Here is a 144,179-nt window from a genome sequence, read left to right as displayed (position 1 = left end):
TGTGATGTGATTCATACTGAGAAGTTAACATACCACTAATCACTTTTCCATTGCTTCTTCTATTACGTGGAAACTACCAAATGAAGCTATTAGTTACAAATATGGCATAACAGAACCTTATTACTAAATATATTCCTAACAAGGACGCTTACTTCCCAACTTTTGGATTCATTTGTATCTCTTTGATATAGAGAGACATCTGTTGGAATTTATATAGGTTACATGAACCTGTGCATTGATTTTATGTGATATTTTGGTACCATTTAATTGTTCTAGTAAATATCAACCTTTTTTATATATTATTGTTGTGTCTGTTTACTATACGTGATTACCATCTGATATAAGGCCATCATATGCGCAATCTGTTTCTGTATTATATTATCAATAATAAGTAAGCATACCGCTGATGAGTAGAGAAGCTTGTCCACGAGAATATGCAGGCACAGCAGGGACGCTGAACGGTTGTAGCGGTTATGGGAACCACAGGTGAGCAGAGCAGGTAGTCAGAAGCCAGCTGAGGACACGAGCAGGATACAGGAGTCTAAAGCGGAACTGAGAACCGCTGATGAGCAGAGCAGGTAATCCAGAAGCCAGCTGAGGACACGAGTAGGGTGCAGGAATCAGTAGCGGGTATGGAAACCACCGATGAGTAACACAGGTAATCAGCAGGAAGCTGAAGACACTAGTAGTGCACAGGAGATACCTTCAGAGACTCACAGGGAATGAGACTCAAGATCAGGCAGCGAGGTAATGAGCACAGGTGCCTTAAATAGGGAGAGGTGCCTGATCCACCAATGAGATTAAAAGCAAAGGTCATAAGTTCTTGGATGCTGCGCATGCGCAGTGCATCAAGATGGCGGGCGGTCACGGCTCAGGACAGGCGCCGGCAGGAAGGCTAGGGAACCACGCACCAGCGCAGAGGCACTCACGGTCCGGTGAGTGACAGTACTTTTATTCATGTAAAATAAAATAATTGCATTTGCACCCTTGCGTGACAACAAAATTCAAATCCTTTAGGTGGGTTTTCTCCTAACTGATGTTTACTGCACGTATATGGTAACAAAATCTTGGTGGCTGGAGGCAATCCAATGCTTCATGGGTGCTGGAAACTACTACACCTGCCCAAGGAGCAGAGAGACGGGAAGTGACATCAGTGCCCACCAATAATGAGGAGTTTGACAGACAGAGGTGCATGTTCAGCCGGAGAGTAAGAAGCCATTACCAGAACCAGCCATTATGGCCATTACCAGCACCAGACTATCCTAGAAGAGGATATATATACTGTATATATCAAAGTAGACAGAGTCGGGGAAAACGCTCTCCGGGTGTAATATTTTAAATCATCATGTTATATCATAAAATAAGAACTGCTTACAATTAACACGGCCTCAAATACTTTATCTGTTAAGACTCCATATAATCCCTATTGGAAATGCTTGGCTCTTTCCCTCATATAAATTTAATTGAAGAGGAAATTAGCACCATCTCACAGAGTTTCAATGTTAACCTAAAAAACATCAGGCCACATAGTGGCCAAACATGTGAAGGATCTTTTTCCAAAGGTTTATTGCACACAAGTATTAAAAACCTTTACAATAAGTAAGTAAAAGCAGAGATTATCTAAAACCACACTGGAGGTAGCGAGGTATGTATCGACATACCGGGTCTGGATTGGAAGTAACATTACCGGGTACTCCTGAGGCTTATCCCCCCCAAACTGACCGGTCCTCCCCTCCATATAGCTGGCGTAATGCTTCAGTGGCAAACTGTCAGCGGGTTTGACAGTCCACCCTACTCTGATTCCCAATCTGCTCTTTGTATACTTACATCAATTTATAAATTAGGTACATTTGAAAGATCAGCGCCAGGAATTAATGATGCCCTCTGTTATTACCTCAATATTCAAAAGGTGTTTGAGTGCCAGTATGTTTCTGTAATACAAATTGTGTTGTACACTAGTGATGTAATGAGAGTGGATCTTGATAAAAAGCACTGGAACTTAGAAAGTTTTTAATTAAACTTTTATTCAAAAGGACTGTGTTTCATGTGTTTTATATTTGGGAATTAATTTACATTTTACCATTATGGACCATTATAGTAGAGATGCTCACTGACCCCCCTGTTTTGGTTTTGGTTTTTAATCTGGATTACCTTCATGTTTTGGTTTTGGCAACACGACCCTTGCGTGTTTTGGTATTGGTTTTGGTTTTGCTTGGTTTTGTTTTGCAATTTGTTAAAAAATCCCATTTTTTGGGCTAAAATAACATAGTTTAGTGCTTTACCTGTTTCCTGGATAAGTGAGGTAATTCTACAGCTAATAAATGTCAAAGAGCGCTGACCCCCTTGCGATGTGTGTTTTTATGAGACACACACACCAATCCAGAGTGCCAGACAAAGCACTAAAAGAGCTATTGAAATCCATTGCAAAAAAGGCAGTTTAGTGTCTAACTGTATATTACACTCTAAACTAATAGTTAAATAGAAAAAAGTTCAGCCTGCAAAGACTGTACGATCAATAAAAATGGCAAAAGCAGCTTTTGTGTTTGTGTGTATATTACACCCAAACATTATTAGTGCAAATTATGAAAAATACTGTTTAATCCCTGCTAGGCCCTCTTTAATTCTACAGCTAATAAATGTCAAAGAGCACTGAGCCCCCCCGGGATGTGTGCTTTTATCAGACACACACCAATCCAGGGTGCCAGACAACGCACTACAAAGAGCGATCGAAATTCATAGCAAAAAAGGCAGTTGGGTGTCTATCTGTATTTTACACCCTACACTTAAAGTTAAATAGAAAAAAGATCAGCCTGCAAAGACTGTACAATAAAATAAAAATGCACAAAGCAGATGTTCTGTTTGGGTCTAGATTATTCCCATAGATTAAAATTGAAATAGAAAAAGAAGCAGCCTGCAAAGACTGTACCCTAAATAGAAATGCTCCAAGTCCCTTTTCTCTTTGTGGGTAGATAACAACCTACACTTATAGTGAAAGTTTTAAAAATATGTGGTCGTCATCATCATCAGCATCATCCTCACCCTCATATGTGTGTACATCATCATCACTGACTATTAATTCCTCTTCCCTGGAATCCGTCATTAGTGAAGTGTCAGTACTTGGATGTATTTTCCGGAAAAGGCCTTCCTCGTGGAAGATGTAGTTCATTTTGATGAACATCATCTTCTCCACATTTTTAGGAAGTAACCTCCTACGTTGATCACTGACAAGGTTCCCGGCTACGCTGAATACTCTTTCTGAGTACACACTGGAGGGAGGGCAGCTTAGGTATTGCAAAGCAAGTTTATACATGGGTTTCCAAATGGCTTGTTTTTCCTCCCAATATGAAAAGGGACTGTCTGACATTTCCATATTAATTAACTCTTGAAAATAATCCTCCACCATCCTTTGCATGTTAATAGTAGGATTGGATGGAGCTATGGGCAAGGTGACACATTTTTTGGTAAAATCTTTCAAACCAGCCCAGATGTCAAACTGTTGTGGTCTGCCACCTGCGTCATCCCTGCTTCTCTTTGGAAAGTGCAATTTTTTCCGAGCAGCAGCTGCCTGAGAAACTGAAGGAGGAGACATTGTCAAGCCAAGGCTCAGTTCAGCGAGCAACTTGCTGACCAATAGCTCCTTGCAACTGTTTTGATATCGGTGCTTTGGAAGCATAGCATCAATGTAAGTCTTAAAACTAGGATCAAGCACAGTCGCCAAAACATAGTGATCCATCTTCAAGATTTTGATAACTCTTGGATCATTGCGAAGCGAATTAAGTACTTGATCTACAAGGCCAACAAACTTTGCGGGATTGCTTTCTTTCATCTCCTCCTTCAGTTTGTCAAGCTGCTTTTCCAATAGTCGAATTAAGGGAATGGCTTGGCTCAAGCTGCAGTCTGAACTTACTTCACACGTCACAACTTCAAATGGTTTCAGCACCTTGCACAGCACAGAAAGGATTCCCCACTCTGTAAGAGTGAAATACATTCCCCCTCCTTTCCCAATGCCATGGCTTGTTGAATACGCTTGTATGGCTTTGCGCTGTTCCTCCATCCTCTGAAGCATGTACAGGGTAGAATTCCACCTTGTTAACACCTCTTGCTTAAGTTGGTGGTAGGGCAAGTTAAATTGTTCTTGGAGCTTCTGCAATCTCCTACATGCTGTGGCAGAATGCCGGAAATGTCCCAAAATTTTACAGGCCACCGAAAGCATCTCCTGCACCTCTCGGTTATTTTTCAAGAACCTCTGCACCACCAAGTTTATTGAGTGAGCAAAACAGGGAATGTGATGGAATTCTCCCAGCTGTAATGTTCGCACAATATTGTTGGCGTTATCAGTAATAACATATCCTGGGGAGAGTCTAAGTGGTATAAGCCATGTATCAATGACATCCCTTAGTTTTCGTAACAAATTATCAGCTGTAGGCCTGTTAGTGAAGCCGGTGATACAAAGAGTAGCCTGCCTGTGAGAAATGTTATGTAGTGGCAGGGGCGGGCTGGCCCGGGGGGCAGGGGGGCAGCGGCCCCTTGCCGCTCGGTCAGGTTGCTATTAGGGCCGGGGGGTAGGCTGGCCGGCCGCCCCCCGGATGCAAAATACACTACTTTCCACCGCATCAGCGCACAGGCGGCCGCATCACATGACAGGGGATGCGGCCGCGTCATCAATGACGCGGCCGCATCCCTTTTCATGGGATGCGGCCGCCTGTGTGCCCCCCGGCCACGCCTCTCCCAGCCCACGCCTGCGTAGTGGTGTACATGCTGCTGCTGTTCCTGCTTGTGAGGGCGAATGACCAACCCAGTGGGCTGTCACAGTCATATAGTCTTTGGTTTGGCCACTTCCACTTGTCCACATATCTGTGGTTAAGTGTCCAGTGGGTAGAATGGCATTTTTGAGCCCAATTACTACATTTTTACGAACGTTTTGGTACAGTTGCGGTATAGCTTTTCGTGAAAAATGGTGTTGCGATGGAATTTTGTAACGGGACACAAAACATCAATTAACTGTGAAAACCAGCTTTGTTTATTGTGGATATTGGAAGCAGATCTAACACTAGAATTGTAGCCATGGCGTCTGTGATCCGCTTGGCGACTGGGTGATTGCTGTCATATTTGCTTCCTCTAGCAAAAGATTGTTTCACAGTTAATTGTTGTCAAGTACTAGTGCTCTTCTTCTTGGGCTTCTTATGGGAGGCAGATTCACCCCCAGCAGCAGCAGTGGGACTAACCTCAAGAATTCTTCACAGTAATCAATTATAGTGCAGGAGTCATCGAGCTTTACCAAGTTGGATGCAGAGAGTAACTCCAAACGCTAATGAGGATATTGATGAGGACAGTATTGTAGGTGTAGATTGCTGGCGTCGGTATGTAGGTGACAGAAGGGTCCTAGCTGATGATGGACTGCTTGTTTTTATTTTTTATACCATAACTTTCAGCTCTTCCCAACACCTTGCCATGAACTTGCGTCAAATGGCGTAACATGGATGAGGTTCCAAGATGGTTAAGGTCCCTCCCTCGACTGACTGTGGCTTGACATACACTACACATTGCTATACAACTGTTGTCAGGATTTGAGTAGAAATAATGCCACACATAAGAAGTGTCTTTTTTGGTCTTATGGCCAGGCATGACAATCGGCTTCTTCTTGTCACATGCCAGAACTGCTGCTACTGGTGCAGGACTTACACAAATAACATCATCCTCATCAACATCCTCATTAGCGCCCTCGTTGGCTACACAAATCTCCCCCTCATCCTCTTCTAATTCCAAAGTGGAATCCTCAATTGCTGTATCACCGGCTACACTCGGGCTGTTCAGGCACACATCAGCAGAAATGCTGAAAGGGACCGTCTTTATGGGTACACTATCAGAATGGTCACGATTACACATACCACTCAAGGATGGACTCTCCTCAGGGATTGGTGTAATTTCTGATTCTGAGCATACATTTTCCTCTAATGCCTTACTGTTTTCTTGCAGCTCGGGTTTCACACGTAACAGTAGTTGTGCATCACTTTTGGACTCCGAATTACTTGGTCTTGCTTAATCACGAGTGATCTTACAAGAAGAAGGCTCAGTAACATTTTTAGATCTCGCACTAATATAGAAAGGCGAAAGCCTCATTCTTTCTTTGTCACTGCTTGTGTAGAATGGCATGTTGGCAATTTTTTTTATCGGGCAGTTAACATTTCATCAATTACAGCTCTTTTTCTCTTCAACGCGGTAAAAGGTTTTTTTTTGTGTGTTTCTTTCCCTGACTTAAAAAAACTATGTACTTTTACATAGGTTTTACCAGATGACGTACAGGGAAGACTACCATCAGGACTGGTGGCAGCAGCTGCTTGATGATCCTGCTCATATGGACTGCTGTGAATCCATTTTAATGAGACCCAAAACACTTGTAGTGCAAATTCAAAAATTTATAGTGCTGGTATTTTACAATTTCGGCACCAAAAAATAGCTTTTTCGAACAGGGGAATATGTGACACCCCAAACACTTGTAGTGCAAATTTTGAAAGATATATTCCTGTTATATAATAATTTCAACACCAGAAAATAGCTTTTTTAGAACAGGGGAATATTTGACACCACAAACACTTGTAGTGTGAATTCAGAAAGATATAGTGCTGGTATATAATAATTTCTACACCAGAAAATAGCTTTTTTTAGAACAGGGGAATATATGACACCACAAACACTTGTAGTTCAAATTCAGAAAGATATAGTGCTGGTATATTACAATTTCCGGACCAGAAAATAGCTTTTTAGAACAGAGGAATATGTGACAACCCAAACACTTTTAGTGCAAATTCAAAAAGATATAGTGCTGGTATATTACAATTTCCGCACCAGAAAATAGCTTTTTAGAACAGGGGAATATTTGACACCCCAAACACTTGTAGTGCAAATTCAGAAAGAAATATAGCTGGTATATAATAATTTCAGCATCACAAAATTGCTTTTCTACAAGAGGGGGAAATCTGACACCCCAAACACTTGTAGTGTAAATTCGGAAAAATGCCTACTACTACTCTCTTCCTGCTCTATTTACTACTCCAATTACTGCTCTAATTACTGCTCAGATTACTGCGACCGTCACCTAACCCTTCTCTTTCCCTCTCTCAAATGGCGCTGGATGTCTGTGGAGGCGGCTATTTATTCATTCTAAAAATCATGAGATCCGATATCCGAGATCCGACGACGTCACAATGACGTTTTGCCTCATTTTGGAATTTGAACAGTTGGGAGAGTACCGAGCCGACTCTGCCCGGGACTCGGATTGCGGAAGTTCAGGCGGGTTCAGTTCTTATGGAACCGAGACCGCCCATCTCTACATTATAGTTAATTTGTTGATATTTTACACCAAACACTAAATGATAGAACAGTCAACCATATGCTAAAAAATGCTATTGTTTATATAAAGGTATACTAATTCAAGTTTTATATATAAATATTTTTGGATGGTGTGAAGGAGCTCCTATATTGCCGCTGATGACGCAGTCGTGGTGGTTGGAGCTTGAGCCACGCATAATGGCCGCTAGCATTCCACTGCTGTTTACATGCGCTGAATTTATGCGCAGATTAAGATATGAATTGGCTGAGCATTTCAAACAAAGAAATTGTCTCTCATATATAGCTCCACAGTAAAGTAGGTTCAAACAAAGGAAAAACATGTGCTCACCGGACAGGAAGTCATAGCTAAGAGACACAGAGCAGTGAGTCATCATTGCAGGCAATGTCCAGTTGCGTGGGTGTGGTAAAGGTCACAAGTCCTACCTGAAGCAATGTATTCTGGGTACAGGTTTCTAAGCCAATGTAACAGGCAATAGAGCTCTCTTTTGATCACACTACATACGCACTTGGAAGTTGGGGACTTCTCTTCTACCTGGAACCCACAGGACACACACACTTCACAGTAAGCTTATACCTTATCTGTCTGCAACTTTTATCTTCTTATATCTGTCTCTATATCTTCTTATTATTAACCTTCCTCTGAATATGTATCTGTTTATTTACCTTTTCTGCCTGCAACTTATAATTACATTGCTTGCACATATATTTAAAGTTTTCCATTTAACTATATGAATCTTTAAGTAACCTATGCTACTGAAAAACACATACTTTACAAAGGCTAGCTTCTCGGGAATGCTTGCTATCTACACTACAATGGATTCCCATCCCCCATCTCTCTCTCTAAGCAGCACCACATGGTACACACACATGCATTATACACTCTCTCATTTATCTCATATCTTTCTCTCTCTCTCATTTAATTTTTCTTGAAACACATTTCTCTTTAAATGAACATGTGCTTGTTTAAACATACACTAACATGTGTTTGCTTACACATTTAAACATGCACAAACATGTGCTTGTTTACACATTAAAACATACACGAACATCTGCTTGCTTAAAACACATTCTCTTCATATATGCTCTCTTTTTCTCTTGTTGCATCTATACACACACTACACAAAAGAGCAATACTAACCATACACTTCAACACATTTCTGTCTTACTGCATATACACCAGGACATATGTGTGTGTGTGTGTGTGTATATATATATATATATATATATATATATATGTGTGTGTGTGTGTGTGTACATATATGCACACACACACACACACACACACACACACACACAACAGAGTAGGATATTATATACTTACTTCAGAAGTTTTAGCATTGTCCGTTGAATCTATAATGTATTATCTGTATTGTTTGTATGCATTTATGTATTGTATGTTTGATTATATTTGTAAAATAAAACACATATCTTTATGCCTGTTTTGTATGTTTAGATAACTGGAATGAATAGGATGAATGGATGTTTATATAGATAATGCAGTATAGTGAGGTAAAAGATCGATTGGTATTTATTTAGCAGTTAACACATAATGGTGGGCTATCGGACGAGGAAGTCAATAGATGTGTAATATTTAGGTGATATATATATAAATATATATATAGCCTTGTCAAACACAGGAATCGTGTAAGTCGCTCTTCCGGATTTCTAGTTGGGATGTGCAAGCATAACAACTGGGATAACTTGTTTATGGTTGACATGGTACAAGGCGAAAGATCAAAAGGTTGAGTGAAATAATGCCTCTAAAGTACATCTGAGATGTCACGGGTGCATATTATTCGACGTGACTAAAATAGCGAAAAAGACGCAAATTGCATTATATCCCAATAATTAATAAGATTAGTTATTAATAAGATCAAAGGCATTCTATCATTATAATGGCGGATCACAGGATCCTATTATCCTATAAAATAAGTTAATTTTGCATCTGATTTTTGACTCCAAATCGCTTCCAATTTTACATATGTGATTGAACAATGCACAGGAGATTAAATCAAACAAATTTAATTATTTTTATTCACATTCGTGGTTGCACTCAGATTGCTAATGTGAGTGCATCTCCACTTAATATGTAATGTTTGTAATTCATTTCCACCAGGTGATGATCTCTAGTAGGTGTAAAGCTTAAAGAATAATTCATTTTAAAATGTAAGTTGTCAGGATGAGAGCATAAATCTGATATGATGAAATAGAATATTAAATGTCAGGGCCCAAATAAAATATTGCATTAATACATAGAAGTGAACCTGATTTTCCCCTCAGATAAATGTGTGTTTCCTTTTTAAAACATTTGGTCAATTAGCCCAGTAGGATGTAATGTAATTTGATTGTATTTCACTCATGACACACATGTAGATAGCCAATTTGGTCATTTTTAAGAACATTGGCAAATATTGCACCATGTATGGCAAACTAAAAAAAATCGTTCAGAGTGATACAAGTGTTATTAGACTGGATTTGGATGTTAACAGCATGGAAACCAAAGGATTGAAAACTAAACATTCCATACAAGAAAATCAATTTCTTAAGGAAAACCAGATGTTCAGTTATCTAATTCCAGTTATAGTTACATTCTTATTTGCAATCAACTATCAGAAAATAAAATGTTTGACTTAATTTTTTGACTTAATTGTGTGAAGTGGTAATCTGACCCTATTACTTAATATTTCAAATTTATGAATTGACTAGCAGAAACAATATGTGTATATTTATAAAACTTGGTTGACAGATAACTGAGCAAACTTCTTTGGGCAACAACATCTTTTTTGTATAATTACCTAGGCACCAGTTTTCACAAATGTCTCTTCATGCTGCACCATTTAATCATTATAATGGGCCTAATTCATTATGGAATGTTAAGCAAAAAACTGAGTAAGTTTTCTTACTCAAGTTTTCTAGACAGAACCATGTTGCAATGCAAGGGGTGCAATTCCATCATCATCATCATCATCATCATCATCATTTATTTATATAGTGCCAACAATTTAGTTTATTAATTTGCACCTAAGGAAAATACTGGCTGTTTTTTCATGTAGGACACAAATACTTGATAGCTTATTTGTACACTGAAATTTAAAGTTGATCTAGAACATGCCCTACCCCAAATATAAATCTGCCATCCCATTTTAAATATACCTTCCCTTCCAATGCAACATGGTTTTGCCTTATTTACTTAGTTTTGCTTAGCCTTCCTTAATGAAACAGGCCCAATATTTGTTAATAATACTTTAAATGAAATAGCTTTTTGAGCAACTTATATAACCTGATCAAAATAAGCAGTAAGACAGAACCTTTTCAAATGATCCTTGGGTCCAGGATCGGTTCCAGTTGTTGTCTGACTACTGCGCCCTAATAAGTTAGTGGGACTGTGTCGCATGGGAGAGCTTTTCAGGCTTAATATCTGCATTCTAAATTCACCAGAAGCAGTGAAATGCAGATCCAGGAGACAACTAGTTGGCTTTATACCCAGGAGTAAAGACACATCAGGCATTGAAATGGTACCATTTGTTGCAAGTGTCCCATGTACTTCAAAACAAGGAGTTCTAAATCCAAGGATAATTGGAGCTCTGTACTTTGGTAGAGCCTCCTTCAGATGAATATTTTCATTACTTCTAGAAACAAGCCTCTTACACAAGAAGCCTGGAATGTCAGTTCTATAATGATGAGCAAAGTGAACAAATATAACTGTATTATGTTTGCCATTCTCCATTGGTTCTGAAAATTAACTGGATTTGCATGCAATTCTCTGTAATAGCCAAATCAGATAAAATTGATTTCTCCCTAAACAATCAGTATAAGCAAAATTTCTGAGTACTCAGCTAAAGTTAATGCATATGTTATCCATCTTGAAAACAGCTGCATTCCTCTACGTGATAATGTGTCTTGAACAGAGACGGGCCTCTCCTTTATTCAATTTATAATTAAGAGCAAGCATGCAGTTTCTGCAGGAAGAGTTTGTGAGTCATTTGTCTGAAGCTTTCCTACAAAGGCTGTGTCACCGCTTTGGCCATGTGAAAGTTTCTCGTTAATTGTTTATTGAAAAGCTGCATACCATGCTAACTAGGCTTCTCTAGTTGCTGTCCACTCCAGGACAATGATCGGTCATATTACTAAACCATGGAAACCAGAGGGGCGTGGCTTGAAGTAGTATGGAGTAGGACATGCCGTTCTTGCTTTCCTCCATAATCCGATATTGCTATCCTGATTAATGCTGGTTCTTGCTGCCAAAATTCTCTATACTAACTGTGGAGGGCTGCTAGATGATGGTGACCTTCTTTGAGAAGAATCACAGCATTTAAAGTCACCAGCAGCGAGACTTTTTTGACAGCCTGTATATCGGGGCCTACTCCTCAGCAGAAGCCAGGGCTTAAATTTGGAACTCAGGCCCGAAATAGCAGAGGGTCAGCGCGGTACCCGTGTAAAGACAGTCCAGCCAGAAAGGGGAGCTTTACTGAGTGGGACAGAGTTAATACTCCCTGCAGCACAGTACAATAAGCAGCTATACTCGTGTGAGGTTGGACGTTGCAGTCTCCTGGAGAAGGGGATCGATGTTGTCCCAACGCTGTCCCTGGTACAGAGGTAAAAGGAGATTATTTGCTTCTAAGTTCCTTTCCTGGGCTGAATCTGGGAATTGTATATATCCTGAAGGCCTGACTTAGTTGGCACCAAGTTTCGCAGGCTCCTGTGGTGGAGTGACTGCCATTTTATTACCCTGCTGTGTATGCTGAGGATGCTAATGGATGCTTGTTTGATCTGAATCGCTCTACAGTTTTGCAAAGTTTGCAACAATATAGCTGCTTGCCAAAATCTTGCATCATTGACACTGTGAAGTAATAACAAAGCCCGATAATATAAGGGGCCTATCCTGCAATATCTCTGCAAAGAACATCTCTATAGAATACTGGCATGGCATTTTACAGAATATTTGTGGAATAATATTTTAATAAGTTTTGGAATATTCTATCCGGATACTGCAGGGTGATACTCTTTCACAAAACGCCCTACTGCCAGTCTGAAGTATGGGAAAGCATGGGCAAACACCTGCTTCCAGGCTTGAGCGCTTTGCCCATCAATTATCTTCCTCCTCGTCAGGGGAAGTACAAATCCCAGCGACTGCTGCTCAACCCCCTTCTGATACCACTCAGCAGGATCGCGCTGACTCAACTTCTATCCAACAAGTGTTATCTGCCATTACAGCTTCGGAAAAAAGATTCACAGATAAGATTGGCAAAGTCCAAGCTGATATTTCTTTGCTGAGACACGAATAACAAAAAATACGTGAAAGGGTTGGTGAAACTGAAAATCGTATTTCTACTCTGGAAGATGCATCTGCAACAGTGAAAGTAGAGTTGCAAAGCTTGGCGGCCCAGTTCTCTCAATGTAAAACCAAGTTAGTGGATATGGAGAGCGGCTTGAGTAGAAGCAATCTCCGTTTTATGGGCCTGCCGAAGGGGGCAGAGGGATCGGCCCCAGAGCAATTTTTAGAGAAGTGGCTGCTTGAGCAGTTTGGTAAAGATGCCTTTTCACCCCAGTTTGCAGAGGAGAGAGCGCATCGCATACCATTTCAAGCCCCCCCACCTGGAGCACCATCCAGGACATTTATATATGTTGAAGTCCGTGATTTTGCTTAACAGGTTTGGCAGTGGAGGGCCAGCTATTACTTTTTCTAAAGGAGGTTTTGTGCTATTTAAAGCTAAGTTTGTGTAGCTCCCAAGTTTGTTCTAGTTTATAGAGCTTGTTTAGGGTAAAAGTGTACTTTAGTTTCAGGAAAAGGGGTATACGGGGTGGGGGTTGGGGAGTTAAACTCTTACAAATGTACTTTTGTGTTATGTCTATTTTTTTGTATTGTTTATACCACAATGCCTATAACGCAGGAAATGGTTTTTGCCTTGGTATGCGCAGAGTGGGTCTCCATTATCTCCCTTCCAGCTAAGTGCTCCTTCCATTTGATATATATCCTATGTTTTCCAAAGGGATATGATCATAAATGGCTTTAAGTAGAACTGGAGGTTAAGGGCTCAGACTACTGATGTGGAACATAAGGGGATTGAATGAAAAGATCAAACGCTCCCTGGTGTTAAATCAGCTTTGAAAATATAATGTAAATATAATATGTTTGGCCGAGAGAGATCTCTATGGCAGCAAAGTTTTAGCCTTAAAGCGTCAGTGGGTGGGATGGGCTTATCACTCAACACACACTGCTAACTCTTGAGGAGTATTTATACTGGTAAGGAAATCCTTGACCTTTACATTAGAGCCTGTGGAAATTGATCCCTATGGTAGATATGTGTTCCTAAGGGCAATTGTTAACTTCTCCCCACTTAGTATTTTGGCAATATATATTCCACCGCCTTATAATAATGATGTTTTGTGTAAAGCCTCCACATTTATGGCACTATCTCCGGCTACCCCAGTGGTATGCCTGGGAGATTTTAATAATGTGCTACACGCAGGCTTAGATAGATGGCTGGAGTCAGGTGTACCATTACAAGGTGGTCCCACCCCTTTCTCTCGCGTAGTAGAAAAAATGGGTCTGGTAGATGTATGGAGATGCAGGAATCCTAATAAACAGCAATTTTCATGTCATTCAACTAGTTATAACACCTTTTCCATGTTAGATTTGATCTTACCTTCCTTGTCGTTGTCCCTTATGTAACTTCGATAGAATATTTGTCCAGAGGTATCTCAGACCACTCCCCGGTCCTTGTTGGTATAGATTTGTGAAGTGATAGAGGAGTTAGATTTTGTAAGCTAAACCCATGCTGGCTGAATACGATGGTACGGGAGTAAGTCTTACAGTTCCTTGGGAAGGGTTTTTTACTGACAATAAAGGGTCAATGCATATGAATATTCTTTGGGACACATTCAAGGCCTTCTTGAGGGGAACTCTAATTAAATGTATTACTAAAATCAAGAATTCCAACAAGAAGAAAGAGTCTGATTTAGAACAGCATTGTAGAGATTTGGAATTTTTATATATAAGCTCACATACCCCTGATGATCATCTACACTGGTTAAGGGCTCAGATAGAATGGAGAGATTATCTCCTAGATAAGTCTAAACGTTGGCTCTTATTTTCCCAACATAGGCAATACTCAGAGGCGGATATGGGTGGAAGCTACTTGGCATGCCTTGCAAGAGATCAACAGTCCAGTAGAGTAATCTCAGCAATTTATAATAGTCAAAACGAAAAACTTTTTAGAGGTGGTGAAATTGTTGATACTTTTTATCAATACCATGAAGAAGCTTATACCTTAAGAGACAAATATTCTCAAACTCAGCTGTCGGGTTACTTGGACTCTATTAAACTTCCTTGTCTTTTTCAGGACTCGGCATCTCTTTTGAATGCGCCTATTACGGTGGAGGAAATAGAGTCTGCTATATCCTCATTCCCTGGTCAAAAGGCACAGGGAATTGATGGCCTCCCTATAGAGCTATATAAAAAGTTTAAAGACTTTTTTGTTCTCCAGTTGCTGGATTTGTATAATGGCCTTTTAAATTTGGGCTCATTGCCTCCATCTATGTCAGAGGCGCTAATAATGGTCTTGCCGAAACCTGGAAAGGATCCCCTTTATCCCGAGTCATATAGACCTATCTCTTTACTCTGCACCGATGTTAAAATACTGGCTAAGATACTTGCCTCTAGGCCTAATTTAGTTATTTCCGAAATAATTCACCCAGATCAAACAGGCTTTATGCCCGGTAAATCCACAGTTTCAAATCTAAGACATCTCTATACTCATATTCAGTTGCCTCATGTGGCCGAGGAGAGGGCAGTGGTGGTGTCTTTGGATGTTGCCAAGGCCTTCGACTCGGTCTAGTGGGGGTATCTTTGGGAGGTACTGCATAGATTCGGTTGGGGACGGAGTTTATTAAATGGATACGGCTATTGTATTTGGAACCAACAGCAAGAGTTTCTGTAAATGGCTACACATCTCCCTCCTTTAGTTTGGGGCGAGGAACCCGACAAGGCTGTCCCCTGTCTCCAGTATTATTTGCGCTGGCCATAGAACCCGTTGCCTGCTTAATTAGGGACCATCCGTTAATTGTTGGGTTTCCAATTGGAGAGGTGTGTGATTATATAGCTCTTTATGCTGATGACATGTTGCTGTTTTTGCCAGACTCTGATTCCTCGTTGAACTGTCTATTGGAGGTGGTTAATAATTTTGGAAAATTTTCAGGCCTATTGATTAACTGGGATAAATCTTATATATTTCCCCTCCATGGTGTAATTCCCTCTGATGATAGGTCTAGACACTCTCTTAAATGGAATAAAAGGTTTAAATATCTTGGAGTCTGGATATCTAATTTGGCGAGTGAATTTGTATCTCTTAATATAGATCCAGGTATAGAATATTTTAAAGTAAAATCACATATTTGGAAAAGACTCCCCCTTACGGTAACGGGAAGGATTAACCTTTTTAAGATGGTAATACAGCCTTAATTCCTATACATTCTTCAGCACTCCCCGATATAACTCCCCCAAGCAATGTTTAGTAAAGTAGACAGACTTATTTCCTTGTTTGTTTGGGGCGAGGGAAGAGCACGTATCCGAATGTCTATTTTGTACAGAGCTAAGGCTGATGGTGGATTAGCGCTTCCAAATTTGAGAATATATTATTATGCAGCACAATTTGCCCATTTGATTAATTGGGTGGGAGATCAGATTTCTCTTGATCTGTTGGGCTTTCTGGCTGAGCAGGCTGAGGCGTATGCTTCAGGCGGTGCACTCTTGCTGCCTATGGGAATATTACTAAGGGGGAAATATTCAAATGAGGTGGCCCAAATTGTTAAAAAGGCTGTTGAAATCTGGCGTATTTCTCAAAATATAGTGGGAAATGAAGGTTGTAATCCTTTTACTCCTTTGTGGCATAATCTCTCCTTCCCGGAGCTTAATAAACTGAGAGAGTATAATATTTGGCAAAAATATGGTATAGTAAATATTGGACAGCTATATCAGTCTGCACAATTATCACCAGAAAGGGGGGTACCTAATTCTGCGTTTTACTGTTATCTACAACTTCGGCATTCCTTGAACGCTCAATTTACTACCGTTTAAAACTCTTTTACTAAATGTGGGTACAAATAGAACTATTTCCTAGCTCTATTCGATTATTAATGGTTCTTTGGCCCCTAGGAATTTAGAATCATTGAAAGTGAAATGGCAGGTGAATCTGGGTCAGCTAACAGAGGAGGATTGGATTCACATGCTTAAATCTATCCGTAGTGCTACAACCTGCCTACGGTACCAACAAATACATTTCACAGAGTTTATCTGACTCCAGTTGGTTTGCACCATATGGGTCGGAGAAGTGATGCATCCTGTCCAAAGTGTAGTTTTTCTCCTGCAGACTTCTGGCATATGCTATGGGATTGTCCAGTAGTAGGTGCTTTCTAGGTGAAGGTCTGGAAATGTGTGATTGATACGATTCCAATGGCTCCCCGTATGAATCCCAAAATCTGTCTTTATGGGATATAGTTAGATGAGCTAATTGATAAATATCCAGCTGTTTATATTTTCAATTTGATGACACTCGCTAAAGTGATGATCTCCCGGGCATGGTTGGTACCTGATCCACCCGATTTTCATAAGTGGAGAGCCCTGGTTAATAATACAATGCAACATGAAAAATAAGTATATACTAGTAGAAATGCTAAAGCTAAGTATCCAAAAATTTGGTCTATGTGGTATACATCTAAATACCGAGTCGGTTCGAATGATCTGGAGTCCCTGGATTGAAGCTTAAAATACGGTGGGAGGGGCTGGGTGTCTGGGAGGGGAGGCTTGTTCTGTGCAAAATAAATAATAAAATGAATACATAATAAAAAATGCAGAATATATACGTAAAATATGTGGACTATAGAAATGTGCATTATTGTTGGAGTGTAATCTATGCATTATTATGTTGTTAATATACAATAATCCAAAAGGAGAGAAAAAGAAATGACCTAAATAAGCACTCCAGGTACATGCAAATATTCCATGACTAAGCAATAGCGAAACGTACGCCGGGGTAACGGCACGTAGAGTCAGACCCGGAAGTGGGCGGAGCCGTTCGCGGCATTCGCCGCTAGTGTAAACCTTCCAACTGATAATGAGATTCCCTCAATAAACACATGTTAGCGTCTAGATATCTGTCATCCCACTCTAATATACTATTGAAAGATCATATGGGGAAATAGCATTAGCGAGTTAGTGCCTCTGTGAGGAGACCAGCATCATAGGGAATATCCGCTATACACGAGTCACTGACTAATATCTAGAGGCATAGTTCGAGCAGGCGCATATGTATGAGAATCCAAGCCACCATATACTTGGCAACTCCCTGATATACCACATAGGATTTGCGCTTTAAGAATCTCTAACATGTGTTTAAATGTACGGCACTTTGAAGGTTAACTTATTACTGGATCTATTGAGGAACAAATTAGGCAAGATTGCCATCTATAGTTTATACTGAACACAACACGCAATATCAAGTGTTAGACAAGTGATACACTGTTATCATGCAGATTGCATACATTGTTCACCATTTCATTTGATATATACTGATTATTCGTGTTGTGCACACTTCCTTCAAAGATCCCATATCAGTGTCTTTCCTTTTGGAAACGTTATATGGACTTAAAGCGGCTCCATCCCAGGGTCCATTCATTTTTAAATCTATATTTCTCAACACTATATTCTTTTTATATTTCGCTTTTTTATTAATGTGGTATATCAATACGTACCATTTTTAATGCATACCAATAAAAACTATATGTTTTAATCAATATTTGCATGTACCTGGAGTGCTTATTTAGGTCATTTCTTTTTCTCTCCTTTTGGATTATATGCATACATATATGACCTTAGCACCCCCTCACATTATTATACATACTTACTAAAAAGTGAGGCAGGGTACTATCTTGTGCGGAGCCGTTTTTTCCCTGTTATCCCCCTTCCCTCCCCCCCTTCCCCCCCCCCATTTACCCTATGATATCATATGTTAATATACAATGTCTGATTGGCAGATCACACAGTGAATTGTCCATTTCTGTAGAGATAAATTCGTAAATGGTATAGGCTATAAAGTGTGCCTCACTAATGTCCTGTTATTAAGGAATGAGATTAATGACCAATTATTGAATGGTGCAATTACTGTATATATAGCTTGTTCCATGTTTAACTATGTATGGATACAAATGATGTATTTGAGAAGCATTTCAAGGCTAATTGTGGTGTATGTTTAAATGTTTTTTTGTAAGGTCACTTTTTTGCTGTATGTAACTAAAAATTCAATAAAAAATATCTGATTTACATAAAAAAAAAAAAACCATGGACTCCAAGATGCTCTACTGGAGGTAACAAGAAGACTGAAAGATACCTCATACCTTAACTTGGCACTTATTACTAATTTGATTTGATTTATTATCAGTATTGGCATACTGCTTGCTACTGTGCATGTTTTCTCTCCATGCAGCATTGCATTCTTATAAATTCCCATGGCAATATGCAAACATGCTAATCATTTGAAATTTTACTACACACTGGATCTACTGCTGAATTGGATGTTTGAGGTCCCTCTCCATTAGTCACAGCCATCTGAAATCACCTGAAGCACCTGCATGCAGGATTTTTCTCCTCTCAGTCCAGTTCTCACTATTTTTTCCAGTATAAGGATGTGTCGAAGTCAGCAAATTGGATAAAGTCATTTCAATTAAAGTCTAGCAAACTTGGTTGTCTTTGTCTGAAAAGATGCATACGGTACGCATCGACGTACAAGGGCACGCTACGGCGTGAAAGGGCGTACGCATCCACTACACGTGGCAGCAACAGTAATTGGTCTTTTACCATACATTCGCACAAACACGCATACTTATAAAATAGTACACATTATTGGTAGTTGCAACACATAGTCAGTTATGTCGAAATATAGTAGTTTTTATATGTTATATCAGAGTTACATGCATATTAGTGAAATACACAGAACGGGTTAAAGGAATAACATCATGAGTAGTATCATAATGAACCTTGGTACATATCCTACTGTTTGGTTCGCAGAGTGCATACGCAAGTTATGAATGATAGAGAATTATGAACTACTTAAGACTAAGGAATTCTGGCGGGAAGAGCAGAGCATACCCCCTGCAGAGAGGACCCCCTCCTTTGGATTCCTTAGGATGAACCAGCCAATGATTGACGACCCCTTGGACATTCCTGAGACCCGGACCAATAGATGCAAGCCATACCATCTTCATTGTATTACTGTATTTGATTGTGTATATAAGCAGCAGCTTGTGATCCAGAGTGCAGACATCTTGTCCCCAGACTTCAGGATTGAATGACTGCACTGGATCCAGAGCGCCTGCGATAAGTAACGGCTGTATTTACTATTACTTCGCTTGAGCATATTTTTCCACTTATTGCGAATAAATCTTTGTGCTTTGGAAACACAAATCGAGGTTCGACAATCGTTATTGGTTAGCGACGATACGCACATAACAATTTGGGGGCTCGTGAGCTTTGGAGGTTTCGTTGCCGATGATACGCAAGACCAACGGATTTCGGTTCCTCAACAAAGGGTGGAGACGCGTCATAAACGGGTAAGAACGCATTGTGTTCAAAACCTGAATTTTACTCTGTGTTGTGAAACCGAATGTCCGTTTTGCATTATCTAGGGCACGCTAACTAGAACCTAGGGACAAAAGAGAAAACTGTTTCTTTTTTCTGTCATTGTGCGTTTTAACTGTATTGCATTGTTTAGCGTATGTGTACTTCCTGCTGTGCGTACGCGAACTTCCGGTAAACTTGCCACGTGGTTAAACAATAGTTTTTGATAGTTATTATACATGCATAGTATAATTACTTGTGAAAGCCTCTGAGACATTATTACTATTGTTGGGAACTTTTGATTTTCTGCGCAGAAAAGGTGTATAGTGTGTGATGTTGTAACGTAGATACACTGTTTTATTGTTGAGGTGCTCAGTTGCTGTCTGACGAGGCGGATTGCCCAACTGAAGGACGGTATACAGGGCAGGTATACCGAATGCGAAAACTGGGTTTTCGCAAAGCGCTACCAATAGATCGCAAGGTTTGCTAATAATTAGTATTGGTAGGCAGTGCGATCCGGTCGCACCGTTAGTGCGAATTGGTGAAGCAGCTAGGAGGAATTATACTGGAAAGGCAGGTTGATTGTATCGACTTTGCGCTCCCAGCGATAATAAACTCAGCAGATTTTGTGGTTTAGCCAGGGTATCGAGGAGCTGATAGCCCTTGGGGCCCACAGTGATATTTCTGTATTAGGGAAAAGCGAGTGAGCGCGGCTAAAGGAAATACGTTCACCGAGGATTATAGATCTCTAGCGGTGAGTATAGCAACAGAGTTGAAATTATTAGGTGGAAAGAACAGAGCATTGCGGTGTGTCTGTGTTCCGGGTAGAAGGTATATTGTTCAACATGGGTGCTAAGCATACGCTAGAGATGGTCAGTGTACTGCCTAAGGAAGGCCCTATTGGTTCAGCGAGGTTTCTCATGTGTAAGAAGTATGGTGCATATGCAACTGTGTATTGTGACACGTGGGTCGGGATGACCAAAGCTTGTGATAGGCCTTTCCCAACAATAGGGAGTTTTAATGCAGAGGTACTGAATACTGTAAAAGATAAAATATGGTTGATCAAGTCAACGAAAAAGAGAAATAGACATAATGATTGTTTAAAATTGTGGCAAATGGAAGGTAACACGTGGCAGAGCAGCGAATGCAAACCGGAAATAGGCGTGGCGAAAAGTGCGCGCAAGGCGGATGTAACCATTGAGAAGCGTGGCGAACTCAGCGCAAGCGCGCCCCCGCCACCTTATGTGGCGGGAGGGGTAAGTACAGCCGTTGTTAAAACTGAAAATAGAAAAATTACTAAGTTGTACCCTGTTTTAAATCAGTTTCAATCAAGTGTATCTGAAAACGAAGATGAACCCACTGTGATTTCGGCCATTGCCCATGCTGTTAATGTACTAGAGGCTCAGCGCAAGTATGAGAAAATGGCTGAGATAGGTGAGAGTAGCGTGATCACTAGGAGTGAAAGTGTTCTAAATCTAGGGCCTGTAAATCCTGTAGCGTCCCCTGAAGTTAGTGTACCAGAGGGTGTGTTCCCGGTCCGCACAATATCAGTTCCCAATGGGAAACCGGATAAGGATGGTGTAGTTCCTTTAAGAAATGTTACAATGCATTGTCCCTGGACTAGATCAGAATTACGTTCCATTATGACTGAATTCCCAGATCCTAGAAAAGAGTTAGCTAAATGTCAGAAATTTGTTAAAGACTTAGGGAATGCTCATGAACCAACCAGTAAGGATTGGCGGGTAGTGTTGAGGGCGTGTCTTCCTCCCAATACTAACATACAAAAATTTATTGGAGATTGTTTGTTGGAGGAAGATGACACCCTGACTGATGAGATTAACCAACGGAATATAGAACAAATTGTCAAACACTTAGCCATCTGTTTTCCAGTAGTAGTAAATTGGAGTAAGATTTTCACCATTAAACAAAAGGATAGTGAAACTGCCTCAGATTACTTTGCTAGAGCTATAACAGCGATTGCACGATTTACTGGGATATCCAACATAAGTGAGGACCCACATCACAGAGAGGTAGCTGTAGGGGTACTGATGGATGGCCTTAGGGAAAATTTAAAGACGAGAGTACAAACCACATTACCTAATTGGAGAGGCGTCACGGTAGACTTCCTTAGGGAGTCTGCTGTGGAGCATGACAAGAACCTTTTTAGAAAAAGGGAAGAGAAAAGTGATAGGTTAATGACGGTAAGTATACAGGCTCTAGAAGGGGTGCATACACGACCACCAGCATACAACCCATATAACAGGAAACCTAAAGTGATCAGGTGTTTCAACTGTAACGAGGAAGGACATTACAGGAGAGATTGTAATAAAGAAAGACTCAATACACATAGGGGTGGGTCACATATATATCCTCCAAGAAAGGATTCACATAGACTAGAAGACTCACATCTACCCGCGCATATTACGGCAGCAAATGCTGCGCGGGAAATCAATAGTCAGCGCTAGGGGTCAGGTCATACCTGTAGTCTACAGCCAGTGAGGTTAACTGAGAGTCAGAGTGAAGAACCAACAATGATAGTTGACATAGCTGGCAGGAAACAAACTTTTCTTGTAGATACAGGGGCGGCCCGATCTGTGATAACTTCTCCTTTCAATCTACAGGTGACCAGCAAAACTATTCCAGCTATGGGGGTGACGGGAAAAGTGTTACATTATCCTCTAACTAAACCCGCCGAAGTTACTATCGGGCCTCTGCATACTAAGCATTCGTTTCTCTTGGCTGCAGCGGCTCCTACTAACTTGCTAGGGAGAGACTTGTTATGTAAAATGGGATGTGTCATATACTGTACTTCAGATGGTGTGTTCCTAGATATACCCGAGAAGGTTGCACATGAGGTACAGGACATATTGGACACCCCTCCAAGGTTAATGTTACACTCTCCTGTTATAGAACAAAGTCCATCTCAAGTAAAGGGGATGTTGCTGGAAATACCAGGTTCCCTATGGACCAGAGATGGACAGGACACTGGACTGATGGCAAACGTAGCCCCTGTCATGGTCAATCTAAAAAGTGGTAGGATAGCTCCAAAAATCCCACAGTATCCATTAAAACCGGAGGTGGAACTAGGGGTATATCCTGTTATTGAGAGGCTGTTACAACAAGGGATTTTAATTCGTACAGCCAGTACAGCAAATAGTCCCATTTTCCCTGTGAAGAAGAGTGGGGGGAGGGGCTATAGATTAGTCCAGGACTTAAGGGGAATTAACAAAGTTGTTGAGAGCCAATTCCCCGTAGTGCCGAATCCAGCTGTCATCCTCATACAGATTCCACCGTCTGCCAGTCATTTTACTGTCATTGATCTATGTTCTGCTTTCTTTTCAGTCCCTCTTCACCCTGACTGCCAATACCTTTTTGCATTCTCCTACAGGGGAGTGCAATACACATGGACCAGACTACCCCAGGGGTTCATTGATAGCCCCAGTATTTTCTCCCAAGCCTTACATGACTGTTTGCAATCCTTTCAACCCCACAATGGGTCTGTTCTAATTCAATATGTGGACGATTTGTTGTTGTGCTCTGATTCTTTTATGTCATGTTTACATGATACTAAATTGTTGTTGCTTCATCTTTCACAAACAGGGCACAAGGTGGCAAAGGATAAATTACAGCCATGTCAGACTAAGGTCAAATACTTAGGACACTGCCTCACTAAGGGGCTAAGACACCTGACAACCGACAGAATTGAGGCCATACAACACATGACCCTGCCGCAGAGCCAGAAGCAGATTCGTACTTTCTTGGGGATGTGTGGATACTGTAGGTCCTGGATCCCAGGTTTTTCTATTCTGGCATTACCATTGCAGGAGCTAGTCTCTTCCTCAAAACCAGAACGTGTCGTACACACAGAAGAGTCGGAGCAAGCGTTCCTTAATCTTAAAGATAGTCTGACAAGAGCACCTGCATTGGGAATACCTGATTATGAAAAGCCTTTTGAGCTATTTTGTACAGAAGCTGATGGCTGTGCAGCAGGTGTCCTCACCCAGAAACATGGTGACGCTAGCAGACCGGTAGCATACTACAGTGCACAATTAGACAATGTGGCAAGGTCACTCCCAACATGTCTCAGAAGTGTAGCAGCAACGGCCCTTCTAGTAAGTAAGAGCGAGGATGTAGTATTAGGACATAATTCAACCATCTATACACCCCATGCTGTATCAGCTCTGTTAAATTCAGCCCAAACCAGACATGTTTCTTCAGCTAGATTCACAAAGTGGGAACTAGCCCTGATGGCACCCTCAAACATCACCATCAAACGATGTAGCACCCTAAATCCAGCTACATACCTTCCGTATGTGTCTCAAGAGACACAAAGGGTGGGAGGTGAGGAGACCCTGGTTGAAGATGAGTTAGGCAAGAATACTGACATGCATGACTGTATGGAACACCTGAATCAGACCTTTACTGCAAGGCCCGACATACGTGACACCCCCTTAGAAAATGTAGATTTTACGTTTTATACAGACGGAAGTTGCCATAGACAGACAGAGACAGGAGAGCTATGTACTGGTTACGCTGTTGTAGACGATCAGGATGTGGTAGAAGCTGAACCTCTTGGTCCACCTCACTCAGTCCAGGTGGCGGAACTAGTAGCACTAAGGAGAGCGTGTGAATTGGCAGAGGGTAAATCAGCCAACATATATACTGACTCTAGGTACGCCTTCGGGGTAGTGCATGATTTTGGGGCCCTTTGGCGTCTTAGAAACTTTACGACAGCAGCAGGTACACCAGTGGCACACTCACAACACATAAATGGACTTCTGACAGCGATACAGTTACCCAGAACAGTAGCCGTCATAAAGTGCAAAGCCCATACCTTTGAAGAAGACCCAGTGTCATTGGGCAACAACAGGGCAGACGAAGCTGCTAAATGGGCAGCAGGGCAACCTATGACTATATCGACCGAGACTATGATGGTTTTTCAGACATTAGACACGCAGAAATTAATTGAAATGCAAGATTTGTGTTCCCTGCAGGAGAAGGCGGTCTGGAAGGCGAAGGGATGTGGTCAAGAGTCCTCAGGACTCTGGAGGGATGGACAAGGTAAGCCTGTAGCTCCCCGAACATACTATCCAAGCCTGGCTGAAGCAGCACACGGCCTGACTCATCTGGGTAAAGAAGGTATGTGCAAACTGGTGAGAGCATACTGGTGTGCTCCCGGATTTTCCTCTCAAGCTGGTAAGAAAGCAATGTCATGTCTTACTTGTTTGAGGAAAAATGTTGGGAAAACTATTCCAACTGAGCCATCCCACATCCCTCCTACAGACGGACCTTTTCAGGTAATACAAATTGACTATATCCAACTACCACCGTGCAAGAATCTAAAATATGTGTTAGTGTGTATTGATGTGTTTTCAGGTTGGGTAGAAGCATATCCGGCAGCCACTAATACTGCTGTGTTCACTGCAAAGAAAATTGTACAAGACTTTGTGTGTAGGTTCGGTATCCCTAGAATCATTGAAAGTGATAGGGGTACCCATTTTACTGGTGATGTCTTCCAAAATATGTGTAAACTCATGGGAATCAGTAGCAGACTTCACACCCCTTACCGACCACAAGCCAGTGGTAAGGTGGAGAGAGTAAACGGTACTATCAAGAACAAACTAGGTAAGATAATGGCTGAAACTGGGTTGGCATGGCCTGAGGCTTTGCCGTTGGTCCTCCACAGCATTCGAACCACTCCTAGATCTCCTCTTAATCTGTCCCCCTTTGAGATACTGTTCGGACGACAACCTCATTTGATCGTGAGTCCACAAGACGACTTAAAGTGTAATAATGAAGTGACTGTACAATATCTTATAAGAATGAGTAGACAGCTGAAACAACAACAACAAAAACTAAAAATGCTGTCACCTGGTATGCCAGAGACGAACTGTCATGATGTTGAACCTGGAGACTATGTTATGATCCGCAATTTCTTACGTTCAGGTTGTTTAACAGACCGTTGGGAAGGCCCGTACCAAGTGCTGCTGACCAGTACTACATCACTGAAGGTTGCAGAGAGAGACACTTGGGTCCATTCCACCCACTGCAGGAGAGTCCATAATCCGGAGAAAGTGCAAGACAAGACTCAGACCGACGACATAGAGCTGTCACTTGTGAGCCTGTTCCGGGAGACCTAAAGCCTGCAGTTGAGACACCTGAACCAGAGACGTTGCCTCAGAACTATCTTTCCAGCGATGGAGTGGCGGTTTTTGTTTTTCTTTTGTTCCAGGATTTTCCTTGTTTTTACTTTTTCTAGGACATTCTATTTTTGTGAAGGAGGATGGAGGACAGAGGAGAGTTCTGGGAGTGATACGGATGAAATAGAGGCCGAAGAAAAGTTAATAGGATATCCTGAGCAGCCCATTATCAAACTTGGTCCAGGGGTTATGAAAAGGTCTGCTAGCTCAGGAACTCGGAGGCAGTGTGAGGGGCTATTGTCTGATGAGTATTGTATCTGCAAGTTCTGCAACTCCCTAGTTGACGAGAGATGCATCCAACGATGCCAGTCCCCCAGTACTCTGAATATAGGCGGGCATCCTTTGGAGGATTATCACTCCCTGGTGGGTAAGGTGCTAAACCAAACTGAGTGTTGGGTGTGCTCTCACGTGCCTCAAGGGCAGCATAACATAGGACTAGTGCCATTCCCGCTAAACATATCCGAAGTACTCGAATTAAGGGGTGGGAGGCCCATAGAAGGGAGGTACAATAACACTAGGTCCCCTAGTCTGACGCTTCGACAATACTCCATAGGCAGATCGTTGCTGTGCCTAAACATATCTCATGCAAAGCGCCTGGAGAATTGGGAGGCTGACCTATCAGATCAGACAATGGCTCGCCACACTCATTTTAGAGAGAGACTCACAAGGTCACTACTAGGCAGGAATGCTGATGGAAGTCACAAGTTAGGGCGTATAACCAAACATAAGAAGGTATCTATTGGAAAAGTCTCTACAGATAAATGTGAAAATATCATTAATGCCGACACGTGTCTAGAGCAGATGGAGACACTAGGCATGGGTAGTTTTATCAAAACTCTGTGTGATATAATTCATGGGCATACTGTTCCTTATGTTCTCCCTGATGATGTGTATTTTGTTTGTGGGAGGAAAGCTTATTCCTGGGTGACTCCAAGTTCCAAGGGCTTGTGTTTCTTAGCTAAACTGGTTCCTGAAATCATGACTATTACTCATGAAGAAATGGTAGATATTCACAAGACTACATCACCACCATACATACACACACAGTATGAACACCGTGGCAAGAGAAATATGATTCCTGGTGAGGAACCCATAGCTACAAAATTGATTAGTGAAACTGCTGGTTTCCAAGTTATGGTTGCTCTAGATCTCACCAGGACCGCTCGGGGAACATTAAACTTTAAATATATCCAAGACCTAGCTAAATTAATAGATAATATCACCGAGATGTATGATGACACTTTCAGGTATACTGGAAGGGAGCTACAAGCGTACAAGAAGGAGTTGGTGCAACATAGACTGGTACTAAATTATCTCACCTCTATTACTGGTGGGTACTGTGTGACACTGGCCACCCAGTTCGGTGTCAAATGTTGCACGTACATTACTAATAATACGGAAGACCCTAAAGAGGTTATAGACCGGAAGATGGATGAAATTTTGCAGCTGAAATGGGAATTTCGAAAGAGCCATAATTCTTCGTTATATGAGGTCGGGGAAAAGGTGGCGGGTTGGTTCTCATGGTTGAACCCAGCAAAATGGTTCTCCGGTCTGGGGGAGTGGGTACAGGAAATGGTTGCTAGTGTAGGTAAGCTCCTTCTCCTTATACTGGGTGTCATCTTAGCAATTGGTTTAGTTATCAAATGTGTTCCTACTGTGTTGAAGTGTGGAAAACGGTCTCATGGGAGTAACACTAAGAAAGAGACGGAAAGGGTGGTACCAGATACCGAGATCATGGTCTGTGAAGAAGTATTGTATAATCCTGAACTTGAAACGGTGATTGGGTGATAGTTTATTACACTATCAAAGGGTGGAACTGTCGAAGTCAGCAAATTGGATAAAGTCATTTCAATTAAAGTCTAGCAAACTTGGTTGTCTTTGTCTGAAAAGATGCGTACGGTACGCATCGACGTACAAGGGCACGCTACGGCGTGAAAGGGCGTACACATCCACTACACGTGGCAGCAACAGTAATTGGTCTTTTACCATACATTCGCACAAACACGCATACTTATAAAATAGTACACATTATTGGTAGTTGCAACACATAGTCAGTTATGTCGAAATATAGTAGTTTTTATATGTTATATCAGAGTTACATGCATATTAGTGAAATACACAGAACGGGTTAAAGGAATAACATCATGAGTAGTATCATAATGAACCTTGGTACATATCCTACTGTTTGGTTCACTCTGCGAGGGAATCGCAGAGTGCATACGCAAGTTATGAATGATAGAGAATTATGAACTACTTAAGACTAAGGAATTCTGGCGGGAAGAGCAGAGCATACCCCCTGCAGAGAGGACCCCCTCCTTTGGATTCCTTAGGATGAACCAGCCAATGATTGACGACCCCTTGGACATTCCTGAGACCCGGACCAATAGATGCAAGCCTGTCACGGGCACTAGGAGTCTTTACCCAGGGATCACCAGATGGTAGGCTTACCAGAGCAATGTAGATGGTAATAGGGTACTCTGGTAGCTGGGTGATCACGGAACATGAAATGATGGCCGATGAGATGCTCAGGAAAGTCTATGACTAGCAACACTGGTAATAATGAGGTAATGATACACAAGAAACTGTATGGACAAGGACACGTGAAGGTAGTCAGTGGTCTGCGATAGCAAGTTGTACCACTGCTATAGTGAGGAGGAATGTCCAACAGAAACAAGGAGGTGATGAGAGTCAGCGGTCTGCGGGTAGCAAGTTGTACCGCTGTCTGAGTGAAGGAATGGAATCCAAGTGGAGGTATCCAGGTAGTCAGTGGTCTGCGGTAGCAAGTTGTACCACTGCTATGTGAGAGGATAATGGAACAGGTGATACCGGAAACAGGGATCAGTGGTCTGACATCAGCAAGTTGTACCACTGCATATATATGTGAGGAGGTGCACGGGGGAAGACTGCAACACAGGATATACACAGGCACCTTATACACGATCCACAGTAATATGCACAATATAGGTATATATATATGTAAATGACTGATCAGGTCTGCAATCTAGAAAGTCTCTTGAAGTAGTCCAGCACAATGATAACACAGTCAATGATGGCAATAGACTCAGCGGATAGCAGACTCCAGAGAGAACCAAACACAGTCCAGCAAGATATGCAATACACAGCACAGTCAATGAGAAGTATGCATACCGTGGTTCAGCAGTAGCAGTCAGATGGGATTGCAGCGGTACCTGAGCGGCTGGAGGCCGACTGGATAGGAAGTCCCTGGATAGGAGAAGCAGCGGTCTAGCAGGTGCAGCGCACAGGTGAGTAGACCGACAGGGACACGAATCCACAGGAGTCAGCAACACGTGGAACTGGACTCATAGGAAACCCAGGAGAATGGAGATGATCCAGCAGAGGGTAGTAGAAGAGATACAAATCCAATGCTGACAGGAGGGTAGAGGCCAGTGGAACACGTGAAGGCGTGGAGAGTGGATCAGCAGGAGATGGACGATAGCGCTGACCACAGCGGCAGGGCTCAGCGGCACACGGAGGTAACCAGTAGCAACCACAGGAACCAACAGCGATGGGAAACCGGAGTGCAGCGCAGGGCAGGAGCTGTAGATCACGAAGTGTAGCAGATGGTCATGTAAGCGGCAGTCTCGAGGAAGCCACAGCAAAGATGAGATGAGACTGTAGTGCACGGAGGCAGCGGATAGTAATCAGCTGGCAGTCACGATGTTGGACACAGGCGAGTTGCAAGCAGGAGACTGTAGTACACGGAGGCAGCGGATAGTAGTCAGCTGGCAGTCACGATGATGAACACAGGCGAGTTGCAAGCAGGAGGCTGTAGTGCACAGAGGCAGCGGATAGGAATCAGCAAACAGACTTGATGAGAAGCAGGTGAGTGAGGTAAAAGGTGGAGTGCACGGAGGCAGCGGATAGCAATGAGTAAACAGTCACATAGATATAAAATAACGTTGAAGTGGTGTAGAAGACTGTAGTGCACGGAGGCAGCGGATAGGAATCAGCAAACAGTCATGATGACACAGTTGATGGTAGAAGTGGTATGGAACCACAGTAGTAGAAGTGGTTTGGAAACCACAGGAATCAGCAGCGCTGAATACACGAGTAATACAGGAACACCTTCAGAGACTCATGAGGAATGAGACTCCAAGATCAGGCAACGTGGTAGTGACCACAGGTGCTTAATATAGGGAGGTTGCCTGATCTGCCAATTAAGTTAAAGGGGTATACACTGAAGTATAGAAAAGGGCTGCGCATGCGCAGACCCTCAGGATGGTGGACGGCCACGGTTCCTAAATGTCCGGGAAGAGGCACTCACGGTCCGGTGAGTGACAGTACCCCCCCTTTTAAAGGTGGGCACAGAACGCCTGGAACCGGGCTTGTCCGGATTTTTGGAGTAAAACTTCTTCAAAAGGGCAGGAGCATTAAGATCTTCAGCTTTGATCCAAGAGCGCTCCTCAGGACCAAAGCCCTTCCAATGAACGAGGAAGTGGAGGACTCCTCGCGAAATTTTTGCATCTAGTACCTCGGTAATCTCAAAATCCTCCTCCTGATGGACTTGAACTGGCTGCGGAGCTGAGGAAGGAGTTGAAAAACGGTTGATAATAAGAGGTTTGAGCAAAGATACATGGAAGGCATTAGAAATCCGAAGACTCTTAGGAAGAAGGAGTTTCACACATACTGGATTGATAACTTGAATGATCCTATATGGACCAATAAAACGAGGGGCGAATTTCATGGATGGAACCTTCAAACGAATATTTTTTGTGGATAACCAGACACGATCTCCAATTTTTAGTGGTGGAATAGCCCGCCTCTTCTTATCAGCGAAAGATTTATATTTGACAGATGTCTTCTTCAAACAGGTTCTAACCTGAGACCAGATATTTTTAAAGGTCTGACAAACAGTCTCCACCGCAGGAACTTGGGTGGGCGGGAGGGCAGGAAATTCCGGAAAAGACGGATGGTGACCGTAGACCACAAAGAATGGAGTTTTGGATGATGACTCATGGTACATGTTGTTATGGGCGAACTCAGCCCACGGGAGTAACTCTACCCAGTTGTCTTGATTGGCTGATGAAAATATCCTTATAAAAGTCTCAAGATCTTGATTGACACGTTCGGTTTGTCCATTGGATTGTGGATGGTAAGAAGATGAGAGTGCTAATCGTATGCCCAAGGTTTTACAAAGGGCTCGCCAGAATCTGGACACGAATTGTACTCCTCTATCAGACACAATCTCAGATGGACATCCATGGATACGGAAGATCTCTTTAATGAAATGTTCAGCCAGGATAGACGAGGAAGGCAAACCAGACAGAGGGATGAAATGAGCCATCTTCGAAAATCTGTCCACTACGACCCAAATAGTGTTATGGTTCTTACTAGGTGGTAAGTCAGTAACGAAATCCATACTAATATGGGTCCATGGTTTGGACGGAATGGGTAGTGGTCGCAGCAACCCTGCTGGGGTTCTGCGGGAGGATTTGAATTGCGAACATAATTCACAGGAAGCAATGAACTCTTTGACGTCTCTCCTCATTGAAGGCCACCAGTAACTTCGAGAGAGGATCTCAAAAGTCTTGTGTTCACCGGCGTGTCCAGAAAAACGAGAGGCATGGAACCACGAAAGGATTTTCCTCCTTAGAGTAGGAGGCACGAGGGTCTTCCCAAATGGTAGCGTTTTGGTGGATGAAGCAGCCAGTGAGATACATTTGGGGTCTAGAATGGTATGGTTGGAAACCTCTTCTATATCAGAGGACGTAGCAAAGGCTCTAGATAAGGCATCAGCTTTTTTGTTCTTGGCAGCTGGTTTGAAGGTAATTATTAATTCAAAACGGGAAAAGAAAAGAGACCATCTTGCTTGACGAGGGTTCAAGCATTGGGCAGACTGGAGATATGACAAGTTCTTATGATCCGTGAAGATCGTCACCGGATGGCGAGCTCCCTCCAACAAGTATCTCCATTCCTCTAATGCGGCTTTGATAGCCAGTAATTCCTTGTCTCCGATGGTATAATTCTTCTCTGCGGGTAGGAGACCCCGAGAATAGAAGGCACAAGGGTGGAATTTTTGCTGTTCCGAGCGTTGGGAGAGAATAGCTCCTAAGCCCACATTAGAGGCATCTACTTCTAGGAAAAAAGGGAGTGTCACATCAGGCTGACGAAGGATTGGAGCCGAAGAGAAGGACTCTTTTAATGTTTGAAAGGCTTGAATAGCCTCAGTAGACCATTGCTTAGGATTAGCCCCTTTACGAGTCAGGGCCACAATAGGAGATGCAATGGAAGAAAAGTCTTGAATGAAGAGTCTATAGTAATTGGCAAAACCTAAAAAACGCTGGATGGCACGAAGAGTAGTTGGCTGGGGCCAATGTAGTACAGCATTTACTTTGTCAGGATCCATCTTCAGACCAACTCCGGAAACAATATACCCCAAGAATGGAATCTGGGGTAATTCGAATGAACATTTTTCTAATTTACAGAACAATGAATTTTTCCGTAGCCTGGAGAGGACTTCTGCCACATGTTGGTGGTGAGAAGGCAGGTCCTGTGAAAAAATCAATATGTCGTCCAGGTAGACGACGACACATACATATAATAAGTCCCGAAAAATCTCATTGATGAAGCCCTGAAAAACAGCGGGGGCATTACATAGCCCGAAAGGCATTACCAGATATTCGTAATGCCCGTCTCTGGTGTTAAACGCCGTCTTCCATTCGTCACCGGAACGGATTCTGATTAAATTGTAAGCACCACGAAGATCCAACTTAGTAAAAATACGGGCTCCCTTAATGCGGTCAAATTGCTCAGTGATCAACGGAATGGGATACCGGTTCTTGATAGTAATGGCATTGAGTCCACGAAAATCTATACAAGGGCGTAATGATCCATCCTTCTTTTTGACAAAGAAGAACCCAGCTCCAGCGGGCGAGGTGGAAGGTCGAATGAACCCACGCTGGAGGTTCTCCCGTATATATTCAGATGTAGCTTGAGTTTCAGGTAACGAGAGTGGATAGACCCGGCCTCTGGGAGGAGTCTTGCCAGGAAGAAGATCAATCGGACAATCCCAAGAACGATGAGGAGGAAGACGTTCAGACTGAGCTTTATCAAAAACATCGGTAAATGAAGCATATTGAGGAGGGAGTCCCGGTGAAATAGCTGAAATGGAAGCTTGCTGTACCTTGAGAGGAATGACTTGGGAAAGGCAATGATGGTGACATTCAGGCCCCCAAGACGTGACTTGAGGGGTGCGCCAGTCAATCTGGGGAGAATGACACTGAAGCCATGGAAGGCCTAGGACAATCGGACTTGTCGTAACAGGAAGAATTAAAAACGATATCTCTTCATGATGCAGAGCACCAATCTGAAGGGTTACTGGAGACGTACTCTGGGTGATGAGACCGTTGATGAGACGTGATCCATCGATAGCCGTCACAGTAATGGGAGTTTTTAAGGTAATCATTGGTAGAGACCATTGATTAACTAACGATTTGGAAATAAAATTTCCTGCTGCTCCGGAATCAATCAATGCCTGTGACTCAAAGGTCTTGGTAGCAAAGGAAATAGTCACATCAAAAGCGCAGACTTTAGATTTCATAGACGATGGAGAGGACTCCAGGGACCCTAACTTCACCTCTCCAGAACTAGTTAGGGCCTGGCATTTCCCGATCTCTTAGGGCAGGAGCTGAGGACATGAGTGGAATCAGCACAATAGATACAGAGTCTATTCTTGACTCTTCGTTTCCTCTCCTCAGAAGATAACTTGGAACGTCCAATCTCCATGGGAATCACAGTGGGTGACACTGGACGAAATTGAGGGTTAGAGCGAAAAGGTGCTTTAGCAGAAGTCGTTTTCTCAGCCTCTCTTTCACGAAATCTCATATCAACACGATGGCATAGAGAGATCAAATCTTCAAGTGACGAAGGAAGCTCTTGGGTAGTCAGTGCATCTTTAATTTTATCGGAAAGCCCCTGCCAGAAGGCGGCAACTAGGGCTTCAGTGTTCCACTGAAGTTCAGAGGCTAAGATCCTAAATTGAATGACGTACTGGCCTACAGTATGAGATCCTTGTCGCAGACGGAGGATGCTGGAAGCAGCGGAGGTCACACGACCTGGTTCATCGAACACACTTCGGAATGTAGAAATGAATTTGGCACTATCTTGTAATATTGGATCGTTCCTCTCCCACAGAGGGGAGGCCCAAGCCAGGGCTTGTCCTGAAAACAAAGAGATAAGATAGGCCACTCTGGAACGATGGGTAGAAAAATTTTGAGGTTGGAGCTCAAAATGGACTGAACATTGGTTAAGGAAACCCCTACAAGTTTTGGGGTCTCCATCGTACTTTGACGGAGTAGGCAGGTGAAGCGTGGAAGCTATAGACACCTGGGATGGCAACGGGGAAACGGAGGAAAGCACAGGAGCTTCAGTAGTAGCTGTCACAGTCTGTCCAGATGTTCCTTGGGAGGTTAATGACTGATAACACTGAAGTAACAGCTGTTGGCGGGCATCCTGTTGCTCCACACGGCTAACCAGATGTTGCAGCATCTCTTTGGCGGTAGGTTCCACATCTGGGTCTGTCATGGCCTGATCTTACTGTCACGGGCACTAGGAGTCTTTACCCAGGGATCACCAGATGGTAGGCTTACCAGAGCAATGTAGATGGTAATAGGGTACTCTGGTAGCTGGGTGATCACGGAACATGAAATGATGGCCGATGAGATGCTCAGGAAAGTCTATGACTAGCAACACTGGTAATAATGAGGTAATGATACACAAGAAACTGTATGGACAAGGACACGTGAAGGTAGTCAGTGGTCTGCGATAGCAAGTTGTACCACTGCTATAGTGAGGAGGAATGTCCAACAGAAACAAGGAGGTGATGAGAGTCAGCGGTCTGCGGGTAGCAAGTTGTACCGCTGTCTGAGTGAAGGAATGGAATCCAAGTGGAGGTATCCAGGTAGTCAGTGGTCTGCGGTAGCAAGTTGTACCACTGCTATGTGAGAGGATAATGGAACAGGTGATACCGGAAACAGGGATCAGTGGTCTGACATCAGCAAGTTGTACCACTGCATATATATGTGAGGAGGTGCACGGGGGAAGACTGCAACACAGGATATACACAGGCACCTTATACACGATCCACAGTAATATGCACAATATAGGTATATATATATGTAAATGACTGATCAGGTCTGCAATCTAGAAAGTCTCTTGAAGTAGTCCAGCACAATGATAACACAGTCAATGATGGCAATAGACTCAGCGGATAGCAGACTCCAGAGAGAACCAAACACAGTCCAGCAAGATATGCAATACACAGCACAGTCAATGAGAAGTATGCATACCGTGGTTCAGCAGTAGCAGTCAGATGGGATTGCAGCGGTACCTGAGCGGCTGGAGGCCGACTGGATAGGAAGTCCCTGGATAGGAGAAGCAGCGGTCTAGCAGGTGCAGCGCACAGGTGAGTAGACCGACAGGGACACGAATCCACAGGAGTCAGCAACACGTGGAACTGGACTCATAGGAAACCCAGGAGAATGGAGATGATCCAGCAGAGGGTAGTAGAAGAGATACAAATCCAATGCTGACAGGAGGGTAGAGGCCAGTGGAACACGTGAAGGCGTGGAGAGTGGATCAGCAGGAGATGGACGATAGCGCTGACCACAGCGGCAGGGCTCAGCGGCACACGGAGGTAACCAGTAGCAACCACAGGAACCAACAGCGATGGGAAACCGGAGTGCAGCGCAGGGCAGGAGCTGTAGATCACGAAGTGTAGCAGATGGTCATGTAAGCGGCAGTCTCGAGGAAGCCACAGCAAAGATGAGATGAGACTGTAGTGCACGGAGGCAGCGGATAGTAATCAGCTGGCAGTCACGATGTTGGACACAGGCGAGTTGCAAGCAGGAGACTGTAGTACACGGAGGCAGCGGATAGTAGTCAGCTGGCAGTCACGATGATGAACACAGGCGAGTTGCAAGCAGGAGGCTGTAGTGCACAGAGGCAGCGGATAGGAATCAGCAAACAGACTTGATGAGAAGCAGGTGAGTGAGGTAAAAGGTGGAGTGCACGGAGGCAGCGGATAGCAATGAGTAAACAGTCACATAGATATAAAATAACGTTGAAGTGGTGTAGAAGACTGTAGTGCACGGAGGCAGCGGATAGGAATCAGCAAACAGTCATGATGACACAGTTGATGGTAGAAGTGGTATGGAACCACAGTAGTAGAAGTGGTTTGGAAACCACAGGAATCAGCAGCGCTGAATACACGAGTAATACAGGAACACCTTCAGAGACTCATGAGGAATGAGACTCCAAGATCAGGCAACGTGGTAGTGACCACAGGTGCTTAATATAGGGAGGTTGCCTGATCTGCCAATTAAGTTAAAGGGGTATACACTGAAGTATAGAAAAGGGCTGCGCATGCGCAGACCCTCAGGATGGTGGACGGCCACGGTTCCTAAATGTCCGGGAAGAGGCACTCACGGTCCGGTGAGTGACAAAGCCATACCATCTTCATTGTATTACTGTATTTGATTGTGTATATAAGCAGCAGCTTGTGATCCAGAGTGCAGACATCTTGTCCCCAGACTTCAGGATTGAATGACTGCACTGGATCCAGAGCGCCTGCGATAAGTAACGGCTGTATTTACTATTACTTCGCTTGAGCATATTTTTCCACTTATTGCGAATAAATCTTTGTGCTTTGGAAACACAAATCGAGGTTCGACAATCGTTATTGGTTAGCGACGATACGCACATAACAGATGACAAGAGATTTTGCAGAATTCACCTTAACTACATTTTATATAGTTCATTACCGTTGCATCCTAGGGTCTTTGCAATACCAAGCAACGCCTCACAACTGTGCAAATCATATAATATAACTGCTAAAAGAAGATGTTAAGATTGGCCAAGTAGACTAATCTTGGTTTTGACATTGTTCAGACAGATTAGATTTATGTCTTCCAGGTTCATATGTGACTTTTTTATTTGCAGACAGGGTGTAATGATGCTACAAAGTGGATTTGCTTATGAGCTGCTCTCTGTAAATTCAGACAGTTTTTTAATTTTATTAATACTTTCAGTGTCATTGCATCTGTCAGATACATCCTTCTTTCCCCACTCACCTGGACAGTCGTCACGGTTGCTCTCTGTTGTTATTATTATTATCTTTTTTTATAAAAGTCCACAGCACTGTCCATACATTTGCATTATTATACAGTAAACAGACATCTACAATCCATAACAACAATCCATAACACATTACATAAAACATGAAACACAAGCAAAGTCAAATCTACTGTTTAACAAATAAAAGACAGATAACCGGGTAATGCAGATCAAGCTATTTGTGAGACAGTGAGTGAGAGGAATCATAATTTTCTCAGTGAAATAGACCTGGTTACCAAGTGAGCCGGGATATGAAAGTAGGCCTAGAGGTACAAAGGGTTATTGAATAGTAGAGGGAAAACATGAGGAAAGAAGACCCTGTTCATGAAAGCTTATATCCTAAATTCCTCTTACTGCTTGCCTTAGCTATATGAGATCAAAAAGCTGGAGAAGAACTGTCCCTGCTCTTCCTGTATACCAGGCTTCAAATGATTAGTTTTTGGCTTATTGGAATACGTAAATTTATTTATCTACCACTAGCTCCTTTCTAGTGCAGTTAAATTGGGAGATCCCTTATATTTTTTCAAGGAACAACTAACTTTATTAAAATGTATTCAAATATTTTAGAATATCTATCAACATAGAGCTGAGAAAACATATTCAGACTGATTCCTTTATTGACAAGGATTAATAGTTTTCCTAATCTTTGGTAGCGAATGTTCAGCAAGTTGTGAGAATATAAGTCTGGCTTCGATGTGAACCCTTGATCTGCACCTCCTTAGAAAACAAGAATGATCCCAGTAACACCACCACACTGATACATTAGTAATGTGTTTTTGATTATAGAGTGCCAGGCAAGGAGAATAATAAGGGGCATAGTTAAAGTGTAGTTTTTTAATTCAATAAAATAATGTAAATTGCACTTACAAAGGCCAAAGAGTAAACAAGCATAGCAGTGGCACAATGAGACTAGAGTGTGAATCAGGTTAACCAGAGTCTCGGTTCCTGCTATGTGTTTTGGGGGACTACCCCATTTGACAGTCCTTCTGCTCTCCAATCAAAAATAAAAAAATTATTTTTTGCAAGACATCACCAATTTATTTAAAATTACATTTCTGACTAAATTTCTGTACCTGAAACACAATAATTGTTCAACTTACTTTACTATACCTCTTTCACTATTTTATAAGTTCTCTCCAAATGCAGATACAGCAAGCTTATTTTAAGCGGTGAGGTTGGCCTTGCTTGCTAAAATATGTTTATATACTTTCTGATTTCCCAATTAGCCCTTTGTAAAAGTGTGGTCTCGTCGACACTGATTCATCCAAAATATGTCTGCAAATTTAAAGCCCTTCAGGCCATACACTGTGGATAGTATGTTAAGAAACCAGTCAGCAAAGAAAAAACATATGTCTTATTTCTATAGCCTTAGGAAAGGAAAGTTTTCATGGTTGGTTTATTGCAGGGAAATTGTCTAAAAATGCTACTATTTGATTGTGACGTATCAATGGCCAGGCCTTTTACTATCCCAATTTTCACTTATGTACCACTTGGTACATTATTATTATTATTATTATTATTATTAATTATTATTATTAATTAATATAATATAGTCCTTGTGGGGACACAATGCCTGAGGGGTGATGCCTTTGAGGGCAACCACAGTGTCTCCGTCGGCTCTGTACATATAACAAGTTTAATCTCTGCTAAGGGTAATAAGGTAGAAATCAATGAATTCATAAGATGAAAATACCTATAATGTTAATGACACAATTTAGCGGTAGATGAAGGTTAATTGATTAATGTCACTAGGCAATGACATACAAATAAGCAATAAATGTGACAATATCTGATAATGATTCAATGGTAATATTTGTTATTTAGCAAGTTCATAGTAGTAATAGTTTTAACAACTGTAAATTAGAATTAGAATATATTCTAGGTATATAGAATATGGCTACATTTTAGTATGATGCTAATAGTTACTCTTTTTGCTAAGATCATAGGCTAACAGGCTAACTTGGTCTTTAAAATAAGTGTCATATACATTCTGGACCATAAATAGTGCCCTAGATCTGAAGGCGAGGCCTCAAAATATATTGTTGTCAACTTTTACAATACTGATGAAGAAGATAATGACTATGAAAAATTATTATGAGATTTATGTTGTTAAAGATGATGAAAAAGACAACTCTCACTCTGCAGAAGATAATGTGGTTGGGAGTTGTAATCACAATATTGATAAGTATAGAGAATAACATAATGTGGGTAATCTACTCAGCTCATATTTTAACTGGAGGTGATGCAATACCAAAAAATACTTTTCCTTAAACAAGAATAGGGTTAAATTAGTGCAATAGGGGCAGAGTAGTCTTTTGGACAATAAACATTTTTATGTGATAAGGTTGAGGAAAAGAATAGTCCTGAATATCAAGCCTCTGGTTCTACTAAGCCACAGTACTGACAATTAGATCTTTGTATGGTGCTGCGCAGTGTGAGGCAGGTTACTCATGTTTACAACTAGAGATGGCCGGGCTCGGTTCCCCTAGATCCGAATCCATCCGAATTTCGCCCATCCGAGTACCGAGCCGAGCACGCTCGGTACTCTCCCTCCCATTCGGAATTGAAATCGAGGCAAAACGTCATTGTGACGTATTCGTATTTCTGAGCTCGGTTCTCGCGAGATTTGAAAAGCATAAATACCAGCCTCCACAATAATCCATCCCCATTTAACAGAGGGAGAGAGCAGGGTTAGGTCACAGGCTATATCAGCGCAGGGACAGAGCAATAATTGGACACACAATTGTTTCTAATCTATACAATTCTAATATTAATACCAATTGTTACAGCAGTAAGAGGAGGATAGAGGAGGTTTTTTTTTCAATTTCTGGCTCTCCAAGTGCTTTTGGGGTGTCCCTTATTCCCCAATCTTTTGCAGTAATTTTTCTGGCTGTCAAAAGTCATATTTGTCAGCAGTATCTAAAACCATATTTTGTACTCCAAGTGCTTTTGGGGTCTCCCATATTCCCCAGTGTGAAACACTATTTTTTCTGGCTGTCAAAAGTCATATTTTTCAGCAGTATCTATCTAATACAATTTTGGCACTACAAGTGCTTTGGCCTCATTAAAATGGATTCAAAGCAGTCCACATATGAGCAGAATCAGCAACCCGGTACTGTCACCAGTCCTGATGGTAGTGTTCAAAGTACGTCATCTGGGAAAGGCGATGTCAAAGTACATAGTCTTTTTAAATCAGGGAAAAACACACACCCCAAAAAAATGTACTGTGTTGAAGCGAAAAAGAAGTGTAACTGAGGAAAAGTTAAGTGCAGATAAAAAAAAATTGCCAACATGCCATTCTACACATGCAGTGGCAAAGAAAGAATGAGGCCTTCGCCTTCCTCTATTAGTGGCAGATCCAAAAATGTTACCGAGCCTTCTTCTTGTACGGTCACTCGTGACCAAGCAAGACCAAGTAATTTGGAGTCTAAAAGTGGTGCACTACTACTGTTACGCGTCAAAAAGCCGAGCTGCAAGAAAACAGTAAGGCATTAGAGGATAATGTATGCTCAGAATCAGAAATGACACCAATCCCTGTGGAGAATCCATCCATCAGTGGTATGTCTAATCGTGAGCATTCTGATAACGTAACCATAAAGAAGGGCCCTTTCAGCAGTTCTGCTGATGTGTGCCTGAACAGCCCACAAAAGTGTAGCCGGTGATACACAAAGTGAGGATGACACTTTGGAATTAGAAGATGATGAGGGGGAGATTTGGGTAGCCGACGAGGGCGCTGATGAGGATGTGGTTGATTGTGTAAGTCCTGCGCCAGTGGCAGCAGGGTGGCACCAGTAGCCGCAGTTCTGGCACGTGAGGTTCTGGCACCAATTTGCACTTTCCAAACACAAGCAGAGATGACGCAGGTGGCAGATCACAACAGTTTGACATCTGGGGGTAAATGTATCAAAGTGCGATTTTGCAACTCCAGCGATTTTCTCGGGAGAGTTGAAACTCGCCGATGTATGAAGCTGAGTTTTCATAAAAAATCGCCAGAGTTCTGCTTCTGTCAAAATCGCTACTTGCAAAATCGCCAGAGATCAAACTCCCGACTGTTTGCCACTGCAGCTATACAGCTCTCAAATGTATGAAGCTGCGAGTTAGCAAACTCAGGAGAGTTTGCTTCTAAACACGCCAGATATAACACGCTGCTTGATAGCAGCGTGTTGTAGAAACACATCACTGTTAAATGTAAAAGAATAGATAAAAGTTTAAAAAAAAAAAAGCGTGAGGTCCCCCCACTATTTATGCTCAACCCTAGTGCTGCCTGACTAGTGCTGGTCCCGTAAAAAAAAAAAAAAAAAAAAAAATCGGGGAAAAATTTTGCGTGGGGTTCCCCCGATTTTCACTTTACCAGCACTAGGCAAACCAGCCGGGGTTGGCGGCACTATAGCAGGGGGATGCGCGGCAGGGGTCCCCCTGCCATAATGACTAACCAACCCTAGACTGTCCAGCGCTGGGCTGGATACCCTAGGGAGTGGGGTCCGCTGAAAAAAAACAAGCGCCCCCCCCCTAGAAAGAACCAGCCCAGTGCTGATAGCACTAGGGCTCTTCCTACTACCCCTGGGCTGTGGGTAGTAGGGTAATACGGCGATAAAGTATAAAAAAAACAAACGGACGCCAATTTTTTGGGTGGAACTACAAGTCCCAGCCAGCCAGGTTCCCCAAAACAGTGTGGCCATGCTGTTGCTTGTATAACTACAAGCACCAGCATACCCACGGCAGCCAGGGCATGTTGGCACTTGGAGAACCACAAGTGCCAACATGCCCTGACATCCCTGGCTTGCTGGGACCTGTAGTTCCACAAAGAAAAAAGTTAAAAAAACAACAACACCCTCTTAAAAACCACATCTATTTATTAAAAATAAAAACCCCACAATAAATATACTAACCACCCTCATTTTAACCACATCTATTTAATAAAAATAAAAAAAACCTAAATACTCACCAAAGATGTCTTCTTTCTTCTTCCAAAGTGTCCTTGCTTGCTCCAGTCCCTTAATATTTTTACCTCCAATAGTCCATGCTTGCCCCAGTCCCAGCAAATGTGTACTTCCAAAATGGCTTGAAGAAATTCAGCATCACTTCGGCCAGAAGGACTCCATATTTGTGTCACGGATCTCAAACAGAAGTACAGCTAGGAGTCATGGATAGGTGAAAACACTCTGTGTTTATTTGCAGAGAGGTGTAACAACAGGTAATAAGGAGCAGTGATAAATACCAGGTTCCAGCTGATGCAGAAAGTAGCATGAATGTCCAGAAACAATCAGGTAAGGACAACAGGAAATTACATCAGGATTGGACAACAGGAAAGGACAACACAGGATGGGACAACAATAACCAGCAATGACTGCTGGGAGGAACAGGTATATATAAGGGGAATGAGACACACCCAGGTGCATGAGATAATTAGTGAACATACAGGTTAACTCCTTAAGCACAAGAATAAAGCACAATAGCAGCACCTCTGGTGAAAAGAGGTACTGCTGGACAACACAAAATAGCAATACAAATCATAGAGTCCAAAAGTCCAGGAGGCAGATTGTTACAATTTGTAACATCCCGACTCTGTGTTCTTTATTGTAGTAAAATAAAAAAAATCATGAGACGCCGCAAACACCTCCTACTAGGTAGGATGTCCGAACCACAATGATCATTGCGTAAGGTATAACTACAGTATAATGTGATTTTTCCACGCTAGTGGGGGAATCACCTAATACTGTACCTAGAGCTTACGCAAGTAAAGTAGCTTACATGTAACTTACGTAGCTGCTGCTGTCCCTGCTGGTGAAGGCGAATGACCAACCCAGTGGGCTGTCACAGTCATATAATCTTTACTTTGCCCAGTTCCGCTTGCCCACATATCTGTGGTTAAGTGTACAGTGGGTAGAATGGCATTTTGTAGGCCAATGATTACATTTTTAAGAACTTTCTGGTAGAGGGGAGGAATAGCTTTTCTAGTAAAATGGTGTCGTAATGGAATTTGGTAATAGGGACAGAACACCGCAAGTAACTGTCTAAAACCAGCTTAATTAATAATGGACATTGGACACAGATCTAATACTAGCATAGTCCTTATGGGGTCTATGATCTGCTTTGCGACTGGGTGACAGATTTCATACTTGCTTCCTCTTGCAAAGGATTGTTTAACTGTAAATTATTGGTTCTGGTGATATTGATGATTAAGGTGTTGGGGGGTAGATTGCAGGTGCTGGGACGTAGATGAGAGAAGGGAGGCAGATGATACTGGACTGCTTATTGTTATTTTTTTTATCCTAAGTTTCTGATTTTCCCAACAGCTTTCCAAAAACTCGCCAAAAAATGTCGTAACATGGATGAGGATCCCAGATGGTTAAGGTCCCTACCTCTACTGGTGGCTTTAAAAACACTAGAAATGGCTAGACAACTGTTGTCAGGATTTGTGTAAAAATAATTCCACACTTAGGTGGATTTTTGGTGTTATGCCCAGGCATGACAATGGCCTTTTTCTTATCACTGGCAAGAACTGCAGCAATTTTTCTTTGAAAGTGTATGACAATCATATTGTGACCTAGGAGGTGGTCAAAATTGAATGGAAATGACTGGAAATTAGTGTTAGTGAGGTGAATAATAATGTAGGTACAAAATAATAACTAAATTATGTTATTTTAGGCCAAAAAAATTTAATTTTTTTTAACAAATTGCAAAACAAAACCAAACAAGACCAAAACCAAAACCAAAACACGCAATGGCGGTTTGGCAAAACCAAAACCAAAACACGACGGTAATCGAGATCCAAAACCAAAACCAAAACACGGGGGTCAGTGAGCATCTCTATTTACAACAGACATTGACTAGTTCTGAAAACCTGGAGGTCTCTTTAAACATGTATAAAAGGCCAGGGTTTCTCCTCCCTCTGTGAATGGTAATATGATTATAGCATTAGCAACAGCAGCAACAGAAGACTAGAACAGGGCAATCTGCAGACAACGAAAACAATTTTGGACTCTCCATGAACCTCAGAGATGGACCTGGACTCTGCCTATTCCTTTGAGCTGGACCTGCACTCCCTCTACTCCTGTAATCTGGGTCTGGACTCTCGTTGTTTCTCTGTGATGGACCATCAGAATAGACCTGGAGCCTCATGGTACCTCTGGCAGTTTGGTCAAGATCCCTGACAGATGCAATTGGTTACTTACCTCTGGTAGTCTGGCTTCTATCTCAGGAAGTCTAGCAGCTCTTTCAGCAAGACAGACAGCCCTCCATGTAAAGTTGCAGCTCTCTCTGACAAATGTGCAGCTTTCTCTGTGAGACATGTAGCTCTGTCTAAGGAATGCATTGCTCTTTTAATCTCTTACAGTCTTTCTGTGCAGTGGGTGCTCTTTGTGCCATTATCTGACTCTGCAGCATTGGTCCCTAATACACTGACTGTGATCTGCTTCATCTCAGTGGCTGTAGCTACATTGCAGTCACTCTTCCAGCAGCTCCCCAGAGTGTAGCAACGGTCCACGCCTACTTCCACCCTGGCTGCACTTCTCCTTCTCTCTCTTTTGGTGGGCTCTGATGTCTCTTCCTTCCTTTCTATTTTTACTCCCTGGGTATGCTGGGATGTGTACTTCTCAGCACCAGAAGCACCTTTGGATGGCTCCCTACCACCAATATCTGATCCTCCCCAGTCACTCAACTCCCGAGTCTCAGTCTCCCCAAAAAGGAGCGCATTCGGTCCAGGAGTTACATTGCTATTATTATTGTTTATTTATACAGTGCTACCATATTACACAGTACTGTACATATAATATTTATTCATTCACATCAGTCCCTGTCCATTCAAATTAAGTCTAAACCCCCCCCCCACACACACACACACATAAATACACACATACACACACACTAGGTTCCATTTTTGTCAGTAGCAAATTAACCTATCAGTATGTATTTCAACTGTGGGAGAAAACACATGCAAATACAGGCGAAAAAAACAAACTTCACACAGATAGTGCCCTGGATGGAACCAAATCCATGACCCCATTGCGGTGAGACAGGTGTGCTAACCACTGTACATAGCAGCATTCACCAGTTTCTAGGCTTATTATTTTATATCTTAGTTAACTCTTTAGTTAGTCCTTTATTATTATTATTATTATTATTATTATTATCCTTTATTTGTTAGGCGCCACAAGAGTTCCGCAGCGCCATACAATGCACAAACAGTAGACAACACAGGGTAAAACATTACTGAACAGTAAACAAAAATACCAACACTTCAGAAGCTCCAAGCAGGCTAATGCAGTAAAAATGGAGCAGAAGAGCAAGTATGGACACAGAAGGGAAGAGGGTCCTGCTCAAATGAGCTTACATCCTAAGGGAGGGTGAACAAAACTCAGGTACAAAGGGAGCCAGTTGACGTATAAGGGAGAGAAAAGGGGGCGGGAGGAGGGAGGGGAGGAGGGGTTAGGTGGAAGGTTGGTAGGCTTTGAGGAACAGGTGGGTTTTTAGTGCCTGTTTGAAGGAGCTTAGAGTGGGAGAGAGAAGGATGGAGCAAGGGAGGTCATTCCAATGGCTTTATTTTGTCCTATTAGTGACTGGGGTCATACAGGTTTGTGTAATTTTTTTTATTGTTCAACTTTCCCATATGTTCCTATCTTCTTTATTTAATTCAGTACTTCAATTATTTCAAAACCCATTGTTTCTGTATTTTTCATTACTCATATAGAAGAAGCAAGCAATGCTGTGAGGAAAGGGGAAATGGCTGAAATAGGAATAAGCAGGTGAATGTTTAATGTATACTATTGGGAAAGGTGCAGGTTTAAATAACTAGATGAAGGACTTAGGTTAATAATGGGACTATGTATCAAGGGGAGAAGTGTTCCCATATGGTAGTCTGCATGTTGTTTGCTTTGAGTAAGAAGTGCTGACAGAATGTCTGGCATCAAGGAAACATTGGCCCTCTTTAGGAACACAGCACTTGTAAGAGGCTGCACTTCAGGATTTAAATAAATAAAGGGAAATGGAAGCTGGTTAAACCAGACTGGGTCCCTCAACACATGCTAGGTAGCCAAAACTGTTAAGACACCTCAGTCTTTCACTCATCTACAAGTTCAGCACTATATTCAGAGCCCTCCTTGTGGTTACACCTCGAGAGCTCCTGCAAAGTACAGCCGGCAGGTAGTCTAGGGGACTTATGGAATGGAGGTCACAGTATCCTGTTCAGAGAATTTGTGGAATTATGTGACGTGGCTTTGAAGGAATATTGGAGCCCATCTTTAATAAGAAGTTATATTAAAGTGTAATCCAGTGCCTAAGGGATGAGTATTGCAATTGCATGGACAAAAAGAAACACAAGTTGGTAATTCCATAATTCTCAATGTAAATGGATCCCTCATTCTCAGGAAGTGATGGAGATAATCCCTTTGCAAAGTCTTTCAAGAGGGAGGGAGAGGCTGTCATGAGAAACCTGCTGGAAAATGGCATGAAAATTCTAAGAATAGATGCAATGCACTGCTGGCTTAGAAGACATCCAGACAATGAGGTGGCATAGATGGCTACTGTAAGGGAAATTTTAAATGGACTTTTAGATCACCTAAAGGGAACCTAAGTTTTGAAAGTGTATGGCAATATTAAACCAGATAGCTATTACCCAGAGGTACTTATGGGTCAATTAATGAAGGAGGTGGGCTTGGGTTATATAGGTCGCTTCTTTGACAAGTAACATATTGAAGGGCTTTTGGAAGATCTTGGGGTATATTTACTAAACTGCAGATTTGAAAAAGTGAAGATGTTGCCTAAAACAACCAATCAGATTCTTTAAATCAATTTATTTAGTACATTCTATAAAATGACAGCTCAATTCTGATTGGTTGCTACATCTCAACTTTTTGAAACAGTTTAGTAAATATACCCCCTGGCCTCTAAAAAGACAAAAGTTTTAGGTTAATCCACCATCAGTGTTTCCCAAAGGGCAACAAGGTGAATGAAGGGATTAACAAGGAGATATGCTTGGTGTTGTATACTTCACTTCATACATACATACATACATACATTCATTGGCTCAGGTGTTTGGGGCAAGGGGCATTATTGTTGAAAACAGATATAGAATCCGCTTTTCATTTACTACAAGTTTTCACGCAGGATGTAAGATTTATGTTGACATATAATTGCCAAGCAGATGTTCAATATTATGTGCTTTATTTGAATCCTTTATCTACTTTTTTTTACAGGAGGTGAGATAGGAGACAGGGATCAGTTCAGTTATCCACTATCTCTACTTTTGATATGTGCAGCAGTTCAGGATCCCATCATATGGGGGGCATGTGGGGAACTTTGAGCCCCAACCGAAGCCTTGAATGTTTCCTGGTGGTTGGCCACCCCCCTGGCCAGCCACCTTACTTTATGTAGCTTCAGATCATACTGATCCGTTCCTGCCCTCTCCTACTGACATCATGTCATGTAGTGCGCATACCACATGACATGCTGTGGGCAGCAGTTGATTCATTTTGATATTTTTTAGCGCATGTAACTTATATTCTTTTTATTTTATTGTGGTGTAATGGTGGTGCTTTTTAATTTAAGATAGGGTGATGGGATTGTTAATTTAATCCTTTGGTGATTTGGAAGGTATTAGTTGAATGTGGGGCTCAGTTTGGAAGAAGGGGGTGTAGATATTTTTTATTCATTGTAAATACTATTAATTTAATGTCAGGGACTATTTATTTAATACTGGAGGAAATAGGTAGATTTATTAAATGTGAATATTACAAATTTAATGTTGGGTCTAGTTGGGAGGAAATAGGTTTATTTAAAAAATGTAAATAACATTAATTTAATACCAGGCTAATGGCAGGGAGAGAGGCCTAATTATTAAAAATGGGTGCTATTGATAAAAGTTGGCACTGGTTGGGGTCAGGGATGCCTAGAGTGTTCACTCATCGCTAGATTTTCATATTTTGTGTACCTATACTTTTTTCAAAGAGGACCCCAACATTTGAGGATATAGAAAAGTAGCAACTAAACTTAAGACACGACCAGCAACAGGTAGTGATAGTTAGAAGAACAGGGAGAAGAGAGCAGGACAGTCTGCTAACTGTCCTGATTCTAGTGGGGCAGTCCCAATTTTGGTGACTGACTTGCTCAGTCTGAACTTTGTCCCTATTGCAAGGACAGTTGGGAGTTATGGCACACTCATTCACAGAAGGACAAGCTATGTGCTCCTAAGAGTAGTGTACACAGCATTGCCCATGTATTTGAAGGGTATGGGGAGGGCTGGAGAGTGGCCTTGCACTGTCTTAAACCATAGCCATGCCCCTTTAATTCTTGCCAGGACCACTCTGGAATCCCCCTTCTAGAAATATTTGTTTGCCCGATTGATTCCTCTGTAGTTAAAATAAAATATCATCCATAGGCTTTGTTGAAAGCATACTAGTGTCCAAGTTGTCATGTAAAAACACTTGATGCGATTTATCAAGCAATACTTTTTCAACAAAGATTCACTTATCTTTTTTTTTAATATATAAACACACAAGTAATGTTTCTGTAAAATTACCCTTTCATTTGAGGTCTGTTAATGTTATTACCACTTTGATTGCTACATTCATGTATCACATAATGAGCTCCAGACTACAACAGTGTTCAATCAGTATAAGAATTATGTTAGTTATTTGTAAGGAGGACTTATTTTCCTTGCGGTATCCATAAGTCAGTAGTTCTAAATGCAATTGAATTAATAGGGGCAAGGAAGGAGTGTTTTTTATATTTCTACTAACAATTCCCCTTGTAACGCCTAATCCTTTATTCTTTGGTTTTGTGGAATAATGATGATTATTATACTTTACATTGCCAATGAGCATAAGGATTATACTGTACATTACTAATGAGCATATGGATACCTTATAAGAAGGCTTTTACTTGCAGAGCAATTGTTTTACACACTTATATGTTTATTGGGCAGAGATTGCTCATTGTACTTAATGTAGAATGAGCTGAACTCAACATTAGACATATCAAAATACCAGGAAAAGTGTTCAGCAATATTTCTGATCTTGTACTGCACAAAGTTAAATTAATGTGCATTAGATTATTTCAAATGATTTGTAAACAGAAATCAACATGTAGAATATTGACGACTTATAAATGCATTAACACTGCTAATGACATGGGGCATCCATAAATCTCTTCTGCAAAAAACGCCAACCAATACAAAGTTAGTGGTCTCCTCTGAATGATTTATAAAAGCTGTTTGTTAGAGGAGGCAAATGTATGCACAAATCTCTCAATGTGAGGCAGACAAATGAAAAATGTTATCTGTTTGCTGAAGTTCTTTGACAAGACCATATTTTGTATTCCAAAAGTTATCCTGGATCTTCTCATTGAAGGAAACAGATGATGTTATACATGATTCTCCATAAAGTTTCTGATATATACACATATAATAATTATGCTGTGGTTCAGTAGGCAGGAGGTATGGTCCTGTACATAATTTATATAACCTGATCTCGAGTTCGTTTGAGGCCAGTAACCTTGGCAGCCAAAAGAAAGGCCATCCCAGTGAGCACTTCTGTAACAAAGGATATCCATGCCAAAGCCAATGACCAACCAAAACGTATGTCAATTTCTGACAGAATTCCACTGCCTACAGAGTAGAGTGCATAGTTAAATGCTGCAGCTGAATAAGCAATGTAGATGCTGATTCCAGTGAGAGTTACCAGTGCTGAGTGGGAAAAAAAAAAATATATTAGTACATCAGAACATCAGAAATAACTCAAAGGGAGGATAGTGTTATTAATATTACATATTATATTATCTTCAAGCATATAGTACTTTTATGAACAGTAGAGCTAATACAAATCTAAAGTAAATTAACTGCAAAATACATTTTTTAAAAAACTTTTCTTTAAAACGTTCTAATGTGTATAATAATAGCCTTTTGAACAACCCAAAATAAACAACAGAAGACAGACATAAGACGGAAGGGCAAGACAAGAAATGTGTGTAAGTCCTCACACAAGTAGGGACTAGTCTTTATTTAGTAAATAAGTTAGAACCACTTTTTAGGGACCAGGCATTTATATGAATTTGTAGTCACCAAGGTTGTCATGTAATGGATAAGTGATCTTCGGATTAGAAAACATCTACCAAATTTTAGTAATTAGCATTTGTGCATCTGGTATATGTTGGTATTTCTCTGATATACAGTATACTGTTTTCCAAGAGGAAACTCCACAAAGTACGAAACATACATGATCCACTCTAGGTTTGTTTCAGTAAGACATAAGTTGTCCTATCAGGGTAACCCTAGCATGCTCCTGCAATGTAGATGGAAGTATATAATTAATTAATGAAAAGGAAGTATGTCAGAAATTCTGCATAAAAAGGGCATCCTCACCAACAGTGAAGTATATCTGCTGTTAGACCTCAGCAGTAGAAGCATATGTCTGAATCAGAGTTAAAAAATGTTAAGCATTTTGAAACTCTTCTTGTGTGTAATCTCATTTATTCAGCTTTTGGTCATGTACACATAGTACATAGTGCTCTGCTGCATCACTTCTAAAGTAAATTCTCCCATTTATCAAAAACAAGACACTGGAAACTTTGACAGTTATGACATATCATAAAATACAGACTTGAGATATAGTCTGGTCTTTCCTCCATAGGTATTCAGATCTAGAGAATTCATTGTTACATACTACTCTCCAGATATCGCAGACAAAATGTGACACCTGGGAATGACAGAATTTAGTTTGAGTAAAAATGTTATCAAAAAAGCATCACTTTAGAGCCATGGGAGGAGCTTCTGGAACCATAGCAATAACACATTACAAAACCTCGGTCCAAAACTTTTGAACCAGCAGACAGGCCCATAGCATATGCCAGAATCCACTATCTGGAGCATGAAATTTCGGGCAGGCAATAGGTACTCCGTCGACCCATCTGGGACAACTCAATTTGGGTGTAATAGATTCTATGGAAAATAAACTGATGGATTTGTTTATAACGGAGGCTAGAGGTGGCGTCACGTATGGCCTTAAGCCTATGGGTCCAGTTCATCTAGAAAGGGTCTCAAGTCCATTTCTGAATTAGACTGTAGTTTATCTAGGTCATCTGGGACAATCAAGAAATTTAGGTTAAAATACAGTGCAGAGATGGTATTGTGGGTACCCACTGAAGACAATAGGGACTTTACAGGAGTAGATTGTATCAAGAGGGGAGACATGGGAGAACTGAGGGCCCAGCACATGCTTTAGATGTAGGTAGCAATAAAAGGCATAATTAGGTATTCCCCATTCCCGGAGAAGCAGGGTAAAAGATTTTAGGCACCCATTGTCATATAGCTGACCCAGGACAACGACCCCATACCTCCTCCAAATGTTATAATCTCGTAAAATACCAAGCTCCGCAAAGGTGAGAGAGGGGGTCATGGCCCCCTAGAATGCAGTGAATGGAGTGCCAAAGAAGCACCGCTTGCCAAACAATAAGCAACACCTGCCAGGAGCATCTACCCACCAGTAGCACAGCCAAGGGAGTAAGAGACCCTGACACAGAAAGGGAGAGCCCCACCTGCTCCCTAAGGAACTGCAACAATGCTTCAGAGTGTGGACTCCCCTGCCAACCAATCAAATGTGTGAGTAAGGCAGCATTATAATATAGACACAGGTTATGAAAGTCTAAACCCCCTTCACCCTTGGATCTACAAAGTACAGACAGTCTCTACCCTACACAAATGTGGAGATGAGCCTGTCAATGCCCCAAAACACAGACCTGGTGAGGCAAAAGGGGGAGTGCTGCTGAATGTATAAAATTTGGGTTGGACAATCACTTTAAATAAGGTAATCCAGCCTGTCTGTCACAAAAGCTAGGATAATTGGATCTTCAAAGTCTGCCTGGCTTGGCTCTACTCCTCCCAGAGGCAAGAAGTCTAATGAAGCAGAAGGTTTTCTCCAGGGACCCCCGCAAGGAGGTTTGGACTTCGCAGCCTCTGATCCGCATGTCGCGGCCCTCTGTGGGAGTGCCAGGAGAGACCTGTTGAGAGAACTAGTTAAATTGGAGGGAGAATGGCAAGATGAGAGCTCTTGAGATAACTGGGTAAGAATTGGTTGACAGCTTGGAAGCTGCAAGAGTCTGCAGACAGGAATAATCACTAGGATGGTGGAGCTGTACATACAAATGCAAAGTATGCGGACAGAAGTACCACCTAGGATGATAGGGATAAACACAGAAATGTGAAAGTCTGCGGACTAGAATGACCAGACCGTAATGATAGTCTATGGATAGGAATACCCACTGGGATCAGGGCCGGATTAACCATAGGGCTAACTGGGCTACAGCCCAGGGGCCTATGGCATTCAGGGGGCCTTAAAAGTGCTGCTGAGCACTTTCACTGCGGTCCTTCCCCGACGAGCTGTAGTCTCCTTACTGAGGAAATCTCGTGAGTCTCACTCTCACGAGATCTCCTCAGTAAAGAGCGTACAGCGTGCTGGAGAAGGAGGTAAGTGCCGGGCGGGGGGCGGGCAGCTCGGATCACAAGGGGGGGCCCTCATGGGGAAATAAAGGGCCCCCTGTCACTCACCGTACTGTGAGTGCCATTTCTCCTGTGTTCAGGAACCGTGGCCGTCCGCCATCCTGAGGGTCTGCACATGTGCAGCCCTTATCAAACCTTCAGTACCTGTTGCTTTTAATTGATTGAAGGATCAGGCAACCCTCCCTATTTAAACCACCTGTGATCATTTCCTGGTTGCGTGATCTTGGAGTCTCATTCCCCATGAGCCTCTGAAGGTGTTCCTGTGTTCCTCGTGTATTCAGCTCCTGCTGATTCCTGTTTACTGCTATTGTGGTTTCCAGACCACTTCAACTCTCCTGTGTTCATCGTGCCTGCACTTAGCTGACTCCTATCTGCTAATACTACCGGACTCCTGTTCGTTTCAACTCTCCTGTGTTCATCGTGCCTGCACTCAGCTGATTCCTATCCGCTGCCTCCGTTTCCACTACAGAGTTCCTGATCGTCTCAACGCTCCTGTGTTTATCGTGTCAGCTCTCTGCTGCCTCCGTTACTACTACAGGGTTCCAGACCGCCTCTACTCTCCCGTGTTCAGCATGCCTTCTCTCCGCTGCCTCCACCACTACTACTGAATACCAGACAGCCTCAACTCTCCCGTGTTCTTCATGTTTCCAGTTTCACTTACTACTGCTTCCTGAGTATTGCTTCGTTGATTCTGGATTACCTGCCGTGCGCTGCACCAACCTGATTACCGCTTCCACCCTCCAGTGGTCTCTCCTCCTGCCGGCCTTCAGCCGTTCAGGTATCCCTGCACGTCTCTCTGACAGCCTGCTCTCCTGAACTGCGGTATGCATACTTTCCATTGACTTTGCTTTTGTATTGCATATCCATCTGGACTGAGTTGTGTTCTCCTCCGGAGCCTCCTATCCACTGAAGCTATTGTTACCATTGACTTTGTTTCCTATTGCCTGGATAGCTATTGTGACTTTGTATACTTCAAGCAGTGCTTGTCAGTTATCGTTGTATTGTGGATATCATCGTGGGATCCAGTTCTGTGTGTCCCGTGTATACTCTGCTTTACATTCATCTCCTCGTGCCCCTCCTCTCATATATATAGCAGTGGTACAACTTGCTGACGCAGACCACTGACTCCTGTTCCCTGTGACACCAGTTTCAAGTATCCTCTCACATAAGCAGTGGTGCAACTTGCTATACGCAGACCACTGACTTCCCCGTTACCTACTTTCACCTGGATTCCATTCCTTCACTATAGACAGCGATACAACTTGCTATACGCAGACCGCTGACTCTCACTACCTCCTCGCTACTCCTGGACATTCCTCCTCACTATAGCAGTGGTACAACTTGCTATACGCAGACCACTGACTTTCCTCACGTTCCTTGTCCATCTGGTTCCTCGTGTACATTCATCTACTCATTACCAGTTGCTGCTAGTCATAGACTTTCCTCGAGCATTCTCTCACCATCTGCTGTTTCTCCTGTTCCGTTGTCACCCTGCTACCAGAGAACCATAGTACCAACTATATTACTCTGGTAAGTCCATCATCTGGTGATATCCTGGGCAAAGACTCCTAGTGCCCGTGACACCCCCTTAGCCCAGGGGCCTCCATTCCCTTAATCCGGCACTGACTGGGATGCTGTAGCTGTATAGATTGAGGCGATAGTCTGTGGACAGAAGTGATCACACTGGTGCGACAGTCTGCAGGCAGAATTAACCACTGGAATGGTGGAAGTGTTTATACTGTGCAATAGTCTGTTGACAGGAGTGACCACTGGCAGAATAAACCACTGGGTTGGTGCACCTGTATATACTGAAGCGATAGTCTGCAGGCAAGAGTGACTACACTGGTGTGACAATCTGCAGGCAGAATTAACCACTGGAATGGTGGAGCCTTGTAAACTGAAGCAATAGTCTGCGGATAGGAGTCACCACTGGGATGACAATCTGCAGGCTGGGTAACTGCTAGAATGATGGAGCTGTACACACAGGTATAGGAGAGAACAGAGAGCCATGTCTTAGCACTTGCAAGGTTGCTGACTAAAAGAACAGGCACACAGGATTGACAGCAGGTGCTTCAAATATAATAGGCAATGAGTGAATATCCAATGAATGGAGAGCAAAGAGAATAAAAAGATCGGATCTGTGCATATGCAGACTCAAATGCAAGATGGCATCTGCCAGAAGAGGAGCGCAACGGTCAGCGGCAAAAAGGTAGGCATGTCAGACCTTGGCCAGAGGAACCGTGATTCCGTTGTGTGACACAGTCACAGTAAGTGGAAGCTTTTTCCAGGTATGGGACTTCTGCTTAAAATATTCTGTAACAGGGTCTAAGTTTAGAGAAATAAACTCAACACTGGAATTAGAAATCCACACTCCTAAATACTTGAAGCGCAGAGTCCATTGTAAAGAATGGGGCCTTGAGGCAGCCAGGGGTATGACACCATGAAACGGAAAGACATAGGACAAAGAGAGGCATGCGCATCAGACAGGAAAAGCAGCATGTCGTCGGCATATAAAGCTATAGAATCCAGTACCTTGCCAAACGGAAGGCCCAGAATTTTCAGATATGCACAGATCAAACATGCCAAGGGCTCTATAGCGAGGGCAAATAAAGTGGGGGATAAAGTACAACCCTGTCTAGTTCCCCGACCCAGACCAATCAGGGCTCACTTCCCATTGTTTGCCAAACAGCAGCCGGGAAGGTGAGTCAATCCAGGCTCACCTCCAGTCATTTGTATTTTTTGTGTCGCGGTGAGCCTTGATAGTCACAGCGCAGCTCATGCCTGGCAGTTGGTATTTAAGCCGCCATGCCCACCTTTTTGTCAGAAGTCCAGTAGCGGTGAAGGAAGACGGATGTCATGGAACCTCATCCTTTAACTCAATGAGTCACGCTACATCCACCTTCTTTCACTGTCGCCATACTTCTGACAAAAAGGCAGGCGCGGCGGTTTAAATATCAGCAGAGAAGTACAGCCGAGTCAAGAATAGATGATGTTAGCAGCAGGGAGCACCTCTGTGAGAAGACCACCGGAGAGGAGTCGCCGCGTGAAAAGACAGCCGGAAAGGAGGCGCCCCTTCAAGAATGGAAGACAGCAGCGGTAGTAGAGAGTCCTTGTAAGGGCTAGGAGCACCCCTGCATTGAAGGGCTGTAGACAGTGGAGGAAGCACCTGAAGAAGCCAGGTATACTATGTGGAGCAGAAAAGTATAATTCCTGTTCGTTACGTCGGGCACAAGGTCTGTGGAACAATTCGGGCACTAGTCCCGTGGTTGAAAAAGTAGGATAATTAGGAAAAGGTATGCTTTTGTCTGGGTGCATAACAGGTTGTGAGCACAAGGCCCCTGAATATTGAGGCACCAGTCCCCTCTGTGTGTTGGGCTATCAGGCCCCTAAGTGTGTTGGGGTACCAAGCCCCTCTGTGTGTTGGGGCACCGAACCTCTGCATGTTTTGAGACATCAGGTCCCCTGTGTGTGTTGAGGCATCAGTACTAGGCATAGTAGGCCCTGAGGCACCAGTGAAACCCAAGTATCACGCATAGGAGGACTGAGGCACCAATGAGCCCCAAGTACAAGCCATAAGAAGCCTGAGGCACCAGCAAGCCGCAAGTACCAGGCATAGGAGGCTTGAGGCACCAGTGAGCCCCAAGTACCAGGCATAAGAGGCTTGAGGCACCAGTGAGCCCCTAAGAATCAGGCATACGAGGTCTGAGCCCATATGTACCAGGAACAAGACGCCTGAGGCACCAGCGGCAGTGGAGGCCTGTGGCACAATCAGGCAGTAGGTCTGAGGCAACAGCACAACCAGGATTAGCTGGATGCATGACTAAGATTAGTCTGTGGAGCCGCACACTAAGCTGAAGGCCTGTGGCAGAGTTCAGGTGGGAGGCCTGTGGGTTTGAAATTGCATTAGGCCAGTAACTGTAGGTTTTGAATTCCGCTAGTGAAACTGTGCCCGATCTGTCTCCATTGTATGTGTAGGCAGTCCTTTTGTGGTGTACTTTTATTGTGAGGCCTAGTAGCTCTGTGACCATTTGTGAGGTGGACCGGTTAGATTATACACTGTACATTTTATTGTACATGTTATTGTCTGCTATGTAACCTGTGTATCTTTCTTAGTATATTCCTCTGTAGGATCCAGAAGTCAGGCCCCCATTAAAGGTAGAGATGTTCACTGACACCCATGTTTTGGTTTTGGATCTGTATTAACTTCGTGTTTTGGTTTGGTTTTGGCAAAACCGTCCTCGTGTGGTTTGGTTTTAAATCTGTATTTTTTCAAAAATTACTAAAATATGCTAAAACCACATAATTTGGCTTTTTTTTGTTCCTACATTGTTATTAGCCTCAAAAGCACTAATTTCCCGTCATTTCCAGTCAATTTTGAACATCTCCCAGGTCACAATATTATTTTCATTCACTTTCGGCCAAAGAATGCAGCAAGCTGACTGGATACTTATCGACAGTGCAATGGCACAAGCACACGGCATTTCACAGCACACCTAGGTAACATTGTCACACAGCAGTGTCAGAAAAGAAAAGTGGTTCAAGATGGAATTGTCTTTGGGCCAACCCACCCACCCACCCATATGTTAAAAAGGTTTAATAAACTCACACAGATACAGGAGAGTAGGTACAGTTTAACAAAACAAGCACTTAAGCGACAAGGAATGCCACTTTTGTGGCTGAAGTGCTTGGTTTTTATTTAGCCCCCACAAAAGAAGCTACCAATGGGCTTAAGGCAGCTAAGCACTCAATGAACTGTAAGACTGGATGGTTACTAATCGCTAGAGCAATGCCACAAACACGGCAATGCATGTTTGTACATGGGTCTCCAAATTGCCTTTTTTTGCTCCCAGTATGTAAAGAAACTGTTTGACATGTCTATTTGTACGCTGTCCTTAAAATAATCCTCCACCATCCTTTGGATGTTGATAGTAGGATCAGGTGGAGTTATTGGCAGAGATGTCACGGTTTTTGGTCAATTCTTTTAGAACAGACCAGGGATTAAATGTATCAAGCTGAGAGTTTTTCGGTGGGTTTGAAAAGTGGAGATGTGGCCTATAGCAACCAATAAGATTCTAGCTATCATTTTATAGCATGAACTAAATAAATTATAGCTAGAATCTGATTGGTTTTTCAAACCCGCCAGAAGACTCTTAGCTTGATACATTTACCCCCAGATGTCAATATGTTGTGAAGAGTCATCTGCATCATCCCTGGGTCTCTTGGGAAAGCTAAGTTTTTTTCCTAGCAGCAGTTGCCTGAGAAACTGAAGGAGGTGACGCTGTTGTGTCACGTACCACTTGAGCTGTCATCTTGCACACCAGGAGTTCTTTCCGTCTTTTGAGATCTGGGTCAGTTGGAAACAAAGAAAAGACTTAGCTCTTAAACCTAGGATCAAGCACTGTCGTCAAAATGGATTGTTCTGATTTCAAGAGCTTGATAATCCTGGCGAAGCAAATAAAGTACTTGATCTACAAGTCTGACATACTTAGCGTAATTTATTTGTTTCACCTCCTCCTTCAGTTTCTCAAGCTGCTTTTCCAAAAGTGGAATTAAGGGAATCATTTGGCTCAAGCTAACATTTGTTTGAACTTACTTCACAGGTGACTACTTTGAATGGTTTCAGCACCTTGTACAACATGGAAAGTATTCTCCACTGCACTGGACTAAAATACATTCCCCCTTGTTTCCCAGTGTCATGACTTGTGGAGTAAGCGTGGATGGCTTTTCGCTGTTCCTCCATCCTCAGAAGCATATAGAGGGTTGAATTCCACCTGGTTACCACCTGTTGCTTCAGTTGGTAGCAGGGCTAATTAAATTGTTCTTGTAGCTGCTGCAATATCCTACATGCTGTTGCATTCCTTTTTGTAACAGATCGTCAGCTGTATGCCTCTTAATGAAGCCGGTGATACACAGAGTAGTCTGCCTCTGAAAGTATCTCGATGCTTGGGATACCAACACCCACTATTCCTACTAAAAAAAAAAAGATAAGTAAAATGACGAGATGATGAAAATATACACTTACCTTCATAGTGACGGCGTTGATTTCCGAAGAGTCTGTTTTACGTGAATAGCGACCGATATAATGACCAGTGTTCCGTTGGGTATATTTCTGATCCAATGCCTGGTATGTAAAGATGGTAATCTTGTAGTCAGGTATATCAACAATCCTATCAACAATCCAGTTTGCAATCCAGTTAGTCTGCGTATCCGTGGGATGCTTTCCGGCGCGTGGGGTAAAACAGATGGGGGTGTGTCGACGGAAGTGACGATAGGCCGCGGCCGCAGCTCAGTGAACTTCCGAATCACGCCTGCGCATGCGAGTATACGGAGGAAATAATCTCTGTTCTGTCATCTGGCGTTTGTGGCCACAAACGCCAGACGACAGAACGGAGATTATTTCCACGGATACGCAGACTAACTGGATTGCAAACGAACACAATCTTCTACACATCCCGGGACCGGGTAAGTCCGCTCCAGCATTCCAAATATCTGGACATCCATTCCAACTGGAGGTCTGTTGATGTTTTACCGATTGGCACGACATATTGGTCATTTTACCCTAAAAGGGTTTTGTTGATAGGATTGTCGATATACCTGACTACAAGATTACCATCTTTACATACCAGGCATTGGATCAGAAATATACCCAACGGAACACTGGTCATTATATCGGTCGCTATTCACACACCGCTTTTTTATTATATGAGGCACTTATCTGTGCACCATTGACATTTCTACGGGACCTCTATTGAATATCCTGGACATTGTGACTATTGAAAGTGAATCCGGAATTCTTTATCGGTATCACCGGTTGATACATCTATATGGCAACAGTTTGTTTTGATTTGTGTTGATCCAGTATATACCTGATATACCTTATCCAGTTTCCATGGTATAGGCTGGTTTGTTATTTGTGACATCAGTAACACATGCTACTGCTGCTTACTATTTTATCAGCACTTGTATGATTAGAACTTATGCATAATTGAAGTTATATGCATGAATAAAGTGATTATCATACCGATACACACCATTATTTGTTTTTTTGGCGCCACCAGGTCATTCATTGTTTTATATCTAGTCCTAACCATAACCCTAACCCTATGATTAACATAACTCTTTGAATGTCTTCACTGTCACAATTCAGCCCTGGCATGTAGCATTTTCGGAATTAACAGCCGTTGCGTAACAGACTCTTCGGAAATCAACGCCGTCGCTGTGAAGGGAGGAGTATATTTTTTATAATTTCGTCATTTAACTTTTTTTTTTGTATGAAATAGTGGGTGTCAGTATTCCAAGCACCGGGATACCGATTACCACCGCTCTGGAAAATGTGACGTAGTTGGGTACATGCTACTGCTGTTCCTGCTTGTGGAGGCGAATCACCAACCCAGTTTGCCCAGTTAAGCTTGTCCACATATCTGGGGTTAAGTGTACAGTGGGTAGAATGGTATTTTCTAGCCCAGTAATTACATTTTTACAAACCTTCTGGAAGAGTTGAGGAATAGATTTTCTAGTAAAATGGTGTCATGATGGAATTTGGTAAAGGGGACACAAGACCTAAATTAGCTGTCTAAAACCAGCTGCATTTATATTTGATATTGGATGCAGATCTCATACTAGCATAGTCGACATGGAGTCTGTGATCCGCTTTGTGACAGGGTGACAGCTTTCATACTTGCTTTCTCTTGCAAAGGATTGTTTAATAGTCAATTGTTGTAAACTACTAGTAGTCTTCTTCTTGGTCTGATTCTGGGATGAAGATCCACCCCCAGCAGCAGTAGCAGCAGCGGCAGCAGCATCGGGACTAATGCTCAAGAATTCTTCTGAGGAATCCTGGATATTTAAGGAGTCATCTAGCCTTAGCAACTTGGATTAAGGACTAACTCCGACCTGCAGTGAGGATATTGATGAGGACGGTGTTGTGGGTGTAGCTTGCAGGTGCTGGGATCTAGGTGAGAGAAGGGAGCTAGCTGATGCTGGACTGCTTGTTGTTATTTTTTTAGCATAAGTTTCTGATTTTTCCAAAAGCTTTCCATGAACACTCTTCAAATGGCATAACATGGATCAGGTTCCTAGATAGTTAAGGTCCCTACCTCTACTGACTGTGGCTTTACAAAAGTTACAAATGGCTAAACAACTGTTGTCAGGATTTAGGTAAAAAAAAATCCTCACAAAATACGTGGATATTTTGGTTTTATGCCAAGGCATGACAATGGCCTTCTTCTTATCACTGGCAAGAACTGCTTCCACTAGTGCAGGACTTACACAAACAACATTATCGTCATCAACATCCTGATTAGCGCCGTCATCAGCTACACAAATATCCCCCTCATCCTGTTGCAATTCCAAGGTGGCATCCTCAATTTGTGTATCACCAGCTTCACTTGGGCTGTTCATCCACAAATCTGCAGAAATGCTGAAAGGAGGCTGCTTTATGAGTACAGTATCAGAAAGATCAGGCTTACACATAATACTCATGGATAGACTCTACTCTGGGATTTGTGTCATTTCTGAATCTGAACAAACAGTTTCATCTGCCTTACTGTTTTTTCCAGCTCGGATTTTACACTTAAAAATATTTGGGCACTAAATATTTTGAGTTTGAATGACAAGGTCATGCATCATCATGACTGACCTTATAAGAAGATGCCTCACTGACAGTTGCAGAACTAGCATTCATACAGAAAGGCAAAGGCCTGATTCTTTCCTCGCAACTGCATATGTAGAATGGAATGTTTGCAATTTTATGTTTATTTGTAGTTAACTTTGTCTTGATTACAGGTATTTTTTTTTTAAACCAAGGTATAAGCTTTTTTTCCCATTTTTGTTTCCGACTTAAAACCACTATGCACTTGAACATATGCTTTAGCAGATGATGTAGAGGGATTACTATCATCATGACTGGTGCCAGCAGCTGCTCGGTGCTCCTGTTCTTCTGTGGACTGATGTGAATCTATATTTAAAGCACAGAGCAATGTGACTGGAGAGTAACAAGAACACTGCTACCCCTGTTTAGGTGTGACCAATGGCACAGAGCAATGTCACTGGAGACTTATAAGAACACTACCACCCCTCCTGTTTCTGTGTGACTAATGGCACAGAGCAATGTCACTGGAGACTTATAAGAACACTACCACCCCTCCTGTTTCTGTGTGACCAATGGCACTGAGACTGAAGAGTGACAAGAACAATGTGACTGCAGATTGGAGAGTGACAAGAACACTGCTACCCCTGTTTCTGTGTGACCAACGGCACTGAGACTGGAGAGTGACAAGAACAATGTAACTGGAGACTGGAGAGTGATAAGAACACTGCCACCCCTCCTGGGTTTTTTTATGAACAATGGCACAGAGCAATGTCACTGGAGACTTATAAGAACACTATCACCCCTACTGATTCTGTGTTAGCAGTGGCACAGGGCAATGTGACTGAAGAGTGACAAGGACACTGCCACCCCTCCTGTTTCTGTGTGACCAATGGCACAGAGCAATGTCACTGGAGACTTATAAGAACAGTACCACCCCTCCTGTTTCTGTGTGACCAATGGCACTGAGACTGAAGAGTGACAAGAACAATGTGACTGCAGATTGGAGAGTGACAAGAACACTGCTACCCCTGTTTCTGTGTGACCAACGGCACTGAGACTGGAGAGTGACAAGAACAATGTGACTGGAGAGTGACAAGAACACTGCCACCCCTTCTGTTTTTGTATGAGCAATGGCACAGAACAATAGCACTGGAGACTTATAAGAACACTATCACCCCTCCTGTTTCTGTATTAGCAATGACACAGAGCAATGTGACTGGAGAGTTACAAGGACACTGCCACCCTCTTGTTTCTGTATGAGCAATGGCACAGAGCTATGTCATTGGAGAGGAGACTGTTTCAGTGTGAGCTATGACACAGTACAATGTCACTGGAGATTGGCAAGAACACTGCCACCCCTCCTCTTTCTGTTTTAGCTACGATGCTGGCCAACTGCACTGGAGACCATGAAAAGAGCTGCTACCCCTTTTGTGTCTGTCTGTGAAATGGCACCGAATCTCCGTGGAGGGCGGTAGTTATAGAAGCTAAAACTAGCAAGATCCGACGATGCAACAATTACATTTTGCCTCGTTTTCTGTTCCGAGGGTGCGCAAAAGTAAAGAGCCGGCTCGGCTCAGTACTCAGATCTGTTAAGTTCGGGTGGGCTCGGTTTTCGAAAACTGTTCCCGAGCATATCTAATTAAAGGTAGGCTTTTGGTATCCGGTAATGTTTGCATTATGTGACTTGTGTGCCTTAGAATTGTGGGGTAAGTCAGAGAAGTGCACTACACCCAGCAGAGGTTTAGCGTTAGATTTGCACAGCGGCATATCACTTAAACTGTTGGTAGGATCAGGTGCTGCTTGTTTTCTGTTATTGTTAAGTTGTAGAATAAATCTGGTGTGAGAGGCACATTAGAGCTAGGGAGCTAGCTCTGTTGGGATGGGTGTTGTCGTGTCACCCCTTTCTCTAGATTCCAAGTGGCTGCCACTAGCTGCATGCAGATAGCTCTCAAGAGGAGGCAACCTTTTTCCCCGGTGAGTAACATTTTCCAGTTTCATCTCTTTCTATGTAGGCCCTCACCTGTATCACAGTGAGTAGAGTATTTGAGCAGGATTATTCCCTGTCCCGAATATCAGTAGCCCCACACCCAGGCCTAGAGCAAGTTGAGCGGAGTAGAGTGAAGAATCTCTACTTCTGGCCTGCACCTCATACAACCCCTCTCCTTCCAACTGTATCCCTGCCTCCCAGTAAATTGCTTTTTTTCCTTCCTTGACCACGATGGTGTGGAGAGCGGTTTGGATTGGTCCGTGCAGATGGTAAGTGGTCCAGCGTGAACAAGGTAAGACATCTGTGTGTGTCTATTTTGTTCTCCGCAGGAGTTACACGCTCTCTACAGTGAGAGAGCAGAGGCAACAGATCTCCTACCCTGCAATGTGCAGACATCGCTGAAGAAGAGGTAGATACATGGTGCACAATTGCTTGAAACAATTTAATGTTAGTGGAGCTCAGAAATTGGTATATAGTAACCAACATATAGGACCAGAAGGCCCAGCTACCCAGGATAAATGGGGGTTGGGGAGAAGCGACCTATACCACAGCCTCTGTGTGCTATAAGATAGAAGTATTAAATTTTATGGCAGGAAAAACTAAACTGAATCAGTTAGAATGATAGAATTACTGCGGACTGTGGATACATGGGGGAAAACAGGACTTCACTAGAACTTTTTTAACCAGTATATATAAACCAGCAGGTTATGATCTGCCTCTAGGACTATTTTGGACTCTGTTGTTATTAGAGATGGGCAGTCTCGGTTCCCCGAGATCCGAATCCACCCGAACTTTGCCTATCCGAGTACTGAGCCGAGCAGGCTCGATACTCTCCCGCCCGTTCGGAATCGAAATTGAGGCAAAACGTCATCATGACATAGTCGGATCTCGGAGCGCGGTTCTCGCGATACTTGAAAAATAATAATTCTTTATATTATTATTTCAATTCTATTCTATTCAATTATATTATTATTACCAATTCTATTAGCAATTGTTAGAGCAGGAAGAGAGGAGGATAGAGGAGTCTTTTTTTTTTAATATTTTGAACTACAAGTGCTTTGGGGTGTCCCATATTCCCCAGTGTGAAACAATAATTTTTCTGGCTGTCAAAAGTCATATTTAGCAGCAGTATTTCTACAATATTTTGCACTACAAGTGCTTTGGGGTGTCCCATATTCCCCAGTGTGAAACAATAATTTTTCTGGCTGTCAAAGTCATCTTTCAGCAGTATCTATAAATTTTTTTGCAGTACAAGTGCTTTGGGCTCATTAAAATGGATTCAAAGCAGTCCGTCCACATATGAGCAGAATCAGCAAGCAGGTGCTGGCACCAGTCCTGATGGTAGTGTTCCCAGTATGTCATCTGGTAAAGCCTATGTAAAAGTACATAGTCTTTTTAAATCAGGGAAAAAAAACACACACCAACATTTTTTTTACCGTATTGAAGCGAAAAAGAAGTGTAACTGAGGAAAAGTTAAGTGCCGATAAAAAAAAATTGCCAACATGCCATTCTACACACGCAGTGGCAAAGAAAGAATGAGGCCTTCGCCCTTGTCTATTAGTGGCAGATCAAACTAAGCCTTCTTCTTGTACAGTCACTCGTGACCAAGCAAGACCAAGTAATTTGGAGTCTAAAAGTGGTGCACAACTACTGTTACGCGTGTATGCTCAGAATCAGAAATGACACCAATCCCTGTGGAGAGTCCATCAACTAGTGGTATGTGTAATCATGAGCATTCTGTTAGTGTACCCATAAAGAAGGGCCATTTCAGCAGTTCTGCTGATGTGTGCCTTAACAGGCCGAGTGTAGCCGGTGATACACCAATTGAGGATGCCACTTTGGAATTAGAAGAGGATGAGGGGGAGATTTGTATAGGCGACGAGGGCGCTAATGAGGATGTTGATGAGGATGATGCAGACAGATACCAAATTGCCTTTCTCAATTTCTATTTATATTCTACAGTATATAATGGCTGAATAGTTTTCTATTTTACTCCTAGTGAAGAGGGGGTCTGATGCAGACAGATACCAAACTGCCTTTGTCCATTTCTTTTAATATTCTAATTCTACAGGCTATGCAGGCTGCTTTTTACTTTTTAACTACAAGTGGAGGGGGGGGGTTGTGTCATAGACAGCCACCCAACTACTTTGGTCCATTTTTTTTTTTTTTATATTGTTCAGTCTATGCAGGCTGCTTTTTTTCTATTTAATTACAAGTGGAGGGTGGGGGCCTAGAGAGACTGACACCAAACTGCCTTTGGCCAGTTCTATTTAACGTACAGTCAATGCAGGCTGATTTTTTTCCTATTTAACTACAAGTGGAGGGTGTAATATACACCCAAAGACTATGGCTACATTGTCAATAGTCAAAGATGGAGGAGGAAGACAACTAGGTTTGTCTATATAATGGTATTGATTTCACAAATAGCAAAACAAAACCAAACAAAACCAAAACACGCAAGGGCGGTTTGGTAAAACCAAAACCAAAACACAACGGTAATCCAGATCCAAAACCAAAACCAAAACACTGGGGTCAGTGAGCATCTCTAGTTGTTATGTTACCCTGCAGTACCTGTGGAACACCAGAGGTGTTGCTGTTTTGTCTTTTCCCACTATCAGGGGTTAACTAGCACAGCTGGTTAATCAACCACACCTTATGGTATATATAGCTGCTTCCTCCAGCCTTTCTTACTGGTCATATAATTTCTTGAGCCTGATTATGGGTGTTACCCTAGAGCTCTGCTCTCTCCTTGTAAAGCATATTTCAATCACTAGTGTCTCTCCTGGAGGTAACCTGACAATTGCATTACTCCTGCTATCTGCTATTCCTGCAAATCTGATTATATTCTGACCTGGTCTGTGTTTATTGCATTCTGTTGTTTTCTCTGCAATAAACTAGTCCATGTGTTTCATCATATGCTGTGGCTATAATTGCAAGACCTAGTTTGTGGAACAGTTTTGTAACACAGCTGCAGTGGTACTGTGTCCCAGCATTCTAGCAAGTGAGTGGCTGATATGGGACATTTGAATCAAATTTTAGTAATTTGTATTTGTGCACCTGGTACTCTTTAAACACTAAACACTTTGGGCTAGATTTACTAAGCTGCGGGTTTGAAAAAGTGGGGATGTTGTCTATAGCAACCAATTAGATTCTAGCTTTCATTAATTTAGTACCTTCTACAAAATAATAGCTAGAATCTGATTGGTTGCTATAGGCAACATCCCCACCTTTTTCAAACCCGCAGCTTAGTAAATCTAGCCCTTTGGCTCTGATGCAGAGTGGGATGTATTCCATTTTGCATAACTAAGTGGGAGCACCTATATGGGCCTAAACAGACTTGTGTGATTTTGGCACAAACACATGCCTACACTTGGAAAGGTAGTGTAGAGAAGGGGCATTCTATATTTTGCCAAGTATTGTAAAGGTGTGTGTATTCAAAGGCAGGTTATTCTGTCCCTGCTATAGGGCAGGTTCAAATTCTTGCTGGTAATGTGGAGGCAGATACATCTTGAGATGTGTACGGCTTTCCATATGTGCAGAAAAGAAAAAAATTCTGGTCATTTACATGCATTTTCTTACCAACTCTGCATCAAACTCTTTTATTGATAAGCACAGTTATTATACTTTAGTCTGGTACTGTGCAGGTGGACCATGCCCTGTGACAGACTGACTATTCACTAAGTGGAACTAAGTATCGCCTCATGCTATTACTTCCCATGCATTGGTTTCCATGTTGAGTCCCTCATGCCCTAATCTGACACATACTAAAACTGTTCTTGGACAATAGCAATAAATCAGTTGTAAAATGGATTAGCATACCTATACACTTCTTTCAGAGAGATCAGAGGAGTGGGTTGAAGAAAGAAAATATTGTTTAAAAGTAGTTGTTATTTAACAACTTGTCAGTTTTTGGGATTAAGTCTGCTACTGCTAAAAGTTGTATTTCTATTTTATTTTAAAAAAGTGTTTTCAATTATATTTATGTATGTCAATTTGATAGCACCATTTTTACTCAATAACATTATGACTTTTTGTCACATTAAAACACATTGAAGTCGTCTTTGTGTTCTGAAAGAGTTCACGTCATATTGGCTTAGTTTTTATAACACTTCTGCAGGGAATTATTTGGATTACAGTAACTCTGATCAAATCGGTTTGCATATTGGGATAGGTCAGTAACTAAACTTTGGTGGTGGAAGTATTTTATGTTTAATGTATAAGATAGTTTTTTAGGGTTTTCATTTTAGACAATCGGTGGTTTTGTGTTGATGAAACCTTTCCCACCTACATGTCGCACATGCCAGGTTGGTCTTTCGTCAAATGATTATTGCACAAAAACAGCCAAAAGAATCATATTAAGGAAGCATTTTAGGAAGCAAATGTATCATAATTGCCTACTTTTAGGCACTGAAGTCTGGGAGATCCCGGACAGGGGGCGTGACTAGGGGGCGGGGCCATGTAATGCTCAGAAATGGACCTTACGCCAATGAACACAATTGCATGCAATTAATGTCTGAACACAAATGACACTTACGACAGCCTACGACTTGAGGGGCAGAATGGGGGAGGGAGGGGGCGGACTAACAGACCTTTTAAGTGAGAGTATTCCGATGCAGATATGGCCGAGTCCTGGATTTCTCGTAAGTATGCTTGGTTTCAGCTGTATCATTTGCATCAGCTACAGAGCAGGTGTAAGTGGTGACTGACACAGCATAGTCTTTGTTTTTAAAAAAAAAACTACACATATGCGTGGCACTAGAACATGTGTATGCAAGTAAGATAGACTATATAAAGATACATACATTGGGCCTGATTCATTAAGGAAAAGCAAAGAATGTGTAACATTGAACCTTGGTAAAACAATGTTACAATGCAAGGGGTGCAAATGAGCCACAGCTGCACACTTTCACATATTAGGATTACTTTTTTCAAATACAACCACAACTCATAATTAGAAATTCTATTTTTGCACTTGTTTTGTTTTTTTCCCCCCACTGGTGGTTGGCTTTGATACATCAAATTAATTAACTTAATTTACTGCATTCTGGCTCTCCCACTGCTTGTTTAGTTGCCTCTAACTTAAATTCAGGATTTAGAGAGAGAGTTGCAAAAAGCAGTCTCATCATTCTTTAATTTTCAAAATGCACAAACATTTGTGACGGGGTCATGAGACCCTTTTACGAACAATGTAGTTTTTTAATTCTAAATGATAACTTTAACACCAGAATTGAATAATAATTAGTGTTTCTCAAACTAATTCTGACAATATTACTGTGATGCAGCCCTTTTTTCCAGTTACATTACACATAGGTGCCATCAGCATACACTACAGCTCTGTTCATCATATTGGGCCTGATTCAAGGCATGTATCTGCCGATTTTTGTGTATTGCACGCAAAATTACTCTGCACATCTCCAGGACCAGATCATATGCAACAAAACGCAGCACTGTTCGCTACATCTATGTGCGCAGAGGACACTTAATGGGAGTGAAAGGGGCAGGGAATGGGTGTTTGCCCATAGTCAATTTACAGGTGGGGCGTGCCAAACTCGAGCGCACGCAGCCACGTCTACTTACTAACTCAATATTTATCTTTTGTAACTGTATATTCCACATAGGCATTGGATGTATCCCGCAGTGTATTGTGTGGTAGAACAGCGCAGACCTACATCCGAGTTCATCAGCGCACTAATAAGGTTGAAATAACTGAATGTCCAGAAAATAAGGCTTCACACTCCATTTTGCACACTTCATATTTATGTGTTACAAGATACACAACATATTATACATATGCATGATATTATAACATGTACATTCCTATTTCTCTGAAAACACTCTCCTTTAAGACATATCATCTCTTAAAGAAGAATGCATCCATTCTCATAGTCCAGATGCATCAGTTACACCCTGGTGCTCGATCTTCATTGGTTGTTTACTTTTCAAACTCAAAGAATAACTAATTTTGCTTCATTTGAGAATTAGCATACTGAAAGCTATTTTCAGTGTCAGCCCTTGTCCACAATAAAATGTTCATACAGATCAGATACTTAAGGTGGTTACTAAGGATTCCAACTCGGCACAATAGATAGAGCATACAATCTTGATAATAAGTTGCTGGTTAAACTGTGAATGTCAGCTTATAGTATATGCAGTGTCATCCTTAATTCTAATACACATCAATACTCTTACATTTATACTTATTTCTAATACAAATGCCTTATAATACATTGTTTCTAATTTAATAGCTGTGCAATAACACTTTTATATCTATAATTATTATCTTCAGATAACAAATATCTTCTAATAATTCCCTTAACAGCACATATCTTCAGATCTGTTCCTTGTTGAACTCTGGAGTATGCAGAGTAGGTTTATGTGCTTTTTAAAACAAATGCATGTTGCGCTCAGTATGTGTACCTTTATGATTCGGGCTTGTTAAGTTTTTCTAAGAAGCATTATAATTAAATAATAATTTTAGTGTCATGAAAACCTATCACTTTTCATAAAAAGGGAGACATAGCGAAAAATGTCAAAAATAGAAACAAGAATACACTTTTCCATGATTCTATCTGCTGGTAATTTTCTGAGATAAATGTAATCCAAACATCCAAAATGTATTCAGCTAATTATCCCATGTATATGGGTATCAAATATGTAAAAGGTCTGACATAGACATAACGTCCAGGAACAAAGTGGAACTAAAGTAAAAGAGAAAAAATGATGTAGGCCAAGAAGGTGGTGTCTGTAAAAGTATATTTTATTTTACAGCATTATTTGAATGGGTTAAAAAGGGCACGTTTAATGCGTCATTCCCTGATTTGCAGGAGATTGTAAAGCTTTTCTCTTCCACCAAAAATACTTGAAATCTGCTCCACCTCTGACTTGCTGGTGATTGGGGCCTAATTGAAACATTTATAACGGGGAAAATTTTGCAACTTACAGTTGCACTTCTACTGGGAAGTGGCGTTCTAGGCATACTTCGACCAATGTAATAGAAAGCTTAAAACACACAAAAGTGACTCGTCGTAAAGATATTCGGTAGACTTGCACGTAAAGGGCCTGATTCATTAAGAGATGCGATGCATACTGAGTGCAATGTGTGTTTGTTTTAAAATGCACGTAAATCGGGTATGCGGCTTGCGCATGCCCAAATTCAACAAGGACAGGATGTGAAGATACATGTGGTGATGAATTCAGATGCAGGTCTAGGTCTGCTCTACTGGACAAGACACTGCAGGATATGTTGCATACAGAAAAAAAGCTACTTGGCTAATGTCACCTGTAAATAATATAGGTATTAATGATAAAACATTAAAAAATAAAAACAATTTTTTTTTAATATTTTTTCCATTAGTATGTTCTGAATGTCTACTGTACATTAAAACATTTTCTACAGTTGCTCCTGGTTGCAAGCACATGTAAAAGCATGCATACATCATAACTAGTCATCAGCACTTAGACTAGACCTGTAGCTGGAGCACGGCTGAGAAACAAGTACTTTTGAGATGACCAGAGCTTGAATCTGACGCGTGTACATGAGATTGGCACGCCCTTACTGTACATTGACTATAGGAGAAAACCTCTTCCCCATTCTATTCCCTCCATGAAATCACAGGCTGTAATAAGTATCCTTTGCGCTTGAATGTGAATTGGACATTGCTGTGTTATGTGGTGTATGGTCCACTTCTGGGCATGCGCCGAGTCATTTTGCGGATTTTGCGCACAAAAACGCCATTTATGTCCTTTAATGAATCAGGCCCATAAAGAACCATTGGTCCACACATTTTGTTGGTTCACCTGTCAAGGAGCTGTTCTTTATATATGAAGAACAAAGAAAGTTGTACAATAATGGAAATTTGTATTAATTTGCCTATTTTTTTAAAAGGTTGATATGTATAAATGCAAAGTTAAATCAATCACTGCTGCATATGTTGCTGCTAGAGTCAGTGACTAAAGATTTGGGACAAACTCAGATATATGCTATTAATAAGCAGTATGCAGTAAGCAATTACTGGGCAATTTTCTGGTTAAACTGATCTGTTCTGGAATGTAAACAAAGAAAATACAATATAGATTATTCTACAACATTTCCATAATTTTGGTGGGCTTAATTCTGTGGTAGATTTTTTCCCCCTGATTGTCAGCCAACACATTCAGCTACATAACATTATTATTGTATGCTGATGTGAGAGCATACAACATAGATTTGACTTAAACACCTCTTTATGATTTGCCCATGGGACAGAACTACACCTGAATTAGCCCTGGTATCTTTGCATCCGATCTGTATATCTGTCCTTCCCACACTCATTTATCTCATTTTCAAGTATTGACCATGTTTATTCTGACACAGAAGTGTATCTAAATATACTTGTTTCATTTAACACCCAGTTTATCAGCCTGCGGATTTAAGGACTGCCTCTTCCTTAATTAGTACCTGACCAATGAGAAACTGCTAGGTGGCTCTCTATCCTTTCACTCATGAACAATGCACCAATCATGCAATGGACATGCTAATTGGACACCACTATATCTTGATACCGACTAGCCCATGCATGACATTTGCTGCTATTTATCCCTGAGGAAACCCAACTAGGGTGAAACACATTGGAATAAATTTTGGACCAACATCTATTACATTCATGGCACTTCATTATATTTGAACCCTCACTCTGCCAGCCAGCGACAGTGACTGCGGCTATCTTCCACTATAAACGCATGGGCACGATATTTCCACATGCCGGGAGCTTCAATTCACATCTGGATGGAGAAGGTGGCTTTGCGGCTAACACAAGGGAATTTATTCTAAGATCAGATTATGTGGGAAATCGACTGAGGAAAAGAGGTAAGTCCGTTTACACATACACTCAGACTGCTCATTTTCCCCATGGTCTCCTATTTCTACACCCACTTCTCAGATGAGAATCGGACTTTAATGACTTTATATTAGTTGAGCACATTTGGAACATCTGTGCTGGGGAACTGGTACTTGTATCCACTTCACCTAGGTATGCTTATACGGCTTATTCAGCGTACCTGGATTATTTGGTTTGCCTACTAGCTGCTACCATTTAGTTCACTCATTGTTTGGTGTATAAGGACAGCGGTATTTACTATTTGGAAACGCGTACCCTTAGAGCGGATGACAGTACAGTCATGACCAAAATTTTTGAGAATGACACAAATATTATATCTCACAGTCTGCTGCCTCAGTTTTTATGATGGCAATTTCGATATAGTCCCGAATGTCATGAAGAGTGATCAGATGAATTGCAATTAATTTCAAAGTCCCTTTTTGCCATGACAATGAACTTTATCCCAAAAACAGCATTTCCACTGCATTTCAGCCCTGCCACAGAAGGACCAGCTGACTTCAGGTCAGTGATTCTCTCGTGAACACAAATGAGTGATGAGGACAAGGCTGGAAATCACTCTGTCATACTGATTGAGGTAGAATAACAGACTGGAAGCTTTAAAAGGACAGTGGTGCTTGAAATCATTGTTCTTCCTCTGTTAACCATGGTTAGCTGCAAGGAAACACTCGCAGTCATCACTGCTTTGCACAGAAAGGGCGTCACAGGCAAGGATATTGCTGCTAGTAAGATTGCACCTAAATCAACCTGTTAGGCGCCGCGTCCACACTGACTCTGATGCAAGAGGCAGTCGTCTGTCTCTGCCGCTTGTCGTGTCTCCGGTTTCCTGATATTTGGCCCATTTCTGACTATTCTTTGGATTCTCCTTTTGTGCTTTACTGCCCGTTGGTTCTGACCCAGATTGATTGGCTATGCTTTGTCCACTCTGTTCCTACGCTGGTGGCCATCTTGGAGAACCGCAACTTGCGCATTCCCTTGCAGCAAAGCCCTAACTCCCTTGTGGGAGTCCTTGGTGAATACCGGGAGTGCGTTAGACTCCGTGCCCCCTCGCACGGCTGTGCCAATACCAGCTAGCAACCAGAACGTGACACAACCATTTATTGGATCATCAAAAATTTCAATGAGAGAGGTTCAATAGTTGTGAAGAAGGCTTCTGGGTGCCCAAGAATGTCCAGCAAGCGCCAGGATTGTCTCCTAAAGTTGATTGAGCTGTTGGATTGGGGCACCACCAGTGAAGAACTTGCTCAGAAATGGCAGCAGGCAGGTGTGAGTGCATCTGTATGCTTAGTGCGGCAAAGACTTTTGGAGGATTGCCTGGTGTCAAAAAGGCCAGCAAAGAAGCCACTTCTCTCCAGGAAAAACATCAGGGGCAAACTGATATTCTGTAAAAGGTACAGGGATTGGACTGCTGAGGACTGGGGTATAGTCACTTTCTATGATGAATCCCCTTTCAGATTGTTTGGGGCATCTGGAAAAATGCTTGTCCGGAGAAGGAAAGGTGAGCGCTACCATCAGTCCTGTGTCATGCCAACAGTAAAGCATCCTGAGACCATTCATGTGTGGGGTTGCTTCTCAGCCAAGGGAGTGGGCTCACTCACAATTTTGCCTAAAAACACAGTCATGAATAAAGAATGGTACCAAAACATCCTCCAAGAGCAGCTTCTCCAACCATCCAAGAACAGTTTGGTGACAAACAATGCATTTTCCAGCATGATGGAACCCCTTGCCATAGGCAAAAGTGATGACAAAGTGGCTCGGGGATCAAAACATCGAAATCTTGGGTCCATGGCCAGGAAAGTTCCCAGACCTTTCATCCCATTGAGAACTTGTGGTCAGTCCTCAAGAGGCAGGTGGACAAACAAAAACCCACAAATTCTAACAAACTCCAACGATTGATTAGGCAAGAAAGGGTGGTAATCAGTCAATATGTGGCCCATAAGTTGATTGACAGCATGCCAGGGCGAATTGCAGAGGTCTTCAAAAAGAAGGGTCAACACAGCAAATATTGACTCTTTGCATAAACTTATTGCAATTGTCAATGAAAGCCTTTGACACTTATGAAATGCTTGTAATTTTACTTCAGTATACCATAGCAACATCAGACAAAAAGGTCTAAAAAACCTGAAGCAGCAAACTTTGCTAAAACCTATACTTGTGTCATTCTCAAAACTTTTGGCCATGACTATATATATGATTATTGCAATTTAACTATGTATATGTTGTGTTTTGCTTGGTTTTAACTGCCAGAGTGATCACTATTTTTGCAATTGTTACTTGTAACTAGAGATGGTCACTGACCCCCGTGTTTTGGTTTTGGATTCGGTTTTGGATCTGGATTACCGTCGTGTTTTGGTTTTGGTTCTGGTTTTGCAAAACCGCCATTGCGTGTTTTGGTTTTGGTTTTGTTTGGTTTTGTTTTGCTATTTTTTTGGAAAATACATGTTTTGGGCCTAAATTAACCCAATTTAGTGCTCCAACTGTTTTAGAGACAAGTAATCTAATTGTTGAGGTAATAAATCATCCAAAAAAACAGTTTAATTCTTCGTTGGTAGGCCTATTCTACACACAAAACAGATTGTCTTCCTCTCCATCTATGCATATTGGCAATGCAGCCATCGTCTTTGAATGTATATTACACCCTACACTTATAGTTAAATATGTAAAGAAATGGAAAAAGCCAGTTTGGTTTCTGTCTCTCAAGGACCCCCTCCACTTGTATAAAATACCAAAAAATTCAGCCATTATAGACTGTACAATATTAATTGACATGGAAAAAGCCAGTTTGGTTTCTGTCTTTCTAGGCCCCCCTCCACTTGTATAAAATACTAAAAAATTCAGCCATTATAGACTGTACAATATTAATTGACATGGAGAAAGACCGTTTGGTTTCTGTCTCTCTAGGCCCCCCTCCACTTGTATAAAATACCAAAAAATTCAGCCATTATAGACTGTACAATATTAATTGACATGGAGAAAGCCAGTTTGGTTTCTGTCTCTCTAGGCCCCCCTCCACTTGTATAAAATACCACAAAATTCAGCCATTATAGACTGTACAATATTAATTGACATGGAGAAAGCCAGCTTGGTTTCTGTCTCTCTAGGCCCCCCTCCACTTGTATAAAATACCACAAAATTCAGCCATTATAGACTGTACAATATTAATTGACATGGAGAAAGCCAGCTTGGTTTCTGTCTCTCTAGGCCCCCCTCCACTTGTATAAAATACCAAAAAATTCAGCCATTATAGACTGTACAATATTAATTGACATGGAGAAAGCCAGTTTGGTTTCTGTCTCTCTAGGCCCCCCTCCACTTGTATAAAATACCCAAAAATTCAGCCATTATAGACTGTACAATATTATGAAAAATGGACAAAGCCAGTTTAGGGTCACTCTGTCTATGACACCCTACCCTTAAGGATAAATTGCCCTAACAGCAGCCTTTCAAGATGGTATGTGATATGGAAATGCCACAAGTCCCTTTCCTCTTTGGGTGTAGATTGCACCCTACACTTACATAGAAAGTTTTAAAAAGATGTTATCGACATCATCTTCAGCTTAATCCTCACCCTCATCAGTGTGTACATCATCATCACAGACTATCAATTCATCACCGCTTGAATCCGCCATTAGAGAACAGTCAGTGCTTGGATGTCTTGGATGGTGAAGGCCTTCCTCGTGGAAGATGTAGTTCATTTTTATAAACATCATTTTCTCCACATTTTTGGGAAGTAACCTTCTACGGCGATCACTGACTAAGTTCCCTGCTGTGCTGAACACTCGTTCAGAGTACACACTGGAGGGTGGGCAGCTTAGGTATTGCAAAGCAAGTTTGTACATGGGTTTCCAAATGGCCTGCTTTTCTTCCCAGTAAGGAAAGGGACTGTCTGACATTTCCATATCAACTACCTCTTGAAAGTAATCCTCCACCATCCTTTGCATGTTTATACTCATATTGGATGGAGTTATGGGCAAAGTGACACATTTTTTTGAAAAATCCTTCAAACCAGCCCAGATGTTAAATTGTTCTGGTCTGCCCCCTGTGTCTTCCCTGCTTCTTTTTTGGAAATTTAATTTTTTACGAGCAACAGCTTGAGAAAGTGAAGGAGGACACGTTGTCAAGCCGAGGCCCAGTTCAGTGGCCAACTTGCTGAGCAATAGCTCCTTGCAAAAGTTCACATCTCGCTCATTTACAAGTAAAGACTCAATGTAGGTTTTAAACCTTGGATCAAGCACAGTGGCCAAAACGTACTGATCCGAGTTCAAGATCTTAATAACTCGAGGATCATTGTGAAGCAAATTAAGTACTTTATCGACAAGGCCAACATACTTTGCTGAATTGCTTGCTTTCAGCCCCTCCTTCATTTTCTCAAGCTGCTTTTCCAATAGTCTAATTAAAGGAATGACTTGGCTCAAACTAGCAGAGTCTGCACTCACCTCACACGTCACAACTTCAAATGGTTTCAGCACCTTGCACAGCACTGAAAGGATTCCCCACTGTGCAAGAGTGAAATACATCCCCCCTCCTTTGCCAATGTCATGGCTTGTGCAATATGCTTGGATGGCTTTGCGCTGTTCCTCCATCCTCTGAAGCATGTACAGGGTGGAATTCCACCGAGTTACCACCTCTTGCTTAAGTTGGTGGCAGGGCAAGTTAAACTGCTCTTGGAGCTGCTGTAATCTCCTACATGCTGTGGCTGAATGCCTGAAATGGCCTGAAATTTTACGGGCCACCGAAAGCATCTCCTGCACCTCACGGTTATTTCGTAGGAAGCTCTGCACCACCAAGTTGATGGTGTGAGCAAAACAGGGAATATGTTGGAAATCACCCAGCTGTAATGCTCGCACTATATTGTTGGCATTATCTGAAATGACATACCCTGGGGAGAGTCCGAGTGGTATAAGCCATGCATCAATCACATCTCTCAGTTTGCGTAACGAGTTGTCAGTCGTATGCCTGTTAGTGAAGCTGGTGATACAAAGAGTGGCCTGCCTGTGACAAATGTTACGTAGTGGTGTACATGCTGCTGCTGTTCCTGCTGGTGAAGGTGAATGACCAACCCAGTGGGCTGTCACAGTCATATAGTCTTTGGTTTGGCCACTTCCACTTGTTCACATATCTGTGGTTAAGTGAACAGTGGGCAGAATGGCATTTTTCAGCGCATTCTCTACATTTTTACACACTTTTTGGTATAGTTGTGGAATAGCTTTACGGGAGAAATGGTGTCGCGATGGAATTCTGTAACGCGGACGCAAAACCTCAATTAACTGTGAAAAACCAGCTGCGTTTATTGTGGAGATTGGACGCAGATCTAACACTAACATTGCAGCCATGGCGTCTGTGATTCGCTTGGCGACTGGGTGACTGCTGTCATATTTGCTTCCCCTCGCAAATGATTGTTTCACAGTTAATTGCTGAAATGTAGGACTGCTCATTTTATTAACCTGCCTCTGGGATGACGATTCACCCCCAGCAGCAGCAACAGCAGCAGCAGGACTAACGCTTTCTTCAGAGGAATCAATAATAGTGCCGGAGTCATCCAGCCTTAAGTGGGATGCCGGGCTAACTCTGAGCGCTACTGAGGATATTCATGAGGATGGTGTGGTGGGTGTATTTTGTAGCCGTCGGTATGTCGGTGAGCGGAGGGTCTTAGCTGATGAGGGAGTGCTTGTATTCTTTTGGGAAGAACTTTCAGCTTTTCCCAACACTTTGCCATGAACTCTCGTTAAATGGCGTAACATAGACGAGGTTCCAAGATGGTTAAGGTCCCTCCCTCGACTCACTGTGGCTTGACATACACTACAAATGGCTATACAATTGTTGTCTGGATTTGGGTAGAAATAATTCCACACATAAGAAGTGGATTTTTTTGTTTTATGCCCAGGCATGACAATGGCCTTTTTCTTGTCACGTGCCAGAACTGCTGCCACTGGTGCAGGACTTACACAAACAACCTCATCCTCATCAACATCCTCATTAGCACCCTCGTCGCCTACACAAATCTCCCCCTCATCCTCTTCTGATTCCAAAGTGGCATTCTCAATTTGGGTATCACCGGCTACACTCGGCTATTAAGGCACACATCAGCAGAATGCTCACGATTAGACATCCCACTGTTGGATGGACTCTCCACAGGGATTGTTGTCATTTGTGAATCAGAGCAAATATTCTCCTGTAATGCCTCACTGTTATCTTGCAGCTTGGCTTTGACGCGTAACAGTAGTTGTGCACCAATTGTAGGCTGGGTAACTTTTTGGGATCTGCCACTAATAGCCAAAGGTGAAGGCCTCATTCTCTCTTTGCCACTGCGTGTGTAGAATGGCATGCTTGCAATTTTTTTTTTATCGTCACTTAACTTTTGCTCAGTTACACTTCTTTTTCGCTTCAATACAGTAAATTTTTTTTTGGTTTTTGTTTTTTGCACTTATTTGGAAACACTCTGTTGTTTGACATCGCCTTGGCCAGATGACGTACTGGGAACACTAACATCAGGACTGGTGACAGAACCTGGTTGCTCATTCAGATCATATGTGGACTGCTTTGAATCCATTCTGAGCGCAAACCACTGGGAGTGCTAAAAATTATTTGGTAGATACTGCTGACAGATATGACTTTTGACAGCCAGAAATATTAATGCACAATTAGGGAGGACACCCCAAAAGCACTGAAGTGCTAAAAATTATTTAGTAGATACTGCTGACAGATATGACTTTTGACAGCCAGAAATATTAATGCACAATTAGGGAGGACACCCCAAAAGCACTGAGGAGTGCTAAAAATTATTTAGTAGATACTGCTGACAGATATGACTTTTGACAGCCAGAAATATTAATGCACAATTAGGGAGGACACCCCAAAAGCACTGAGGAGTGCTAAAAATTATTTAGTAGATACTGCTGACAGATATGACTTTTGACAGCCAGAAATATTAATGCACAATTAGGGAGGACACCCCAAAAGCACTGAGGAGTGCTAAAAATTATTTAGTAGATACTGCTGACAGATATGACTTTTGACAGCCAGAAATATTAATGCACAATTAGGGAGGACACCCCAAAAGCACTGAGGAGTGCTAAAAATTATTTAGTAGATACTGCTGACAGATATGACTTTTGACAGCCAGAAATATTAATGCACAATTAGGGAGGACACCCCAAAAGCACTGAGGAGTGCTAAAAATTATTTGGTAGATACTGCTGACAGATATGACTTTTGACAGGCAGAAATATTTATGCACAATTAGCGCTGGGGAGTGCCAAATATTAAGAAAAAATAATAAACCTCTATCCTCCTCTCTGCACTAGCGATTTTGGTTAGAGCAATTGCAAGAACAATATTGTATTCTCTGTCCCTGCTCTAATCAGCCTATGACTACACCCTGCTCTCTCCCTCTGTCAAATGGCGATGGATTGCTGTGGAGGCGTGTATTTATAAAGTTGAAGTATCGCGAGAACCGAGCCCCGAGATCCGTAGACGTCACGATGACGTTCGGCCTCGATTTGGATTCGGAACGGGCGGGAGAGTACCGAGCTGCTCAGCTCGGTACTCGGATACCCAAAGTTCGGGTGGGTTCAGTTCTCGGAGAACCGGACCCGCCCATTTCTACTTGTAACTGTTACTTCAGTACGCTGTACACCCTTTTTTAATACAATTCACATCCAACCATTTGGCACTCATTCACTTTCATAAAGGCATTTACATTCTATTGCGCCGGGGAAAACATTTATCTTTCTATACCATTAGGAGATTGGGAATTTTCTCCTTCTTTACTTCCAGTTTCCCCTGGCTGCCTACACGTTACACAAGGAAGCAGAAGTCTCCCATCTTTCACGGTTCTTCTTGTTGTGTGAGCAGTCACATTTGAAATAGATCTGGATTAATGCAAATCACTAAAACAGCTATAACACATAAGTTCTGCAAAAGTATTGTGCCAGTTGTATGTCAGTGTCTTGTGGGATAATTTTTAGTAACTGCTATTTTAGTACTTTTAGCACTCTAAAAAGTGTTACTGTCATCCTGATGAAGATCACTATCCACAGCTTGGGACCTTTGTCATCAAAAATTTCAAACTACTTCCCTAGGACTGGACAATAAATCAGCAGGAACATTGTAGTGAATTATTACTTTGTTTTTAATTTTTTAAAAAACTTGCTTCAGATGTTCTTGCTAACCATGACAATGTTTTCTCAAGTGCCCATAAGTCTGAAAATGTTTTGTATTGCAGTTATTAAAGGTCATTTACAAAGTGCAAATTCATAAATCCAAAATGCTTTATTGTGTGCACTACCACGCATATTTAATGATTGCATAGGAAAGTAACAAAGTTTACTTTGCAAACAAGCTCCAAGACCAATAATTGTGGGGCTGAATAACATACATGAAGTAATTTGGTTTTGATGGCTGTCATATGTAGGAGCTCCCACTAAGTCTATATCAGTCCATATACAAGTTGATATACATGCAGTCCAATTTTAAGCCCTGCATAGGGATGAATACACTTAAACTCCTGCAGGTATGTGCAATGTAAGCATACAAGCCTGGCATTTTTGTATTTCCCTGTCTTGCTTTGAATTCTATCCAAGAGACTACACAGGGTGTGGCAAATAAGCCTATAGAGATTCCAAGAACAGGAAGTTCTCCATCTTTTGCTTTAGGAAATCAAATGATTAGTACCTGTGTCTTTGATAGCTATTTTGTTATTTTTGTTACATGCTGCTGCTACAGACTCTTTCCTTGCCTACCTTTTGACCTTCTGGCCTTTAGACATATCCTCTCCTCTCTATCTTTGTATTGCACTCTTCTCATTTTCTCTCCTCTTTATCTTTTCTCATCTTACTCCTGTTGCCTCTGTCCTCACCAACCCAACACTACCCACCCCCCAGTCTTTTTTCACAAGCGCCTTCTTTTTTTCCTCTTATTTTCTTGCCATATGTTGCATGTCTCGCCCCGTCCTTAACTATTCCCAGATGCCCACCCCTCCCTGCTGCCTGGACTGCTATTTCCAGCTTCCTGCGGTGGGGCTGTGTGTTGGCCAGTGCTGATGATGGAGTGATCTTCCATCCACACTGCTCAACAGACACATGAGCCCTCTCAGCGCAGCAGCATCCTCCCCTGCTGTACCTCCATCTATAATAAAGTGGTTTTCTTTCCCCCTATTCTTTGCCTAATGTGTCCATATTCCTCTCCCTGCCAGTTATAGAGCCTGCAGTGTCAGAGCAGCTGACATTTGCAGGTGCTTGCAGCACAGATTCCTTTGGCTATTGCTGACCCCCTACCTTCACTGCAGAATCAGATTTCCAATCCCCCCATGTTTCCAGCCTACCCCCCCAGTCTTTACTTGTTGCCAAGTCAGGCCCTGTTCTCCCTCTTCCTATTGGTGACCTCTTTCCGCCTACCTCCTTTGCCTCTATCTCCTCCACACCCCCCACACGGTGTCACCTTATCGGAGTCCCCCCCCCTTCCTGTCAGGATGTAAGCTCTTTACAATCAAGGCACTCTTTCCTTGTATTTTCTTTCTGCTATTTTATTGCCCTCTGTACTTCTAGGAGTGCCCCCCCCCCATTCTGTTCTTTTGATCCCAGACATACTTCATGTTGGATATTGCCTTCACTCTTCATCATCATCATCATCATCAGTTATTTATATAGCGCCAACATATTCCGTAGCGCTTTACAATTGGGGACAAACGTAATAAACTAATAAACAAACTGGGTAAAACAGACAAAGAGGTGAGAAGGCCCTGCTCGCAAGCTTACAATCTATGGGACAATGGGAGATTGACACATGAGGTTAAGTATACATTTTGCATCTTGGCCCAGCCAGACTGCAAAGGTAGGGTGACTCATAAGCTAAATGATCCTGTCACACAATAATGTTGGTCCGGGGGTAGTTGTCTTGTGTGAAATTGTGTAACAGGCTAAAGGTAGTGAGGTTAAGATGGTGGTTGAGGCTCACTGTCCCTTAAATAACTTGATCTATATTACTGAGTTATCTGTTAACTAGTGAATGTCTGGTCTTTGTACTTTTATGTTTAGCCTAATAATGTATTACGTAATATATCATTGCTGTCTGTGAATTGTATACTACTGTAAATTTAACGTACAGCGCTGCAGACCTTTAGCGCCTTATAAATCATCGTTGCCTACTGTCCCGGAAAGTCTGGGAGACTCCTGAAATTTTGGGAGTTCACCCAGACTACCGGGAGAGCAGGGCAACCTCCAGCATGCTGCCTTCTTCGTTGGTGGAGTAGTTGGGGGCAGGGCTAAATGTCATCCTGACCCCGGCCCCTTCTGTAATATGCCGGAATTGTTACGTTTAGCAGAGGGACAGGGCCTAAGCATGCGATTTGCGTGACCAAGCCACTATTACAGTGCCCCCTCCTGGAGACCTTGCTGCCAAAGTTGGCAAGTATGTTATAAATAAAAGATAATAATAATAGCAGTCATATTTAATAAAACATTTACTGTAAAGAAAAGTAAAGTAAAAAAAATATCTAATGAAGAGGGAATTTTTACTTTAAGTCAATACATAAAGAGGAAATGTTCTAAGGAAAAATCTGTCTCCTGCATAACAAAATAAAAACTGCAAATAGTTATTTCCCCTTTATTCCCAAGTGTTTAAAAAATGTAAAAAAAAGTTATAAAAAAAAATACAAAAAAATAATTAAAAAAAAAATAAATTACAACAAAATTTGCAAAACCAATCCTGCAGTATAAGCCCATTGGTACTGATATATTACAAAGTTCACAGATTCAGCAGTATAAGTCCAGTGGTACTGATATATTACAAAGTTCACTGATTCAGCAGTATAAGTCCAGTGGTACTGCTATTACAAAGTTCACTGATTCAGCAGTATAAGTCCAGTGGTACTGATATATTACAAAGTTCACTAATTCAGCAGAATAAGTCCAGTGGTACTGCTATTACAAAGTTCACTGATTCAGCAGTATAAGTCCAGTGGTACTGCTATTACAAAGTTCACTGATTCAGCAGTATAAGTCCAGTGGTACTGATATATTACAAAGTTCACTGATTCAGCAGTATAAGTCCAGTGGTACTGCTATTACAAAGTTCACTGATTCAGCAGTATAAGTCCAGTGGTACTGATATATTACAAAGTTCACTGATTCAGCAGAATAAGTCCAGTGGTACTGCTATTACAAAGTTCACTGATTCAGCAGTATAAGTCCAGTGGTACTGCTATTACAAAGTTCATTGATTCAGCAGTATAAGTCCAGTGGTACTGCTATTACAAAGTTCACTGATTCAGCAGTATAAGTCCAGTGGTACTGATATATTACAAAGTTCACTGATTCAGCAGTATAAGTCCAGTGGTACTGCTATTACAAAGTTCACTGATTCAGCAGTATAAGTCCAGTGGTACTGCTATTACAAAGTTCACTGATTCAGCAGTATAAGTCCAGTGGTACTGCTATTACAAAGTTCACTGATTCAGCAGTATAAGTCCAGTGGTACTCTCCTGTGCCGCATATAATTTTTAAAGGCTTTGCCGAGTGTGTGTGGCTTAGGGGTACGCTCTCTTGTGCTACATATAATGGAAAACCAAAATTTGGAGTATAAAGTAGGGAAAGATCAAGACCCACTTCCTCCTAATGCTGAAGCTGCTGCCACTAGTCATGACATAGACGATGAAATGCCATCAACGTCGTCTGGCAAGCCCGATGCCCAATCTCCTAGTACAGGGCATGTAAAATCCAAAAAGCCCAAGTTCTCAAAAAATAGCAAAAAGAGAAACTTAAAATCATCTGAGGAGAAACGTAAAGTTGGCAATATGCCATTTACGACACGTAGTGGCAAGGAACGGCTTTGGCCCTGGCCCGTGTTCATGACTAGTGGTCCAGCTTCACCCAAGGATCTAAGCCCTCCTCCTCCCCCCCTACAAAAAATTTAAGAGAGTTATGCTGTCAGCAACAACAACAAAACAGCAAAGAACTCTGCCTTCTAAACAGATGACATCACAAATCCCCAAGGCGAGTCCAAGGGTGGTGTTGGTTGTGAAGCCTGACCTTCCCATCACTGTACGGGAAGAGGTGACTCCATCCAGCATTTGCAGCACGCCCTCTGCATATGCTGGAAGGATCACCCACAGTCCAGTTACAGATTTGGCTAATGAAGGTGTGAATGTTGTACACCAGGAGGAGGATATTGATGTAGCTGGCGCTGAGGAGGATGTTGATGATTATGATGCAGACAGATACCAAATTGCCTTTCTCAATTTCTATTTATATTCTAGATTATATAACGGCTGAATAGTTTTCTATTTTACCCCTAGTGGAGAGGGGATCTGATGCAGACCGATACCAAACAGCCTTTGTCCATTTCTTTGTATATTTGAATTTCTAGTTCTACATTCTATGCAGCCTGCTTTTTTTATCTTCAAAGTATTTACAAGCCTTGCAATCTAAATTAACTAGAGGTAGTGACGTGCTAGAACTCCACCATCTATATGCTGCAGAGGATGGAGGAGCATCAAAAGGCCATTCAAGCCTGCACAGCCACCTACGACATAGGAAAAGGAGTGGGGATGCGCCTGAGTCAAGCGAACTGGAGAATGATTTCCGTGTTGTGCAAGGTTCTGCAGCCATTTGAACTTGCCACACGAGAAGTCAGTTCCGACACTGTCAGCTTGAGTCAGGTGATTCCCCTGATCAGGCTTTTGCAGAAGCAGCTGGAGAAAGTGAGGGAGGAGCTGGTAAACCATTGCGATTCCACCAAGCATGTAGCTCTTGTGGATGAAGCCCTTCGTACGTTTTGCCAGGATCCGAGGGTGGTCAGTCTTTTAAAGTCAGAGGAATACATTCTGCCCACCGTTCTCGATCCTCGGTTTAAAGCGTATGTTGTGTCTCTGTTTCCGGCGGACACAAGTCTACAGCGGTGCAAAGACCTGCTGGTCAGGAGATTGTCCTCTGAAGAGGACCGTGACATGCCACCAGCTCCACCTTCATTTTCATCACTGTTTGTGCAGTTCCAAAAAAGGGGAACTGCAATTTCTAGTACTACCTTCTTTCTTTCTCTATTTAAAAGAAACTAAAGAACTGCCATTTCTAGTACTACCTTCTTTCTTTCTCTATTTAAAACAAAAACAAAAACTGTCATTTCTATTACTACGTTAATTGTTTGTGCAGTCACAAAAAAGAGGAACTGCGCCCTTAACTGCTATGTTGGTTTTAGACTTCCATCCGGTGTCCGCCATCTGTTCCCTGGAATTCTGACCAGTTGAGGGTGTATTTATTATATTGTGTCCCCGGAATCAAATTGGGTACCGGGGCCACCCAACTACGCAGTCCAGATACTTGTTTGGTGGAATTCTGACCAGTTGAGGGTGTATTAATTATATTGTGGCCCCGGTATCAAATTGGGTACCGGGGCCAAACCACTACGCAGTCCAGAATTTTTTTGGGGGGAATTCAGACCCGTGGAGGGTTTTTTATTACTTATATGGTGGTGACCACTCCTCTACGCAGTCCAGATACATTTATTGGTGCGAATCATACAAGTTCAGGGTTTTTAATTTATATTGTGGTGACCACTCCTCTACGCAGTCCAGATACATTTATTGGTGCGAATCATACAAGTTCAGGGTTTTTAATTTATATTGTGGTGAGTGACCACTCCTCTATGCAGTCCAGGTACATTTTTTGGTGCGATTCATACCAGTTGATGGTTTTCTTATTATATATATTGTGGTGACCACTCCTCTACGCAGTCCAGATACATTTATTGGTGCGAATCATACAAGTTCAGGGTTTTTAATTTATATTGTGGTGACCACTCCTCTACGCAGTCCAGGTACATTATTCGGTGCGATTCAGACCAGTTGATGGTTTTCTTATTATATTGTGGTGATCACTCCTCTACGCAGTCCAAATACATTTATTGGTGTGATTCATACAAGTTCAGGGTTTTTAATTTATATTGTGGTGACCACTCCTCTACGCAGTCCAGGTACATTATTCGGTGCGATTCAGACTAGTTGATGGTTTTCTTATTATATATATTGTGGTGACCACTCCTCTACGCAGTCCAGATACATTTATTGGTGCGAATCATACAAGTTCAGGGTTTTTAAATTATATTGTGGTGACCACTCCTCTACGCAGTCCAGATACATTTATTGGTGCGAATCATACAAGTTCAGGGTTTTTAAATTATATTGTGGTGACCACTCCTCTACGCAGTCCAGGTACATTTTTTGGTACGATTAAGACCAGTTGATGGTTTTCTTATTATATTGTGGGGACCACTCCACTACGCAGTCCAGAAAGATACCTCGTTGCAACGTTTTGGACTAATAACTATATTGTGAGGTGTTCAGAATACACTGTAACTTAGTGGAAATGCTTGTTATTGAATGTTATTGAGGTTAATAACAGCGTAGGAGTGAAAATAAGCCCAAAAACTTTTTATGCTTCTTTCAAAAAAAATCCGAATCCAAAACTTTAAATCCGAACCAAAACCTTTCGGCAGGTGTTTTGCGAAACAAATCCGAACCCAAAACATCACGAAAATCCAAATCCAAAACACAAAACACGAGACACCAAAAGTCGCCGGTGCACATCCCTATTAGTAATAATGTATGTATGTATGTATGTATGTATGCCCGTGTTTCCCAATGCTATTGATGCTTGCTCTCTACTGAGCCTGTGGCAGAAGTGCAGATGTAGCAGTACACTACAAAATATATGCAGAAGTTATATAATTTAGCGTTTGGTATAAAAGATTCTCCAAGACTGACATTTTCCAGATGCTAAGAATTTTGCAGTGTGATAAGGTCAGTTAAAATACAAATGCTCTTTGCTTGAGCTTAGAACCTGGACATACAAGCATTGTCAACCCTATTTTAGTAATAGTTACTACCACCACCGTAATGTTGCTGTTGTACACTCATTTGCATAACACATTTAGCCAGGATATTTCACAAAATGCTGCCTTCCATTAACATTTCATTACTATATGTGGCAATTCCCATACACACAGGGGTTGGGGTATATATGTTTCTTATAGAACTGCTTCAATAAACAAATTCCAGAAATATCAAACATGAGGGCTATATAGGATTAGAAAGTCACGGCTTGGCAATGAGCCAGGATGGAGCTCCATTGCAAAAGCGCTATATTATGATGCTTGAAAGATTATTTTACTGATGGCAGTAATTGTTAGTTAAGGTTAACCTTTAAAGAGCAAGTAAAGTCCCCTTTTAAAATACTGTGTATTATCATCATCATCATCATCATCACCATTTATTTATATAGCGCCACTGATTCCGCAGCGCTGTACAGAGAACTCATTCACATCAGTCCCTGCCCCATTGGAGCTTACAGTCTAAATTCCCTAACATATACACACACACACAGAGAGGGAGAGATAGAGACTAGGGTCAATGTTGATAGCAGCCATTTAACCTACCAGTATGTTTTTGGAGTGTGGAAGGAAACTGGAGCACCCGGTGGAAACCCACACAAACACGGGGAGAACATACAAACTCCACACAGATAAGGCCATGGTCGGGAATTGAACTCATGACCCCAGCGCTGTGAGGCAGAAGTGCTAACCACTGAGCCACCGTGCTGCCCATTATTCATACTTGCCTACTTTTTTTTTTTAACTGAATTTTTATTAGGTTTGTGAGTTTCAAAAAAGGGTACAGGAAGGATGTTAGGATGGGGGAAAGGGAAAAAAGGGGTACATAGTGGGGAAGGAACACAACAGTAGCTCATGAAAAATGTGCACACAAACCTGATGATAATGAGATACATGTATAGGTACATAGTTACACCCTACATAGTTCAAACCTCATAGATTGGTTATTCAGGGGTAAAACATTCTAGCAATACATCAGTAAAATCTACAAAGAATCAACCGTAGCTACCTGTCCAGAAGTCCAAGGAGGATCACCCACCCCCTCTATTACATATACATGCCAATTGCGCCATTTCACTAATGGAGATGCCGTGGAATAGAACACTCCCAGAGTCTCCATTTCAAAACTATAATACACTTTTGAGGGGTTGTATAACTGGGCAAGACCAGAATGTGTGGAAAATGCCTCATCCTTCCAGCAGAGTGGAGACATGGAGGGCAACATCCTATGCAAATTCTCAGGGGTGACATATATCTGGTTGATAAGCTTAACTAACATTTCTGTATGGCTTAAACACCTGGGGGTAAATGTATTATAGTGCAATTTTTTTTCAAGTCGCCGGAAATCGGCGAGTTGACAGCTAAAATTTAAAGCGGCACTGCCTTGTAAAGGGAAACTTGCCTTTACAAGGCAGCGCCGCTTTAAATTTTAGCTGTCAACTCGCCGATTTCCGGCGACTTGAAAAAAATCGCACTATAATACATTTACCCCCTGGACATTAAGAGTTCTGGAAGATATGTTCCCAATCCTCACTAGAGAATTCTAAGTGGAGGTCTGTCTCCCATTGGAGCTGGACCCTGAATTTTAATAAGTCAATTTGTGTATTGAGGTGGTGGTATCAAAAGATGATATTCGCTTTCTAGCTGCCCTTTGCCAGTTTCGTGAAGTATAGTGATGGGGGGACATATAGACTGTCCCTTATGTGGAGGCGTTGAGATCCAGTGGCTTAGCTGGAGATATTTGTAGAACTCGCCTTTAGATACTGGTTACTGGTACACGGAAATCAGGTAGTGAGAGTCAGACACGCCAAGAACTGGTACACTGGAATCAGGCCAAGAGTAGTCAGATGCCGGGAACTGGTACACGGAGATCAGGTAGCGAGGTACACAAGAAAGTTCCACAGACTTGGCCAGACAGGCGTTTACTGGTACATGGTTCAAGCAACGAAGTGCACAAGGATGTTTCACAGACTTGGTCAGACGGTGATCCCAGGGAGAAGGGAGCTAGGTAGCGGCTGAGGAGAACTGGAAGTCAGAAGCACAGCAAACGAGTTGCACTGACACCGAGCAAGTGTCAGTGCAGGCTTAAATAGGAAGCAGTTCGAAACTACCGCCCCGAAGACCTGATTGTGTGATCGCAACGAGTGTCGATCACAACACCACAGACAGACGCTGGACCGAGTGACACATGAGTATCCAATCAGTGTGATTAGAGCTTAGCTGAGAGAATGCCGAGAGAGGCACAGAGAGATTATATGGAGGCATAAACAGTGAGTCTCATTGCAGTACCCCAGTCCATAAAGGTGGACTCTGAACACCCTAAAAGGGTTTGTTGGGAAACTTCTTATGGGCCATACCCTTCCAATCAACCAGAAATTGAACCTCTGGATCTACGAGAATCTAACAATTGTTTTAACCGCATATTAAGCTTGATTTTGCAAAAAAAACGGAGAAGGAGACCTCTTGTTGGTAGAGAATTGGTAAAACACCACTGCTTTCAATAGAGAAATATGGAACACATTAGGGATTCGAAGGAAGGATGGAAGTTTAAGCCTGAATGCTTCTGGATTGATGACCTCATCAATGGGAAAGGGTCTAATGTATCTAGGAGCTAGCTTCAGGCCTGGAACTTTTAGACGGATACTTTTGGTAGATAACCAAACCTCGTCTCCAAGGGCCAGCTTGGGAAATGCACGCCTCTTTTTATCATAAACTCCTTTTGACTGAATGGAAGTGTTCTTTAGACTATTGGTTTGGGCCTAGATGCAAGCGAAATTACGAGTCAGGGTGTCAACCGCCACAAACGAAGAAATAGGAGCTTGTGTAAATGTTGGAGGTCTCAGGTGAAAGCAGTACAAACCAAAAAAGGGAGAATTTGCGCTTGCTTCATTGAAGTGATTATTATGGACGTACTCTGCTCAGGGAAGAAGTTTGACCCTATCCGTCTGAGCCAATACAAACATCCTAAAGAACTTCTCAAGCCCCGATTGGTCCGTTTGGGGAGTCCATTAGACTGCGGCTGATAAGCCAAGAAAACATTCAGTTTAATACCGAATTTGGTGCAGAATGCTCTCCAAAATCTTGAAATGAACTATGAACCATGGTCAGAAATGATGTGAAGTGGACACCCATGTAAACAGAATACCTCTTTAATAAAAAGATCTGCTAGTAGAGAAGAGGATGGAAGTCCCTTGAGAGGTACAAAATGAGCTGCTCTGGAGAATCGATCTACGATAACATAAATGACTGTATGCGACCAGGAGGCTGGCAAATCGGTGATGAAATAAATGTAAAGCTCATATGAAGGAAAATCCAGAATGGGTAAAAGGAACCAATGGACCAAACGGTCTAACTCGAGGTATGTTACTTTGGGCGCAAGCCGGACAGGCTGCCACAAAGTTCTTCACCTGCTTCAACATTGAAGGCCACCAATAATAACGAGCAATAAGTTCCCCTGTCTTTTTGACTCCGGCATGGCCTTTAAAACGGGAGATATGAGCCCAACGTAAAAGCTTGAGTCAAGATGAGACAAAATGAAAGTCTTGCTGTTAGGACAGGCAGGGCTTCCAAAAGAAGTAGAAGCTAGAATGCAGTAAGCATCCAAAATAGATTTTGGTTTTTCAGAAGAATTCTGATCATCAGAATAAAAGGATCTGGAAAGAGCATCAGCCTTTTTATTCCAGACCAGAAGGTCAGCTTAATTTTAAATCTTGAAAAGAATAGAGCTCATCTGGCTTGATGGAAATTTAAACACTTAGCAGATCTGAGATAAAGAAGGTTTTTCCAAAAAGAATATATCCTAAGAAGGGTAATTGTTCTTGCAAGCATTTTTCTTGCCTACAGAAGAGATGTCTCCTGAAGCATCTCTCTCTCTTTAATGCTGATAAGGTTGTATGCTCCTCTAAGATCCAACTTGTAAAATACAGTGGCTCCCTTAATTCGATTAAAAAATTCAGATATTAACGGCAGTGGATAGCTGTTCTGTTATTTTAGGGTGCCGCTGCCTGTACAATGTTATTTACAAAGCCTAATACATTGTACATGTGCCGCCTTCTTAAAATTGCAGGTTAAGAACAGCAAACATAATGTGCAGCTTGAAAGTGACTTCATCGTTACCTACTGGCTTCTTTATTCGTATGCAGGGTTTCTGGCTGTCAGTGTTACCAGTGTGCTGGGGAATACACCTTCAGTGTATTCCTGTCAGCGTATCTGGGTATTGGAGAGCCAGTCATTGTAAAAAGGTACCCCACCTCTCCCTAGTAGATGCAGAAAGATGGAAAGATCTACTACAGCAAGATCCATAATTAATGGTCAGTGCAAACTGTTGAGATTCAGATACCTGTATTAATCCTGATTAGCACAGGCAGACAAGAGGCGCGGAGTCTAACTGATTCCCGGCGGGATGGGCTTCGATGCCAGGAATCCGCAGGTCGCGGCCCTCAGGATTGCCCCAGAATGTAACGCTGGAGAAATTGACTAGAGCAATACTTGAGAAATTCACTAGAGCACAGCAGATCTGGAAGGATGCAGTGAAGGTATCAGAGTAGTCAGAGATCAGGTAGAGAGGTACACAAGGAAGTTTCAATGACTTGGTCAGACAGGCAATACTGGTACATGGTGATCCAAGGGAGTAGGTAGTGGCTAGGTAGTGGCTGAGGAGAACTGGAAGTCAGAAGCACAGCAAACGAGTTGCACTGACACTGAGCAAGTGTCAGTGCATGTTTAAATAGGAAGCAGTTCGAAACTCCCGCCCTGGAGACCTGATCATGTGATCGCATCGAGAGCCGATCACAACACCACAGTCAAATGCTGGAACGAGTGACAGTTGAGTATCCAATCAGTGCGATTCAGGCCTGGCTGCAGAGAAGTGCAGAGAGAGAGGCACAGAGAAATCATATGGAGGAATAAACAGTGAGTCTTATTACAGAGCATCATTTTGAACGCCGAGATTCTACAGTCAGACCTCATTTCACATTCATGAAGTTAACAAACTTGAAAGTTGTTGCATCAACAGGGAATAATTTTTGTCTATAACAGTATCTAGGTGGGAGGTAATCTGAACACCTAGGTAGGTTAGATCCATGGATTTCCACGTATAAGTAAATTTCTTACAGCCCTTAATCTCTGAGGGAATGGTGATTGGAAGGGCCTCTGTTTTGGAGGTTTTGAGTTTATACAAGGAGTCCTGAGGACAAGATTCAATGGATGGTTGGTAGCAAGGTCTCCGGGTCGGTAATAAACAGTAAGACATCATCAACAAACAAACATAACTTGTGTGATATTCCACCCAGAACTATGCCCCTACAATCTCGTGTGAGCCTCACTCGAGCGGCTAGTGGTTCGATCACCAGGAGCTATACGAGGGTGGACAAAGGACATCCCTGACAGGTGCCGTTTAGAAATGAAGACGTTGGCTGAGAGAGAGATATCACTAAAAACATGCACGTAGGGTGTAGTATATAGTGAATAGCCTTCAAAATGTCCCCCCATAAACCCAAAACACTCAAGGACCCATGCCATATATGACCAGTGGAGCCTGTCAAACATGTTCTCCGCATCCAAGGAAAGCAGCAACAGCGCTATTTGTTTTGTGAACATGGTCTATCAAATGGAGGACTCGCCTTGAGTTGTAAGCTGCCTGCCTGCTCGTGATAAACCCCACTTAATCTGGATGTATTCATTTGGGGATTACCAGAGTGAGCCTAATAGCAATCAGCTTCACAAAAAAAGTTTACATCTGGATTTAGTTAAGTTATTGGTCGATAATTTTTGCAATTGGCAGGGTCCTTGTCAGGCTTGGTTATGACTATTATATGGAATTCCTGCATTTCAGGAGAGAAACTTCCCCCTCAGTGCCAGCATTATATAGTTGCTTCAAAATGGGTTCCAGTTACTCCTGAAAGGTAACAAGTTATTAATGTAGCCATCAGGACCCGATTCATTGTACTTAGGAAGCTGTCTAATAACCTGCAGGACTGCAGGATCTTTTTCTGGGACCAAGGCGCACTCAATTCCTGTCTTATTGTAGGGTCTATAGAGGGAAGGGGTAGGCCATCTAGGAAGGAGGACATGTCAGTCTCACTTGGTTGGTGTGATTTATGATCAAGTTTCAAATTGTATAGGCCCGTGTAAAAGGAAGCGAAGGTGTTAGCTATGTCCCGGAGGTTTGAGTGTTTAAAACCTGTGGGGACTGTAATGGATTATACTTGCCTACTTTAAAAACCTTCTCTCATGTGACGACAGCAGGAGGCACTGTGGTGACGCCATTGTGTTACCATGGCCCCACACCTTGCTACATAACTAAATATGTCTAGCTATGAACATGCTCTCTCTCATCTGCAGCAGGTTATCATGTTTTAATAAATTAAATATTTATTGAAAATATGATTAAGTCACAATACAGGAACACTGACAGCGTGGCAAACTTGTTTTACAGAAATATAAATTGTGAATCCTACATCTAGACAGCAACTCATTTTCAAGTTTTTTACCTTTATATTATCCTATCAGAAAAAGTGTGAGGAGTTATTGTTGTCTGAAGTGGGGTGAATATGTAATACTTTACTGCAATGGAATGCCAAGCTAACACTGAACTGTGCTTTTTATCTTAAAAGCCAGCCGTTAGTGGTTAGCAGAGGGGTGGCATTTTTATCCCATCTTGGGGTACCAGAAGTAACCCTAACCACCACTGCATTACAGTAACTAGAATGAACCAATATCATTTTCAGTGCAGGGGGTGGTTGTAATTAGTAGAGCGAGTCATCCACCTTTGTTTGGCTGCTATTTTCTAAACTCAATGGAGTAGCCTCAAACAGTTGCACCTTAGTTAACGCAATAACATTATATATACAAAAATGTGTTATGCATTCTATCTAGCATCCACTGGCCTTCACTGGTTGACAGAAAAGGAAGGACAGGTTTGTCAAAACCATGGAAATGTCTTACTAAACATATTTATATAGAATAGAGATGAGTAAACTCTCTGGGCCTGATTCATTAAGGCAGGGTTTCCCAAACCCAGTCCTCAGGGCTCCCTAACAGTGCAGGTTTTCCATATCTCCTTGCTGGAGCACAGGTGTATTCATTACTGACTGACACATTGTAACAGATCCACAGGTGGTCCTAATTATGTTACATGTAATCCAGAAAACCTGCACTGTTGGGGAGCCCTGAGTACTGGGTTTGGGAAGCCCTGCTTTAAGGAAAGAAATGCAAAAAAAATGAGTAACTTTGCATCTTGGCAAAACCATGTTGCATTGAAGGGGGAGCTAAATTTAAAATGTGGGGACAGATTTATAGTTGGGGAAGGGCATGTCTTTGGTCAACTTTAAATTTCAGTGTATAGATAAATCTCGCGTATTTGTGTACAACATGAAAAAAACAGCCAGTATTTAACTTATGTGCAAAATAATAAACTAATATGCAGCCCTTGCATTGTAACATGGTTTTGATCAGGAGAAAACACTCGTTTTTTTGCCTTACTTTATTTAATGAATCAGGCCCTCTGTTTTATTTTGATAAATAAATAAAGCCATTGACCAAGTATTTTGTGGGGTGTTAGTCAGTCATGTCATGTAGTGGTAACAGAATCATGAAGAATAATCTCAGACCCCAGTGCTGGCACTGTTTGTGGACACCCCACCAGGCGAGTTACACCCCACCCTCCACTAGGCACATCCTGCAGCTTGAGTGAAAGCTGAATAGGTGGAGTTTGACCACATGGACCAGTAGAAAGTTATTGGTCCGTGCGGTCACTTTCCCAAAGTGTTGTTCATGTTTAACTAACCACAATATTACTATATTCCTGAAAATAACTTCTCACAATACTTGGAAAAGTTTGGTTTCTGTAGATGAAATAGGACTTTCGGGAAAGACATTAATATGTTTGCAGAAAAATCAGGATTTAGCAAGGGGGAGATTGAAATAGATACCATTTCTCTTACTTAGTGAACTGGGAGTGCAGAACAAGTCCCCTGTGTACATATAAGATAAAAGGCTTGCTGTCGAAGGTCTAAAACAGGGATATAGGTTGAGGCATAGAGTGCATTACTAGTGCTCTTATTTGAAGTTGAATGTATAATAAAGACAGAAACATGAAACAAATGGACACAATGGAAATTTTAAGTTGTAATATATTCTCATAAAGATAAATGTATACATTACCGCCAAATAGAAAAAGCATTCCTGCCATAAGCAGCAGCAGGTAAGCCCTTGCGAGTATACTAACAAATCCAGTCATTCCTCCAAATATCATCAGGATCAGACTGAGAGGTAATAAAATGACTAGTGTCCCATGCATACCTGCAAAAATATACATATGTGTGTTATTGTAAAATTTAAATTTAACTTTACAAAAGTTAGAAAAGCAGCACAGCACATTACTTTTTACTTTACATACTGAGACTGCATAACTTGATATATAGAACACATTTATGTTTTAAATTATGTAATGTTTTGTACATTTGGTAGCAGTCTACCTTATATACTGCATTATCCCCCGATTTATTTAAATGTAATGGTAATTCTGCAGTAAACACTATTCATAAAATAGTGTGACAGGAAAGATTAATAATGTGTCTACTTTCTTAGTAACTAAAATTATAGGTTGCATGGATTAAGTTATTGCTTGTGAATGGGTTTTTATTTTCAGAACAATTTGAGGACTTTTTACTTTTAAAGCACTTTGAGGCAGGAGGACTAGATTTTTTTTCATTTAGTATGAGTAGGATGGTTAATAGACTTGGAGGTGGATAATGATGCCTTTTAAATTTTGAAAGCTGGAGGTTTTGACACCAACTGCATATAGGTTATGGCCACTACTTTCAATGACGTGAAGCTAACACATTATTTTCCTCCTGCCCTTCCTTATTCTCCAGGACCTCAATGTAAAGCATTTCAACACTTTTAAGTCACCTTTCATAGAAGCCACATACCAAACAAATATACGTTTCTGGAATTCAGAGTATCTGACATTTTTAACCCCCTTATAAAAAAAAAAATAGCTACTAGCTGTAGTAAGTTTGTAGTGGTATTTAAAAAACTCTTAAAATGGATGCAATAGTAAATAAAATCTAATTGATTGCACCAACCTTCAGAGGGGTGTCACAAATAGGCCAAGTTAGGGATCTGTCAAGTCACTGATTTCCTCAAACTCATAATCATAGGAATGTATCCCATACTTGCCAACTCTCCCGGATTGTCCGGGAGACTCCCGCATTTTGCAAGAGTCTCCCGGACGAGTGTGGCAATCTCCCTGATAGGAAGGGGGAAAAATTTAGTTTAAACGCCGCGATTCACCCGGAATCGCGGCGTTTAGCCCCGCCCCCACTGTAAAATGACGCGATTTGCGTCATTCCGTCACGGGGGCGGGGCCAAAATGACGCGATTTCGCAGCCCCGCCCCCTGCACGCCCACGTCCCTGCACGCCCACGTCCCAGCCGGCATCTCCCGGAAAAAGAAAAAAAAATGTTGGCAAGTATGATGTATCCGCAATACATATATAGAATTGGCTACCCCAGATGCTTGCCTAGTTAATCAAGGTGCCGCTGAGTCATTTTGAACAGAAACTTTACTTTGTGGAACATTGAAGACACTGGTTTACTGAAGCCCTAATAGGTTTTAAACTTTGAATTTTATTTCAAGGCTTTTGTTTTCAGAGAGGAATGCATCCTCAACACATGCCCTTTAATGAATTCATGAATAGAGTGGAACACTTCCTATTATGCTTGCCTATAGAGTGAAAAACTCCCCTCCCCTCCCCCCCTTGTAGCTGTCTGCCCCTGCATACTTCAATGCCCGCGTCATGGAACATTTGCATGTAGCATAATATACAAGTAATGTTACAATTCAAATTCAGAAATGAAAATTGCATTTCCTAGACCTGTTTTGTGTACAAACAAATGATTTGGATAGAATATCAATAGTTCAGCTGAAGGATCCACAGTAAATCAAGTTGCTACAACCAAAATGAATTGAAGCTAGGTAGTTATAAAATGTAGATAGGGAAAACATGTTCAAAATATTTTGTCAATTCTACACCTGCATATTTTCAGTCTTGCTATAAAAACAAACAAAGTGGAGAATGGATAGCTTTGCACACTATATCATTTCTTAGGTAATTGATTGCAACAACTGAAAGCTGCACAAAATGCCCACTTTGTATATAAATAACAGATTTTCTCTGTTTTGCTAAATTGTTTATTCCTCCTTTGGGCAGGCAGTAATGCTAATAAGGGTTACAGGGGACAAACACAATCATGTAGAGATGGTAGAATCATGAAATCTGCAGCAATGGGATACAAGGAATAATTTCCAAAATAGAGCAAATATTAGATAAATTGATACACAGCAAACATTTTATTATTAATTTAAAGAAATAAGTGAATTAAAAAGATATTTAGGGCCTGATTTGGAGTTTGGCATATTTCAGTGCTTGTGTTGTGAATATATTCATTTCTTTACTCCACACACACCAACGTTCGCGTCTATGAAAATCGCAATCCTAAGATGAGTACAATCTTAAGATGAGTACATTAAGGATTTGTTCACATGAGTGTAACACGCCCCCTTGGTAGTGGACAAATGCAAAGATATGCCTCGTAAAAGGCATATTTTGCAACAGATACTTGAGGGCTTGTTACTCGTGGAAAGCTAGGCAGTAACAATGATGACCATTACCAGGACTATCTAGCTATACCTGATTAGCTGTTTACATATTAACAGCTCCAGCTGATATTAATTAATGCATTAGTATTGCAGCTATATTATATCAAGTCATGGTCATCAATGCGGATTACATATTTGTCATATGCACTTGGACTACTACAGGAAAAAAGATTCCCAAGGTATTTAGATTTAATTACATTTTATATAGAAAATGTGACTCTTGCATTTATTAATAACATCGCCAAGTTTATCCTATCACTAGGCATAAGTATACACATTTGAATGCCTGATTTTATTTCAATCAAATTTTCTGCATAAATTGTCATCATAAAATGCATCAGAACTCTACAATTGTTATAAAAAAAAATGCATAATGTAAATTTCTTCCATTTAGTTTTGACCATTTTGATATTTTGTTTAAAGTAGCATTTTAAAAAAACAGTTCTATTCTTTTGTTTGCATATTGTTACATCTACACCGATCAGCCACAACATTAAAAAAAAACCTAATTAATATTGTATATTGAGGGATGAGGTCCCCCTCGTCCCTCAAAAACAGCTCTGATCCATCGAGGCATTGACTCCACAAGACCTCTGAAGGTGTCCTGTGGAATATGGCACCAAGATTTTGGCAGCAGATCATTTAAGTCCTGTAGGTTGCAAGATGAGGTCTCCATGGCTCAGACTTGTGTTTCCAGCACAATCCACAGATGCTCATTTGAATTGAGAGCTGGGGAATGTGGAGACCAAGCCAACACTTTGAACTCTTTCTTCGAACAATTTTATTCTGCAGAACGAGGTCACTGCCATCAGGGAATATCGTTGCCATGAAGGGATGTTCTTGGTCTGAAACAATGTTTAAGTAGTTGGTATGTGTCAAAGTAACATCCGCATGAATGCCAGGACCCAAATTTTCACAGCAAAACATTGCCCAGAGCATCACACTGCGTCCACTGGCTTTCCTTCATCCCATAGTGCATCCTGGTGCCATCTCTTCCCCAGGTAAATGACACACACACATGCACCCGACTGTCTGCATGAAGTAAATGAAAACGTGATTCATCAGACCAGGCCACCTTCTTCCTTTGCTTCGTGGTCCAGTTCATGTGCCCATTGTAGGTGGAAAGGGGTCAGCATGGGCACGCTGAGGCAGCCCCATTGTCACGGGCACTAGGAGTCTTTACCCAGGGATCACCAGGTGATAGGCTTACCAGAGCAGTATAGGTGGTAATATGGTACTCTGGTAGCAGGGTGATCACGGAACAGGAAATAGCAGATGATGAGATGCTCAGGAAAGTCTATGACTAGCAGCACTGGCAATATGGAGGTAGTAATACACGAGGAACTGTATGGACAAAGGACACGTGAAGGTAGTCAGTGGTCTGCGGTAGCAAGTTGTACCACTGCTATAGTGAGGAGGAATGTCCAACAGAAACGAGGAGGTGATGAGAGTCAGCGGTCTGCGGATAGCAAGTTGTACCGCTGTCTGAGTGAAGGAATGGAATCCAAGTGGAGGTATCCGGGGAGTCAGTGGTCTGCGTTAGCAAGTTGTACCACTGCTATGTGAGAGGATACTGGAACAGGTGAAACTGTAAACAGGAGTCAGTGGTCTGCCACTAGCAAGTTGTACTACTGAATATATATGTGAGGAGGTGCACGGGGAGAGACTGCAACACAATATATACACGGGCACCTTGACTTTGATCCACAGTAATATGCACAATATAAATGTATAAATGACTGAACAACACTGCCAATATAGAAAGTCTCTTGAAGTAATCCGGCATAAGATAACACAGTCAATGATGGCAATAGACTCAGCGGATAGTACACTCCAGAGGAGAACCAACACAGTCCAGCAAGGTATGCAATACACAGCACAGTCAATGGGAAGTATGCATACCGTGGTTCAGGAGAAGGCAGTCAGACAGGAGTGCAGAGATACCTGAAGGGCAGGAGGCCAGCAGGATACAAGTCCCTGGATGGGTAGGTAGACCAGCAGGGAACACAGGAAGACGTGGAGAGCGGATCAGCAGTAGATGGATGAGTAGCGCTGAGAAGTAACAGCAGCGGGTCTCTGCGGGAACACGGAGGTAACCAATAGCAACCAGCAGGTGCAGTAACGATGGGACACCGGAGCAGAGTTGAACTGGAACAGATGATCACGGAGAGTAGCGGGTAGCAATAGTGGCAGCAGACTCAAGGAAACACGGTGGAGTAGACAAGGACTGAAGACTGAAGCGCACAGAGGCAGCGGATAGGAATCAGCTAAACTGTCACGATGAAACACAGACGGGTTGCAGGTTGAAGACTGTAGTGCACGGAGGCAGCGGATAGGAATCAGCTAGCAGTCACGATGATGAAACACAGACGAGTTGCAGGTTGAAGACTGTAGTGCTCGGAGGCAGCGGATAGGAATCAGCTGGCAGTCACAATCATGAACAGGTGAGTGGATGTGGTTGAAGCCTGTAATGCACGGAGGCAGCGGATAGGCATCAGCTAACAGTCCCAATGATACATGGTAGAGTTGAAGTGATTAGAAGACTGTAGTGCACGGAGGCAGCGGATAGGAATCAGCTCACAGTCACGATGATACAGTAGATGGTAGAAGTGGTATGGGAACCACAGTAGCAGAAGTGGTTTGGAAACCACAGAGGTAGAAGTGGTTTGGAAACCACAGGAATCAGCAGGGCTGAATAAACAAGGAAACACAGGAACACCTTCAGAGACTCATGGGGAATGAGACTCCAAGATCAGGCAACGTGGTGTTGACCACAGGTGCTTAATATAGGGAGGTTGCCTGATCTGCCAATTAAGTTAAAGGAACATACACTGAAGGTTTGGAAAGGGCTGCGCATGCGCAGTCCCTCAGGATAGAGGACGTCCACGGTTCCTAATAGTCCGGGAAGAAGCACTCACAGTCCGGTGAGTGACAGTACCCCCCCTTTTAAAGGTGGGCACAGAACGCCTGGAACCGGGCTTGTCCGGATTTTTGGAATAAAACTTCTTCAGAAGGGCAGGAGCATTAAGATCTTCAGCTTTGATCCATGAACGCTCTTCAGGACCAAAGCCCTTCCAATGAACGAGGAAACGGAGGACTCCTCGCGAAATTTTTGCATCCAATACCTCAGTAATCTCGAAATCCTCCTCCTGATGAACTTGAACTGGCTGCGGTGCTGAGGGAGGAGTCGAGAAACGATTGATGATGAGAGGTTTGAGCAAGGACACATGGAAGGCATTGGAGATCCGAAGATTCTTAGGAAGAAGAAGTTTAACACATACTGGATTGATAACTTGAATGATCCTATATGGACCAATAAAACGAGGGGCGAATTTCATAGATGGAACCTTCAAACGAATATTTTTGGTAGATAACCAGACACGATCTCCAATTTTTAGTGGTGGAATAGCCCGCCTCTTCTTATCTGCGAAAGACTTATATTTGTTAGATGTCTTCTTTAAACAGGTTTTGACCTGAGACCAGATATTTTTGAAGGTCTGACAAGCAGTCTCCACAGCAGGAACTTGGGTGGGCGGGAGGGCAGGAAATTCCGGAAAGGACGGATGGTGACCGTAGACCACAAAGAATGGAGTTTTAGATGATGACTCATGGTACATGTTGTTATGGGCGAATTCAGCCCAAGGGAGCAATTCTACCCAGTTGTCTTGGTTGGCTGAAGAGAACATCCTAATAAAAGTCTCAAGATCTTGATTGACTCGTTCCGTTTGTCCGTTAGATTGCGGATGGTAAGACGATGAGAGTGCTAATCGTATGCCCAAGGTTTTACAAAGGGCCCGCCAGAATCTGGAAACGAATTGTACTCCTCTATCTGACACAATCTCAGACGGACATCCATGGATGCGGAAGATTTCTTTAATGAAATGTTCAGCCAGAGTAGACGAGGAAGGTAAACCGGACAGAGGGACGAAATGAGCCATCTTCGAAAATCTGTCTACCACTACCCAAATAGTATTGTGATTCTTACTTGGTGGCAAATCAGTAACGAAATCCATACTAATATGGGTCCAAGGCTTGGACGGAATGGGTAGTGGTCGCAGCAACCCTGCTGGAGTTCTGCGGGAGGATTTGAACTGAGAACATAAATCACAGGAAGCAATAAACTCTTTGACGTCTCTCCTCATTGAAGGCCACCAGTAACTACGAGAGAGAATCTCAAAGGTCTTATGTTCACCGGCGTGTCCAGAAAAACGAGAGGCATGGAACCACGAAAGGATTTTCCTCCTCAGAGTAGGAGGCACGAGGGTCTTCCCAAATGGTAGCATTTTGGTGGATGAAGCAGCCAGAGAAATACATTTGGGGTCTAGAATAGCATGGTTGGGAACCTCTTCTACATCAGAGGACGTCACAAAAGCTCGAGATAGAGCGTCAGCTTTCTTGTTCTTAGCAGCTGGTTTGAAGGTTATAATTAATTCAAAACGGGAAAAGAAAAGAGACCATCTTGCTTGACGAGGGTTCAAGCATTGAGCAGATTGCAAATATGACAAGTTCTTATGATCCGTGAAGATCGTCACCGGATGGCGAGCTCCTTCCAACAAGTATCTCCATTCCTCTAATGCAGCTTTGATGGCCAGCAACTCCTTGTCCCCGATAGTATAGTTTTTCTCTGCGGGCAGAAGACCCCGAGAGTAGAAGGCACAAGGATGTAATTTTTGTTGCTCCGAGCGTTGGGAGAGAATAGCTCCTAAGCCCACATTAGAGGCATCTACTTCTAGGAAGAAGGGGAGTGTCACATCAGGTTGTCGCAGAATGGGAGCAGACGAGAAGGACTCTTTGAGGATTTGAAAGGCTTGGAGAGCCTCAGATGACCATTGCTTAGTATTAGCCCCTTTCCGAGTTAAGGCCACAATGGGAGATGCAATGGATGAGAAGTCTTGAATGAAGCGTCTATAGTAATTGGCAAAACCTAAAAAACGCTGGATGGCACGAAGAGTAGTTGGCTGAGGCCAATGTAGTACAGCATTTACTTTGTCTGGATCCATCTTCAGGCCAACTCCGGAAACTATATACCCCAAGAATGGAATCTGGGGTAACTCGAATGAACATTTTTCCAATTTACAGAACAATGAGTTTTTCCGTAGTCTGGAGAGGACCTCTGCCACATGTTGGTGATGAGAAGGCAGGTCCTGTGAGAAGATCAATATGTCGTCCAGGTAGACAACGACACATACATATAATAAGTCCCGAAAGATCTCATTGATGAAACCCTGGAAAACCGCGGGGGCATTACACAGCCCGAAGGGCATTACTAAATATTCGTAATGCCCATCTCTGGTGTTAAACGCGGTCTTCCATTCGTCACCGGAACGGATTCTAATTAAATTGTAGGCACCACGAAGATCCAACTTAGTAAATATCCGAGCTCCCTTGATGCGATCAAATAGCTCAGTGATCAGCGGAATGGGATACCGATTCTTGATAGTAATGGCGTTGAGTCCACGAAAATCTATACAAGGGCGTAATGATCCATCCTTCTTTTTGACGAAGAAGAACCCAGCTCCAGCGGGAGAGGTGGAAGGTCGAATGAACCCACGCTGGAGATTCTCCTGTATGTACTCAGATGTGGCTTGAGTTTCAGGTAACGAGAGAGGATAGACCCGACCCCTGGGAGGAGTCTTGCCAGGTAGAAGGTCGATCGGACAATCCCAAGAACGATGAGGAGGAAGACGTTCAGACTGAGCTTTATCAAACACATCGGCAAATGAAGCATACTGAGGAGGGAGTCCCGGGGAAGAAGATGAGATGGAAGATTGCTGTACTTTAAGAGGAATAACTTGAGAGAGACAACGATGGTGACATTCAGGCCCCCAAGACGTAACTTGAGGGGTGCGCCAGTCAATCTGGGGAGAATGACATTGAAGCCATGGAAGGCCTAAGACAATCGGACTTGTCGTAACAGGAAGAATTAAAAACGAAATTTCTTCATGGTGTAGTACACCAATCTGAAGGGTTACTGGAGACGTACTCTGGGTGATGAGACCATTGATGAGACGTGATCCATCTATAGCCGTCACAGTAATGGGTGTTTTTAAAGTGATCACTGGTAGGGACCATTGATTCACTAGTGATTTAGAAATGAAATTTCCTGCTGCTCCGGAATCAATCAATGCCTGTGACTCAAAGGATTTGGTAGCAAAGGAAATCGTAACATCGAAAGCGCAGACTTTAGATTTCATAGACAATGGAGAGGACTCCAGGGACCCTAACTTCACCTCTCCAGAACTAGTTAGGGCCTGGCATTTCCCGATTTCTTAGGGCAAGAACTGAGCATATGTGTGGAATCAGCACAATAGATACAGAGTCTATTCTTTACTCTTCGTTTCCTCTCTTCTAAAGATAATTTGGAACGTCCTATCTCCATGGGAATCACAGAAGGTGAAACTGGACGAAATTGAGGGTTTAAACGAAGAGGTGCTTTAGCAGAAGTTGTTTTCTCAGATTCTCTTTCACGAAATCTCATGTCTACACGATGGCAAAGAGAGATCAAATCTTCTAGTGACGAAGGAAGCTCTTGGGTAGTCAGTGTATCTTTAATTTTATCGGAGAGCCCCTGCCAGAAGGCGGCAACTAATGCTTCAGTGTTCCACTGAAGTTCAGAGGCTAAGATCCTAAATTGAATGACATACTGTCCTACTGTATGGGAGCCTTGTCGCAAACGAAGAATGCTGGAAGCAGCGGAGGTCACACGACCTGGTTCATCGAACACACTTCGGAACGTGGAAATGAATTTGGCACTATCTTGTAGAATTGGATCGTTTCTTTCCCACAGAGGGGAGGCCCAAGCCAGGGCTTGTCCAGAAAACAATGAGATAAGATAGGCCACTCTGGAACGATGGGTAGAAAAATTTTGAGGTTGGAGTTCAAAATGGACTGAACATTGGTTAAGGAAACCTCTACAAGTTTTGGGGTCCCCGTCATATTTTGACGGAGTAGGCAGGTGAAGCGTAGGAGCTGTAGACACCTGGGATGGCACTGGGGAAACGGAGGAAAGCACAGGAGCTTCAATACTAGCTGTAACAGTCTGTCCAGATGTTCCTTGGGAGGTTAACGATTGGTAACATTGAAGTAACAGCTGTTGGCGAGCATCCTGTTGCTCCACACGGCTGACCAGATGCTGCAGCATCTCTTTAGCAGTAGGTTCCGTATCTGGGTCTGTCATGGCCTGATCTTACTGTCACGGGCACTAGGAGTCTTTACCCAGGGATCACCAGGTGATAGGCTTACCAGAGCAGTATAGGTGGTAATATGGTACTCTGGTAGCAGGGTGATCACGGAACAGGAAATAGCAGATGATGAGATGCTCAGGAAAGTCTATGACTAGCAGCACTGGCAATATGGAGGTAGTAATACACGAGGAACTGTATGGACAAAGGACACGTGAAGGTAGTCAGTGGTCTGCGGTAGCAAGTTGTACCACTGCTATAGTGAGGAGGAATGTCCAACAGAAACGAGGAGGTGATGAGAGTCAGCGGTCTGCGGATAGCAAGTTGTACCGCTGTCTGAGTGAAGGAATGGAATCCAAGTGGAGGTATCCGGGGAGTCAGTGGTCTGCGTTAGCAAGTTGTACCACTGCTATGTGAGAGGATACTGGAACAGGTGAAACTGTAAACAGGAGTCAGTGGTCTGCCACTAGCAAGTTGTACTACTGAATATATATGTGAGGAGGTGCACGGGGAGAGACTGCAACACAATATATACACGGGCACCTTGACTTTGATCCACAGTAATATGCACAATATAAATGTATAAATGACTGAACAACACTGCCAATATAGAAAGTCTCTTGAAGTAATCCGGCATAAGATAACACAGTCAATGATGGCAATAGACTCAGCGGATAGTACACTCCAGAGGAGAACCAACACAGTCCAGCAAGGTATGCAATACACAGCACAGTCAATGGGAAGTATGCATACCGTGGTTCAGGAGAAGGCAGTCAGACAGGAGTGCAGAGATACCTGAAGGGCAGGAGGCCAGCAGGATACAAGTCCCTGGATGGGTGAAGCAAGGGTCTAGCAGGTGCAGCGCACAGGTAGGTAGACCAGCAGGGAACACAGGAAGACGTGGAGAGCGGATCAGCAGTAGATGGATGAGTAGCGCTGAGAAGTAACAGCAGCGGGTCTCTGCGGGAACACGGAGGTAACCAATAGCAACCAGCAGGTGCAGTAACGATGGGACACCGGAGCAGAGTTGAACTGGAACAGATGATCACGGAGAGTAGCGGGTAGCAATAGTGGCAGCAGACTCAAGGAAACACGGTGGAGTAGACAAGGACTGAAGACTGAAGCGCACAGAGGCAGCGGATAGGAATCAGCTAAACTGTCACGATGAAACACAGACGGGTTGCAGGTTGAAGACTGTAGTGCACGGAGGCAGCGGATAGGAATCAGCTAGCAGTCACGATGATGAAACACAGACGAGTTGCAGGTTGAAGACTGTAGTGCTCGGAGGCAGCGGATAGGAATCAGCTGGCAGTCACAATCATGAACAGGTGAGTGGATGTGGTTGAAGCCTGTAATGCACGGAGGCAGCGGATAGGCATCAGCTAACAGTCCCAATGATACATGGTAGAGTTGAAGTGATTAGAAGACTGTAGTGCACGGAGGCAGCGGATAGGAATCAGCTCACAGTCACGATGATACAGTAGATGGTAGAAGTGGTATGGGAACCACAGTAGCAGAAGTGGTTTGGAAACCACAGAGGTAGAAGTGGTTTGGAAACCACAGGAATCAGCAGGGCTGAATAAACAAGGAAACACAGGAACACCTTCAGAGACTCATGGGGAATGAGACTCCAAGATCAGGCAACGTGGTGTTGACCACAGGTGCTTAATATAGGGAGGTTGCCTGATCTGCCAATTAAGTTAAAGGAACATACACTGAAGGTTTGGAAAGGGCTGCGCATGCGCAGTCCCTCAGGATAGAGGACGTCCACGGTTCCTAATAGTCCGGGAAGAAGCACTCACAGTCCGGTGAGTGACACCCATACACAGCAAGTTGCAATGCATGTGTTTTGATACCTTTCTAGCATAGACAGCATTAATTTTTTCAGCAATTTGTGCTACAGTAGCTCTTGTGTGGGGTTGGACCAGACGGGCTAGCCTTCATTCCCTGCACACATCAATGAAACTTGGGTGCCCATGACCCTGTCCCCGGTTCATTGGTTGTCCTCCCTTGGACCCCTCTTGGTAGGTACTAACAACTGCATACTGGGAACACCCCACAAGATCAATCTTTTTTGAGATGCTCTGATCCAGTCATTTAGCCATCACAATTTGACCCCTGTCAAAATCATTCAGATCCTTACTTTTGCCATTAATGTCTGCTTCCAACACATCAACTTCAATAATTGACTGTTCACTTGCTGCCTAATACAGCCCACTCCTTGACAGGTACCATTGTAACAGGTACATCAATGTTATTCACTTTACTTGCTAGTGGTTTTAATATTGTGGCTGGTCATTGTATATTCGTTCAGCTTTATTGCATTCTAGTCTGATCTTAGTTTCTGTATTCTCTATATCTTCTCTGAATGTTTTGACTCCTTTTGCTACGTGTTTCATGTTGTATATCTGCCTTGCTTTTTTTGCACTCTGTTCTGCATTTTGCAGTCTTTTTCCTGAACTATAATTGCTTATATCAGATCAACTTACCCTTGTCTGTTCTTCCATGTTTGTGGACTATGTTGGCATAGTCCACACCCTTGTGGACCATTGTTATGATTATTTTAAAATAAAAACATGTCACAATAATCATAACATTACGTGTAAAGCTTTATACACTTAAAGCTAAATAAAGCCTTTTGTAGTTACCACAGTAGCAGCTAACAGAACTGCAACCATAAATTTTAGTTCCCCTGGTGAGAGAGATAACACCCCCCCTCCGCATTCTGGTGCTGTTGCTGGTGTCCTCAACTTAGATTTCCTTTACCCTCTTCTCTCCTCTCGGATGATCAATTACAAACTTTCCTCATTACTTTAACTTCTCTGCTGTCGAACTCTACCAAGCCTCATCCTACCCGCAAAAGTCTTGACTTGAATTGTCAACAACTTTTCTCTTCTATGTAGCAAATTCTACCCTCAATTTCTGCATTCTCCTCTCATGAAATGGCAGTTCAACATGTTAACCAAACCCTAAAAACAGCCCTCAATCAAGTGGTTCAAGCAACTCTTCACACTTCACTACAATTTTGTCAACTGTGGCACAGTAACATGATATCTTCAAAAACTTTCTTGCAAAGTTGAGCGTCATTGACATAAATCTCAAATTTCTAATGAATTCAGCACATAAACTGCTATCTACAGCTTCTATCAAAATGCTCTTATCAGTGCCAAACAAACACATTTCTAATTTCTCATCTCTGCTCAGGTTTCTATCTCCAAATGCCTTTTTAAAAAATGTAAATCTATTCCCAACCATCACACACCAAACCATCCAACTACCTCCTCAGTGCCCAAGATCTTGATTACTACATCAATAACAAGATTGATAAGAACTGACATAGAATGGTGTCCTTTTTCTCAGTCAACAACCTACTAATTTCTTTCCTGCACCCTCTGGCAAACTTCTCATCATTTGATACCACATGTGAAGATAAATCCTATATTCTCACAAATCAGACTGTATTCATCCTAACTTTAACTAAAATCTTTCTCTCTCTCTACCTCTCCAAACATGCAGTGATTACACCTATTCTGAAAATCAACATTCTGACCCAAACTCTCTCATATTAATATCCCATCACAAAGCTCCCATGCCCCACTTAATGACTTGCCTACACTACCTCATATGTTATCTTTCCTAATACCTTTCAACCATTTGGACATTCTTCAGTCAGACTTTCACTCCCAGCACTCAACAGGGACTGCACTGACTAAAGTGATCAATGAAGTGATCACTGCTAATTATAAAGGCGATTACTTGCTTCTATTTCTCCTGGATCTCTCTGCTGACACTGTTGAGCACACTCTTCTCATACAAATTATACATTCCCTAGGTATTCGGGACACTGTTCTATCCTAGTACTTATCAAATCACTGTTTCAATGTTTGTTTCTATGTATCCACCTCCTCTCCGCTTTTGTTATCATTTATAATACCACAAGGCTCAGTCCTAGGTCCTCTGCTCTTTTCTATCTATACCACTTCTCCTGTATAGCAAATAAGCTCCTTTTGGATTTCAGTATTATCTTTATGTGGATGATACCCAAATTTACCCATCCTCTCTGGATCTATTGCCATCTAGGTTGGCCCTCATTAAATGCCTCTCTGCTATTTCATGCTAGATGTCCTCTCACCACATTAAAAAACATCTTTAGCATTACATCTCTATCTGTTGACAACATAACAAATTATCCTACCCCTCATGCTCGCTGCCTGATCATTTTCCATGACTCAGAACTGTCCTTTGTTCCTCACATCTTCTCTGTATCCAAATCCTGCTCACGTATCAAAAAACATTTCCTGAATATGAACATATTTCACACAAGACCCAGCAAAAACTTTAACTTATGCACTCATTATTTCCCACATTTACTACTGCAATACCATCCTTACTGGTTTTTCCCTTTCACCCATATAATCTATTTTGAAAACAGTGAGTAGACTAATTTTCCTTTCAAAACATTATTCTACTGCTGCTCCGTGTTGTCAGTCTGTCACTCACCGGACTGTGAGTGCTTCTTCCCGGACTATTAGGAACCGTGGACGTCCTCTATCCTGAGGGACTGCGCATGCGCAGCCCTTTCCAAACCTTCAGTGTATGTTCCTTTAACTTAATTGGCAGATCAGGCAACCTCCCTATATTAAGCACCTGTGGTCAACACCACGTTGCCTGATCTTGGAGTCTCATTCCCCATGAGTCTCTGAAGGTGTTCCTGTGTTTCCTCGTTTATTCAGCCCAGCTGATTCCTGTGGTTTCCAAACCACTTCTACCTCTGTGGTTTCCAAACCACTTCTACTACTGTGGTTCCCATACCACTTCTACCATCTACTGTATCATCGTGACTGTGAGCTGATTCCTATCCGCTGCCTCCGTGCACTACAGTCTTCAAACCACTTCTCCTACTGTGGTTCCCATACCACTTCTACCATCTACTGTATCATCGTGACTGTGAGCTGATTCCTATCCGCTGCCTCCGTGCACTACAGTCTTCTAACCACTTCTACTCTACCATTTATTATTGGGACTGTTAGCTGATGCCTATCCGCTGCCTCCGTGCACTACAGTCTTCAACCTGCAACTCGTCTGTGTTTCATCATCGTGACTGCTAGCTGATTCCTATCCGCTGCCTCCGTGCACTACAGTCTTCAACCTGCAACTCGTCTGTGTTTCATCATCGTGACTGCTAGCTGATTCCTATCCGCTGCCTCCGTGCACTACAGTCTTCAACCTGCAACCCGTCTGTGTTTCATCGTGACTGTTTGGCTGATTCCTATCCGCTGCCTCTGTGCGCTTCAGTCTTCAGTCCTTGTCAACGCTCCCGTGTTTCCTTGAGTCTGCTGCCACTATTGCTACCCGCTACTCTCCGTGATCAACTGTTCCAGTTCAACTCTGCTCTGGTGTCCCATCGTTACTGCACCTGCTGGTTGCTATTGGCTACCTCCGTGTTCCCGCAGAGACCCGCTGCTGTTACTTCTCAGCGCTACGCATCCATCTACTGCTGATCCGCTCTCCACGCCTTCCTGGGTTCCCTGCTGGTCTACCTACCTGTGCGCTGCACCTGCTAGACCACCGCTTCACCCATCCAGGGACTTTGCATCCTGCCGGCCTCCTGCCGTTCAGGTATCTCTGCACTTCTGTCTGACTGCCTTCTCCTGAACCACGGTATGCATACTTACCATTGACTGTGCTGTGTATTGCATACCTTGCTGGACTGTGTTGGTTCTCCTCTGGAGTGTACTATCCGCTGAGTCTATTGCCATCATTGACTGTGTTATCTCATGCTGGATTACTTCAAGAGACTTTCTATATTGGCAGTGTTGTTCAGTCATTTATACATTTATATTGTGCATATTACTGTGGATCAAAGTCAAGGTGCCCGTGTATATATTGTGTTGCAGTCTCTCCCCGTGCACCTCCTCACATATATATTCAGTGGTACAACTTGCTAGTGGCAGACCACTGACCCCTGTTTCCAGTTTCACCTGCTCCAGTATCCTCTCACATAGCAGTGGTACAACTTGCTAACGCAGACCACTGACTCCCCGGATACCTCCATTTGGATTCCATTCCTTCACTCAGACAGCGGTACAGCTTGCTATCCGCAGACCGCTGACTCTCATCACCTCCTCGTTTCTGTTGGACATTCCTCCTCACTATAGCAGTGGTACAACTTGCTACCGCAGACCACTGACTACCTTCACGTGTCCTTTGTCCATACAGTTCCTCGTGTATTACTACCTCCATATTGCCAGTGCTGCTAGTCATAGACTTTCCTGAGCATCTCATCATCTGCTATTTCCTGTTCCGTGATCACCCTGCTACCAGAGTACCATATTACCACCTATACTGCTCTGGTAAGCCTATCACCTGGTGATCCCTGGGTAAAGACTCCTAGTGCCCGTGACAGTAAGATCAGGCCATGACAGACCCAGATACGGAACCTACCGCTAAAGAGATGCTGCAGCATCTGGTCAGCCGTGTGGAGCAACAGGATGCTCGCCAACAGCTGTTACTTCAATGTTACCAATCATTAACCTCCCAAGGAACATCTGGACAGACTGTTACAGCTAATATTGAAGCTCCTGTGCTTTCCTCCGTTTCCCCAGTGCCATCCCAGGTGTCTACAGCTCCTACGCTTCACCTGCCTACTCCGTCAAAATATGACGGGGACCCCAAAACTTGTAGAGGTTTCCTTAACCAATGTTCAGTCCATTTTGAACTCCAACCTCAAAATTTTTCTACCCATCGTTCCAGAGTGGCCTATCTTATCTCATTGTTTTCGGGACAAGCCCTGGCTTGGGCCTCCCCCCTGTGGGAGAGAAACGATCCAATTCTACAAGATAGTGCCAAATTCATTTCCACGTTCCGAAGTGTGTTCGATGAACCAGGTCGTGTGACCTCCGCTGCTTCCAGCATTCTTCGTTTGCGACAAGGCTCCCATACAGTAGGACAGTATGTCATTCAATTTAGGATCTTAGCCTCTGAACTTCAGTGGAACACTGAAGCATTAGTTGCCGCCTTCTGGCAGGGGCTCTCCGATAAAATTAAAGATGCACTGACTACCCAAGAGCTTCCTTCGTCACTAGAAGATTTGATCTCTCTTTGCCATCGTGTAGATATGAGATTTCGTGAAAGAGAGTCTGAGAAAACAACAGCTGTCAAAGCACCTCTTCGTTTAAACCCTCAATTTCGTCCAGCTCCATCCTCTGTGATTCCCATGGAGATAGGACGTTCCAAATTATCTTCAGAGGAAAGGAAACGAAGAGTAAAGAATAGACTCTGTATCTATTGTGCTGATTCCACGCATATGCTCAGCTCTTGCCCTAAGAGATCGGGAAATGCCAGGCCCTAACTAGTTCTGGAGAGGTGAAGTTAGGGTCCCTGGAGTCCTCTCCATTGTCTATGAAATCTAAAGTCTGCGCTTTTGATGTTACGATTTCCTTTGCTACCAAATCCTTTGAGTCACAGGCATTGATTGATTCCGGAGCAGCAGGAAATTTCATTTCTAAATCACTAGTGAATCAATGGTCCCTACCAGTGATCACTTTAAAAACACCCATTACTGTGACGGCTATAGATGGATCACGCCTCATCAATGGTCTCATCACCCAGAGTACGTCTCCAGTAACCCTTCAGATTGGTGTACTACACCATGAAGAAATTTCGTTTTTAATTCTTCCAGTTACGACAAGTCCGATTGTCTTAGGCCTTCCATGGCTTCAGTGTCACTCTCCCCAGATTGACTGGCGCACCCCTCAAGTTACGTCTTGGGGGTCTGAATGTCACCATCGTTGTCTCTCTCAAGTTATTCCTCTTAAAGTACAGCGATCTTCCATCTCATCTTCCTCCCCGGGACTCCCTCCTCAGTATGCTTCATTTGCCGATGTGTTTGATAAAGCTCAGTCTGAACGTCTTCCTCCTCATCGTTCTTGGGATTGTCCGATCGACCTTCTACCTGGCAAGACTCCTCCCAGGGGTCGGGTCTATCCTCTCTCGTTACCTGAAACTCAAGCCACATCTGAGTACATACAGGAGAATCTCCAGCGTGGGTTCATTCGACCTTCCACCTCTCCCGCTGGAGCTGGGTTCTTCTTCGTCAAAAAGAAGGATGGATCATTACGCCCTTGTATAGATTTTCGTGGACTCAACGCCATTACTATCAAGAATCGGTATCCCATTCCGCTGATCACTGAGCTATTTGATCGCATCAAGGGAGCTCGGATATTTACTAAGTTGGATCTTCGTGGTGCTTACAATTTAATTAGAATCCGTTCCGGTGACGAATGGAAGACCGCGTTTAACACCAGAGATGGGCATTACGAATATTTAGTAATGCCCTTCGGGCTGTGTAATGCCCCCGCTGTTTTCCAGGGTTTCATCAATGAGATCTTTCGGGACTTATTATATGTATGTGTCGTTGTCTACCTAGACGACATATTGATCTTCTCACAGGACCTGCCTTCTCATCACCAACATGTGGCAGAGGTCCTCTCCAGACTACGGAAAAACTCGTTGTTCTGTAAATTGGAAAAATGTTCATTCGAGTTACCCCAGATTCCATTCTTGGGGTATATAGTTTCCGGAGTTGGCCTGAAGATGGATCCAGACAAAGTAAATGCTGTACTACATTGGCCTCAGCCAACTACTCTTCGTGCCATCCAGCGTTTTTTAGGTTTTGCCAATTACTATAGACGCTTCATTCAAGACTTTTCATCCATTGCATCTCCCATTGTGGCCCTAACTCGGAAAGGGGCTAATACTAAGCTATGGTCATCTGAGGCTCTCCAAGCCTTTCAAATCCTCAAAGAGGCCTTCTCATCTGCTCCCATTCTGCGACAGCCTGATGTGACACTCCCCTTCTTCCTAGAAGTAGATGCCTCTAATGTGGGCTTAGGAGCTATTCTCTCCCAACGCTCGGAGCAACAAAAATTACATCCTTGTGCCTTCTACTCTCGGGGTCTTCTGCCCGCAGAGAAAAATTATACTATCGGGGACAAGGAGTTGCTGGCCATCAAAGCTGCATTAGAGGAATGGAGATACTTGTTGGAAGGAGCTCGCCATCCGGTGACGATCTTCACGGATCATAAGAACTTGTCATATTTGCAATCTGCTCAATGCTTGAATCCTCGTCAAGCAAGATGGTCTCTTTTCTTTTCCCGTTTTGAATTAATTATAACCTTCAAACCAGCCGCTAAGAACAAGAAAGCTGACGCTCTATCTCGAGCTTTTGTGACGTCCTCTGATGTAGAAGAGGTTCCCAACCATGCTATTCTAGACCCCAAATGTATTTCTCTGGCTGCTTCATCCACCAAAATGCTACCATTTGGGAAGACCCTTGTGCCTCCTACTCTGAGGAGGAAAATCCTTTCGTGGTTCCATGCCTCTCGTTTTTCTGGACACGCCGGTGAACACAAGACCTTTGAGATTCTCTCTCGTAGTTACTGGTGGCCTTCAATGAGGAGAGACGTCAAAGAGTTTATTGCTTCCTGTGATTTATGTTCTCAGTTCAAATCCTCCCGCAGAACTCCAGCAGGGTTGCTGCGACCACTACCCATTCCGTCCAAGCCTTGGACCCATATTAGTATGGATTTCGTTACTGATTTGCCACCAAGTAAGAATCACAATACTATTTGGGTAGTGGTAGACAGATTTTCGAAGATGGCCCATTTCGTCCCTCTGTCCGGTTTACCTTCCTCGTCTACTCTGGCTGAACATTTCATTAAAGAAATCTTCCGCATCCATGGATGTCCGTCTGAGATTGTGTCGGATAGAGGAGTACAATTCGTTTCCAGATTCTGGCGGGCCCTTTGTAAAACCTTGGGCATACGATTAGCACTCTCATCGTCTTACCATCCGCAATCTAACGGACAAACGGAACGAGTCAATCAAGATCTTGAGACTTTTATTAGGATGTTCTCTTCAGCCAACCAAGACAACTGGGTAGAATTGCTCCCTTGGGCTGAATTCGCCCATAACAACATGTACCATGAGTCATCATCCAAAACTCCATTCTTTGTGGTCTACGGTCACCATCCGTCTTTTCCGGAATTTCCTGCCCTCCCGCCCACCCAAGTTCCTGCTGTGGAGACTGCTTGTCAAACCTTCAAAAATATCTGGTCTCAGGTCAAAACCTGTTTAAAGAAGACATCTAATAAATATAAGTCTTTCGCAGATAAGAAGAGGCGGGCTATTCCACCACTAAAAATTGGAGATCGTGTCTGGTTATCTACCAAAAATATTCGTTTGAAGGTTCCATCTATGAAATTCGCCCCTCGTTTTATTGGTCCATATAGGATCATTCAAGTTATCAATCCAGTATGTGTTAAACTTCTTCTTCCTAAGAATCTTCGGATTTCCAATGCCTTCCATGTGTCCTTGCTCAAACCTCTCATCATCAACCGTTTCTCGACTCCTCCCTCAGCACCGCAGCCAGTTCAAGTTCATCAGGAGGAGGATTTCGAGATTACTGAGGTATTGGATGCAAAAATTTCGCGAGGAGTCCTCCGTTTCCTCGTTCATTGGAAGGGCTTTGGTCCTGAAGAGCGTTCATGGATCAAAGCTGAAGATCTTAATGCTCCTGCCCTTCTGAAGAAGTTTTATTCCAAAAATCCGGACAAGCCCGGTTCCAGGCGTTCTGTGCCCACCTTTAAAAGGGGGGGTACTGTCACTCACCGGACTGTGAGTGCTTCTTCCCGGACTATTAGGAACCGTGGACGTCCTCTATCCTGAGGGACTGCGCATGCGCAGCCCTTTCCAAACCTTCAGTGTATGTTCCTTTAACTTAATTGGCAGATCAGGCAACCTCCCTATATTAAGCACCTGTGGTCAACACCACGTTGCCTGATCTTGGAGTCTCATTCCCCATGAGTCTCTGAAGGTGTTCCTGTGTTTCCTCGTTTATTCAGCCCAGCTGATTCCTGTGGTTTCCAAACCACTTCTACCTCTGTGGTTTCCAAACCACTTCTACTACTGTGGTTCCCATACCACTTCTACCATCTACTGTATCATCGTGACTGTGAGCTGATTCCTATCCGCTGCCTCCGTGCACTACAGTCTTCAAACCACTTCTCCTACTGTGGTTCCCATACCACTTCTACCATCTACTGTATCATCGTGACTGTGAGCTGATTCCTATCCGCTGCCTCCGTGCACTACAGTCTTCTAACCACTTCTACTCTACCATTTATTATTGGGACTGTTAGCTGATGCCTATCCGCTGCCTCCGTGCACTACAGTCTTCAACCTGCAACTCGTCTGTGTTTCATCATCGTGACTGCTAGCTGATTCCTATCCGCTGCCTCCGTGCACTACAGTCTTCAACCTGCAACTCGTCTGTGTTTCATCATCGTGACTGCTAGCTGATTCCTATCCGCTGCCTCCGTGCACTACAGTCTTCAACCTGCAACCCGTCTGTGTTTCATCGTGACTGTTTGGCTGATTCCTATCCGCTGCCTCTGTGCGCTTCAGTCTTCAGTCCTTGTCAACGCTCCCGTGTTTCCTTGAGTCTGCTGCCACTATTGCTACCCGCTACTCTCCGTGATCAACTGTTCCAGTTCAACTCTGCTCTGGTGTCCCATCGTTACTGCACCTGCTGGTTGCTATTGGCTACCTCCGTGTTCCCGCAGAGACCCGCTGCTGTTACTTCTCAGCGCTACGCATCCATCTACTGCTGATCCGCTCTCCACGCCTTCCTGGGTTCCCTGCTGGTCTACCTACCTGTGCGCTGCACCTGCTAGACCACCGCTTCACCCATCCAGGGACTTTGCATCCTGCCGGCCTCCTGCCGTTCAGGTATCTCTGCACTTCTGTCTGACTGCCTTCTCCTGAACCACGGTATGCATACTTCCCATTGACTGTGCTGTGTATTGCATACCTTGCTGGACTGTGTTGGTTCTCCTCTGGAGTGTACTATCCGCTGAGTCTATTGCCATCATTGACTGTGTTATCTCATGCTGGATTACTTCAAGAGACTTTCTATATTGGCAGTGTTGTTCAGTCATTTATACATTTATATTGTGCATATTACTGTGGATCAAAGTCAAGGTGCCCGTGTATATATTGTGTTGCAGTCTCTCCCCGTGCACCTCCTCACATATATATTCAGTGGTACAACTTGCTAGTGGCAGACCACTGACCCCTGTTTCCAGTTTCACCTGCTCCAGTATCCTCTCACATAGCAGTGGTACAACTTGCTAACGCAGACCACTGACTCCCCGGATACCTCCATTTGGATTCCATTCCTTCACTCAGACAGCGGTACAGCTTGCTATCCGCAGACCGCTGACTCTCATCACCTCCTCGTTTCTGTTGGACATTCCTCCTCACTATAGCAGTGGTACAACTTGCTACCGCAGACCACTGACTACCTTCACGTGTCCTTTGTCCATACAGTTCCTCGTGTATTACTACCTCCATATTGCCAGTGCTGCTAGTCATAGACTTTCCTGAGCATCTCATCATCTGCTATTTCCTGTTCCGTGATCACCCTGCTACCAGAGTACCATATTACCACCTATACTGCTCTGGTAAGCCTATCACCTGGTGATCCCTGGGTAAAGACTCCTAGTGCCCGTGACACAGTCCCTGCATTGGTTGCCTGTATTTTAATGAATCCAATATAAAATTATTCTGCACCAACATACATCTCTTCACTTGTCTCAAAATATCTCTCCACTCGACCCTTCTTCTCTGTGGAAGGTCTCCTTTTCTCATTTACACTAATTACCTGCTCCTATTCCCAGTTACAGGACTTTTTTTGTGCTGCACCCTCTCTGTGGAATGCCCTTCCTTGCATAACAAGACTTTCCTCTAGCTTCCAAATTTTCAAGCATTCCCTGAGAACACACCTTCAGGCAAGCTTCTCAAATTCCCCAAATACCTTCTTGGCCTCCCTAGACTACACCGCTCTATTCTATTTTACCTGATTACCACCCCTCTACACAATTTGGACAAAACTTATGTGTATTCTTTCTAAACTCAAACAACTATCTGACCCCCCCAGACTAACATTGCTGTGTGACTTTTATCATATAGCCCATTAAGCATTTTTAACCATTGCAACCTGGCAAGACAAATGTTAATATGGAGCGCTATGCTCCATCTCCCATCTTGGTATGGTGTCCCCTGTGATCTGAAGACAGGAAGTCAAGTAACCTCCAGCCGTCCGCATCACTCTGCTGAGCATGCACAGACAGGAAGTTCAGCTCAGAAGGTTCATCCAAGTGACAGTTGAACTGTAAAGACGTCATAACTGGAGCTGCATCCTTTTTGATTAAAAACTTACTTATATAAAGCGAGCGGCGGCACAAATATATATGAGCAACCTGATATCTGACATTGCCCACAATATACATTTACTACCATCTGCATATATGAATGTACTGCAATACAGTTAAATTCATTAACTGCATAAGATTTTCATACTGCTTTTCTGTTACAGTCAGTATCAACTGTGAGCAACTGTACATCATCTGTTACAACTAATTCTGAAATAAAACAAACAAATTGGTTAAGCCTGAAAGCTTCTTGTGGTTTAACATCTACCGTCAACACTGCTGACACCAATTACATATAACAGCATAAGTGCACTGAAAATAGGTTTCTGCAAAAATAAAGTGCAACATATAGCACTCAACCTCTTGTAATAAACTCCTACTGTCCTACATTGTAGATTGTAAGATAGTGAGCAGAGACCTTTTACCTTTCTTTCTGCAAATACCCTCTCGTGTTTTTACTGTATTTGTGTCCAATTGTAAAGCACTATGGAATATGCTGATATATAAATACATGTTGATGATAATATTAACATTAATGGGATTGTGACTTTTACTTTAGGATTTTTTTAGTGGCATGGTGTTTCATAACAATGTGTCCTCTCCCATATCTGTGATAACTTGGATCATGACTGTACAGATGTGTCCTTCTTTACCTATCCGCAAAGTGCTTACATATTTTCTGTAAGCAAATTATGCACTACTACAGTTTCTCACCTTGCTATCAATCTTGGGTTTATGATAATAATCACCCTCCCCCAGTATGTGTCATGACTTGGAACACAATTACAATGACTGTGGCACACACAGAAGAGGTGTAGGGGACTGTTTATTAACACAAAACTTTGTTTACACAAGCAATGATGAGCAGGAGGCCATGAGACAAAACACTCTCCACACAGTGCAATGTGTAATAAAAATACTTAAAAATAGGTACAATTATCCCTTCATAAATTCTCTAAGAGTCCCAGTGCTTCACAGCCTGGGTTGGTTTCCTTGGGATTTTCCAGAACCCCATGTCTGTGAGGGCTGGAATAATTACCAAGACTGGTTCCCCACACTGGTTGTCCAAGTATAATGAACAGGGCTCACTAAGAATCGTACAATGCATTTGGGCCACCTGACTCCGTCCTGCTGTTGTGGAACTACTTATCCCAGAAAAGTACTTTTTCAGGTCTAATGAAGATAATTTTAAAAAGTAGTCTTTATTTATTGATGCATTTATTAATGTATTTGTCCTTAATCTAGGATTTTGCCTGGGCTGCTCCCCTGCTGTGGAACGATCTTCCACGATCCATCAGGTTAGCATCTACTCTCAAAGACTTCAAGCGTACCCTTAAGACTCATTTCTTTATTCAAGTCTATCAGTCCTCCTCCTAACTCCCTTGTCCTGGCTCTCTCCCACAGTTAGTAGCACCCTATTTGTGTCTACCCTTCTTTTTAGGATGTAGGCTCTCAGGAGCAGGGCCCTCTTTCCTTGTGTGCTCCTTCTACTATTCCATCACCCTCTGTACCTCTTGGCCTGCTTCGCTAGCCCTGTTTTCTTAAGCTTCGGCCTTCTTCTCGCTGATTTTTACCATCCCTTTCACTATCTGTCCCAGAAATAATCTTATTTGCTTTACCCTGTCACCTGTGTTTGTATACATTTTTGTATCACGTTGTGTCTTGGTTCTCTGTTTTCTGTATATGTAATGTACGGCGCTGCGGACCCTTTGTGGCGCCTTATAGGTCAAAGATAATAATAATAATAAATGGTCCACCCTAAACTCTTAAACTATTGTGGATATAAGCCTCATCATGCTTGTAGTTCTATAGTACAGTGGCTGAAACGCCACAGGTCACCTATACTGCTCACCCCCAAATCCAAAGCAGATGGGACAACCCTGGAAGTGACATTCAACGGCACTTCTGTGGTTCATAATTATTAAGGATGAGTGGGCTCGGATTCCGCAAATCCGAGCCCACCCGAACAGTGCAGATCCGACGGGATCCGAGCACTGTTCGGGAACTTCAGGGCGCCAAACGGAGCCAAACCAAGGCTATGACATCCAAGTCTTGCGTCGGATCTCGCGAGACTCGGATGTCATAAATACTCACCTTGCAGGCGCCATCTTCATTCTGGCTGTGATCACTCGTGAGGGAGGTTGTAGTTAGGGAGCTCCTGATCAGTTTAGTGGTTCTTTGTGCTTTGTCCAGTGCTCTGTCCTGCTGAGTCAAGTGGTGCTTTGTCCAGTGCTCTGTCCTGCTGAGTCCAGTGGTGCTTTTGTCCTGTGCTCTGTCCTGCTGAATCCAGTGGTGATGTGTCCTGTGCTCTGTCCTGCTGAGTCCAGTGGTGCTGCCTGTGTCCTGTGCTCTGTTCTGCTAAGGGCATTGTTATTTCAAAATTATTCAAAAGTTATACAAAATGTAAAAAAAAAATATTAAAAACCTATACAAAAATAATTGAAAAAAAATATAAAAAAATTTACAAAAATAATTGAAAAAAAATATTAAAAAAATGGTTAAAAAATACTAGGTACTGCTATTTAAAAGTCAGACTACGTTCACTGTTGCTGCTGTACCAAAAAATAATAGGTACTGCTATTTAAAAGTCAAACTACGTTCACTGTTGCTGCTGTACCAAAAAAAACTAGGTACTGCTATTTAAAAGTCAAACTACGTTCTCTGTTGCTGCTGTACCCAAAAATAATAGGTACTGCTATTTAAAACTCAAACTACGTTCACTGTTGCTGCTGTACCAAAAAAAACTAGGTACTGCTATTCCAAAGTCAAACTACGTTCACTGTTGCTGCTGTACCAAAAAAAACTAGGTACTGCTATTTAAAGGTCAAACTACGTTCTCTGTTGCTGCTGTACCCAAAAATACTAGGTACTGCTATTTAAAAGTCAAACTACGTTCTCTGTTGCTGCTGTACCAAAAAATAATAGGTACTGCTATTTAAAAGTCAAACTACGTTCACTGTTGCTGTTGTATCCAAAAATAACTGCGGCCTTAACAGCTATGTTGGTGTTAGACGTGCATCCGGTGTCCGCCATCTGTGCAGTGGAATTCAGACCAGTTGGAGGAGGTATTGTGGCCGCATTCCAGATAGATGCGTATCAGATATTAAAATACGTTGACTGTTGCTGCCAAATCAAAAATTAATGAAAATGACCTGTCATCGTCGAAAACAAGAGGTAGTGACGCGCTCGAACTACACCCTCTATATGCTGTAGAGGATGTAGGAGCAGCCATCTGTGCAGTGGAATTCAGACCAGTTGGAGGAGGTATTGTGGCCCCGGTACCAAATTGTTTACCGGGGCCACTCCACTACGCAGTCCAGATAGCTGTGAGGTGTTCAGAATAGACTGGAAATTAGTGGAAATGATTCTAATTGAATGTTATTGAGGTTAATAATAGCGTAGGAGTGAAAAAAAAACAAAAAACGGGATTTTAGCACTTTTTATGCTTTTTTAAAAATAAATCAGAACCCAAAACCCTAAATCAGAACCAAAACCTTTCGTCGGGTGTTTTGGCAAAACAAATCAGAACCCAAAACATCAAGTTAATCAGAACCCAAAACCCAAAACACAAAACACTAAAAGTGGCCAGTGCACACCCCTAGTGCTGATTCGCCCTAAACACACAATTTAAAGGGGAGACTTTGGTGTTTGGGGTGGATCCACTGAGGAAACAATTACAGGCCTTGGGTTATAGAGGTCTGATCTCTCGAATGTATTCATGTCTTCTGTATGAATCCACTGCAGATGATTTGGATGGTTTGAGGAATCAGTGGGAAATAGATATTGGCCCTTTATCAGACAAGGAGTGGGAAATGGTTACAGACAGTACTAAAGGTTATACTTCATCATTAAAATTTCAACAAATACAGGTGTTTATCTTACACAGGGCCTACTTTACCCCTATTAGATTGGCAAAATTTCGCCTGGATGCTACCCCTAACTGTCCGAAATGCAATTCGATCAATGCTAACTTTTGGCACCTTCTATGGGAGTGTTCATGTATACAAATCTTCTGGCGAAGGATCAGGAAATGTATTCAGGTTACTGGAATTGAAGTGTCTCTTAGTTCACCGGCCACTTGTCTCTTTGGGCTCCGATTGAAGGGGAAAGTTAATAAACTGACAAAAATGTACATTTCACAGTTATTGATGTTGGCTAAGGTCTGTATAGCGAGGCTGTGGTTGGCCCCGACGAGTCCCACGGTTAAAAATTGGATGGCACTGGTCAATACCACCATAAGGCACGAGAGATTTGTTTATACTAGCAGACAGGCTCTGAAGGAATTTGGGAATATATGGTACAGATGGTTAGAGTCTCCATTCTATCCTATGTCATCTAGTACAGATGCTCTATCTACTTAAAAGTATGGCTACCGCAGTTCTTATAATAAGTATCTGAGTCCATGTAATAAACCCTGCATGTGTAACATTCTTATGTATAAGCATTTACGATGTATGATCCTGAATGAATATAGCACATTTATTATTATTATGCTTTAATGTAATCTTGTAAATTCCGTCATTTAATTCCGATATGCGATTGTTTTTCTTTTCTTTTTGTTGTTTAGTATGTTTATATCTTAAAAAATTTCAATAAAAATACTGGATTTAAAAAATAAGTGGCCAGCGCACACCCCTAATAATTATTCCGCTCTCTAACTGGCACAGAGTAGATGCAGATGAGAACCCTGCCTGGTCAATAACCTGACAGCAGAAAAATTAGGTCTGGAATTTTTCAACATGTGCCCCTCCTTCCAGTTGTTGGCCAGCACTGTGGCTGATTAATCTGTGTTGATTACCTTTATAATAAGGAACCCAAACTGTGAGGTTCCCTTTTTATAATAACCAGGTGACAGACTTTACCTAATTTCTATAAAGCTCTTAGTCAGATGTAGAGCTGATCACTCTTTAGTACAGCTGCTATAAAATATGTTAGTATCCCCATACTCACCTCTCAGAACACTTATGTTAATACTATTGAGTTGTGAAATTGCTACCAAAACATGGTGTGTCAAATTTGAGCTTTGGGTATTTTATAATTGGCTGATAGCAGAAAAGACAAAAAATAGCAGAGGCAGGCAAAGAGGTAGACAACAATCCCCTAAATTTGTTTATATCCTATACAAAAATATCATAAAATTATGTCTAGTATACATTCCCCAGTGCATGGCACAATAAGCAATGACCATTTGAGGGCAAACTCCCTTTAATAAATATTTTTTTGAATTAGGGGTTTTCAGAAGTGAGTATGTTATTCACTAAATTTCTTTAGTAAAAGTCATGAGATAAGTACAATGTAGGAGGACACCAGTTAAACTCTTTTTCATTATGCAGGAACAAAAAAGGTAACAAAGTTGTCATTCCAAATATTTATCATGAACATTTGGATGTCCATTATCCCGCTCTATACTTGGTGTAGGATATAATAATGTATCCAAATTTTAGGATCTATAAGTGTTACTCCTGTATATGTTAATTAAATACAAGGTAACAATATGAAGAACTTGTTTAAATAAATACATCAGATATCATAATCACTTCATAAAAAAATATCATAGCTTGTTATTCTAAGCGGAGGTGGTTGTGTCATTCATAGAAATACTTGAATGAACCTCTATCAACGCTCCTTAACATAAATCAGCTTTGATTATTTATAAACCACATACTTTTAAGACATAATTACAAGGAAACAATATAGTTTTTTTTACTTGCAACATGTTGGATCCATTCTTTTAGGGCAATTATTGGCGAGATTGGATGTCAATCAAGAATTTACAAGATGATAGGAGGACTGTATTGTATTATCACATGGAGAAACTCCAACATGAGAGCTGAGAAGTCTGTCACTCTTACCCAGTCATGTTCTCTGATAGGAGGATGAGAATCATGCCAGGGCAATTAGTATTGTGAATTAAAAAAAGTGTGAATGTATGTACAGTCAATCCCTCTGCTAACATCGGATAACAGGTAGCATTATGCAATGCACCGATTGGTTAATCCACCTTTTAAACCCTGGTCTCTTTTCATTCGGTTTCAGACTTGAAAACGTTCATACCGCGAAACACGTGTCAGGGTTTAAGTTGTGTGCCTATGCTTGATTCATGAAGCTGTTTAGTTAGAATATTCATAGGGACAAAGGCAGGTAGTTGTGGCCATTAAAGGACATGGTAGTGAGATGATATACTATCATTCTAGCATGTACTGAAATAGAATTATACAAGGATCTAAATATATGCTGACGTGACAATCAGTGGGAAGATATTATCAGAAACCATTGTAATGGTCTTTGTTAGTGTAAAACACTTTAGCACCACAACAGACTAGGTGAATAAACTAATTGTTTTTTACAGTTACATAGTATAATAAGAGCTATTTGATATAACATATTTACACTGCAGTTATGATTTATCCCTTATAAATAGCTACAAGCTCTCTATGTTCCCGACACCTCCACTTTTTAAGAGATGGCATGGGAATTGACTGACAGGTCATTGCCCAGGCCAACTCCCACAGATTCCTCCTGGTTCAAATGGAATAGCCACGTAAAATGGATCATATATTAAATAACCAACCTTGATATTCTCATTTGATACAATTGTTAGAGACAGTAACAATATTGCATGCAGTTAACTTGAAAAATATGAGAAGGAATTGAAAGCAGTCTATGTCTAAATCAATATTTTTAGGCAAATTAATTAATTTTCGATTTTGGAATTCACAGTAATTGGTGATCGGATCCAGAGTCAAATACTCTTGAAAGTTATGGTCACAAATAATTAATTAGCCCTCAATATAATAATATTATTATTATATTATCATCATCCTTTATTTATAAGGTGCCACAAAAGTTTCCACAGTGCCATGCAGATGACAAACAGTAGACTATACATGTTATAACAACACAAACAAAAACGAGTAATAGCAAGACTCCAAAAGCTACAAGCATAGCTAGTACAGTAAAGTTGGAGCAGAAGAAAAGGTATAGAGACTAGAGGACAGAGGCTCTGCTCATAAGAACTTACATCCTAAAGGGAGGGCAGACAGACAGCAGGCACAAGGGGGAGTCAGTGGAGGGGATATAACGAAAGAGGAGTGTGTAGAGAGACGGGAGAAGAGAGGTGAAGAGCTCAGGAATGGTGAGGAACTCAAGAATGGAAAGATGCTTAGGTGGATGGATGGTAGGCTTTGAGGAATAGGTGAGTTTTAAGTGCCCATTTGAAGGTGCACAGATATATATAAACAAAAAATATGTAATAATCAGATCTGTCTTTTTACTTTAGTAACTAAACAGAAAAGGATCTACAACTAACCCTTTTATTCTAGGAGGATATTTTTATCATACATACTGTATATGCAGGAATAATTAAGCATTAGTTCAACACATCACATATATCTAAGATTATATGTTTTCGAATAACTTGTTTTCTCCATGAAGTGCCACACATGGTCTTGAATAGTCCCATCATATTTTCATAGCAAAGCTGGTTACATCCAGAAAGAGGTTAATTTAATTTTTGCTTCTGACCTCCGCTACAGCTCTGTGCTGACCAACCTGGGAATGAGTTATCATAACAGAGGAGCAACATGGTGCAGGTTTCCTTATTATAATAATCAGCCCAGACTGGCTATCTCTGTGGTAGAATTTGTAGGGACCATACACATGTTTGTTAATGATTAATTGTGTATCAGTGACAGACATTACAGTTGGTCAATGCAGCTTATTAAAAGGGCATTTTAATTGCATCAGTGAGCACATCCATTGTATAGCATCTTAATAAGAGGACTCTTTAATGTTAGTTATTTAATTTATGTAATAATTAATAAACCCATCTCCATAGCAACGCTGCCTGGATGGTGGTAAGTATGTCAATTTTTTCAATGGAAGCTCAGCATTAGCTCACAGTTTCTACACATTGTAATTGGTAACCCTTAACTTACTTACCATACTGAGAGTTTACAACATACGTCTATACACTTTACAATATTGATGAAGTAATCATATTGACTCTATGGAGACTGAAAGCTATAAACCCTTTTTAAGTTTTCATAAATCCATTTCTAACACTGAAAATGTTCAGGACAACTAAGCTACATCATCATCATGATCATCATCTATTTATATAGTTCCACTAATTCCGCAGCACTGAACAGAGAACTCATTCACATCAGTCCCTTCCCCATTGGAGCTTATAATCTAAATCCCCTAACATATACACACACAGACCAAGAGAGACTAAGGGCAATTTAATAGCAGCCAATTAACCTACCAGTATGTTTTGGCTTTTTTTGGAGTGTGGGAGGAAACCAGAGTACTCGGAGGAAACCCACAAAAACTTGGGGAAAACATACAAACGCTACACAGATAATATAATAATAATATTAATAATAATGATAATAATAATTATAATAATATTAATTTGGATGATTCATCTCATTTGATGCATTCAATTGATAATTAGATTTATAGTTTATTTGGGCAGGGTCATATTTAGTTTCTATTTCATGCCATTGTATGTTATTTGATTGTATCATGACACCATCCCAGAGCTGAGTAATATATTGGTTCTTTGTAAGTTAAAGATAACAATAATAATTAATAATAATAAATAGGATGACATATGACTTTAAAGTTCTAATATGTAACTCAATTGTTTGGCAGTTTTGTTGTCCTTTAGTTTTAGGTGGTGTTTGTTTATTCTTCTGTTTTGTCTTTCTTTTGTACGTTCCTTAGCATATGCTGATTGCATGTAGTATTGCCTCTCTGAACAGTTCAACCATGATGCTGCTGTTTTTCTTATTTTTTTATATTCACTAGATGCTGGCTTGATATTGATTTTCAAACAGTATTATTGTTTACATAACCCTTTTTATAGTCCAACTTTCAATAATGGTTATTGGTGTGTTGAGGGTTTTTTCTGAATTATTTACTTGTCACACATAGTTATGAGTTATTCCATAGATTATTATTATAGAAGCTATAAGTGTCTATTGTATATAATAGCCCTTTTTGTTTGTTATTACGCAGTCAGCGGAGTATGACAAATCTCATTTGTTTGACTCTGTAAGCCTCGCATCATTTACTGTACTTACTTTTAACCATTTACCGTGGTCAGCTGATCAGAAGTTATACTGATGATCGGCACATGTAAGAGACTGCTTTATAATACTTATGGTCTGGTAATTTGCCTTGTGAATTACCCTGCCTAAGAACTTGCTATATTGTACTTATTCGGTGGTAGTCAATATAGGGAAGAAGTCATTTCCGACAACAATTACACCGAAATGTTGATCGCGACTGCTCAAAAACCCGACATACAGGAAATACAGACTTCTTCAAAAACTGACAACCAACAATTGCGAGAGGAGTGAACATACTGGAAGAGAGATGTACGTCACTTTCATGTGCGATAGTTACATGCGTGCTATTAAGGAAGCAATGTAAGGACCTAATGATGATGATGATGATGATGACCTGCCGGCTGTAGAATTGACAACCTTTCCTAAAAAATCATTCTGCAGCGGAGGTGGTCTCCAGGATCCATGCAAATAAATAATGAATGCATGTAAATAAAATGTATATGTTCTATTAGTGAAGTGTCAGAAATATGTAAAACAGGAAGTTCAGATAGGCCAATAGTTGCCCTTCCTACACAAATAAGTATGTATAATGCTCACATTGATGCAGACTTTGTTGCCCAAAACATGTCTTAACAATGCAATTGAAAATCCAGATTCTGAGAATTTAAGAGTACAAATGTTGGCCTTGGCAAAGAATAAATGTATAGATGGAGATACGATGGATGATGATTTACTCTGTGATAGAGTTAGAGAACCGTATAGACTTATTGATTATTTTTAGAATTTAATAGAAGAAAGCAAATGCAATGATGGCAAAATTAGAAAATCCTTCATTAAGACAGCTCACTGCAGACTTTGGCTAAAATTGGTGACAATTGGGACAGTTGTGTAGGGATCATTGGGAAATAGACTGGAAATGACTGGAAAATAATGTTAATGCTATACATAGTAATATAGGAGCAAAACAGCTCAAAATTACATTATTTTACCTATTTTTTACATTTTGTTAATTAAATCCAGATCCAAAACCAAAACCTTTCGCAATTTTTTGTCAAAACCAGTCACTAAACAAAAACGTGAACACATTTTAGAACCAAAACCACATTCAAAACCAAAACCACATTCAAAACCAAAACATGGGGGTCAGCCCACATCTCTAGTAAAATCTTTTTTCTGACGCCACAGTTTTCCCTTGCACCTTGGCCATTTTGCACTTCATTAATGAGGTGTAATGTATGCTTTCCCCATCCACAGACCCACCCTGTTTCATATACCATTGAAATGCTGTATCAAAAGATGGATAACAATCCTTGCACAAATCAGGGTCAATATTATTTACCAAAACACCTTTGTGATGACACAGCTAATGAGCCAACCTGAGTATCCCCAGATACTTCTATGTGATTATACCCAAAGTCAACAGGAATGTGCTGAGGAGTCTTAATAGACCCCGACATCCTACCTAAGCCACCACTTTTTCCAAAACTCCTCTATTGATAATTCTGCAGGTGGATTTAAATCCCCCCCGCCCCCCACAAACACACACACACACATACACATACACACAGTCTGCTCCTAAAAAGGAATCTAAAATCTCTCATAGAATCCTAATAATAATATCCTGAATGAATATAGCACATTTATTATTATTATGCTTTAATGTAATCTTGTAAATTCCGTCATTTAATTCCGATATGTATGCGATTGTTTTTCTTTTCTTTTTGTTGTTTAGTATGTTTATATCTTAAAAAATTTCAATAAAAATACTGGATTTAAAAAAAAAAATCTCTCATTGAAATGCACCTCAAGCAAATTGCCATAAACAAGCTAAAAAGGATTGAGGTCTTAAAAAAATACATAGCATAGGAAAATGCATTGAGGTTACCAGGGATGGTTTTAGGTCACAAAAAGGATTGGGAGCGTCTTTGCTTACATGTTATCAACAATGCTCAGAAAGGTGACAAAGTAAAGTTAAATAATTTCACTATTTAGAAGATTATTACAAGACAGGAACACATGAATCGTGATAAAACATTTCAACTAGCAAATGAAGCTATGCTGATTTGTTTATTTGACATTTGCTATGGATACAGAGATAAAAGACTGTTTTAGTTTCTTAAAACACATGATAACGTAAAACTGATCTAAAAATATTCCTGGGGCATAAAAACACTTCTGACACAGGGGATCAAATACTTGTTACACGCAAAATGAAATTTATTTTTGCTTCCAATAAAATAGATGCTGTTCTCTTACAATTTTATTTGACAAACTTTAAATTTTGTTGGATTTGTTTAAGTATATTGTAACAATTACATATAGCCAACATCTAAAATATATTACACATATGATATAATTACATCTATGTATTTATTAACATAGTGCTTTTACAGATAATTTTGGGTTTTTCTATAATTTTCTATAATTCAATCACAACCTGCCCCAGTGCAGCTTAATGTTTCAATTCTCTACCACAAACACTTATATTTGCCTATGAGTATATTTTTTATGACCGGGAGAAAACCCAATCAAACATGTGGAGATTGTACAAATTTCACACTGATAGTGCACCTCTCAGAATCATGGCCACAGCACTGTATTATGTTGATATGTTTATCTAGGTATGATATGCATGATGTAATATACAATATTGTATCAATATTACAAAGCATTTTTTTTTTTAATACAGTCAATTTTAGGAAAAATACCAATTTGTGAGTAGAATAATGTTTTCTAATTTAAAATGTTATATTACCTTGCAATAATATAAATGACCTGCAAGTGGTAGTCATGCACTACCATGAAACTATCAACCTGCTCAGTACACATTTCAATCACATTTAACACTAATTTAGCTCTGTTCTACTATGCAAAAAGAGATGGAAAAAAAACATGTATTATTTGTTTTATATTAGTTAGATTTTAATATGTTTTAATTTTGATCAGAAAAGTCACAAAGATGTTTAAAAATAATAAATATATATCCAGGACATGTTACATCACATTGTGGAAATAAAGTGACATGCATTTTTAATACTATAAAATAAAATGATAAATTCTTTAGCAAAAATAAAAATAATTTCATATTTGCATTTTAAAGATTTTTTTTTTTTAATCAAATTATTTTGGCTACCATCTACAATTTTAAGTTACAAAAATACATCTATTATTTTCTCTTTGAAATTAACTCACGCAAACCATACACACACACACACACTCAGTAAAGTTATGACAGGTTAATTATTGGAAATGATTATGGCATTAAACTCCTGGAGAAATATACTATTTCAATTCAGCTTGAAATGGAATTAGTGCACCTTAACCAGTACAATAAAATCAAGGGTTACTGAAAGACAGTTTTTTTTCAGTGAACCTATAAAATATTAGAAATGCAAAATTCAACTCACTTAAAAGTTGCTTTTGTGAATCTGTAAAGTTTACATTACCATGCCAGAAAGGATTTATCAAAGTGGAGCATTTGTCCTTAACTGGAAGAGAAAGAAAGATATTAGGATGAAAACAAAATTTGAAATTGACAGTTCTCCCAATAAATACATATTTATGCATTTTATCAATAAGGTTAACTGGCAAATGAAAATTACTATGATACTTACATTTACACGTCCGCCAAAGCCCTGAGTGTGAGCTCATGCTCTCTGAAAAGTTATTCTTCATTTCCAATTTGGAGGCATCGATAATATACCAAAAATCTGTTCCAATAGCAACAACCAAAAATATAAAGCTCAAAATACCTACAAAGGTAACAAAAATAGTCAGAATACTCAACTTGAGCTTCATTTTAGATAAGATTAGGTCACTTGTGATGCAGATAGTATAATTCTGTGCTACACTTTTCCATTAGGATGAAGCAAACATCAGGTTCCATCAGCACAGCAGCAAAAGCTGTCTTCCTCTATTGTAGGTTCAAACAATTCTAGTGATGTTGTAGAACAGCCAGTGGCAGGATTGACAATTCAGCCGACACTGCTGCGAGCATGCAACAAGCTGAACACTGAAAGCTTTCTGCCCTCACTTATAAATATGCAAGACATCGAGACAGTGGAGTGGAATACAATCATTTGAGTCACAACTGCATTGTACATATGATTAATTTTTCAAAGGATGACCTTGTATTTAATATAACATAGAGCAAGATTATTGAGCAATGAAAGGATTTAGTTCATTTAAAAGTAATTTATATTTTCTATTAATTAATAATGAGAGAAACAGTTTAACCATGGGATTCTATATTTCTGATTATTTTATATATTAATTTACAGGAATCCTTTCAATAATCAGAATACACAAATGCATAGCAAATCTTTCTATAGTCTCTTTTTATTTAGTCCCTTCTCACTGATAAAGAAATGTATACACATCCATTCTAGTGATGTCATATTTTGAAATGGGTCCTTGCTGGACCGACATAGTCAATAGCAACCTGGTTGCCCTGTCATGGTGCCAGGAATTTATTCCTGTCCTGGAACCAGTTACCTTTGTGTATGTTCTGCATTGATCACTCTGATCTGATCCTCCTCTTCCATCTCTCCACTCTGCCTGTGCACTCTACCCTTTTGACTCCCCTTACTGGCAGCAAGTGACCTGGGGCATGGACCTGCCAACGTGCACACTTCATCCCATGTATGCAGACAGCAAGGGACGCAGATATAAAAGTCTGCTTCCTATAGCATACCACTTAGGGGTCCGAATGGAGAAAGATAAGTGTAGAAGTGCTCTTAATGTAATGTGGATGTTGGTGAATGTGGGCATGAGCTATTAAATTAATAGTGGCGTGAGGGTAAGGGTTATTAATCTAATGGGGGATTAGGGGCAATTAATATATATATATATATATATATATATATATATATATATATATATATATACATATATTTATTTCCAAGACCGAGCTTATAGTCTTCCCCCCTGCCAGGACTCTCCCACCTCCCCCCCTCTCTATTTCTGTTAATAACACTACCCTCGTTTCTGTCCCCCAAGTCCGATGCCTTGGGGTCATCCTTGATTCCTCCCTCTCATTTAAGCCGCACATTATGTCCCTCTCAAAATCCTGCTAATTCCACCTTCGGAATATATCTAAGATACGTCCCTTTCTCATCACGGAAACCCCGAAAACCCTTGTTCACTCGCTTATTATCTCTCGCCTTGACTACTGTAACCTTCTTCTCTCTGGCCTACCTGATTCTTGGCTTGATCCTCTTAAGTCTATCCTCAATGCTGCTGCCCGCCTCATTTTTCTCTCCCGCCGTTCTATCTCTGCGGTCTCCCTCCAACAGTCACTAACTTGGCTCCCCATACCCTACAGAATTCAATTTAAACTCCTCACTCTCACCTTTAAAGCTCTTAGTCAATCTTCCCCTCCCTACATCTCCAATCTCATCTCTACCTACACTCCTTCCCACCCCCTCCGCTCTGCCTCTGACCGCCACCTCACTACTTCACTGATCACCTCCTCTCACTCTTGTCTTCAGGACTTTGCCCGGGCTACTCCCCTGCTGTGGAACGATCTTACACGTTCCATCTACTCTCAAAGGCTTCAAGCGTACCCTTAAGACTCATTTCTTTATTCAAGTCTATCAGTCTTCCTAACTTTCTTGTCCTGGCTCTCTCCCCCAGTTAGTACCACCCTTTATGTGTCTCCCCCTTCCCTTTAGGTTGTAAGCTCTCATGTGCAGGGCCCTCTTTCCTTGTGTGCTCCTTCTACTGTTCCTTCACCCTCTGTACCTCTTGGCCTGCTTCGCTAGCCCTGTTTTCCCTGTTTTATTAAGCTTCTGCCTTTTTCTTGCTGATTTCTACCATCCCTTTCACTATCTGTCAGATATAATCTGATTTGCTTTACCCTGTCACCTGTGTTTGTATATATTTGTGTATCATGTTGTGTCTTGGTTCTCTGTTTTCTGTATATGTAATGTACGGCGCTGCGGACCCTTTGTCGCGCCTTATAAGTTAAAGATAATAATAATAATAATTTAATCTTAATTTAATATAATATTAATGTACTGGTGGGTTGATGATGGGGGCTATTAATTTATGTTTTGGTGAAGACCCATCTATTAAATGTGTTTGCTATTAATTTAATGTTGGAGCTGGCTGGAAAAAATATTCCTATTTGTTAAATGTGAATGGTTTTAATATATGTCATGGGTGGTTCAGAGGAAATAGGCATAGTTACCAAATATGAATGCTATAAATGTAATTCTTGGGCTGGTTCGATGGAAATATTCCAGTTTGCTACATATGAATGCTATTCATTTGATGTTGTCTGATGTGGAAGTAGACCAATTTATTACATGGGAATGCTACTAACATAATATTGGGCTAATTTGGGAGAGGGAGGCCTAATTATTAAATGCTATTGCTATTTAAATAAAGTAAGCACTGGTTAGGGGAAGAGAGACCTAGAGTGTTGATCAGATTTCCATATTTCGTGAACCTTTCCCTTTTTGGTGAGTCAGTACCAATTTTGGGGAATTGTCGTTCTCAGTCAGATGAATTGATAGGGATATTTAATACACCTGCCTCATAGTAATACTGCAGTAATAGAAAGTAATGTTGTCACTATAGTATTACAGTTGTCACTGTGGAACTCATTAATCCACCATCTCTTTTTCTTTTTTTTTTAACATCAATTAGTATTTTGTATTTAAGGGGTGAGGGGTACAGAAAATAAAATCGTGAGGGAGGATACACAGTGGGTGGCAGACATAACAATAAATATCTAGCCGCATTAATCGAAGTACACAACAACTGTAGCTAGCTAGTCGGGTGGTCAGAAGTTAGCATAGGAGGGAGAACTCAATTAGAAACCAGTATATCAACTGGAGTGGGAGCGGGGAGCTGGACGGTTCAATGGGGTGAATAAATGAATGTCAGTGCCGGCATGTTGTCTGGCCGAAATTGTTAACTGTCACTTTATCATAAAGTCTGTATTATCTCCATGTCGTAATGACAGCATTCGCAAAGTTTATGTCGCTCCTAGTCTTGTCGGAATGTAGTCTTCATCTTCTGTTGGAAATACATGCCACAACATCCATTTAACAATGGGGAGGATGGTGCCATAGAATATGGGGCGTCTAATGTCTCCATATAGAAACTAAAGTGGATTTTCAGAATAACTTTGTGAAGGGTAGGAGTTGATGGTTGTTTCCAAAATTGCGCTACTGCCGCTCTAGCGGCTATTAATATGTGACCCCAAACATAACAATGGTGTTTAGGCAGTTTTTTCAGGGGATTAGATGTAAGAGGGGTGCGAGTGGGGTTGGAGTTAAGGATACCGAGGTAACTCTTGGCTAGATCAAACACCTTTTCCCAGAGAGGTGGAATGATGGGGCACAACCAGAACACATGTACTAGGTCTCCTACAGTTCCACAGTTACGCCACGTGGTGATTAGGCCAAATCGTCTGGAGATGGACTGGGGTAAGATAAGTTCAATACAATAATTTAAGTAACATTTCCACATGGTTAGTACATTTATAGACTTTAGACGGGTTACTATTTATTATTATTATTATTATTATTAATTTTTATTATTAATTTGTTAACTGTCAATTTATCATAAAGTTTATATTTCCTCCATGTATGATTTCCCATTGAGCTGCAGAGATGGAGACATGGAAAACCGTTTCCCACTTACACTGGGAGACAAGCTTAGGAACATCAGGCAAAAAGTAAAGGTGTTGATACCACCTTTGTTATTACCCCTAGTTAGTTTTGGATGTAGAAGAGTCTGGAGTGGGTGGATCTGACAATTTTGGTGGCAGTTGTTTCCGATCCAATGCCACAACCACAGTTATCCATAAAAGTCCTTGGACGAGATGTTATATGTGTCCTGCAGCTGTGCAAAGAAGCGGAGACCCCAGTGGCCAAACAGGTATAATCCGCTAAATCTTACCTTGTTTTGGTATCTGGTGGAGGAGGGGATTAGAAGACTGCTCTTCTACCACATTCTAATGTTTTTTAAGAAGTCTTGCCCATTATACAGCCACTGGGTCCTCGCATTGCTCCCTTAATAGCAGTAATGTAACTATCGCCATTTAAATTGACGTGAATGTAAGTGCTGGTATGTTATCTTGCCGAAATTGTTAACTGTCACTTTATCATAAAGTTTATATTTCCTCCATGTCGTAATGACAGTATTCACAACATTTATGTCGCTCCTAGTCTTGTCGGAATGTAGTCTTTCGCACACTCGTGCCCCACCCAGTACTTTACCTCTGTATTGTACAGGCATCAGCATTGCTGTCTGTATTATACAGGGGTCCCTAGAATGATCTCTGTATTATACAGAGGTCACTACAATACTTTATGCATTGTATAGAAGTCTCTAGAATAATCACTGTATAGAATATATGCCAATTGGATATTTTTATCTCAATAACTTTGTGACACAAGTCAGACACAAGTATTGGTTTTCACAAAGTTTACTGCTTCAGTGTCTTTAGACCTTTTTGTCAGATGTTGCTATGGTATAGTGAAGTAAAATTACAAGCATTTCATAAGTGTCAAAGGCTTTTATTGACAATTACATTAAGTTCATGCAAAGAGTCAATATTTGCCGTGTTGATCCTTCTTTTTGAAGACCTCTGCAATTCGCCCTGGCATGCTGTCAATCAACTTCTGATGGCCACCCATTCTTGCCTAATCAATGTTTGGAGTTTGTCAGAATTTGTGGGTTTTTGTTTGTCCACCCTCCTCTTGAAGATTGACTACAATTTCTCAATGAGAGTAAGGTCCAGGGAGTTTCCTGGCCATGGACCCAAAATGTTGCTGTTTTGATCCCTGAGCCACTTAGGTTATCACTTTTGCCTTATGGCAAGGTCTTCCATCATGATGGAAAAGCCATTGCTCGTCTCCAAACTGTTCTTGGGTGGTTGGGAGAAGATGCTCTTGAAGGATGTTTTGGTACCATTCTTTATTCATGACTGTTCTTAGGCAAAATTGTGAGTAGAGCAACTTGCCATGAGGCAAAAGTGATAACTAAGTGGCTCAGGGATCAAAACATCAAAATTTTGGATCCTTGGCCAGGAAACCCCCTATACGTTAATCCCATTTTAGCATATTTGCATTCTGATATACTGTAAAATATTGTAGAATATGTTGTATCATGTTCTTAGCTACACCACTGGGTGCACCCCAGTTTAGTATAGATGAAGCTATAGTTTAGTCATGTAGGTAGTGGAAATGTTTACATAAAGAATCATGAATATTGATGACGATGATCTAAGGCTTTGAAGCTGAAACCACATTGAATGTCCTAGTATCCCAGTAGAAAAAAAAACGGTTAGGTATAGTTTTATTTAAGGATATGATGAGAACTTATTGTGCTGCATCTATAAATTTGTCACACTCACATATTTTACCCTACCTACTTTCTGTATGTATATCACTGGTTATGACTGTTGCTTGTGCATTTATTTAGTCATTTCAGAAGATATATAGCAGCATCCCAGACATAATCGCCCACTATTTTACCGACAAACTCTAAATTCAGTTTCAGTAGCTGAAAAATGTGAAAAGAAAACACTTTTTTATTATGCTTATGCACCAAGCTATTTTGTGTTGGCCAGTTTTTTTTCAATTGTTGTTGCATCACTCCTTCTTTTTAATTATAATTATCTTGAATAATTGTCTCATATTGTATTCTTTCTTGTCTACATTTCGCGCCCTCTGAATGTTAAATCTATGAACAAGCACAGTAACATATTTTCTCTGCCTAACAATATAACCATATAATCAATATAATCATTGAAATAACTATTCCATTAACAAAATTCAAAAATATATATTATTTCTGCTTTTACACTAAGGGGGAAATTGAATTCAGCATGATATGTCTCCGCAACCAGGGCCGGTTTGGTAATAGGCCTTACTCGGAATTTTCCCGGTAGGTCAATATCCTAAAGAGGCCGTCTGGCCGCCACCTGATTTTTTTTACTTTCTTTTAAAGTATATTTTATGTCATTTGTCTGGAGGGGAGAGTGGGCAAAATGGTGTCCATGGCCCGGCAAGCCTTAACCTGAGGCTAACAGAATAAATAGATATGATCACTGTATGTGTTCTAATTGGGTGGTGGAAAACAGAGAATGGATAAACAGCTCAAATGGGTTAAATGTAGAAGTACCAATAATAATGACCTGGTGATGCTTCAAATTCTTATATCTCTAAGTACATATGAATGGGAATAGACATGAAAGTATATGCCGTGAAAACTAACTATAACATTGATTTATTAAAACACAAAAGTAATAAAGCAATTAAAAACTGAACCAAGAAAATTATGAAGACAGAATTGTCCAAAAACCATGTTATGAGCCCGAATACTTGCTGTGAGATTGTTCTGCGCAAGGTCAAATTCTCTCCGGTGCTTCTGATCAGAAGTAACTTGGTAGTTCAGTAGTTCCTTGAGATGCCGAAAAACTCATCACAACATGGAGCGCATGTAGGTATTTCCTGTTTAGACGTGTGTCCTGTGGGTCATAGGGGGCGTGCTCAACATGTTACATCACAAGTCTGATTTCAATCTATGTTACCTGTCATTTATAACGTTTTATCCAATCATTAGTCTCTGATGAAATAGCAATTGGATTATTTATTCAGGCGGTGTAGTACCTTAAGTGTATATTGATGTACCACCTAATTCTTCCATCTATAGTGTGGATCTTTAATTGTCCTTCTCTAATAAACTCTGATTTTGTGTGAAAAGAGTCCCTTTGTTTTTTGAACGGTTCATTTTACTAAAATCCCCCACTTTTATGTTAGTCATCTCATTTGTATATAACTTATTAATCCTTTCAACGTCTTCTTATCAATACATAACATTAAACTTGAGAAAAGATCTTGCTATAGAGAGGCGGCAAATCCACATTTTATGATTTGTCCGAATCTTTTTCAAAATGGATAAATATTGAACTGGACGAAATAATAACTTGCATATTACATTTAAGGAGGGTCTAAATGATAACTCAAGTGCTACAGAATCTATGCAACATATAAACAATGATTATGATATATATCACACCCACATTAGGCAAACCACATCTGTACAATTTTCTTAAAGGTCCATTTCTCTGTTGCTGGTGCACTGGTACAAGAACCTGGGCCACTTTCTTCTATTTGCTCCGCAGGCCAAAATTTGTCAGCTCTCCTCTGCTTGTCACACAGAAGCACAGATTTTCAGTATGAGCTTATACTAGAGATGGGCGGGCTTGGTTCCCCGAGATCCGAATTCATCCGAATTTAGCCTATCCGAGTACCGAGCCGAGCATGCTCGGTACTCTCCCGCCCGTTCGGAATCGAAATCGAGGCAAAACGCCATTGTGATGTATTCGTATTTCTGAGCTCGGTTCTCGCAAGATTTGAAAAGCATAAATACCAGCCTCCACAGCAATCCATCGCCATTTGACAAAGGGAGAGAGCAGAGTTAGGTAACACAGGCTATATCAGCGCAGGGACAGAGCAGTAATTGGACACATTATTGTTTCTATTTAATACCATTCTAATCTTAATACCAGTTGTTACAGCAGTAAGGAGGATAGAGGAGGGTTTTTGTTCAATTTCTGGCACTCCAAGTGCTTTTGGGGTGTTCCCCATTCTTTTGCATTAATTTTTCTGGCTGTGAAAAGTCATATTTGTCAGCAGTATAAAAAACTATTTTTAGCACTCCAAGTGCTTTTGGAGTGCCCCATATTCCCCAGTGTTTTACAGTAATTTTTCTGGCTGTCAAAAAAAGTCATCTTTGTCAGCAGTATCTATATAACACAATTTTTTGCACTACAAGTACTTTGGGCTCATAAAAATGGATTCAAAGCAGTCCACATATAAGCAGAATCAGCAACCAGGTTCTGTCACCAGTCCTGATGGTAGTGTTCCCAGTACGTCATCTGGGAAAGCCGATGTAAAAGTACATAGTCTTTTTAAATCAAGGAAACAAACACACACCCATAAAAAATTTACCGTGTTGAAGCGAAAAAGAAGTGTAACTGAGGAAAAGTTAACTGCCGATAAAAAAAAAAAAATGCCAACATGCCAATGTACACATGCAGTGTCAAAGAAAGAATGAGGCCTTCGCCTTTCTCTATTACTGCCAGATCAAAAATTATTACTGAGCCTTCTTCTTGTAAGGTCACTTGTGAGCAAGCAAGACCAAGTAATTTGCAGTCTAAAAGTGGTGCACAACTACTGTTATGTGTGAAAGCCGAGCTGCAAGAAAACAGTAAGGCCAATCCCTGTGGAGAGTCCATCCAACAGTGGTATGTCTAATCATGAGCATTCTGATAATGTATCCATAAAGAAGGGCCCTTTCAGCAGTTCTGCTGATGTGTGCCTGAACAGTCCGAGTGTAGCCGGTGATACACAAATTAAGGATGCCACTTTAGAATTAGAAGAGGATGAGGGGGAGATTTGTGTAGGCGACGAGGGCGCTAATGATGATGTTGATGATTATGATGCAGACAGATACCTAACTACCTTGGTCCATTTATTTTTTATATTGTTCAGTCTATCCAGGCTGCTTTTTTTCTATTCAACTACAAGTGGAGGGGGGGGGGCTATAGAGACAGAAACCAAACTGCCTTTGTCCATTTCTTTACATATTTAACTGTAAGTGTAGGGTGTAATATACACCCAAAGATGATGGCTGCATTGCATATATGCATAGATGGAGAGGAAGAAAATATGGTTTGTGTGTATTAATTAATGAAAGCCTACCAGGAATTAAACTGTTTTTTGGATAATTTATTAGCTTTACAATTACATTACTTATCCAAGAAACAGGTGGAGCACTAAATTATTTTATGCCCAAAAACATTGATTTTTCAACAAAATAGCAAAAAAAAACCCAAACAAAACCAAAACCAAAACACGCAATGCCGGTTTGGCAAAACCAAAACCAAAACCAAAACACGACGGTAATCCAGATCCAAAACCAAAACACGGGGGTCAGTGAGCATCTCTAGCTTATACAGACTGTGGTCACACACCTCTTGGATCCTAGTCTTCAGTTCTTTACAGTCATTAAATACTTGGGGTAGAGCACAATACTCTATAGCCCTTTTTGTTAAAATTAGTTTTGTGACCAAACCTTTATTGTAGCTCCTTTCCCTAGCTAACTTGTGTTAGTCTGTTTCTTCAGTGTCTAATAGCAGCTATTGCTTGGGGAATACTTGTCCTTAAAACCTGTGTGGAGGTAAAACTCAACCCATTTACAAAGCATAGCAATGATCATGTTAATTCAGATTGAATACATGTTTATATTTAATGTAGGAACGGCTAGAAAGGGCAGATTTTGGCATGAGTTGGTCAGCTTAACAGTTGTTGCAATATGTGAACTAACATTGCATGTACAGCTTAGAGTAGCTAGAATAGATAAGAATAGCATTAATTATGTATTTAGCTAGTGTGGAAGATCAAATATCTTTGTTGCTTACAAGATGGGTTTTCCGTTCTTTATATTGAATAACTACTTTACAGTCATTTATTCGTGTGTTTATTATGCCATGAGTTGATATGACTGTCACTCACCGGACTGTGAGTGCTTCTTCCCGGACATTTAGGAACCGTGGCCGTCCTCCATCCTGAGGGACTGCGCATGCGCAGCCCTTTCTAAACCTCCAGTGTATGTTCCTTTAACTTAATTGGCAGATCAGGCAACCTCCCTATATTAAGCACCTGTGGTCAACACCACGTTGCCTGATCTTGGAGTCTCATTCCCCATGAGTCTCTGAAGGTGTTCCTGTGTTTCCTCGTTTATTCAGCCCAGCTGATTCCTGTGGTTTCCAAACCACTTCTACCTCTGTGGTTTCCAAACCACTTCTACTACTGTGGTTCCCATACCACTTCTACCATCTACTGTATCATCGTGACTGTGAGCTGATTCCTATCCGCTGCCTCCGTGCACTACAGTCTTCTAACCACTTCAACTCTACCATGTATCATTGGGACTGTTAGCTGATGTCTATCCGCTGCCTCCGTGCACTACAGTCTTTCATTCACATCCACTCACCTGTTCATTATTGTGACTGCCAGCTGATTCCTATCCGCTGCCTCCGTGCACTACAGGCTTCAACCTGCAACTTGTCTGTGTTTCATCATCGTGACTGTTTGGCTGATTCCTATCCGCTGCCTCCGTGCACTACAGTCTTCAACCTGCAACTCGTCTGTGTTTTATCATCGTGACTGCTAGCTGATTCCTATCCGCTGCCTCCGTGCACTACAGTCTTCAACCTGCAACCCGTCTGTGTTTCATCGTGACTGTTTAGCTGATTCCTATCCGCTGCCTCTGTGCGCTTCAGTCTTCAGTCCTTGTCAACTCTCCCGTGTTTCCTTGAGTCTGCTGCCACTATTGCTACCCGCTACTCTCCGTGATCAACTGTTCCAGTTCAACTCTGCTCCGGTGTCCCATCGTTACTGCACCTGCTGGTTGCTATTGGCTACCTCCGTGTTCCCGCAGAGACCCGCTGCTGTTACTTCTCAGCGCTACTCATCCATCTACTGCTGATCCGCTCTCCACGCCTTCCTGTGTTCCCTGCTGGTCTACCTACCTGTGCGCTGCACCTGCTAGACCACCGCTTCACCCATCCAGGGACTTTGCATCCTGCCGGCCTCCTGCCGTTCAGGTATCTCTGCACTCCTGTCTGACTGCCTTCTCCTGAACCACGGTATGCATACTTCCCATTGACTGTGCTGTGTATTGCATACCTTGCTGGACTGTGTTGGTTCTCCTCTGGAGTGTACTATCCGCTGAGTCTATTGCCATCATTGACTGTGTTATCTCATGCTGGATTACTTCAAGAGACTTTCTATATTGGCAGTGTTGTTCAGTCATTTATACATTTATATTGTGCATATTACTGTGGATCAAAGTCAAGGTGCCCGTGTATATATTGTGTTGCAGTCTCTCCCCGTGCACCTCCTCACATATATATTCAGTAGTACAACTTGCTAGTGGCAGACCACTGACTCCTGTTTACAGTTTCACCTGTTCCAGTATCCTCTCACATAGCAGTGGTACAACTTGCTAACGCAGACCACTGACTCCCCGGATACCTCCACTTGGATTCCATTCCTTCACTCAGACAGCGGTACAACTTGCTATCCGCAGACCGCTGACTCTCATCACCTCCTCGTTTCTGTTGGACATTCCTCCTCACTATAGCAGTGGTACAACTTGCTACCGCAGACCACTGACTACCTTCACGTGTCCTTTGTCCATACAGTTCCTCGTGTATTACTACCTCCATATTGCCAGTGCTGCTAGTCATAGACTTTCCTGAGCATCTCATCATCTGCTATTTCCTGTTCCGTGATCACCCTGCTACCAGAGTACCATATTACCACCTATACTGCTCTGGTAAGCCTATCACCTGGTGATCCCTGGGTAAAGACTCCTAGTGCCCGTGACAGTAAGATCAGGCCATGACAGACCCAGATACGGAACCTACTGCTAAAGAGATGCTGCAGCATCTGGTCAGCCGTGTGGAGCAACAGGATGCTCGCCAACAGCTGTTACTTCAATGTTACCAATCGTTAACCTCCCAAGGAACATCTGGACAGACTGTTACAGCTAATATTGAAGCTCCTGTGCTTTCCTCCGTTTCCCCAGTGCCATCCCAGGTGTCTACAGTTCCTACGCTTCACCTGCCTACTCCGTCAAAATACGACGGGGATCCCAAAACTTGTAGAGGTTTCCTTAACCAATGTTCAGTCCATTTTGAACTCCAACCTCAAAATTTTTCTACCCATCGTTCCAGAGTGGCCTATCTTATCTCATTGTTTTCTGGACAAGCCCTGGCTTGGGCCTCCCCTCTGTGGGAGAGAAACGATCCAATTCTACAAGATAGTGCCAAATTCATTTCCACGTTCCGAAGTGTGTTCGATGAACCAGGTCGTGTGACCTCCGCTGCTTCCAGCATCCTTCGTTTGCGACAAGGCTCCCATACAGTAGGACAGTATGTCATTCAATTTAGGATCTTAGCCTCTGAACTTCAGTGGAACACTGAAGCATTAGTTGCCGCCTTCTGGCAGGGGCTCTCCGATAAAATTAAAGATGCACTGACTACCCAAGAGCTTCCTTCGTCACTAGAAGATTTGATCTCTCTTTGCCATCGTGTAGATATGAGATTTCGTGAAAGAGAGTCTGAGAAAACAACGGCTGTCAAAGCACCTCTTCGTTTAAATCCTCAATTTCGTCCAGCTCCATCCTCTGTGATTCCCATGGAGATAGGACGTTCCAAATTATCTTCAGAGGAGAGGAAACGAAGAGTAAAGAATAGACTCTGTATCTATTGTGCTGATTCCACCCATATGCTCAGCTCTTGCCCTAAGAGATCGGGAAATGCCAGGCCCTAACTAGTTCTGGAGAGGTGAAGTTAGGGTCCCTGGAGTCCTCTCCATTGTCTATGAAATCTAAAGTCTGCGCTTTTGATGTTACGATTTCCTTTGCTACCAAATCCATTGAGTCCCAGGCATTGATTGATTCCGGAGCAGCAGGAAATTTCATTTCTAAATCACTAGTGAATCAATGGTCCCTACCAGTGATCACTTTAAAAACACCCATTACTGTGACGGCTATAGATGGATCACGTCTCATCAACGGTCTCATCACCCAGAGTACGTCTCCAGTAACCCTTCAGATTGGTGCACTACACCATGAAGAAATTTCGTTTTTAATTCTTCCAGTTACGACAAGTCCGATTGTCTTAGGCCTTCCATGGCTTCAGTGTCACTCTCCCCAGATTGACTGGCGCACTCCTCAAGTTATGTCTTGGGGGTCTGAATGTCACCATCGTTGTCTCTCTCAAGTTATTCCTCTTAAAGTACAGCAATCTTCCATCTCATCTTCCTCCCCGGGACTCCC

At 41.9% G+C, this 144,179-nt stretch overlaps 1 protein-coding gene across 1 annotated transcript; it reads right to left on the bottom strand.

Moving 5' to 3' along the window:
- Positions 1–49,181: 49,181 nt before the first annotated feature.
- On the bottom strand, positions 49,182–131,307 carry TMEM114 (transmembrane protein 114). Its single transcript, XM_075179844.1, has 4 exons — positions 130,922–131,307; positions 130,715–130,795; positions 95,274–95,411; positions 49,182–49,972 (listed from the first exon to the last, which is right to left on the bottom strand). Exons 1-4 carry the CDS (start codon positions 131,103–131,105, stop codon positions 49,743–49,745), a joined length of 633 nt encoding a protein of 210 aa, XP_075035945.1. The 5' UTR covers positions 131,106–131,307; the 3' UTR covers positions 49,182–49,742.
- Positions 131,308–144,179: the final 12,872 nt, after the last annotated feature.

Source organism: Mixophyes fleayi, chromosome 7 (genome assembly GCF_038048845.1).
Source record: "Mixophyes fleayi isolate aMixFle1 chromosome 7, aMixFle1.hap1, whole genome shotgun sequence".
NCBI lineage: Eukaryota > Metazoa > Chordata > Amphibia > Anura > Limnodynastidae > Mixophyes > Mixophyes fleayi.
Note: the sequence above shows the minus strand (reverse complement) of the source record. Positions and strands in the feature narration are given on the sequence as shown.

Coding starts and splice junctions, on each gene's coding strand:
- TMEM114 (XM_075179844.1), bottom strand. CDS start 131,105: ATGAAGCTCAAGTTGAGTATTCTGACTATTTTTGTTACCTTTGTAGGT. Junction 130,796..130,921: donor GCTTTGGCGGACGTGTAAAT/GTAAGTATCATA, acceptor TTTCTCTTCCAG/TTAAGGACAAATGCTCCACT. Junction 49,973..95,273: donor AATGCTTTTTCTATTTGGCG/GTAATGTATACA, acceptor TTTCCCACTCAG/CACTGGTAACTCTCACTGGA.